A 144,179-nucleotide genomic window follows, 5' to 3' on the forward strand; every position below is an offset into this window, starting at 1 on the left:
CTGGGAGAGGCTAAATGGCTCCTGGTCGCCTCCCGCGGGAGGTGGATGGATGGGTGGATGGGTGGATTGGTGGGTGGGTGGGTGGATGGGTGGGTGGGTGGGTGGATATGGGTTGGTGGGTTAATGGGTGGTGTTGTGGCGTTGTTTAAGCGTTGGAAGAACGCGTGCTGGCTATGTGCAGGTGATTAAGTTTGGGTAATTAGATTAATACACAGCACACGCACGGTCAAAACCATTGGCCTCCATTACTCCACACCTGGTGCTGGATTGGCGCACCCTTTAACCTTTCTGGGGTTAGAGCCTCCCAGAGCGCCCTCTACCTGAATTGGCTCCACCATACCGGCCCCTAATTATCTATGGCCTTGGCATAATAATTAAAGTGGAGCCAAATTACATTACATTACATTACATTGTAATAACAAAAAATACATATCCGACCAAGAATTTAAAGTTTTTTATATATATATATTTCAATGACAATATTTTTCGTTGCTTTACTTTCTTCATGCAACATTTGCCCTTTTTACTTATATTTAAAAGGGAACAATAGAAATTATGGGTCATTCTCCAGCAACATGCATAGCTTTGTTACTGGTCTTTTGATGATATTTGCTTTTGTTTTGATTTCAACTGATCGAACCACTCCATACTTGTCTGGAAACACATTTATTATTTTTCCAATCATCCAAGAATTACGTGGAGCTGTAGAGTCTGCAATGACGACAATGTCTCAGACTTTTAGATTTCTTTTCAACTGATTCCATTTTTGTCTTTCTTGTAAGTTTGATAGATATTCTTTTGACCATCTCTTCCAAAAGAGATCTGAGATATATTGCGATTGTTTCCATCTTCGACGAGCATATACGTCTTGCTGGTCAAAGACACCAGGAGGAAGTGTTGGTTTGCGTTTTAGAGTGAGCAGATGATTAGGTGTCAATGGTTCCAGGTCATTAGGATCATCAGATACCTTCGTTATAGGTCTGTCGTTAAGAATGACTTCTGCTTCACATAACACCGTGAGTAAAGCCTCATCCGTGAGTGTCTGCTGATGTAAAACAGAACATAGCACTTTCCGAATCAGTCTGATCATACTCTCCCAAGCACCTCCATGGTGTGAAGCGTAAGGTGGATTAAATGTCCATTTAATGTCATCATACAAAAGTGTTTTTTCAATTTTGTCGTGGTTCACATCTGCAATCATTTTCTTTAGTTCCTTCTCAGCTGACGTGAAATTTGTGCCATTGTCTGAGCGAAAATGTGAGACCGGTCCTCTTCTGCACATGAAACGTCGTATTGCACTGATACATGAGTCTGTGTCCAACGAATGTGCCACCTCGATGTGGACTGCTCGGCTGACCATGCATGAGAATATTACTCCATATCGCTTTACATGAGAACGCCCATGCTTAACTTCAATGGGTCCAAAGTAATCGACTCCAACATTTGTAAATGGAGGCAAGTCCGGAGTTATTCTTTCTGTGGGAAGATCGGCCATTTTTTGTTGACACAGTTTTTCCTTTAAACTTTTTGCAGAAAACACATTTGGACAAGATCTTTCTTGTTGTTGCATTTGCATGAGTTATCCAGAACTTCTCTCTCAATTTGGAGAGGACGTGATTTCTTCCTGTGTGTTTTAATTGTTCGTGAATATCTTTGATGATTAAACTTGAAACATGTTGATCTTTTGCCAAAATGATCGGGTGTTTACTTTCTTCAGGCATTGCTGTTTTTGACAATCGTCCGCCAACTCTTAGCAAACCATCCTGTAGAACTGGGTTCAGCTTGTAAATGTGACTGTTTCCTTTGATGCCTTTTCCGTTAAACAATGCATTTTTTTCATTTGGAAACCTTTGGTTTTGTGAAAAACTTAAAATTGCACTTTCTGCTTTGTTCAAGTCTTCAGTAGAGATCTTTGCAGTTTTCTTGCAACCTTTGACTTTTCGTAGTTCTTGTTCAACATACGCTGGAGTGTTGTCTTGTGAGAGGGTTTTTCTCATTTTACTCAGTTCACGCAGAGTTTCTTTAATCTTCAATATCCAAGCAACAGCCGTTTTCAGCCTGTTCCAATCTGAAAAGTGAGTGATGAGTTTGTCGATTGGATTAATATCCATTTGAGTTGTGAAAATTTCAGCTTTAATTTCAGGGTCATCCATTTCTAAATCTTCAAAGTTTATTTGATTCTTCTGCCAAGTTTGTTGCACATTCCACAAGAACTCGGGTCCAGTTAACCACGTCTTTGTATTCAATAGTTTGTGGATTGAAACACCTCGAGAAGTGATGTCGGCGGGGTTCTCCTTAGTTGGAATGTAGTGCCACTGTTCCGGGTTCGATGCTTTCCGGATGATCGAGATTCTATTTGCCACAAACGTTCGAAATCTTTTATTTTCATTATTAATGTATTTGAGAACAGTGCAACTGTCAGACCAAAAGGAGGACTCTTTACATGGAAGTTGCAACTCAACCTTGATCAGTTTGTCCACTTGTGTTGCTAGGACAGCCGCAGTCAGTTCTAGACGAGGAATTATGACTGGTTTTAGTGGTGACACTCTGGCTTTACTAAGCAGGAAAGACACGTGTACTTGTCCTGTTTGATTTTCCAGTCGCAAATAGCTTACTGTGCCATAGCCATTGTTGCTGGCGTCTGCAAAATGGTGAATTTGAGCTTTGACAGGAAGGCCAAAATCAGGAGGTTTAATGCATCTGTCTGCTTCAAATGCGGATAGGTTTTCCAACTCTGATAGCCAATTGATCCATTGTTGCTTTAACTGTTGTGGAATCTCTTCATCCCAGCCATGATTTCTACGACAGAGCTCTTGCAGAAGCAGTTTAGCTTGAAGTGTTGCTGGAGCCAAATAGCCGAGAGGATCATAGACTGAAGCAATCACAGAGAGCATTCCACGACGGGTAAGTTGTTTTATTTTCTCATCCATTGAGAAGATGAAGCGATCTTTTTCCAAGCACCACTGTAGCCCCAAGGCTCTTTCAGTTGGGAGTTTGTCTTTGTCCAAATCAAGCACTGTAACATGTTTTGAATGATCTTGCTCTGGTATTGCTTGAAGTAGTTTTCGATTATTGCTGATCCACTGTGTGAGATGGAATCCGCCTTTGTGACACAAATCACTGAGATCATGAGCGACTTGTATTGCTTCGCCAATTGAGGGCAAACTTTTCAAGCAGTCGTCAACATAGAAGTTTTTATTGACTGTTTGAACGACTTCACTTGTAAACTCCTCACAATGATCTTCTGCCGTTCTTCTCAAAGCATAACAGGAGCAACTCGGCGATGAAACTGCTCCAAACAGGTGCACAGTCATCCTGTATTCGGCAGGTTCCTTGTTCAAGTCTCCATCAGGCCACCATAGAAATCTGAGGAAGTCCTTGTGTTCGTCAGCAACTTTGACCTGATAGAACATTGATTTGATGTCCGACATGAATGCAAGTGGTTCTTGTCTGAATCTTATTAACACTCCAATCAATGTACTTGTAAGATTTGGACCTTGAAGAAGCTCGTCGTTCAAAGAAGTTCCTTTGAACTTTGCTCCGCAATCAAAAACAACACGTAGTTTTCCTTTACGTGGGTGATACACACCATGATGAGGAATATAGTAGATATTGTTCTGAGATGGTTTTAGTTCACTTTCAGGGACTAGTTCTGCAAAACCATTGTTCAATACTTCTTCCATAAATGCTGTGTATTCCTTGTGAAATGATTCATTTCTTTCCATTTTTCTTTTTAGACCATTGAGGCGCTGTTGAGCAACACACCTGTTGTTCGGGAGCTCAATGCTTGGATTTTTAAATGGCAACTTTAGACTGTAGTGCCCATTTTCAAACTTCACAGATTCCTCCATAATCTGCAGAAACTTTTTGTCATCTTGAGAAAACTCTTCATTATCATCTTTGAAATCATGTTCATACTGTTTTTCCAAGAGACTTTCCAGAGTGAGTACTGAAGTGCGATTTACAGTAGAACAATGACTGTGTACATCAGACTTGTCACCACAGCTTTCACTAGAGCCACTTACAACCCATCCCAACAGGGTCCTCGTGGCGTAAGGTCCTTCACCTTGGCTATTCACAACCTCCCAGGGTTCGTGAAACTTCGAGGCATCTGTGCCTATCAGCAGATCCACTTCAGCATCGATCTCAGGTAAGTCAACTTGACACAGGTAAGTCCATTGCTTTATGTCTTCTTTTGTAATGACGTTGGCTGTGTTCACAGGCATTTGCTTTTGTGTGTAAACAACAGGTAAGTCATAAAACTCAGTTCCATCAAGACTTGTGATTTCCAAATCATTTAGAATGTATGTAGAAGTTGTTGTGGTTGGACTCATTGTTAGTAGACTGATCTTGGATTTCTTTCCCGTAAGATTCAGCTTTTTCATCAAACTCTCAGTGCAAAAGGTAGAAGTTGAACCGTTGTCCAAAAACGCATAAGTTTGAACAAGTTTGTTTCCCTTTTTAGACTTGACTGTAACAGGGAGTATTGAAAGTTTACCACAAATACCGGCCCCGGTATGGCTCACACATGACTGAGACGACACTGTGGTATTTGCAGTTGTACATGGCTGAATAACATTCGTGCTTACTGCTTTATCAACCTTTGTTACAGTGTGTAGAGCAGTAGGATGGCTCAGCTTACATTTGTTGCAAGACATGGGTTTATGGCATTGTTTAGCGAAATGACCCAGTCTCAGACATTTAAAACAAGCTCCCTTTTCTTTCAGAAAACTTATTTTGTCACGATGTTGCTTTTCATTGAACTGTTGACAGCTGTTGAGCATATGAGTTTGTGAACAAAACAAACATTTGAATGTATTTGCATTACTTTCTTTGCTTCTTTCACTTTTATCCTTGATTTGTGGGTTACTAGTTTGACACACATTGACTGCAAAGTTGTCATGTCTTGGCTTTGGTTTGAACAGTTCTGTTGCTTTAACAGGCTTAGTACGGTCCACATTTTGCGTTTGTATGTCTCCAAAAATTGGATCTGAAATTATCCTTAGTTGTCGTTCAACAAAGTTCACAATGTCATTAAAGTTTAGTCTGCGGTGGTTGGCTTCTTGAATATCACATGCCACGTTCCTGAATTGTTCTTTCATTTTATATGGGAGTTTTGAAATGACAGTTTTCATGTTTGATGACATGTTCAGTTCATTAAGGTTTGTGAGATCAGACATCGCATTGTTGCACCCACGAAGAAATAATGCATAGTCTTGTAAGAGAGACACGTTTTCAACTTTGATGACTGGCCAGGTAAGTACTTTGTGCATATATGCATTTGTGAGTCTCGTTTCATTCCCAAAATGTTCATTTAATAATGTCTTTGCCTTTTCAAAGCCAACTTCAGGAGCCATGTGTAAACAAGACTGAATCAGTTCCTTAGGACGCCCCCTTGTGTACCTTTCCAAAAAGTACAGACAGTCACCTTTGTTTGCACATTTATCTTCCACACAATGTTTAAACGCTTGGATGAATACTGTGAACTTGAGTGGATCTCCGTCAAAAATCGGGATGTCTCTGGCTGGAAGCTGTGCAGCATTTTGTTGTTGTATTAGCAGATCTGAAATGTCATTTTGCTTTTGGAGAAATTGAACCAGCTCTGGTAATTGTACAGGTGAGTTTGCAGGTAAGTTTTGAGTCCCTTGAATGTTTGGCTGGACAGCAGGAGCAAAAGTTCTTGTTTGCAGACTTTTTGGTTTGGTTGCAGGAGTTATTTCAACTTGAACAGGTTTCGTTTCAGTGGTAGGAGTGGTGATGCTTTTCCTTGTCTTTGAAAGGTAGGAGTTCATGCCATCGCTGTATTTCTCCAGGACTGCAAGTTCGGCATCAGCAGCTTTAATTTCAGCCTCCAATTCCACCGTTTCAATTTTCTTCCTCATTTCCTCCTGTTGTGCTTCCCACTCCTGTTTTTCTTTTATTTCTTTAGCTTCACGCTCTTGTTTTTGCTGTATTGACATTTGTTGAAGTTTGTGTATTTCTTGTAATGCAGTTTCTTTGGCAATTAAGGCTGCCCTTTTTGCCTCTGCTTGGACCCTTAAAGTTGAGGATCTGGTGGAGCGATTTGATTTTGAGGATTTGAAGCTCACATTAGATGCACTGTCCCCTGGTTTTATATCATCTGCATGTTTAAGTTCATGCTCATTTTGGCTGTATTCAGTATTCGTTGTACCCTTCAAATACTCTGTCACAGACTCAACACAGTCAGTAACACTTAGAAGTTTTGCTTTAAACCACACTTCATTTTTGTCTTTGTCAGAAGCAGGTAAAAACTCCAATAAACATTCATGTGCATCTTTGGCATCATTAACAAGAATTTCATATTGAGAAAAGATACCTTTGACTTCATCACATGACCCATTATCAGACATCAACTTATATATTTGTTCTTTAACATTAGCAGCTTTATTCAACAGATTTCCTTCTTTTTTCCAGTTCATCAATTTTGGCAAGAAGTGCTTTTTCTGTTAATTTAATCACTCTTTTGCTTTCAACAACCTCAGTTTTTTCACATACGTCATTGCCACAGTCAAACAAACGTGGCAACCCAATGTCACTCATTTTGCAATCAAAATTGAGTTACTTTATACAGTTCAAAACAAAAATGCAGGTATAGCTTTATAAACAAAATAGACCGACCCTTTAAATGTATACCTTTATAAATCAGTCTTTAATTTATTCTTCTTTGTTTTTAGTACAGTTCAGTCGTCTTCACCAATGCGCATTGGAATTACGTAAGCTTTTTTAATTTTAGGCTTATATAATTCATTGGTTTAGTTCGTGTGCACACATTTTATTCAATGGCCATTTATTTTATAACCGTAGCGCCTTTTGTACCTCAAATTTGAAGAACATTCGCATGGGCTACTGCAGGCGGCAGGCCAGACGCGCCCGCAGAATCTCCGCTCCAAGAACTATTTGCCGACTTGGTTCGGCTCTCCACACGTCTACTTCTTGGCCGCCCTAGGCACGACCTTGCCGACTCGGTTCGGCACCGACCGTCCCTCCTCCGGCCCCGTTCACCGAGCTCCGTGGCCCACGAGATAGATCCGACCCCGTGGCTCCGCGATCCGTCTCCAGCGAAACCCAGCGCCTCCGTGGCTCCGTTTCGCTCTCCGTCTCCAGCGAGATGGCTCCTCTTACGCACCAGGTAGACCCAGTCTGTCCCGGTGGCTCCGCCGCTGCGCCAAGCCCACCTCGGTCAACACGCTCCGTGGCTCCGGTAAGACCCAGTCCCCCAGCGTTTCACCACGAGCTTCTGACACACCACGCCCGGTAGTTTCCAGGTCGCGTAGGCTCTTTGCACCCAGTGCTTAGTCTGCCAGGTGGTCTTCAGCGTAGGCAGCGATAGGCGAGTGCCGTTTACTTCTCCAACATCACGATGAGAGTTGGTTTTGACATAATGTTGTGGCGTTGTTTAAGCGTTGGAAGAACGCGTGCTGGCTATGTGCAGGTGATTAAGTTTGGGTAATTAGATTAATACACAGCACACGCACGGTCAAAACCATTGGCCTCCATTACTCCACACCTGGTGCTGGATTGGCGCACCCTTTAACCTTTCTGGGGTTAGAGCCTCCCAGAGCGCCCTCTACCTGAATTGGCTCCACCAGGTGGATTGGTGGATGGGTGGATGGATATGGGTGGGTGGATGGGTGGATGGGTGGGTGGGTAGCACAGCGGTTAGCGCTTCCTCCAGGTACTCCGGTTTTCCGTACCACTAAAAACATGTACAATAGGACAGGATGAATGTGAGTTGTTTACATGCATGAGACCCATGTATGTTCATTAACATGTCCCCACCAAATTAATAAATAAAATAAAATAAATAAATCTTTCAAAGTTCACGTGTCTCTTCTTTTACTTTTTATTTAATCTTTAAGGAAAATATCTGGAGATTTTAGTCTCAGCTCAACTGGTTTTAATTCTTTGACTAAAACTCTGAACAAATATGTTTAGTGTCTGGACATGAGTTTGGTTTGGAAACGGGGAGAGAAAAGAAGCGAGAGGGCGTCATCTAGTGGTGAGAGTCGGTAAACACAAGCTGGAGGTTTTTGAGTTTTTGAATCAAACTTGAAGGAAGTCGGTTTGGGAAGGAGCTTTTTTACCCATTTGTATTTGAAAGCCTCATGACAGTGAACTCCCCTCAGCTTCTACATAGATCTGCATCACATTCTTACAAAGACATGAACAAACAGATGTACGGCTGTGGTGAAAGAGTTCCAGATTGTAAAAAATAAAGCTCCCCATCGTTCTCTCGGAGTTGTTTAGTTTTTGTGCAGCTGTGGAGGAGATTCAGGCGCAAAAGGTGTAAAGTCACTCATTTATCTACGGAGGGAAAACGGTGAGAACAACAGAGAAACGCCCACTTTCAATGACTTTTTCTTTTATCATCGTTTTACACCAGCCTCGGTCTGGAGGAGGAAACTTGTCAAAAGGTCCTTTATATGTTCAAACACGGACACAATGCGAAAACTAAAGACATCATTTGGTTTCTGAATTCAACACAGAAGAATATTCTAGGCAGGGTTACCAAGTCTGGGCAGCAAAACTCACCCAAAAATATCTGAAAAACACGCAGACATACATTGTTTACTAGTGAACAGAGCCCATGTCCTCCTGCGATGATGAGAAACCGCCCCGTTCTCCCTCCAGGATTAAAAATGCAGCTCACGGAGCCTTGGATTTGACATTTTGTTATTCAAAACAGTGACTTTAGTCAAAAATAAAACAGAGATAGACAATTTTACTTTGAAAACCCGGACCCGTTTTTTTTACCTGCGGAATGACTTCAAAAAACGCCCAATTCCAGGGTTTAACCGTGGACCTGGCAACCCTGATTCAAGGTCTCGGTCTTTGCTCTGAGTGGTTGGTGGTCAGAGGGGCCGATGTCACTCAGAAAGGTGCTACTTCGGGTCCAAAGTGCCGTCATGCACGAGCTTAACATAGAAGCAAGGCAAGTTTATTTGTAGAGCACAATTCATACACAAGGCAACTCAAAGTGCTTCACAGCTGCATAAATATAAGAAAACAAATACAATCAATAAAAACATCAACATAGAATTAATCAATTACAGTAAGAGGCAAGAGTGCAGATAAAATACTTTCTGTTATATACATTTTTAAGTCTTGTTTTGACTCGCTCTGTCTTGAGCACTATTTTTTCTTGCTCGTTCACACAAAGTTTCCTTACCTCTGTTTTGTCGCTCCTTCTCCTCTGGACATCAACATACAATCAATATATAAGTTGAGACCATTTACCATGAAGACTCTTCCAGATTTTAGCTGCATGAAACTGAAACGCAGCCTCACCGTGTTTATTATTGACTCTGGGAACCACCAGGAGGCCCCTCCCTGAAGTTCTCAGGGCCCGAGATGGTTCATACGGCTCTAACATGTCAGAGATGGACTTTGGTGCTAAACCATGAAAAGACTTGTACACAAGCAGAGCTGTTTTAAAGTCTATTCTCTGAGTGACAGGAAGCCAGTGCAGAGACCGGAGCACTGGACTAATATGGTCGTATTTCCTGGTTCTTGTCAGGACTCGAGCAGCAGCGTTCTGGATGTACTGTAGCTCTGACAGCTCGTTTAGAGAGAACAGTGAGCAGCCGTTACAGTATCTAACCTGCTGGAGACAAATGCATGGATAAGTCTCTCTAAGTCTGGTTTTGACACTATTCCTCTGATCTTAGCAATGTTTTTCAGATGGTAAAAAGCTGCTGATGTTGTTGCTTTGATGTGGCTGTTTAAGTTCAGGTCTGAGTCCATGATTACTCCAAGATTTCTAACCTGATTTTTTGGTTTTAGAGAGAGAGACTCAAGGTGACTGATAACACTTTGTCTTTGTGCCTGTGGGCCAAAAACAATGATCTCAGTTTTGTCTGAGTTAGGCTGGAGAAAGTTGTTTTGCATCCACAAACTGATCTGTTGGATGCAGTGACAGAGTGTATCTACAGGCCCATGTTCACCTGTATCAGTGACAGAGTATCTACAGGCCCATGTTCACCTGTATCAGTGACAGAGTATCTACAGGCCCATGTTCACCTGTATCAGTGACAGAGAGTATCTACAGGCCCATGTTCACCTGTATCAGTGACAGAGAGTATCTACAGGCCCATGTTCACCTGTATCAGTGACAGAGTATCTACAGGCCCATGTTCACCTGTATCAGTGACAGAGTATCTACAGGCCCATGTTCACCTGTATCAGTGACAGAGAGTATCTACAGGCCCATGTTCACCTGTATCAGTGACAGAGTATCTACAGGCCCATGTTCACCAGCCGTCAGTGACACGTAGACCTGAGTGTCATCTGCATAGTTGTGGTACGACACATTGTTGCTGTTTATTAGCCGACCCAATGGAAGCATGTACAAGTTGAATAAGAGGGGTCCCAAGATTGACCCCTGGGGGACTCCACAGGTCATGGCAATTTTGTCTGAGACACAGTTGCCAATTTCAACAAAGTACGTCCTGTCCTCGAGATAGGACTTAAACCAGTTTAGAGCAGTACCAGAGATTCCCACCCAGTTTTCTAACCTGTAAAGTAAGATCCCGTGGTCCACTGTGGTCCACTGTGGTCCACTGTGGTCCACTGTGGTCCACTGTGTCAAAGGCAGCGCTCAGGTCCAGCTGAACTAAAACTGAGACCTTATCTGCGTTGGTGTTCATGCGGATATCATTTGTCACCGTGATCAGAGCTGTCTCAGTGCTGTGGTGGGGCCTAAAGCCTGACTGGAAAGTATCAAACACATTGTTAGACAGGAGAAAGTAAGTGAGCTGCTGATATATTACTTTCTCTAGGACTTTTCCTAAGAATGGCAGGTTTGATATGGGCCGGTAGCTGTTCATTACGTTGGCATCAAGGCTGCTCTTCTTTAGAAGAGGCTTAATGACTGCAGTTTTCAAGGCCTTTGGAAATGCTCCAGTCTGGAGTGAGATGTTAACTAACTGAGCAAGTTGTGGTAACAAGCTGGTCAGCACAGACTTCAGAAATCTAGTGGGTAATTCATCAAGGCAGCATGTACATGAACTCAGACCGGAGATAACCTCTTCCATTGTTCTGTCAGGAACAGGTGTGAAATATGTCAGCTCAAGGTGTTTATCTGGTGGCAGAGTTTCTATTTGTGTTGTGGAAATTATGGCATTTTTAATGCTTTGGACTTTGTCATAGAAAAATATTGCAAACTCATTACACTTAGATGTGAGATTAGTTCTAGGGGCAGTGAAACTGGAGGGTTAGTTAATCTGTTTACTGTGGAAAACAGCACACGAGAATACTTTATATGTATGACCTGAGGTGGCAGTAGCGAGCATAAAATGGCCAACTTGCATCTAGCCCCTTTAAATGTAAAGTTTGAAGCTATACAAATGTAAGTAAGTCCTGTATCGGTTAGTCCTGAGCCACTGGGACTGAACGTGCCGCCGCTGAGGCTCATCCTGGAGTACGGATTTCAGAGCAGCGCCTCCTGGGTTTGTCCCTGTTTCAGAGCGTGGTGTCCTGCACTGGTCAGCTCCTCCTCCTTCCTCTTCCTCCTGCCTTCATCATTTCTTCTTAGGTCCCTCCCTTTGCTGGTCAGAATCCCTGGTGCGTCGCTTTGACCAATGAGACAAACTTCTGCCTTCAGCCGACAGCTCCAGATACAAACAAGGTGACGGAGAGAAGACGGTTCTTGGTTTTGTTCAGTGTTTCAACCATTTCCTCAGAATCAATGACATTTTCAGACTTCCTCCCACACACTGGGGAGTATTGCAGGTTTTGTCTTGTATAATTTTCTGAGAATGGTTCAAATTATTGTATAAACTTTATCTATTCACCGTTTCAGGCCAAATTTGAACAAAATCCGAGTTGATCGAGCAGAAAAAAAGTGTAGATTTGCCCCATTTGTCCTTTGTTTTCAGTCCTGAAAACCACGTCTTTCCATGTATTTAGTCTCATATGACAGCGGTTGTAACAAGTGTTCTCATAAAGACACTCCAGGCTGCATCAAAGTTCAAACCTCAACAAAACAAGGTGCTGCAAGTTCACCCACAGAAACCCACAGGAAGTGAACTCTTCACCCTGCACACAGAGACAGAGACAGAGACAGACTGCAGGACCAGGCAGACGACAAGATGAGCCGCGACAAGTGGAGTTTACTGAGTTTAGTGTTCGCCATCATGGCTCCAGCGACCTCAGGTAAGACGGGTTTCAGAAGTAAAAGTCAAAAACCGTATTGGTTCATTACTACATGTTCACTAAAGTTCTTTGGGTTTGTTTGAGGCTTTTTTAAAGATGTAATTACTGGGTTAGAGGTGTCGTTTTCCTTCAGCGCCACAAAAGAGAGTTGGAGAATCAGCTTTGGGTTAATAATAACATTACAAACAGCTCATCATGATTTAAAACTGACATTTCCTGGTGAGACACAAACTCTGATTGTGGAAAAGTACGTCACGAGCAGCATTGATGAGGTTCTGTTCAAATGTATGTGGGTCAGAGGATTTTTTTTATGTTTCTCCAATGATGTTATAAATTGTGTTTGTTTTTCATATCAAAATGCCAAGATCTTAGTTGTCGATTTTTCTTTCTTTCTTTCTTTCTACACAGTCCTGGTTGTAACAGGAAATCGGCCGCAACTAGAAACTAAACCAGGGGTCGGCAGGTTTGTGTGGTGGAGGCCGATTTTCATCATCACCAAATCACCGAGGGCCGAACCACTCAAGCCAATTTTCTGCAATTGCCAAAGTTTTAAATTATATGGGATGTTTTTCCTGTTTTTTTTTTTTTTTTTTTTTTTTACCTCCAGTTCGGCTTTACCCAAATCTAAAAGCTGCAAGGCAACAGGTGTAGTGCCTCATTTGAAAGCTAAGGCCTGCAAAACTAATGGTAGCTTTTTGTTGCGTTGTTGCCGCTCTTTTGTCAAATTTTTGAAGCGTCTTTGAAGTTTTTATTGTGGGTTTTTAAGTAAGTTTAACCCCTTAACTCCCACCTGAACCGAGCACCATTTGTGAAAATAGCAACAAAACTGAGACGAAAACAATGATGGAAATGTGACGAAAAAGTGAGAAAACATTTATGAAAAAGAGGCAAAAATGTCACAAACATGTCACAACAAATTGACAAAAAATTGACGAAAAAATGACAAAAATGTGATAAAAAATTGATGAAAAAATGACAAAAATGTGACAAAAAAATGACAAAAAAAATGACAAAAATGTGACAAAAAAATGACAAAAAATTGATAAAAATTTGACAAAAATTGACAACAAAATTGACAAAAATGTGACAAAAAATGTGACAAAAATGTGATAAAAATGGATGAAAAAATGACAAAAAATTTACAAAAAATGACAAATAAAGCTACAAAAATGAGTTGAATACCCAACAAAAAAATGATGGAAAACAAATCTGATGACGTGAGGAAAAAGATCCTCTCGGTTCAGGCGGGAGTTAAGAGGTTAAGTAAGTTGAAGTATTTTTGCCCTTTTTTCTCGTCACTTTTTCATCGCTCTTTAGTCACTTTTCTGTTGTATTATTGTTGCTCTTCTGGCATGTTTTAGTCATTCTTTTGTTGTGTTTATGTCGCTTTTTCGTCACTTTGTTGTGTTTCGATGCCATTTTGATGCTTTCTTTTCAAGAAGCTTTTAGGTTTGGGTAAAGCCAAAAATGTGCTCAGTTCAGGTGGGAGTTAAGAGGTTAAAAAACACATGTAAACAGCAACATTTTGTATTTATATTATACTGTTTTCACACAATAATCACCAAAGCAAAAAGTGTCTCATCTTCCAACTTTGGCAGGTATGTGAGACATTCATCTTGGGGGCCAGAGGTTCTGTGCAGGAGAAAACTTGGATCGTGACTTCAGTGCGTCGTCCCAGCCCTGATATTTAGTCAAATCACCGACGTCACCATCGTTTGAACATAAATTACCACACTCTGAGTCTCACCAGGAAATGTGCAGCTCTTCTTTCTGCAAAGCATTGTGGTTAAACGACCCCCTCTCTTCCGCTCAGGCTGTAAACCCCGTCAGGCCCGGGGGCCAAATCCGGCCCTCCTGCACAGAACCTCTGGCCCCCAAGATGAATTTCTCACATACCTGCCAAAGTTGGAAGATGAGACACTTTTTGCTTTGGTGATTATTGTGTAAAAACAGTATAATATAAATACAAAATGCTGCTGTTTACATGTGTTTTTTAACCTCTTAACTCCCACCTGAACTAAGCACATTTTTGGCTTTACCCAAACCTAAAAGCTTCTTGAAAAGAAAGCATCAAAATGGCATCGAAAACACAACAAAGTGACAAAAAAGCGACATAAACACAACAAAACAGTGACTAAAACATGCCAGAAAAGCAACAATAAACAACGGAAAAGTGACTAAAGAGCGATGAAAAAGTGATGAGAAAAAAGGGCAAAAATACTTACTTAAACTTACTTAACCTCTTAACTCCCGCCTGAACCGAGAGGATCTTTTTCCTCACATCATCAGATTTTTTTCCCATCATTTTTTTGTTGGGCATTCAGCTCATTTTTGTAACTTTATTTGTCATTTTTTTTGTCATTTTTTGTCACATTTGTGTCATTTTTTCGTCCATTTTTTATCAAATATTTGTCTTTTTTTGTTGTTACATTTTGGTCATTTTTTCGTAAATTTTTTATCAATTTTTTGTCAATTTCTTGTGACATTTTTGTGACATTTTTGCCTCTTTTTCGTCAATTTTTCGTCACTTTTTCGTCAATGTTTTCTCACTTTTTTGTCACATTTCCATCATTGTTTTCGTCTCAGTTTTGTTGCTATTTTCACAACTTTTTTCCAGAAGCTTTTGGACTGGGGTAAAGCCAAACTGGAGAAAATGTGCTCGGTTCAGGTGGGAGTTAAGGGGTTAAAAACCCACAATAAAAACTTCAAAGACGTTTCAAAAATTTGACAAAAGAGCGGCAACAACGCAACAAAAAGCTACTATTAGTAAAGCCCAACTGAAGGTAAACAAAAAAAAAAAATCCAGTAAAAACATCTCATATAATGTAAAATTGGCAATTGCAGAACATTGGCTTGAGTGGTTCGGCCCTCGGTGATTTGGTGATGATGAAAGTCGGCCTCCACCTCACAAACCTGCCTACCCCTGGTGTAAACGGTTTGATTTAGCCGTGCCTTTATCAAGCGTTTAGATATAAAACAATCTGTGTTTATTTGTTTCATGATTTCAGGTGATTCCAGAGCTGTTGTGGTGCAGCTGAATGGAAACGCTCTGCTGCCTTGTGATTCCAAAGTGAAATACGGTTGTCGCGGCATCTACTGGATGTTTAAGAGCATGACCTCGTACGAGAAGGTTCCGCTGGTTCCCGGTGGAGAACATGGGACTTTCACCCGGGTCAGACAGCTTCACTGCGCTCTGCTGATCCAAAACGTGGTGGAGGAAGACGTGGGTCTGTACTTCTGTGATGCAGCTCCCATCACTCTGTCCGTGGTCAAGGGTAAGAGTTTTCTATCTTTCTTTGTCCAAATTAAATCTTCTTTGTGACGGGCTGCACAAATGATCCAAGGTGTGGGGAAGAAAATCTCTCTATATTAACCAAAGTGGTGATTTGATTCAATCTAAAGCTTAAAAAAAACGGAGTGGTTAAAATATGATTCTCTCTTTTTGGAGCCAGGCTTTTAAAGCAGTACTAACTAACGTGTTTACCTTAATAATCCTTCCCGTCGTCCCTCTGGAGGTAATACAAGTGTTTATGTGATGATTGGAGGGTCTTTCATCTCCCCCTGGTGTCTCTGACCAGAAAACCACAACTGCAACTTGACTACCACCGGACCGTAGCAACCAATGCACACTAATGGAATCACAAAGAAGAAGCTAACAGGCTAACGGGCAAAGCTAACTGCGGGCTAGCGCCATTTAAACAGTATTTACAGCCAAGTGTGAGTGAAAAAAATGATCTCCATTGTGTAACTGGATGAACAATATCACTCTGTCCCTTTGTCTTTCCTGTCAGCGTAGGATTTACTCTCACGGACAGTTTATAAGTTAAAAAATCACAACTTGCTACGACACCTGCAGTTGCGCTTATGGCCTCTAGGAGCAAGAGTTACTTAGTACTGCTTTAAGTTGTTTTTCATCAAGCGTAAAGTCCATGAGGCCAAAGGGAAATAACAAGACAGGAAGTGCAGCTCCTCCTGAGGATTCACGTGACGCTCATGTGCATCGAGCCCATTGGTTTACTTTTATCGACTACGACGGTACAGACGATGATTTTAAATCAGGGGGGTCCAAACGTTTCGTCTCCGAGGGCCAAAATGAAAAAGTGCCTGTGTGTCGCGGGCCAAACACGGCGACGTCAAGCACGAAAAACACATATAACTGCAAATTATAAAGTTACTTAATTTTATTTACTTTTTATTTTTTTCGATCGAGCCTGTATTTGTATTTGTATTTGCATTTGATTCTATCTATGCAAAAAAACATGCTTTATTAAAACAAATGGTAACTACGGCAAAATCCTAATTTTAGTAGAACAAAACCAACAATTGTAGCATTTAGTGCAAATAAAAGAGAAACACCTATATCAGTGACTTTACCTCATTCGTTAACTCGAAACAGCGCCCCCAATTTGACGCTCGTGGCCAAAAGGTGTACTGCATCAATATTTACCTTTTAGAATGAATGGAAGAGAGTTAGTGTTAACCACACACAGCGCAAAAGTAGGTCACTCTCTGGCAATTCTCTAACAGAGCACATTTTCTCCAGTTTGGCTTTACCCAAACAAAAACTTGAAAAAAGCAACAAAACAGCATGCCAATCAATGAAAGCTGCTGTCTTGCTCACCATCCTCCTCTTCCTCCTCTTCCTCCTCTTGCAGGTGAGGGAGGGGCTGGGCTCATGGGGCCTTTTCAGGGAGTATGCGACGGTGCCTGTGACTGTATTCTCTTGGTCGTTTCTGTCAAATCTGTTGGCCCTCTGGGGACCCCTGCTGGCTTGGGGCCCTAATGGCAAACTACGTCTCTGAATATTAACGTCCTTTTAACCCCTTAACTCCCACCTGAACCGAGCACATTTTCTCCAGTTTGGCTTTACCCCAATCCAAAAGCTTCTGGAAAAAAGGTGTGAAAATAGCGATAGAACTGAGATGAAAACAATGATGAAGATGTGACAAAAAAGTGAGAAAACATTGACAAAAACATGATGAAAAAATGACAAAAATGTGACAAAAATGACAAATAATTGATTAAAAAAAGACAAAAAATGTGACAACAATGTGACAAAAAATGACAAAAAAAGACAAAAAATGGATTTAAAAAAATGAGTTGAATACCCCCCCCCCAAAATGGAAAAAAAAATCTGATGACGTGAGGAAAAAGATCCATTTAGATGAGTTTTGTAGATCTTAGCTTTCAAATGAGGCGTTACACTGGCCTACAGGATTTGGGTAAAGCTGAACTGGAGAAAAAGTGCTCTGTTGAGGTGGGGGTTAAGAGGTTAAAGATCGGCTTGTGGCTTTTGCTTTTCCGCTGGACTAGTCACGGTGGCCATTGAGAAAAAAGTTTATGCCGAGGCCTATTTTAGCAATGGGTCATCTCCATGAAGTTATTTTCCCCAAAACATTGTCCAGCCCTAAGACCTCACTTTGTATTTATTATTTACATGTGTGAACGTCCAGCACAATGAGACAAAATCTAAAAAGTTACTACAGAACCTGTCGAGCTCCAGTGCGTAAAAGGACACTGACCTGAACTTTCTCTCTTTAACCTCTTAACTCCCACCTGAACGGATCCCATTTTCTCCAGTTTGGCTTTACCCCAATCAAAAAGCTGCTTGGGAAAAAAGCACCAAAACAGCCACAAAAAATGAGAAGAAAACAAGGATGTAAATGCAACAAAGATGTGAAAAAACTCAACCAAAATGTGACAAAAATTTTAAAAAAAATGTGACAAAAATTCAACAAAAATGTGACAAAAACTCAACAAAAAATGACAAAAATTCAACAAAAATGTGAAAAATTCAACAAAAATGTGACAAAAGTTCAACAAAAAATGTGACAAAAATTCAACAAAAAATGTGACAAAAACTCTACAAAAACTCAACAAAAACTCAACCAAAATGTGACAAAAATTCAACAAAAAATGTGACAAAAACTCAACAAAAACTCAACAATGACAAAAATTCAACAAAAATGTGAAAAATTCAACAAAAATGTGACAAAACTCAACAAAAAATGACAAAAACTCAACAAAAAATGACAAAAACTAAACAAAAAATGACAAAAATTCAACAAAAATGTGAAAAATTCAACAAAAATGTGACAAAAACTCAACAAAAAATGACAAAAATTCAACACAAAATGTGACAATAAATCAACCAAAATGTGACAAAAATAAATAAAAAAATGTGACAAAAATTCAACAAAAATGTGACAAAAAATCAACCAAAAAGTGAAAAAAAATTCAACAAAAATGTCACAAAAACTCCACAAAAATGAAAACAATAAAAAATAAAACAAAAATTAAAAAAAAAACATACAAAAGGTGACACAACACAGCAACAACGCAAGGAAAAAGATCTGTTTTGTGGGTCTTAGCTTTCAAATGAGGTGTTACACAGGCCTATAGCCAAAGAGGACAGAAGGCATTTGGTTTAGGCGGGTGGTAAGAGGTTAAAAGAATAATCAGGCACAAAGGGAATAATAATAATAATAATAATAATAATAATAATAATAATAATAATAATAATAATAATAATAATAATAATAATAATAATAATAATAATAATAATAATAATAATGTGTGTATTTGCAGGTGAAGACCCTCTGTCTGTGACTGGACTGAGTGACAATTGCTCCCTGATCTCTCCGGAGCCGCACAAATGGACCATCGAGTCTTTTCTTTTACCGTCTCAGGAGAGATATCATCCCTCCAACAACTCGACAATAAACACCTCGCCGCTGCTGCACTGTCAGCTCACGTCCTATGGAATCAGGGAGATGAGAAACTTCATCTTCGAAGGACGTGGTATGAAACTCCTGCAACACATGAAGTCACATCTCAGTTTGTGCAGCTAAGACGTTTACTGTGGTTTACGGTCACTATCTCGGTCACTCTGTAATGGCGGGACATTTCTACATGAAACTAAAACGGTCACAAAGTCCAGCCTCGTCTTGATCTTTGGGATCATTCAAAATGATTAGTATTAGTGACTTTTTTTAATCTGCATATTTCACAGCTCCAGCAACGACTATTGTCCCAGACATCACAACCACGGCCTCCAACACGGCATCCCTCTCTGCCAACGACTGCAAACAAGGTACATCATCATCATCATCATCATCATCATCATCATCATCATCATCATCATCATCAGTCCTGTTGTGCTCTGTTTGAAATGTTGGTGACCCGGCTGTCCTGTGTTTTCAGTCCTGTTCGCTGTTATTGCGGTGTTCACTGCGGCTCTGCTGACTCTCGTGTGTGTGACTGTTTTGTGCTGGAGACTTAAAGGTAAATTCACTTTAACATTAGTGATATATTTAACAGACAAAACAGTTTTAGCATAAGATTTTCTCTGTTTTGTTTCAGCAAAACGATCCCAGGGCGACAACTCTCGTGTGAGTAAACACTTAAAGGATCTGTATCTGATATTTCAGCCTTTCCAAAGTAAAGTATAGGCATGTATATGATATATTGTACCTCTGCCACTATGGAGTACTGTTTTTGTGATAAATAGAAGTATTTCCTGGAGGTATTTTTCAAACCCGGAAGACAAGACACTTAGTTTCAGTTAATTCCGCCCCCTCTCTCCGAGTTGATGCAGCCGATGCAACTTTTGCAATAGTAGAAATATAAATATCACAGCAATAAGTGAAGTTACTTCACAATGCAGTTATAAGGAGTTGACATCTGCAACACAGCTTAATAAATGGCTAACACACACACGCTAACACACATGCTAACACACACGCGCTAACACACACGCTAACACACGCGCTAACACACACGCTAACACACACGCTAACGCACACGCTAACACACACACTAACGCACATGCTAACACACACGCTAACACACACGCTAACACACACGCTAACACACATGCTAACACACACGCTAACACACACATGCTCCGTCATCGTTGGTTATAAAAGTGAATCCACTCTGATTCTGGTGAAGGTTCACAAACTTCCATCAGAGACAGTCACAGAAAAACACTATTTTGGTGAAAGTCGCCAAATCCCGGAGAGAAATTTCAACTTCTGGCGAGTGGCCTCTTCTTTAGGAAGGTTGAATAAGTTCTTTCCTCCTGCAACCGGACGTACATTTTCTCCGTGACATTATCGTTAGGTAAGAAAAAGAACAGGCGTGTCCAGAGTAGGTTAGAAAGAGCTCCATCTTCACAACTTCCAGTGCAAACATGACGTCTGTTCAGACGCTCAGGGGGTGTGTTTGTTTTCTCTGCAGGGGCAGCGCGGACCGGTCGGGTACTTTCCTTTTTTTTTTCTTTTCTTTCTTACAACAGAAATAATGAAAAAGCATTTTTTATAAATTAAGATCAGGCCGTAAGACTTCACATTACAGACGTCGGGCTCTTCCTGTTTGACACTATGACATAAAAAACGTCAGAGTCACAACTCAGTGGTTTTCCAGCAGAGGCGGAGCAGCTGCTCAGAGCAGGATTCAGGAGGATTACTGAGAACTGCGTGAATGAAGCCAAAATAACATGGCTAACAGCTCCAAAAAGTTGATTTTGCATGATATAGGACCTTTAACTCTGCCATAGTAACATGAGATAACTACTCTGCCCCAGTCTGAGCTGAAACGGTACCCTAATACTGCCCTCTGCTGGTAGATAAGTAACACATAAACAATTCCCTCCACAGGTTAAAGAAGAGCACTATTACTCCACTGTTCATTTTGATAAAGAGACGCCAAACCGCGGCACCGAGGTGAGCAAAACCCTCAACACACACAAGACACTTTAATGATAATAATATCTAATACAATTACTGAGAAAGAAGTAGTTACTCAGTGGATATTTTATTTTTTTACTGTATAAAACCTCCTGTATGAATTAAAAACAAATCATGAAGTTGACTGTTTTCAGGCTGTAGAAGAAGAAGAAGAAGAAGAAGAAGAAGGGGGCTTGTACACCAAAGTGGTCTACAGCGCTGTAAGAACGGCTCCTCCTCCTGGTCAGACACATCCCTCTGCGCTCTACGCTACTGTTTACAAACCGTAAAAAGCATCAGGATAATTGTATCCTACTTTAAACAGGCTTTTTAAAGGCACTATACCTGATAGTTTTTCTATAGTGGACTCGTAAACTCGTCCTTGAGAAGAATGGGGGATGCTACAAATATATGTCTGGAAAATTAGGAATGGGTTTGGGCCAAAACTCAAAAAACAGGTATAGTGTCTTTAAGCACTTGTACAAGAGTAACATTTAAATTTAATTAGCTCTGCTTCATGGCATAGTCTTAATACGCAGTACTTTTTACTTCAACTTGAGTGATATTCGGAAGCATCTGTACTCTCACTTGAGTAAAATATTTGGTCACTCTTTCCACTTGTGAGTAAATCAGTGACTAAAGCTTAATTTTGACATATGAAAAGAAATCAGCTTCATTAATTAAAGGAACAGGCCACCGTTTCTACTGAGATATGTTCTTACCTGAGCTTAGACGAGTTCATGTGTACCTGTCTGGTCGTCACGGGTGTCCTCAGTCACGCAAACACAGACGGCGTTAGCATTTAGCCCCAGGAGTAGTTCGGCGTCCACACATTAAAGTGAAGATATTACTGCGCGGATGTCGAACTACTCCTGGTATTATTACGCCTTACAATATAATTCCCCTTTTTATCTGAGTAGAAAATCCACATTGTTTAATTTAGTTTAACTATGCTTTATCGTGTAACACTTCACATAACCATATTTAAATAGGGAAACCGTGTAAGAGCTTGGTAGCTTCTATCTTCACCTCGTTTGGAGGCTAAATGCTAACGCTGTCTGTGCTGTGTTTACGTCAGTGTTAATTTCGTCGACTAAAATATTTCGTCTTAATTTTAGTCAAAGTAAGATTTTTGTGGCTAAAATTGGATTAAAACTACATTAAAATGTTTTCATGTGACTAAAACTATGACTAAAATGTCCAAATATTTTGAATGAAAATGAAATGGAGAGACTGAAATCATCCAAGCTTCTGTTGTCAGTCAGAAAGAGCCTCAGATCATGTAAATCCTCTGCTAAAGGAGCAGCTCCATGACGCAGAGGAACAGGATTAAATATGATTTTAATGAATATTATAAATGCAAAGTCGACTAAATGTATCTTTAATTTAGTCGACTAAAACTAGACTAAAATTGAATTACATTTTTGTCAAAAGACTAAGACTAAAGCTAAATTAAAATATGTTGTCAAAATTAACATTGGTTTACGTGAAGACCATGACAGGTACAAATGAACTAGGTTCAGGTAAGAACATATCTCAGTATGTAAAAACGGTGGCCTGTTCCTTTAAGACTTTTACGAAGTTTCTCATATCTTATCGCATCTTAGACACATTGAGTTGCCTTGTGTACGAAATGTGTGGTATGAATAAACATGCTTTGCCTTATAGAATTATTTACTTATTTTGTATTATGCATTTTCTTTTAAATATTGAGATACTGATACCAGACCCAGGTCACCTGCATGACAACACTGAACTGGGTCCCATTATATAGTACCAGATGATTTAAATGTAAGTAACTTTTTTTGTTGTTGTTCTATTCCATTTTTCTATTTGTTTATTGGAGTGTTGGAGGTGAGATGATACAACATAATTTCACAATTAAACTTATTTTCCTTAAAAGAAACTGTTGTGCATAATATTTGATAAAGTACAGACAATGTTTTATTATTATTCAAATTGTGCAGAGCCAACAGTTGCTGCATGGACATGAAAAAAGGAAAAAAAAAAATCCCCATTTGTTGCAGCCGTATCACTTGTTGACTTCCTACTTTTACAAACTGACCAATCACAGCGAGGCGTCACTTCCAAATATGGACAAATGGGCACCGTGAGCCCGCCTCTCTTTGTTGCTTCGGCCAATCAGAGCGCGCCGTGGGACTCCCGGTGATACTAGCCTTGGAAGGTGGCCCAGCATTATCCGTAACACTGCTTTAGCCGCTTATGTTTTACTCATTTAATCACGGAATAAACTGAAGTGACTGAAATATTAACGTGGGTTTGGGGTTTACGCTTTAATACGAGGGGTTGCAGGTGTGAAAAGGAAAATGTTAAGAAAGGAGAGGTCATTTTGTGCGGGGTGCCGAAGTGGAAGGAAACGACACCGCAGTCAGTTAGCGTTAGCGTAGTAGCAAAACAATAGCACTTCCGGGAGTTTCCTTCAAAGTATGTTCGTGTGTTACAACATTAAGCTAATTTTAAGTAGTATTTCACACAAGACTCCATGTTTTATCATCAGTAAGCGTGTCTCTGACCAGTGATAATAAAAAAAAAATCAATCAAAGTAATATTTCTTGACTAAAATTAGAAGTTAATGATGACTAAATTCTCCTGGTGACTAGTAAAAATGTAGAAAAAAAAAGTTTGCACATTGATTTGTAGGATTACGGCTCAAAGCAAACTTACATAAAGGAAAACCATCAAAACCTTGGAATTCCTTTATGTGACTAATTCAAATGTAAAATAGGGACTGGTTGAAAGAGCTTCATATCGTTCAGAACCCTTTAGGTTGCGAGCCTTTCCCTTAAAACATTTCTTTCAATATGTCACTGAAAAATAATTTAAACACTGTTGACTGTTATTGATTTGTTTTATTATGATATCTTCATCTTAAAAATAAATAAACAAAAAAAACCTTTTGAGGAAACTTAAAGGAACCGTTTTTACATACTGTTTTTACATACTGAGATATGTTCCTACCTGAGCTTAGATGAGTTGATGCGTACCTGTCTGGTCTTTGTGCGTGCCCTCAGTCACGCCCAAAGATGTTGTTAGAAATTGGCCTCTCCCAATGTATTCCTATAGCTCCAAATAGGGGTGAAGTGTGTTTGTTTGTTTTATTGTCCCCGTAGGGAAATTTGTCCTCTGCATTTAACTTGAGGCAACCTGTCAGGAGCTGTGGTCGACAGCAGGGCCGCGCCCGGGAACCATGATCACCTGGCTGGAGGATTCACCTATAGGCTATATGCACAGTTTCCCCACGTGACGTCTTCCTGGACAGTCAGCCAGACGCAGCACTTCCTGTCGCTGGTCGTTTACGTTCACAATTAGCAGGTTCCCACACAAAAATAGCGATAGCTCAGGATCTGGTTAAGGACAACGAGTTACTGATGGAGTCACAGCAACGTATTACAAACATCATGTTCGCTGTGAATCCAGCCCCAAAGGAAACGCCAGCTGTCGTAAGGTAGGAGCTTTTATCTTAGAGCTAAAGGCTAGTGTTGAAAAATGATAATATAACATGTAAACAAATAAATACTATTTAAAGTACTAACAGGACAATTCTTTTTTGCACAGGCTCGTTCTAAACTTTGCGCTAGTTTTATTATTTATTTTGTGTTAGCCGCGTTAGCTTCAAGACAAAAACATCCACCGTTATGAACACGGAGGTTTCCTCCAGTGAAGTCGTTGCGTCTCACGTAATATTTTTTAACCTGCTCCGTCACATCTGAACTTTTACTCGCTGTCCTTTACCAAATCTTAAGCTATTGCTTAATTTCTGTGGGACCTGCTCACTTTTAATGGGAAGAGATAACAGACAGGAAGGACAGCCTCTGGCTGACTGTCCAGGCGGAAATCACGTGGGGTCACTGTGCATATAGCCTATTGCACATGTTTTTAGTGGTAGGGGAAACCGGAGTACCCAGAGGAAACCTACACAGACACGGGGAGAACATGCAAACTCTACACAGAAAGGCCCCGTCCTGGTGGGAATCAAACCCGGGACCTTCTAGCTGTGAAGCGGAGGCGCTAACCGCTGCACTACCGTGCTGAAGTTGGAAGCTACCACGCTCCTTCCTTGGGCACAAAGACCAGATAGGTACGTATCAACTCGTATAAGCTCATGTAAGAACATACCACAGTATGGAAAAACGGTGGCCTGTTCCTTTAACTAAAATAATAAATAAATAATAAAAACACTTTCTGCCCAAAATTGCTGCTCTACTGAAATAAAATGATAATTATTACTTACAAAAGATGCTATCATCTAAATAAGTCATATTTTCAAACGCATTAAGACCCCATATGCACTTTAAATACGTTTAAATATGAACACAATATAAATATAAATCTTTAATAAACTACATTTACATGATTTTACAAACCTATCAACATAAATTTGACTAAATCTTGACTAAAAATAACAATTTGGTCAAATAAAGAAATAAATAATAGTTTAGCAAGGTGGTTGCTATGGAAACGTTGGCGAATCTGAATGATTTTCGCTTCTTCCGATAACGAACATCATTTTATCAATAAATTAAGCGCTAGATTTTACTTTGAAGGCGGACCGAGCCGACTTCCGGTTAGCGCCTTTCAGCTTGACACGTACCAAAAAAGGGGCTGAAGTTACGGGAGCGCAGGGACCAAAACAAGACTCCTCTGCCCGCCGTGGACCTCGGAACCCGGAGCGGCGACCATGAACGGGACCGGCCTCGAATCGGTGCGGGGTTTGCGGCTCTAGTGCCCCCCCCAAACCCCCCAGGAAGGCGAACGATCCCCGGGTACTGAGAGTCCCACAGCCCCCTTTCGCCGCTGCCGCATGGAGATCACGGTAAGGATGCAGTCATAAAGGATGGGTATCGTGTTTCTCATGCGTTCAGCGAAAGGAGATTAAAACAGCTCGAAAATATCTATATCTGACACACAATGCACGACACACACTCAGAGCCTGGGCATTTATGAGGAGATACTATTCATTTATTGTGCTGCAAGTCACACACAGACTGACTTCTTACTACCAGGCTGCACATTTACTATCTGCACATTAATGTCTTTTAATATTAATAACTTCTCTGTCACCTGTAGTAACGCTTGTGTCTGCGTTTGCATGATTGGAAATGAAAGTGTTGTTGTTGGCTCAGATTCGTCTTTGCCTGAAGGACTTTTATGGGGAGAATGTTGGAGAATGTTAAAATGTTTCTAATAAGAAGCAGTAAAAATGCTGTGATTAACCCCTTAACTCCCACCTGAACCGAGCACATTTCCTCCAGCTTTACCCCAATCCAAAAGCCTCTGGAAAAAAGGTGTGAAAATAGCAACAAAACTGAGACGAAAACAAGGATGAAAATGTGAAGAAAGTGAGAAAAAATGGACGAAAAAGTGAGAAAAATTTGACCAAAAAATGAGAAAAAATTGACGAAAAAGTGACAAAAAATTGACAAAAAATTGACAAAAAAATGCCAAAAATGTGACAAAAAATGGACAAAAAAGTGAGAAAAATTTGACCAAAAATTGAGAAAAAATGGACAAAAATTTGACAAAAAAGTGAGAAAAAAATTGACCAAAAATTGAGAAAAAATGGACGATTGACAATAAAAAATCGAAAAAGTGATGAAACAAAATCTGATGATGTGAGGAAAAAGATCCATTTAGTTTTGTAGGTCTTAGCTTTCAAATGAGGTGTTACACAGGATTTGGGTATAGCTGAACTGGAGAAAATGCTCTCGGTTCAGGCGGGAGTTAAGAGGTTAATGCATCTTTAGAGTTCACTTCTGTTAGTACTAGATTATGATTTGCGAACAGGCTGTGAGTATTTTTTAGAGACCACGATGTTATGGAGTAGTTCAAAGTCGGTTCTGCAAATACAATCAAACGTGCACTTTGTAAATCTCAGAGACGGGAGGATTTAGCAGAGCTGTGTCTTTTACATGGGGTCCGTGAGGACATGTTTAATAACCTCGTAACCCCACATTAACCAAGCACATTTACTCCACTTTGGCTTTACCCAAATCTAAAAGCTTCTTGACTCGTGAGCTCATAGCCTGGGCCAGTGTAACGACCCGTTTGCAAGATAAGACCTACAAAACTAATCTAAGCTTAAAAAAATGACTACAACGTGACAACAAACACAAGGAAGGTTTGTTGTCACGTTGTAGTCATTTTTGTTGCGTCTCGTCACATTTTTGTGAATTTTTTCACATTTTTGTCAAATTGTTTGTCTAATTTTTGCCACATTTTTGTCACATTTTGACACATTTTTGTGATTTTTTGGTCATATTTTAGTAGATTTTTTGTTGAATTCTTCACATTTTTGTCGCATTTTTGTGATTTTTTGTCATATTTTTGACAAATTTTTGCTGAATTTTTTCCATATTTTTTTCAATTTTTTAACACATTTTTTGTCTCATTTTTGCCACATTTTTGTCACATTTTTGTGAATTTTTTGTCGCATTTTTGACATATTTTTGTTTAATTTTATCACATTTTTGTCAATTTTTTACCACATTTTTTGTCTAATTTTTGCCAATTTTTTGTCACATTTTTGCCACATTTTTTGAGATTTTTTTGTCATATTTTTGTAGATTTTTTGTTGAATTTCTTCACATTTTTGTCGCATTTTTGTGATTTTTTGTCATATTTTTGACAAATTTTTGCTGAATTTTTTCCATATTTTGTTCAATTTTTTAACACATTTTTTGTCTCACTTTTGTCAAATTTTTGCCAATTTTTTGTCACATTTTTGCCACATTTTTTGTGATTTTTTTGTCATATTTTTGTAGATTTTTTGTTGAATTTCTTCACATTTTTGCCACATTTTTGCCACATTTTTGTCACATTTTTGTGATTTTTTGTCGTATTTTTTAACCCATTTTTAAAAACTCTTTGGCTGGAGCTCACAGCCTGGAGGCCAGTGTAACGCCTCATTGTAAAGCTAAGACCTACAAAACTGATGTAAATTTCCTTTTGTTGTTGCCGTGTTGTTGTCACTTATTAGACGTTCTTTTTCATCATATTTTTTGTCACTTTTTCATCACTTTTTTATTTCTTTTCATCTTGGTCTATTTTGAGATTCAAACCTTCCAACCTTTACAAACACTTTACAAACTGCTGTAGCTCACACTCCGCTCTTCTCTCTGTGCTCTTGTTCACAGTCAAAGAGGAAAAACTTGTCCCTCATGTTGTGTTTAGTGGAGGATTTTAACACAGTGATGTTTAAAGGCTTCACACTCATCTGCTGCTGCTGCTTCTTTTACTTTTGAGAATGGACTTAAACACGACACATGGATATCATCTGAAGAAGAGAAGACAGTCAGAGGGTCAGGAGTGTCTCTGAGAAGCGTCTCAAATGTTTTCCACTTTTTGTCATCATTCATTAGGGCTCGAGCAACAGGGGCTTCAAGATGAGTCACTGTTGAGTTGGAAACGTAATGTCATCTGTTAACAATAGAATATCCCTGTCTCTGTGGGGTCTAAATACTGACATAACAATGGGCAGACCTGCACAGTATTATCAGTGGATTTACAAAAACAATTAACAATGGAAACTAGGGCTGTCACGGTATGAAAATTCTACCTCACGGTTATTGTGAACAAAATTATCACGGTTTTCGGTATTATCGCGGTATTTTTTTTTAATGTGTGTCAATATGTTCAGAAAGCACTGAAAGTCCTGCACAAACTGAAATAATTTCAAAAAAGTTTAACAGCGCTTATTACATTAAAAAAAAAACAGACAAAGCCTTTTCACATCAAAGTAAAGGAACTATAACGATGTGTTGTTGAACGTTTCGAGGGTGTTACATGAACTATTTATAGCGCCAGAAACGAAGAATATTTTTGAACAAGATAAACCGTCTACATCAGGAAAATTGTTCTCAGTTTGTTTCCTTCCAGTGAGCTTTCGCTTTGCAGATTTGGGAAAATGCCATCAGACAGTGATCATTATTAAATTCATAAAACTGCGGCGAGAGTGAATCTGCCACTGGGAGCCCCGTAACGCATTGTGCCTTCGTGCGGAGGTATCCGGACACGGCTTATGCTGGCGGTGGCGCTGCAGCCGCACTATGGGGCGACTCGTTACATTCTCCCTCAACCCAAAGTCCCACATCAGCATTTCAGCTAAAGCGTTAACGTTAGCTTACTGCTATAGAGCTGTGGAGACGGTCACGCAGGAGAGTCACAGGTTCGAAGTTTAGAGACACTTTTTCCTGCACGTTCCACAAACAGGAAAACTGTCTCTATCAACTGTCCTTCAGCTTCTTAAAATACCCAGAACATGCCCAGACTTCAGGCTCGTGTCTGAGGCTGATCCTGCGCTGTCGTCTCAGACATGATTCCAGCTTTGAGAAAGTTTTGTTTTGGTTGTAGCTCCAGAGCTTCAGCAGATGAGACGGCGACTCATAAGGCTCAGTTTGCCTAAACCGCGGGCGCCGTAATCCACCCAGATAATGTATTTTTTCAAAAACAAGACGGTAATTATTATTGTCAACATTTTTACCGGGGTTTACCGCTACACCGGTAACCGTGACATCCCTAATGGAAACTAAACCTTTGTCCTTTCCCCTCCAGGTCTGCGTCTGAACCCGCCATGCCCCGCGCCTCGCCGCTGCCCACAGAGGAGCTCTCGTAATCGGAGGAGCCGCTCTCTCTCTGCCCCCTCTCTCTGGAGCCATGACGGGCCCCAACTCCCCCAGCCGCACCAGCACCAGCCCGGCCAAACTCAGCCGGCACGGCAGGTACGAGCAGAGTGTTAGTTAGTGCCTGGTGTGAGGAGTTTGAGATGCCCTAACATCTGGTTCATCGTCAGGTCTAAAAGCTCCAGCGCCCACTGCCTGCTGAGCCGCTGCGGCCCCCGCGCCGAGGGCTCCTCCAGCCCGGGCCACGCCCACTCCCCGCACTCCCCCGGCGAGGACGAGGAGAAGGAGGGCGGGGTCCAGTTCTTCGTGAACCGCGGAGGATTCCCCATCGAGGCGCAGACCTGGGACCGGATGTGGGCCCACGTGGGCGTCGTGCACCCGGAGGGACAGGAGATGGTGGAGCGGATCCGCAACGCCACCTACATCCCCAAGGTACGACCGGGGACGAGGGCGAGGGCGGCTCGAAGAGTTACGGCCTTGAATGTCTTTAAAGAGGAGGTTTCAAACGCCAGCTCTTGTTTGTTGGTTGGAAAATGCAATATTTAAGCAAAACATCTCGTACAGTTGTTTAATTTCCTGTTTTCAAGCGATCTCCCCTAAGCCCCTCCCACCTCCCCTCCTCTTGCTCCCCTTGGCTGCGCAGCTGTTTCATTAAAGAGGGAAAATAGTGGCTGTTGTGACGATTGTTTTCACTTAGCGATGAAAGGATTAAGATTAGCCAGAGATGGAGACGTGAGAAAAGCAGATTCTGGATACGCAGGAGCTCAGGAGGGCTGGGTACTGTTATATTTTCGATTCTGGTACTTTACCGATACTTTTCCTACTCCCATACTAAAATATATGTGATTTTTTTATTACATAAAAGCTATTCAAAATATATAAGATGAAACAACCAAGTAACTTTCTTTAACCTCTTAACTCCCACCTGAACGGATCCCGTTTTCTCCAGTTTGGCTTTACCCTAATCAAAAAGCTTCTTGGGAAAAAACACCAAAATAGCCACAAAAATGAGAAGAAAACAAGGATGTGAACGCGACAAAAATGTGACAAAAATTCAACAAAAATTCAACAAAAATGTGACAAAAATTCAACAAAAACTCAACAAAAAAGTGACAAAAATTCAACAAAAAATTCAACAAAAAAGTGACAAAAATTCAACAAAAAATTCAACAAAAATGTGACAAAAACTCAACAAAAAAGTGACAAAAATGTGACAAAAATTCAACAAAAATGTGACAAAAATTCAACAAAAATGTGACAAAAATTCAACAAAAATGTGACAAAAATTCAACAAAAAAGTGTCAAAAATTCAACAAAAATGTGACAAAAATTCAACAAAAACTCAACAAAAAAGTGACAAAAACTCAACAAAAAAGTGACAAAAATTCAACAAAAATTCAACAAAAATGTGACAAAAATTCAACAAAAATGTGACAAAAATTCAACAAAAATGTGACAAAAATTCAAAAAAAAGTGTCAAAAATTCAACAAAAAAGTGTGAAAAATTCAACAAAAATGTGACAAAAATTCAACAAAAACTCAACAAAAAAGTGACAAAAATTCAACAAAAAATTCAACAAAAAAGTGACAAAAATTCAACAAAAAAGTGACAAAAATTCAACAAAAACTCAACAAAAAAGTGACAAAAATTCAACAAAAAAGTGACAAAAATTCAACAAAAAAGTGACAAAAACTCAACAAAAAAGTGACAAAAATTCAACAAAAAATTCAACAAAAAATTCAACAAAAAAGTGACAAAAACTCAACAAAAAAGTGACAAAAATTCAACAAAAAATTCAACAAAAAAGTGACAAAAATTAAACAAAAAAGTGACAAAAATTAAACAAAAAAGTGACAAAAATTCAACAAAAAAGTGACAAAAATTCAACAAAAATTCAACAAAAATGTGACAAAAATTCAACAAAAATGTGACAAAAATTCAACAAAAATGTGACAAAAATTCTACAAAAAAGTGTCAAAAATTCAACAAAAATGTGACAAAAATTCAACAAAAATGTGACATACAAAAGGTGACCCAACACAGCAACAATGCGAGGAATGATCTTAGCTTAGAAATGGGTCTTAGCTTTCAAATGAGGTGCTACACAGGCCTATATAATGGCCAAAGAGGACAGAATGCATTTGGTTTAGGGGGCGGGTGGTAAGAGGTTAATCCTTCTCCCTGGACTAACAGGCTTCAAAACCTGGTCTTTAAAGATATATATATTTTTCTGTTCCATGCTTTTGATACTTGGCCGGCCGATATATCAGGCCGATATTTGGGTGTTTTACAATATGGGCTCTCATCCGATCTAACTGGCAATTCAGTTCCGATTTCTCCGTAAAGAGCTTTACAGTGAGCGTCCCACAACTTCCTCCTCCTCAAGGGAATGGATAAAAATGGGCTGAGCATATCGGGCCCTCATAGACACGCAGAGAACATACAGATGTGCGACTGGAGTAAACCTGACGCCTTCAGCCCGATCACGGTCGTATTGTCTCGGCGCCGCAGTGAGGACGAGGGAGAAGAAGAGCGGCCGTGGGCGTCTGTGTTTGCAGAGTGTGAAGTGTGAACAGATGAACAGCGGCCCGAGGGTCAGACGGAGAGCGGCGCTTATGTTAGAGATACAAGAGGCTGACAGAAACCAGACCCGCCGACAGCTGAGAGAGGAGAGGGGGAGAGAGGGGAGAGGGAGAGAGAGAGAGAAGAGAGAGGAGAGAGGGGAGAGGAGAGAGGAGAGAGGGGAGAGGGGGAGATGAGGAGAGAGGAGAGAGGAGAGGGGGGAGATGAGAGGAGAGAGGGGAGAGGAGAGGGGAGAGAGGAGAGGAGAGGAGAGAGAGGAGAGAGAGGAGGGAGAGGAGAGAGAGGAGAGAGGAGAGAGGGAGAAGAGGGGAGATGAGGGAGGAGATGAGAGAGAGAAGAGGGGAGAGAGGGGAGAGAGGGGGGCATGAGGGAGGAGAGAGAGATGAGGGAGATGAGAAAAGAGAGGTGAGAGGGGAGATGAGGGAGAGAGGAGAGAGAGAGGAGAGACAGGAGAGAGGGAGAGAGGAGAGAGAGGAGAGACAGGAGAGAGGGAGAGAGGAGAGAGAGGAGAGACAGGAGAGAGAGAAGAGACAGGAGAGAGAGGAGAGAGAGGAGATACAGGAGAGAGGGAGAGAGGAGAGAGAGGAGAGACAGGAGAGACAGGAGAGACAGGAGAGAGAGGAGAGACAGGAGAGAGAGAAGAGAGGGAGAGAGGAGAGAGAGGAGAGACAGGAGAGACAGGAGAGAGAGGGAGACAGGAGAGAGGGGAGAGGAGAGGAGAGAGAGAGGGGAGAGAGGGAGAGACAGGAGAGAGGGGAGAGAGGGGGAGAGAGGGGAAAGGAGAAAAGAGAGAGGGGAGAGGGGAGAAAAAAAAGAGGAGAGAGAGAAGAAGAGAGAGGAGAGAAGAAGAGAGAGGAGAGAGGAGATGGGGGAAAGTGGGAGAGAGGAGAGAAAGGAGAGAAGAAGAAAGAGGAGAGAGGGGGAGATGAGGGAGATGAGGGAGAGAGGAGAGAAAGGAGAGAAGAAGAGAGAGGAGGAGAGAGAGGAGAGAGAGGAGAGAGAGGGAGATGAGGGAGAGAGGAGAGAGAAGAGAGAGGAGAAAAAATAGAGGAGAGAGGGGAGAGAGGGAGATGAGGAGAGAGGAGAGAGGAGTTGATCAGAAAGGAGAGGGTTTCATAAAACCCACATTATCTCCGAATCTAGAAAAAAAAAAATGTTTTTAATCAAAACTAGCCTCTGTTTAGCTTAGATTTCTCAGGAAACGAGACACGTAGAATTAATCTGTTTTCACCTACAGAGAGTTTAGAGTCTGACCTTTCAAACATCATGTGTCCATAACTATAACACAGAATACGCTGCGGTGCTACAAATATCATGAAAATGATAAATCCAATGATAAATTGGATTGTTGGCTCTACAGCTAAAAATCAAAATCCATTGTTATATTTGTTTTAATATATTACTTCTTATTACATAAATCAGGCAGGAATTAGATATTTAAAAATTCCCTCTGAAAAAACCTCCAGAATGTGGTGAAGTCCAGCTGTCGTTCGGGCTCGTCTTCGCCTTCACGTCTAAAGTGAAAATGGCGGCCGATTCCACGCGTTTCTTTCTCCGGTGAAAACAAACACTGACGGCGGCTAAATCCGGACCTGTCACATGCGGTTTGGTGAAAAGAGCGGTGGAGGAAGGTGTCGCGGCTAAACTCTGGTTCTGCAAGAGTGCAAAAGGTGCATTACATATTTCATATTTATGAATGGATAGAGCCGGCTTTAACCCCTTAACTCCCACCTGAACCGAGCACATTTTCTCCAGTTTGGCTTTACCCCAGTCCAAAAGCTTCTGGAAAAAAGGTGGGAAAAAAGCAACAAAACTGAGACGAAAACAATGATGGAAATGTGACAAAAAAGTGAGAAAACATTGCCAAAAATTGACGAAAAATTTATGAAAAAGTGGCAAAAATGTCAAAAAATGTCACAAGAAATTGACCAAAAATGTCATTAGAAATTGACAATAATAAATAAAAAGAATTACTAAAAAAATGACAAGAATGTGGCAAAAAAATTACTAAAATGTGATAAAAATTTGACAAAAAAATGACAAAAATTCGACAATAAAATGACAAAAATGTGACAAAAATTTGATAAAATTTGACAAAAAATGACAAAATGTGATAAAAAAATGTTTTTAAATGACAAAAATTTGAAAAAATTGGACAAAAAAATGACAAAAATTGGACAAAAATGTGATAAAATGTGACAAAAAAATGACAAAAATGTGACAAAAAATTGACCAAAAAATGACAAAAATGTGACAAAATGTGACAAAAAAATGACAAAAATTGGACAAAAATGTGATAAAATGTGACAAAAAAATTAAAAAAAATTGATAAAAATTGACAAAAATGTGATAAAATTTGACAAAAAAAATGGAAAAAATTAAGTAAAAATTTGACCAAAAAATGACAAAAAATTGATACAAATTTGACCAAAAAAATGACAAAAATGTGACAAAAAATGGACGAAAATGTTACAAAAATGTGTTGAATACCAAACAAAAAAATGATGGAAAAAAAATCTGATGACGTGAGGACAAAGCTCCTCTCGGTTCAGGCGGGAGTTAAGAGGTTAAACTCAGGGCTTTATTTTCACATATTTGTTACAAAGATTCCACCACTACAAACTCTTCTCTGGTTCTTCTCTGGTTTTTCTCTGGTACAAATATACCTAAATCGTTTTTTGTTAAGTCCCTCCTTCCCAGATTTCTTCAGCTAATCAGAGTCTAGTATCCTCCCGCGTTGACCAATGAGACGAGGTTTTCCTGTGAACCAGCCTGTCGGGTCCAATCAGGAGGGAGGGGGCGGAGCATTTACTTTTGAAAATTCTGTTCCTGCTCTGCTCATTTTGCAAACTGAGAAGGGCTTTCTGGTCCAAGAGGGGAGGGGTTTACTTTCACATTTCACCCCATCCCTCCTCACTCCAAACTTACAGACTATCACTTTAAGGTTTTTGGTCCTGTAGTGGGACACGAGCCTGCGGTCTGCGGTCGTAGATGTAAGTGGGCCCATCACTCTGAGCGCCGACAGTAACGTCCCGACACGGCGCCCGGACGCTCTGGTATCGACCTCCGTGTCCGTGTGATGGATGGAGCTCAGAGAACGAGCGGAGGATCTGAGACACTCGCAGCTGTAGCCGTAACTCAGCCGAGCCGGGAATATAAAAGAAATAACAATAACGCTTTAATGACCTCCAATTCAGCTTTACCCAAATCTAAAAACCTCTTCCACACAGGCCAGGGTAACGTTTCATTTGAAAGACCTACAAAACTGATCTAAGATTGTCCCTCGTGTTTCCATGTGCTGTTGCCGCGTTGTCGTTGTTTTTTTGGAAAATTTTCCATGATTTTTTTCATGTCTTTCTTGCATTTTTGTAATTTTGTTTTTTGACACTTTTTTGGGAGATTTTTAACCCTTTTTTTGACACATTTTAGATTTTTTTTAACGCTTTTTTTGTTTTTCTTGCATTTTTGTAACTTTTTTGCTGCTTGTTGACACTTTTTAAAAACTTTAAAAACTTTTTAAAAACTTTTTTTGACACATTTTCTGAACGCTTTTTTCATGTTTTTCTTGCATTTTTGTGACTTACTGTTTGCTTTTTTTTTTATCATGTTTTTGTTGCTTTTTCATCACTTTTTTATGGTCTTTCTTGTTACATTTTTTTAATTCCTTTTTGACACTTTTTTTGTCACGTGTTTCTTGCAGTTTTATCCTCATTTACATCTCGTTTTCATCTCTCTCTCTCCCCCTTGTTTTGAGTCAGTGATGTGGACGACAGAGCGTTCAGTCGGGGGCAGCAGCAGGATGGGCGGGGCTTGTTCGTCCGTAATTGTCCGTGCGGCCGTAGTAGTGACTGACCCGTTTGGCAGCGACACAATCCCGTTTACTCCTCACTACAAACACTGAATATCAGGCAGGGGTTCCAATAATCCTGTTTTCACTCATTTAGACTTTTGTCCCGACTTAAATCATACGGTGTTTCCAGTGTCGTGATGGATTTTCAGTGTCCAAAACCGAATTTGGACAAAAGCTGTTGTTCTGGTCAGGTTTTGTCCTTTATCTAAGTCGGTCGGCGCCGCAGATTAAACCCGGGCTGTATTTTGGGGATTATTTCAGTGTCCTGCCAAAAGGGACTGGGGATTTCAGACAGGACAAAAGGCTTAAGGCGCAAAATATGTTTACAAATATCACACTTTCATATTAGACCGAAACAAACTGCCTTTAAGAGGTCGAACCTAAAGCGAGATGTAGAGGGTGATTGAAGTCACGGCTTTACCTTATGTTATTATGTCATTCCCTCATTAAAAACATGCCTGAAGTGTTGCCTTGGCACTGTCACGTAAAACTCTGATGGCGGCCATTTTAGGGATAGGTTTGCCTGAGTCCTCCTAGGAACGCCCCCACCTCCTGGAGACGCCTCCGAGCTTTCGTCACCAGCCGAGTAACCAACCACTGCTCCTCAGCAGAACCCCCTCCCCACTGATGCCACAGACAGCGTGTGGAGGGGGCGTGTCGGAAAGGCTCAGAGGTTCTTAAAGAGACAGAGGCCTATTTCAAGACATTCACTACAGCCATTTTGAGAGAGACATTTTATACGAGGCAGTTATTCTAATTTACTGCATTTACAGACCAACAGAAGGTTTCGTCATTTTAGTGTGATATAGACTGGTGCTATGTGACTGAAAAAAGCATAATACCCCCTCTTTAAGGCAGCTTTAAAATTTTAATCCACGTAAGGAAATTTGTTCTCGAGAGCATTTTCTCCAGTATAGCTTTACCCAAATCCTGTAGGCCAGTGTAACACCTCATTTGAAAGCTAAGATCTACAAAACTCATCTAAATGGATCATTTTCCTACATCATCAGATTTTTTTCCATGTTTTTTGGGGGGGGTATTAAACTCATTTTGTAGCTTTTTTGTCATTTTTTGTCTTTTTTTAATCCATTTTTTGTCTTTTTTTGTCACATTTTTTGTCTTTTTTTGTCACATTTTTGTCATTTTTTTGTCACATTTTTGTCATTGTTTTCGTCTCAGTTTCCAGAAGCTTTTGGACTGGGGTAAAGCCAAACTGGAGAAAATGGGATCTGTTCAGGTGGGAGTCAAGAGGTTAATGCTTTGGGAGGTATTCAACTTAATTTTTAGGTTTTTTGTCATTTTTTTAATCAATTTTTTGTCATTTTTTGTAACATTTTTTGTCACATTTTTGTCAATTTTTTTTTTTTTTTTTAATACATTTTTTGTCACATTTTTGTCATTTCTTTGTCTTTTTTTTTTTTTTTTGTCTTTTTTTGTCACATTTTTTGACATTTTTTTGTCATTTTTTTTGTCTTTTTTGTCATTTTTTCGTCCCTTTTTTTGTCAAGGTTTTCTCACTTTTTTGTCACATTTTCATCATTGTTTTCATCTCAGTTCTGTCGCTATTTTCACAGCTTTTTTCCAGAAGCTTTTGGAATGGGGTAAAGCCAAACTGGAGAAAATGGGATCTGTTCAGGTGGGAGTCAAGAGGTTAATGCTTTGGGAGGTATTCAACTTAATTTTTAGGTTTTTTGTCATTTTTTTAATAAATGTTTTGTCTTTTTTTAAAATAATTTTTTTGTCATTTTTTGTCACATTTTTTGTAATTTCTTTGTCTTTTTTTAATCAATTTTTTTGCCTTTTTTGTCACATTTTTTGTCATTTTTTGTCTTTTTTTGTCATTTTTTCGTCACTTTTTTTGTCAAGGTTTTCTCATCTTTCTCATCATTGTTTTCGTCTCAGTTTTTTTGCTATTCTCCCAGCTTTTTTCCAGAAGCTTTTGGACTGGGGTAAAGCCAAACTGGGGAAAATGTGCTCGGTTCAGGTGGGAGTTAAGACGTTAATGCTTTATAATGACTTTATTTTGGTACAGTTTGTTTAATGCCCTGGAATAACCCTGGAATACAAATACCTAAGGCTGGACCTGTGAACTAAACCAGGATTGTTTGAAATATCCTCATGAGCTCGTAGTGTTATTGTTGTGAGCGTCGTGTCCGTGGAGACTTTAAACAGGGTCAGGTTTCTGTCCAAACAAAGGAACAATGAGGAATGTATGGAGCCGTTACTGGGACGCCAACGGCAACGAGACCAAAACGTGGCAGAAAACCAAAACACCGGCATCAGACCCGCTTCACCCTCTCCATATGTTTGTGAAGTCATCCTGCAGCAGTTATCCTCACGCCCGGCCGCTTCTGAACGTAAAGTCCTCGGCTGTGTTCGATGGAGGTCAGGTCTGAATCCCCGGCTCATTCCGTCGCCTCTCGCCCCAGAAGCGGGCTCTGAAATTGGGCCGCTGCGGACGCCGTGACCCCTGGCCCTGGTTTGGAACGAGACGAGCCAAAAAAACCAATAGGATTTAGAGCAGAGAACACTCACTGTGGGGGCGAGCTCAGGGAAAAGAGCAGGGACAAAGACATACATGTGGAGATATGAATATGAAACTGTTACTGCAGATCACTGACTGAATAAATGTACTGCATATTTTATGTTTTCATATTTAAACAAGGCGTTTTGTACAATTAAATCTAAAAAGTGGTAGAGCCAGGTTTACATTTCTCTTTATTTTGTTAATATGTTTCAAAGGGGATTATAGAGCTTGTTTGTTTTTTGAATAAGATATTTGTAAGTCAATTCAAAAGTAACTTTGTTTTTTGTGGTTCAAAGCTCAATAAATCAGGCAGGATTTCGAGCCGATATTGTAAAAAAAATAGATAACGGTATCGGCTACAAGTGTTCGATACTGAACAGATTCCTGTCTTACTTTCTCCACTTTGAAAACACAACTTTCACCATCTAGATCTCAGAACCAGGAGAATTCAGTCGCTGAGTTAGTTTTAAACTAAAGTGCCACGGCTAGCTACAGCATGCTAATGCTCGTTAAAAAAAAAACTGATAATTGATCTGTGACACCATGACATAAGACTTTTTTTTATCTCAAAATGGAGAAAAAAAGGAACATTCACTTTTTCACTTTAAAGAAAGTCTTGGTATTTGTTAACACATTGAGGCTGTGCTGTTTTGGGGATTTAGCTGTAGAGCCAACAATCCAGACTATTTTTCATGATATTTGTAGCACCACAGTATATTCTATGTTATAGCTATGGACTCATGATGTGGCTCGTTTGAAAGGGGAGACTCTAAACTCTACGTAGGCGAAAACAGTTGAATTCTACGTGCCTCCTAAGCTAAACAGAGGCTAATTTTGATCAAAAACACCGATTTTTTTTCTGGATTCGAAGATAACGGGGGTTTTATGAAACACTCTCCTTTCTGATTAACTCCTCTCTCACCTCGCTGGACAGACACTATCGTTGTGTGAAGAGGGAAATGCCTAATTTTTTCCATTTCAAGTCAGTTTTCAACGACATCATTGTTGACATGTTTTGAAACACGCGTGTTCTCGATCTCTTTGTATGGCGTGTGCGTTTAAATAGCCTGGTTCTGGATTGAAGACTTTAACAGGATGTTTCTCAGTCGTCCTTGGACCTATTTTAACCATTTAAAAACTCACACCACGCCCCCTCAGACTAACACCACGCCTCCTCAGACTAACACCACGCCCCCTCAGACTAACACACGCCCCCTCAGACTAACACCACGCCCCCTCAGACAAACACCACGCCCCTCAGACAAACACCACGCCCCCTCAGACTAACACCACGCCCCCTCAGACTAACACCACGCCCCCTCAGACTAACACCACGCCCCCTCAGACTAACACCACGCCCTCAGACTAACACACGCCCCTCAGACTAACACCACGCCCCCTCAGACTAACACCGCGCCCCCTCAGACTAACACCACGCCCCCTCAGACTAACACACGCCCCTCAGACTAACACCACGCCCCCTCAGACTAACACCACGCCCCCTCAGACTAACACCACGCCCCCTCAGACTAACACCACGCCCCCTCAGACTAACACCACGCCCCTCAGACTAACACCACGCCCCCTCAGACTAACACCACGCTCCCTCAGACTAACACCACGCCCCTCAGACTAACACCACGCCCCCTCTGACTAACACCACGCCCCCTCTGACTAACACCACGCCCCCTCTGACTAACACCACGCCCCCTCTGACTAACACCACGCCCCTCAGACTAACACCACGCCCCCTCAGACTAAGACCACGCCTCCTCAGACTAACACCACGCCCCTCAGACTAACACCACGCCCCCTCAGACTAACACCACGCCCCCTCAGACTAACACCACGCCCCCTCAGACTAACACCACGCCTCTCAGACTAACACCACGCCCCCTCAGACTAACACCACGCCCCCTCAGACTAACACCACGCCCCTCAGACTAACACCACGCCCCCTCAGACTAAAAAAAGAAAGAAAAGAAATGCAATAATATGTTAAATTTCCAGATGTGACTTTTTACAAGTTTTTGATGGTCATTTATTTCACTTCTGTTCATCACAGAGCTACAACAATCACATGTGGTGTATTAGAGAGTTGAGTTTTGTAATTCAAAAAAGAAGAAGACTTATTTTCCGTTTTTGGCACTCAATGTGTTAATATCAAATATCGGCAGATACTCAAACTCCCAGTATCGGAAGCAATAAAGCGTCTTTTGGAGAGTTGGAGATGTTTTTAAAGAGTGTAAAGAAAAACAGCCCTAAAGTTTAGTCCCTGCACATGCGCCCTGTGTATGTTCCTCCCGTCTTTAGCCGCTGCTGTCTCCCAAAAAAGGAAATGACCATATTTGGATTACAGCATCATCTCGGTCACAGCCTTTCCTGCTACACGTGGATACCAAACAAGTCAGTAATTGAGAGTGAATAAGCGTGGGGAAAGACAGTACAAATGTGATAAATCTGTTTGAAACGGGAATAATCAGGCACCAGGCTTTAATAATGGACGTTTCACCGCTGAGGATTGACTGCGGTAAATCCTCAGCGGTGCCAGTCCTCGCGCTGGCATCGAGCCTCTCCGTCTGCAGCCAGCTCCGGGTTGATTTCGCGCTTTAGCAGCTCCTAATCTCCTCATCTCAAGCCCTCGCAGTAAATCCTCTCCCTCTCTCTCAGCCCAATGAATGAAGTCACAGGACAGAGGTTCAACATCAGAGCGGCGCCTCTGTTTGGAGTGTAAATAACACCGCTCGCCCCGATCACTTTCCCTCTGACGAAAACGCTGACCTTATCCCAGGAGCGTGCGGACAAAGGAGCCCGAACAAAGTCAGAGATTCTACCTGCGCGTTACGAGAAATATGCCACCCTGCAATGCCTCCCTCTAAGCAAGAAGTAATTACTCCTCTCTACTAAGATACAGTGGCTCATAAAGGGATTTTTTTTTATTTTAATTCATGCAGTTCTTATATTTGAAGAGTTTAGTGGTGCTAGGCTAGTGCATGTCTATGGTAACTAGTAGCCTGCATTAACCTCTAAACTCCCGCCTGAACCGAGAGGATCTTTTTCCTCACGTCATCAGATTTTTTTCCCATCATTTTTTTGTTGGGTATTCAACTCATTTTTGTAACTTTTTTGTCATTTTTTGTCACATTTTTGTCATTTTTTCATCATTTATTTTTTCATTTTTTTGTCAATTTTTTATCAAATGTTTGTCCATTTTTTATCAATTTTTTGTCATTTTTTGTCATATTTTTGGTCACATTTTTGTCATTTTTTGTCAATTTTTTTAGCAAATTTTTGTCATTTTTTGTCACATTTGTTGTCGCATTTTTGTCATTTTTTCGTCAATTTTTGTCACATTTTTGTCATTTTTTTGTCACATTTTTGTCACATTTTTTGGTCAATTTTTTGTCATTTTTTCGTCAATTTTTGTCACATTTTTGTCATTTTTTGTCACATTTTTGTCACATTTTTTGGTCAATTTTTTATCATTTTTTGGTCATTTTTTAGTCAAATTTTTATCACATTTTTGTCGTTTTTTGTCACATTTTTTCGTCATTTTTTGTCGCATTTTTGTCACATTTTGGTTATTTTTTTTGTCAAATTTTTATCACATTTTTGTATTTTTTTGTCCATTTTTGGTCAATTTCTTGTGACATTTTTGCCACTTTTTCATAAATTTTCCGTCACTTTTTTGTCTATGTTTTCTCATCACATTTACATCATTGTTTTCGTGTCAGTTTTGTTGTTATTTTCGCAGCTTTTTTCCAGAAGCTTTTGGACTGGGGTAAAGCCAAACTGGAGAAATGTGCTCGGTTCAGGTGGGAGTTAAGGGGTTAAAGGGGTTAATGCTCCCCTTATAATCGAGAAAGTCCCCAAAAATATTGAGATTATTATCATTATACATTATCAGCCCTAGCAGCTACTTTCCGGACATGAAACCGTCCTTCTCTTGCAGACTAGAATCTCCTGTGTGTTTTCGTCAGTTTCTTTGGGGCTCGTGTTTCCTCTCTGTGTGCGAGCGGCTCTTTGACTGACTGTAGTAACACGTTTCCAGAGCGTTTCCTCCTCCCGGCGCTCGTCCTCGTCCTCTTCCTCTGCAGCTGCTGTTGTTGTAAATAACTGCGCCTCGGAGTCTCAGGAAGTGACTCTGCTGCTGGCGATGACTCTCCCTTCCGTTTGGCCTCGCGCCCCAACCCCCAAAAACCACCTCTCCGCGCTGCATTCTTGTTGTGTATGGCCAGGGTTGTTTTACATGTTTACTGTGCCCGGTTTGTTAAAGCTGGAAAGTGTGAAAACATCAGTGCCTTCGTGAAGTGATAGAAATACATTCATACTCCAAAGTGGCAAAACCTGAATTTTCAGTAACGGATTTTGCTCTCTTTGTCTATAAAATGTTGAAATCAAACTTTAAAAAGTGCTTTGAAAAGTCAAAAACAGACCTGGAGCTGCGTTTGGAGCCGCTCGCTCATCTTTGAGTGATCTTTGAATGTTCCCCAGTGGTGACAAGTCCCGCGGTCCTGAGGATCAATGTGTCCAGGAAATATTATTTTTATGATTAGTGATGCACTGATACCACGCTTTTCAGAATTGAACAGATGCCATTTTATTTTATTTTTAATTTCATTCAATATTATTTATTCTTTTTATTGCTCTGTCCATCAGAGACAGAACGGCTCATGTCTTAAAGCTCCTCAATGCTTGTGCTTTATTCATTTATGTATTTTTTATTTAACAATAGTATTGAGATGTTACTCGTACGAGCCATTTTAGAGGCCTTTTATGTCTGTGTACCACCAGCCACTAGGTGGCCTTACACTTCCTGTTTGTGTGACCAGGTGAGCCTATGGCTGAAGGGAGTGAAGGCTTATAAAAATAAAAGGATTCTTCACTTAACTCAAGAGTATTGGGCTCTTTTCCGCACGTGCTAAACACCTTGTTACTTTGCTAGCCATAGTAGCCAGTAGTACAGGCTGCTTATTACTGCAGATAAATGGTCTCTTTTCTCCTTTACTTCAGCTCCGTGTGAATTTTCTCGTGTGTTTATAGTAACTTATCCAGTAGCTTCAGCATTTTGATTGTTTTGCTGCAGCTCATTTTGGCTCAATATAAACATGCTGTATGTCTTCATTCTGGATTTTCTGAGGACTTTTTAGTCGCTGGGTTAGTTTTTCAGATGAATAAACCCCTGAGCATAAAACGGAGTAACAATCACCAGATGTGTTAGCCGCGAGTTAGCAACATTAGCCACATTAGCAACATTAGCATCATTAGTCTGTATGTTGTAAACACTGCAGACGCTGCAGCTCTAACAACATTTAGCTCTGGTTAAATCCAGCTCAGACTCTGGTTTAGGGAGTGTCGTCTGTAATAAAGTCAGCTCTATGTGGATTATTGGATTTACACTAAACAATTCTCCAGTTTGTTGTTATCTTCTCTGCTCAGTGGAGCTGCTCCTGTAGGAGCGCCGGACACACGTCAAGTGGTATCGGTTTCTGGTATCGGGACCTCGTTAATGAGTACGAGTATGAGTACAAGCGTGTGGATACCGATACCAGTATCGGGTGTTGGTACATCCCTATATAAAAGTATTAGCGTTTCATTGTTTCGAATGAAGCAGAGTGAGACCAAACAAAAACAACATTCTGGTAATGGGCTGAGGTCAATAAATGAATAGTTAATTAGGGAAACCGAAATGTCCACATCATGTTCTGTTCATGTCGCTCATATTTAATTTTCTGGGAAGATGTCGGACTTTTCTGGAACACAATGTCCCAGGCAGCATTTATGCCTTAAACCTTTTGTGCTTGTTACACACAGTGAACAATTTAAAAGGTGCTTAATCAGCTCCACTAGAAACTCCCATAACGTTAATCGCAATGTATTCCATAAACAACTGAAACAAATGAACTCTCCGCTCGGTCGGTCTCCTTGTGTTTTCAGTCTCAAACAAAAGCACTTCATGGGACTTAATTATCTTTAAAGCAAATAAAGCCGTAAACTCCAGCGCTGGTTCCTGGAACATTAAGCAAATAGACTTTTCCCTCTCGTCTAAATGTGTTTTCTTTGTGTTTCTTTCAGCCGCCGGTTCCGTCGGTGCCAAACTTCAAACCCTCCATGTCCATCGCAGACTGGCTCGTGGCCGTGCAGAACTACATGAAGGCGCTGCAGTATCCTCCAGCTAATGAGTTCATAATGTACACAGCGCTTTTGACCTCTGACCTTTAACCGAGGGCACTATCTCCATTTCGACTTTAGCCAAATCTAACAGCGTCTTGACTACAGACTATAGGTCAGTGTAACGCCTCATTTGAAAGTTTAGACGTAGAAAAACTGATCGAAACTGATCTTTTTCCTCACATTGTCATCGTCGTCTGCATTTTTGTATTTTTTTGGGGCTTTTTTTTGTATTTTTTTGTTGCTCTTTTGTGGCTTTTTTGTCAAATTTTTGCTATTTTTTTGTCACTTTTTTGTTGTACTTTTATTGCTTTTTTTGTCAAATTTTTGCTGCACTTTTGTCATTTTTTGCTGCGTTTTTTTGTTTCTTTTATCGCTTTTTTGTCACATTTTTGCTGCATTTTTGGCATTTTTTATGGTTTTTTTTTGTCAATTTGGTGCTACTTTTTGGCAGAATTTTGGTCACTTTTCTGTTGCACTTTCATCGATTTTTTTTGATCAAATTTTTGTATTTTTTTTGTTTCCTCACATTGTCATCGTCGTCTGCATTTTAGTATTTTTTGGGGGCTTTTTTTGTATTTTTTTGTTGCTCTTTTGTGGCTTTTTTTGTCCAATTTTTGCTGCATTTTTGTCATTTTTTTTGTGTTTTTGTAGCTCTTTTTTTCACTTTTTTGTCACTTTTTTGCTTCATTTTTGTCTTTCTTTCATTGCATTTTCATCCTTGGATTCTTCTGTTTTTTGTCCGTATTTCGAGGCTTTTTTCAAGAAGCTTTTAGATTCGGGTAAAGTCAAACTGGAGAAAATGTGCTTGGTTCCGGTGGGGGCTAAGAGGTTAAATGAGCCTGTTTTGAGCCTGTTTTGAGCCTGTTTTGAGCGTGTTTTTGGCATGTTTTTGGCATGTTTGAGCGTGTGCTGTGAGTGAAGTATGAAGGGTCTGGTCCTGGAGGCCTCTGTAAGTGATAAGAACATCCTTGAAGTGAATGTGTCTCTTAGGAGGAGCCAGTGGAGCCATTGTTGGATCGCAGCCTCTTTAAAGTTTGTTAAATGATCCTTAACCTGCGTCGCAGATACAATCACACAGGGACACAGTTCTTCGAGATCAAGAAGAGCCGGCCTCTGTGCGGGTCAGTTTGTTTAATCTCACTTTTCTCTTAAACGTCTCACGTCGCCGTCACTGTTACTTCCCCTAAACGCCGCCTCGTTTCTCCTCAGTTTGATGGAGACGGCGCGGGAGATGATCCGAGAGTCGTTGCCCATCAAGTGTCTGGAGGCGGTCATCCTGGGAGTGTATCCTTTATATTAACGATCTTCCTGTGGAGGCAGGTAATCACTGTAGATCTGTGAGAAGACCTAAAAACTCATCATTTTGTGGCTTTTATGGCTGATGCATCAGTAATTGTAGTTTTCACATTTGTGCACTTCAAAAACTAAAAATCAAACATGGGTTTAAATTACTTGAATTGAAAATATTTATCTTGTCACTCACTTTCACTCACTTAGACTTTTTTCCTGATCGGACCAAGTTTACTTTGCTATAGTTATAGGACATTTCTCACTGGTTCTGTGGTAATTTTTAGGGATGCACCGATACCGATACCAGTATCGGGTATCGGGCCGATACCACATGCTTGTACTCATTCTCGTACTCATTCATGAGGTCCCGATACCAGAAATCGAGACCATTTGACGTGCGGCCAGCGCACCTACGAGGCGCAGCTCTCAGCTGAGGAGAGAAGAAGCAACAAACTGGAGAATTGTTTAGTGTAAATACAATAATCCACATAGAGCTGACTTTATTACAGACTGCGCTCTCTAAACCAGAGTCTGAGCTGGATTTAACCAGAGCTAAATGTTGTTAGTGCTGCAGCGTCTGCAGTGTTTACAACATACAGGCTAACGTTGCTAACTCGCGGCTAGAAGTTTGGGCCATTCTGACGCCGTTTTATGCCCAGGAGTTTATTCATCTGAAAAACTAACCCAGCGACTGAAAAGTCCTCAGAAAATCCAACTTAAAGACATACAGCATGTTTATATTGAGCGAAAATGAGCTGCAGCAGAACAATGAAAACGCTGTAGCTACTCGCTAAGTTACTACAAACACACGAGAAAATCTACAAGAGCTGAAGTAAAGACGAAAAGAGACCATTTAATAACATCTCAATACTATTGTTAAATAAAAACACATAAATGAATAAAGCTCAGGCATTAGGAGCTTTTGGACATGGGCTTTTCTGTCTATGATGGACAGAGCAATAAAAATAAATTATATTGAATGAAAATAAAATAAATGTCATCAGCACAATTCTAATATAACTGCTCTTAAATGTGTCGCCTAATTTACTGAAGGAAATGTACATGAGTAAATTTACTAATTACAAACCAATCTGCTGTGAAATAAGTAAGAATGTTGAAAAAAATGCCTTGCACTCGTATCGGTACGAGTACAAGGGTACTTAAATCAAAGTATCGGTTTTGGAAAAAGTGGTATCGGTGCCTCCCTAGTCATTTTGCTTGAAATATAAAAAGGAAAACAAATTAACATGGAATAAAGATAAGATGTTTTGAAACAAGTCAGAAACACGTGAAATAAATTAGGTCAAATGTCCAACAAAATCTGAACTAGTCAAAACAACTCAATTAATTTGAGTTTTCTTGCGTACGAACTGTGTGGTATAAATAAAACATGCCTTGCCTCAAATTAAAATTATTATTCTCAATTTGAGACATTTAAAGTAATCTAAATGTTAATTTTTTGGAGTGTGTAAAAGTATTTCCTCTTCATGACCATTCTTGCTAATTCAGGGCCCCTCAATACAAAGTTACAGGTGCTCATAATAAAATTGAATAGAAAAACTTTAAAAAATCTATTTCTATTATATGGATTCACACAGTTTCTTTGCGATTTTTCCTTAATTTACAAACATATGCTGTTTTCAATTAAGAATTTTAATAAATATAGTGTTGATTTAGTTATTTTTGAGTGTTGGTATCATCTTGGGACTCCCATTCAGCGCCTCGTGACTCTATGGAGGGTCCCGACGCCCAATTTGAGAACCAATGGGGTACCCCATTAACAATAAAGCCAAACAATACTCCTTAGTCAGTACATGTCTCATTTTTATATATGGTTAACGCAGCCGTATAACAGGGTCATTTCTGGGTCTAGGACTCGCCTGAAAAAGAGATTCTGAATGTTAGTGGGACTTTAGTTAAATAAACGACTCTCTCATAAATCTAATCAGTTCTCTGTTAACCCCTTAACTCCCACCTGAACCGAGCACATTTTCTCCAGTTTGGCTTTACCCCAATCCAAAAGCTTCTGGAAAAAAGCTGTGAAAATAGCAACAAAACTGAGACGAAAACAATGATGGAAATGTGACAAAAAAGTGAGAAAACATTGACAAAACAGTGATTGATATTGATGAAAAAGTGGGAATAATGTCACAAGAAATTGCCAAAAAAAATGACCAAAATGTGACCAAAAAAAAGACAAAAATATGACAAAAAAAGATTAGAAATTGATTAAAAATTGTCAAAAAATGACAAAAATGTGACAAAAAATGACAAAATGTAACTAAATGTGACCAAAAAAAAAATGACAAAAATGTGATAAAAATTTTACAAAAAAATGACAAAAATATGACAAAAAAATTATAAAGATTTGATATAAAATTGACAAAAAATGACAAAAATATGACAAAAATGTGATAAAAATTTGCCAAAAATAAATACAAAAAATTGACAAAATGTGACAAAAATGTGATAAAAAATGACAAAAATGTGACAAAAAATGACAAAAAAATGACAAGAAAGTTACAAAAATGAGTTGAATACCCAACAAAAACATGGAAAAAAAATCTGATGACGTGAGGAAAAAGATCATCTCAGTTCAGGCGGGAGTTAAGAGGTTAATTACATACAATGAATCATTAGCCCGTTGCTTCTGCTCTGTGTGTTGTTCGACATTGAAGCAAACTCAACTTTATCCCTTTGTCGCCATCTTTTCCTCTCGTTTCTCTTCCCACCCCCCCTCTCTCTCTTCATCCTCTGGGCTTCAGCATCAGGGCTTAATGTGGAGAGAGGGGTTTCATAACAATACGTTTGGATTAAAGCTGGACGTTACATAACAGGGAGAGATGATAAAAGTGCAGGAGACAATCGGATACCTGCCTCGTATTACGGAAATATTGGAACAGGGAAAGATTATACTTTGCTCATAGCTGCTGCCGTTATTTGCAAGATAATGCGCAAAGCAGAGGTCAGACTTTGGTGAAATGTATTAAGAAACGCATCAGTGAGGCCCAAGATAAAACCGTTATGGGTATTTTGATCATTATTGAAGAAGAAATTATTACTTTTTGTACCGATACCAATATGATTTTTTTTTTTTTGCCTAAACTTTGCCTAAAGTTTGCCATTTATTATTATAGTAAAGGTTTCAATGATAGAAATAAATAGACCGATGTGGGTTTTTCCATAATGCACACTGCCCTTTCAATAAACTAAACTAAACGATATTGATTGACCGATGCCGTTATGCATTACTGATATTTTTGTCTCATCTATAATCCTGTTTATGAAGCTTATAAACGTGTCAGTGTTAAACTGTGACAGCAGGGGGCGCTGAATATTTAGAATATCCTATTTAGAACTATTTAGAATAGTTCAGATGGAGCTTGTTTGAAAGACAAAAATCAGTAGATTCCAAAACAAAAAACGGTGAGTCTCTGTCTCTTATGGTTCTGATAGTGTATGCTACAGCTGGGCGGCTTTTTCCTCCAAAAAATCTTTTTCCTCAGATTTTTTTAATGAAAAACTCGATTTACGATTCGGTTTGATTCCCCGCCCCCAACAAAATAACTGCGAACTGTAAATTTACGTTTTAAATATATATATTTATTGTATTTAATAAAAGTGCATCAAAATTGGGTTGGGGGAGGGCTCGTTTTAAAGCTCTGCCTGAGCTCTTTCATGTGCTGAAAACGGAAGTCTCTATCACTTTCGGTCCCGGAGATATCGGCCTTTTTAATCGCCGATATTGAAAATATCCTAATATCGGCCGAAAATATCCTATTATCGGCCGATAATTTCAGCCAGCCGATATATTGGCCCATAATTGTGCCACAAATTTAATCAAAAAGAATTACATTTTAGTCCAACAGGCATTAAACTCCTTTGAAAACAGTAACATTCCTCGACTTTATCCACCAGAAGTTTATTAAAAATACAAAATAAAGGTCAGTTGCTGCTTTTACTGACTTTTTTCAGTTACTGTTCCGTTAGTTTTTCACACACTTTGCTCTGAAGTTTCGGTGGTAAACACTAGCACTAACTGATTTGTGCTGTGGCGTAAATAAACCTTTCATTGATGAATCAACATGGACTTTTATCTTCCTGTATCGATTTATACGTAGATTTAGTTTTGACCCCAGACTGTCAACAGGGGAGTAAAAGTGTCCAGGCCCCAGCGAGAATTGAACTCGCGACCCCTGGTTTACAAGACCAGTGCTCTAACCACTGAGCTATGAGGCCTCACCTGCAGAGTGAGATCCTGCTGTGATATTTATTCATACCGGACACACCCATGCAAATGACTGGCTGTTGTTACTTTAATCTCAGTCAGAGGAGCCGGAGGTTAGAGCTGCAGGAAACAGGACGTGGAGTCGGCTCATGTCATCGGCCTCTGCAGGGGAGGGGGGGAGGAGGGAGGGAGGGAGGGAGGGAGGGGGGGGGCTACAGTGAAGACAGGGGGGACCTTTTTCTTTTTTGTTCCAGAAATAAAACAGGTGTCATTGATTTCAGGGACCACAGTGGCGGACACTCAGAACACTGGCCTGTCCAGCTCCACTTCTGCTTTTTGTTTCTGTTCAAAAGCAGGACGAAGGAGAACGTACCTGTTTCATCTTCTATAGTTTTTATTTATTAGTTTATTGAGCGGGGACAGTGCACACATTAACCTCTTAACTCCCGCCTGAACCGAGAGGATCTTTTTCCTCACGTCATCAGATTTTTTTCCCATAATTTTTTTGTTGGGTATTCAACTCATTTTTGTAACTTTTTTGTCATTTTTTTTGTCATTTTTTGTCATTTTTTTGTCAAATTTTTATCAAATTTTTGTCATTTTATTCATCAATTTTTAATCAACTTTTGTCATTTTTTTTGGTCATTTTTTTGTCCATTTTTTTGTCAATTTCTTTTGCCATTTTTGTGATATTTTTGCCACTTTTTCATCAATTTTTTGTCATTTTTTTGTCAATGTTTTCTCACTTTTTTGTCACATTTCCATCATTGTTTTCGTCTCAGTTTTGTTGCTATTTTCACAGCTTTTATCCCGAAGCTTTTGGACTGGGGTAAAGCCAGGTGGGAGTTAAGGGGTTAACCAGATGCGGCGCAAAAGTAGGTCACTCTCTGAAGGGCCAACGGAATTGTCCCACTTTGGACACCCCTGGTTTAGACTATGGTAAAGGGAAGGTCACACAGTTCAATAGAAGACATTAGAATGAGGATGAATATGTTCAGTTATTATTTACAAAGCAACACCTTCTCGGAGGATCCGGACACATGGCTCAGTCATGCACCAGGATCTATAGTTTCTAACGACCACTTGTTGTTTTGATTTTAGACAGTTTTTTTAAGAGTATTTTCTTCTTCTTGTCAATTTTTTCCGTCCCTTTCCAAACGTGCGTTGATTGAAAAAGCCATTGCACATTTGTCTTAAATTCTCCTTTGTTTAATATCTGAACTGAGTTGCTATAGATACAGACAGCGTCTCTGGAATCGCCATATATGGTCATGTTTGACAATTTGGAGAAAAATGTAAACTTTCTTTAATTATTCAAAAAACTACTTAAACAAATGCTGAATATAGTTTTCTACTAAATAAAGATACAAAGACATGGAGAGGAGCAAAGTCGTTAAACAGCCCATAGAAACATAAATAACAGAGAATGCTAACATGATGCTACATGTTAGCATCGGGCTAATGCTAACGCTAGCTACAACTGCCGTTTTTTCGCTTCTACTGAACAATCTGCTGTGAGAAAATATCCATATGGGCCCGATTTAGACTTGACTTTATTTATGTGTGAAAAATAAGTTTATATTTCACCAGAAAAATCGTGTTTCTCTAAAGATTCTATTTCCCCCCTTGGCGAAGCCACGCCCCCTTCTATGCCGCGATGCCGTCTGTGTATTGACTCTGCTTCACATCAGTGGTGCAGGTGGTAGAGTAGGGAGTCTTGTGATCGAAGGGTTGGTGGTTCAAATCCCACAGATCAACACTATGTTCTGACTTCACCTTCATCCAGAGCTCTTTTAGCGCCTCATGTCAGTAGAAAAGTAATATATAAATGTGACCAGATGCGAGTTCACCTCACAACACTTTCTGTTCTTTGGGAATAGAAACTTTCTCTGTTTACTCGCAAAGTCGAGTCAAAGTCACAATATCAAAGATTTCAATTTGAGTTTCGAATTGACTCCGGCTCGCGGGATTAAAGTTTTTCATTTCTTGGCTGAGCTCGTCACAGCTGCCTCTCTCAGCCCCGACTCCTCCAACAAACCCAGTCACGGCGTCGACTCTTATGCAACTTTCATCTCAGTCTGAGTTCAGACCAGACGCTGGAGCAGAGCGAGTCTGTGTCTGGGGAAGTCTGTTATTTCGAGCTTATAAATGTTTGATGTTGAGGAGTAAAAGTCAAAGTGGGGGTTGTTAAGCTAATGGCTTATCTGTGGCTTAACTTACGGCTATTCTTAGTTTCCTTATGTTTTTTTTGTGAGGAGCAATATAAGAACACTTAGTACAAGAACAATGGAAAGAATGTCCTTTTGTCTCAATAAACTTACTTAATTATCAGAATTAGAGCTGATTCTGAGTCGGTGTGGCTGATTTCAAAGGAACAACATTAGTTTTCTGGGGTTTGACCTTTTTGTATCATTTGAACTACACAGGGTTTCAGCAGGGCATTAAAAAAACATCTTTTTTAACCCCTTAACTCCCACCTGAACTGAGCACATTTTCTCCAGTTTGGCTTTACCCCAATCCAAAAGCTTGTGGAAAAAAGGTGAGAAAATAGCGACAGAACTGAGACGAAAACAATGAAGATGTGACAAAAAAGTGAGAAAACTTAGACAAAAAACAGACAAAAAATTGTCAAAAAATGGACAAAAATTGGTCCAAAAAAATTAAGAAAAAGTGGCAAAAATGCCACAAAAATGGACAGAAAAAATGACAAAAATGTGACAAAAAATGGACAAAAAAATGTGACAAAAAATGGACAAAAAAATATGAAAAATTGACAAAAAAAATATGAAAAGATGATGAAAAAGTGGCAAAAATGTGATAAAAATTACACATAAAATTTACAAAAATTTGAACAAAAGGACAAATGTGACAAAAAGTGACAATAAATTTACTATTTGACAAAAAAATTACAAAAATGAGTTGAAACCCCCCCAAAAAATGATGGAAAAAAAAATCTGATGACGTGAGGAAAAAGATCCATTTAGATGAGTTTTGTAGATCTTAGCTTTCAAGTGAGGTGTTACACTGGCCTACAGGATTTGGGTAAAGCTGAACTGGAGAAAATGCTCTCGGTTCAGGCGGGAGTTAAGAGTTAAGAATTTAACCTCATTTTCTCCAGTTCGACCTCACCCAAATCTAAAAGCTTCTTGAAAAGAAACGACAGAATATCAACAAAAACAAGACGTAAATGAGGATGAAAACAAACAAAAAAAGTGTTCCAAAAATGCAAGAAATACGTGACGAAAAAGCGCCAACAATACGATGATGAGGTGTAAATGATGCGGCACCAATGCAAGGAAAAATCTTAGCTCAGTTTTGTCGGTCTTAGCTTTCAAATGAGGCGTGACACTGGCCAATACGAAAACTTTATTGTCCACCATGGTTTCACCTTAAGACATAAAAACACGTCCACATCCAGAACATCATCATGCGGCTCCACATTTCTTGCCGTAAAGTCTTAAAAACATTGGAAAAAGCAAAACGATGCCTCGGCAGCAAGAACAGCTTCTCTTACAACTGTCAAGAGTTTGCAGCTTTTACTGCTCTTGGCACAAAGGAGTTCTTCTAAATGTTTGTCTTTGTGGGTATGACTCTATATCTCTCATTGTTTAGCGAGTGGAGGAGGAGTCATTTATGATCCACACTGACTTCTGTCCCAGCGCTCCTTATAAAGGCTCTCCAAAGATCTCTGAGCTCATGTTCACCATCCCCTGGAGTTTGTTCAAGCTATGGTTTCCACCAGCATAGGCTGTAAGCTCCAGAAGGGTTTAGATTTGGATAAAGCCTTTGTTAAGCAGGAGGGGCAAAAAAAAGGAGATATTTGTTTGTATTTGACCTTGACAATTAGTCCTGGACCGTCGTAAAGACCACTGTGATGGAAAGTTAAGGCACTACAACGTCAAACACACAAATATCAACACATAAAAAGTTGCACCACTAACCAGAAAAGTCCCACTGAGGTTAGAAATCTCTTTTTTAGGGCAGTCCTGATCCCAGAGGGGGACCTACTGTATATGTTTTAGTGGTACAGTAAACCAGAGTACCTGGAGGAAACCTACACAGACAGAACATGTGAACTCCACACAGAAAGGCCCCGCCCAGGTGGGAATCGAACCTGGGACCTTGTTGCTATGAGGCACGAGCGCTAACCCCTGCACCACTGTGTTAACAGCTTTGGTAACGCTTTATATTAAGGTGTGCTCGTTAAGTATTGATAAGGTACTAATAAGGTACTAAGTATTAACACACTGCTTATTATACTTTTATTAGTTAACCCCTTAACTCCCACCTGAACCGAGCACATTTTCTCCAGTTTGGCTTTACCCCAGTCCAAAAGCTTCTGGAAAAAAGCTGTGAAAATAGCAACAAAACTGAGACGAAAACAATGATGGAAATGTGACAAAAAAGTAAGAAAACATTGACAAAAAAGTGACGAAAAGTTGATGAAAAAGTGGCAAAAATGTCACAAAAATGTCACAAAAAATTTACGAAAAATGACAAAAAAATGACAAAAAATTTGATAAAAAACTGAAGAAAAAATGACAAAAACTGAAGAAAAAATGACAAAAATGTCACAAAAAATGACAAACATTTGACAAAAAAATGACAAAAATGTTATAAATTTTTTTTACGAAAAAATGTCAAAAATGTGACAAAAAATGACAACAAAACAAAAATTTGAAAAAAAATTGACAAAAAATTACCAAAAAATAACAAAAAATGCCAAAAATGTGATTAAAAAATGCCAAAAATGAGTTGAATACCCAACAAAGAAATGATGGGAAAAAATCTGATGATGTGAGAAAAAGATCCTCTCGGTTCAGGCGGGAGTTAAGAGGTTAATATAATAATAGGCCATTAATAATACACTTATTCATTGCCAACCCTAAACCTAAAACGATTATTAATGCTTTTTAATACTTAATGAACACTCTTTATTTAAAGCTATACCAACGTTTTATATGAATAATTTTTTCATCAAGTTTTTGTCATTTTTTTGTCACATTTTTGTCACATTTTGTCACATTTTTGTCATTTTTTCATCAATTTTTTGTCACTTTTTTGTCACATTTCCATCATTGTTTACATCTCAGTTTTGTTGCTATTTTCACAGCTTTTTTTCCCGAAGCTTTTGGACTAAAGCCAAACTGGAGAAAATGCTCTCGGTTCAGGCGGGAGTTAAGAAGTTAAAGCATTAAAGTGGCATTAAAAAGCATTAATTGCCTGTTTCATTGACAATCTTATCTCAAAAATCAGCAAACAAAAGAGAATAGTTAACCACAAAGGTAAATATTGGCGTAAACTTTGACCTCCAGGATGTAGCAAGAGTCAAAGATATGATAACAAAAGTATTTACAGTTGATAATAAAGACTGAAACTACACACAGGCTAATAAATGAACAGAGCACATTAACTCTGTGCATTCAGTCTTGTTTAATCTTGACCTTTGACCTCTGTGTGGTGTCGCCTTTCACTGAAAAATAACCCAAAGGGAAAAGTGCTCAGGCCCCAGCGAGAATTGAACTCGCGACCCCTGGTTTACAAGACCAGTGCTCTAACCACTGAGCTATGAGGCCTCACCTGGAGACTCCGGTCGTGCCGCGGCTTTTCACTTACAGTAGAGCCACGCCCGCGGACACGAACCTAAGTCACGCAAATGAGTCACTCCACATTTCATTCTAAGATTAGCAGCTTCCGATTTACGGGCAGCGCTCAGGGAGTGTCAGCTTTGCTCTTCCTCACTCGGCCAATTACAAATCAATAATCTGGATTCTGAGCGTTTGTGTCGAAGAATTCATGTTTAAATCATTAATATTATATTTTTATTAGGACTAAAATGTTTCAATTCATCGTAAAAGTTTATTTCTGTTTAAACAATGACAGGGAGCAGGTTTGGGTGAATGAAGAGCTGTTTATTCAACCTCTTAACTCCTGCCTGAACCGAAAGGACCTTTTTCCTCACGTTATCAGATTTTTTTTCCATCATTTTTTTGTTGGGTATTCAACTCATTTTTGTAACTTTTTTGTCTTTTTTTCGTCAATTTTTTTTATAACAATTTTGTCATTTTTTTGTTACATTTTGTCATTTTTTGGTCATTTTTTTGGTCACATTTTTGTCATTTTTTCTTCCATTTTTTTTGTAAATTTCTTGTGACATTTTTGTGACATTTTTGCCACTTTTTCATCCATTTTTCGTCACTGTTTTGTCAATGTTTTCTCACTTTTTTGTCACATTTCCATCATTGTTTTCGTCTCAGTTTTGTCGCTATTTTCACAGCTTTTTTCCAGAAGCTTTTGGATTGGGGTAAAGCCAAACTGGAGAAAATGTGCTCGGTTCAGGTGGGAAGTTAAGGGGTTAAAGGGACTAGATATAGTTGGTCATTTTATACTCACTACTGCCACCTCAGGTCATACGTGGAACTGCAGATTCTATATTAAAGGGATATTTCTGGATTTTTGATAAAGGGCCTCATTTCCTTGATATCCAGAGTCTTGTTGATTTGTGGAGATATATTTTCTAGTTCATGCAGTCCTTATGTTTGAAGAGTTTGGTGGCGCTAGGCTAGTGCTAGGCTAGTTCATGTCTATGGTATCAGCTAGCCTGCATTAAAAACCTCTTCTAAATCATGGGCTCGTCCTCCAAACGTTGCCATATCTGATTTGTTAAAAGCTCCTTTGTGAATTCCACCTGTAGTAATGCAACAAACTACTGTAGATCCGGTAACCGAGCAGATCACTCCGCCGCTGCGTAGCTACAGCCAGGAAGCTGATGCTGCTCAAATATAAGTTATTTTAAATGCAAAATGTCACAACACAGACATTTATATGGTTAGTCTGGTGTTATAAGTGATTTTCCTCAGGTGCTCTGTGCTTGGGCCAGACTGTTTTTTATGCAGGCTACTAGTTACCATAGACATGCACTAGCCTAGCACTAGCCTAGCACCACTATATTATATAAGGACTGCATGAATAATGAAAAAAAAAAAAGAAAATCCAGAAATCAGCAACACTCTGGATAACTAGGAAAGAGGCCCTATGTCAAGAATACTGAAATATCCCTTTAAGTCTCGTGCATGACGGCACTTCGAACCCGAATAACAACTGTTTGAGTGACAGTGCAGGATTTCAGAGGCAGTTGTGGTGAACAGGTCTGAGCTCATTCTACACATTAGGACATGGAGCAACATGTAGGGGGAGGAAAATACATAATTTAAACATTTTTAAACTCGCATAGTCCCTTTAAATCACAGAACTTTTACAGCTCAGATCCTCCTACAGAAGGTGGGTCATGTTCGCTCTGTTTGCGTGACCCCAACATGACCCACCATAGAACTGTTATCATCTATTTAATACATGTATGTTGCCCACCAGAGCCTCGGACGACACGGCATCACCCTGATATTGCTGATGTTTTGTACCGTGTTTTCCGGACGATGCGTCGCTCCGGAGTATAAGACGTACGAGTCAAACAATGCCTAATGAAAAAAACAACCGGTTGAACAGGCGTACGATGTGCTAATTTAATTTCTTTTTTAGGCATATATTTTTATTTTATTCTATCGTTTAATTTGTTTTTATTTTATTTTATAATATATTCATTTTTCTAAATTGTGTTTAACTTTTTGTTTCATTTTACACTATTAACTTTATTTATTGATTCATTTTTATGCTATTTTATTGTTTCTTTTTTTATTTAACTTTATTTTTTATTTAATTATTTATTCTTTCAAATTTCTTTTAGATGATTTTTTAGATGATATCGGTCGAGCACATCGGCAGCGGCAAAAGATTTAAGAAACAACATCATCCTTAGAAAAAACCCAAAACGGTCGACCTCGAATTATAATGTGAACACCACCCACTTATTTAATCAATTTATTTAAATATACTTTTGACATTTATTAAATGTCTTTTTTACTTGTGTATTGAATTTACATTTGATTCTATCTTTGAATTTGTTTTTATTTTATTTTACTTAATTTTACTTTATTTACGTTTTTTATTTTTATTTATTTACGTTTTTTTTGTTATTATTTAACTTTATTTTTATTTAATTATTTATTTCCATTTTTTTATTTAACTTTATTTTTATTTAATTATTTATTTCCATTTTTTTATTTTTTATTTAACTTTATTATTTTTTTTCTTTTTTTTTTTCTTTTTTTTAATTTAACTTTATTTTTATTTTATTATTTATTTCCATTTTTTTAATTTAACTTTATTTATTTTTTTATTATTTATTTCCATTTTTTTAATTTAACTTTATTTTTATCTAATTATTTATTTCCATTTTTTATTTTTATTTTTTTTAATTTAACTTTATTTTTATTTAATTATTTATTTCCATTTTTTAATTTTTTATTTAACTTTATTTTTTTTTAAATTATTTATTTCCATTTTTTTAAGTTTTTTTTTATTTGACTTTATTTTTTATTTTATTTTTTATTTCCATTTTATTTTATTTTTATTTTTTTCAGTTGGCTTTCTTTCTTTTTCCTTTTGCGTTGTATTCACTTTGTTCGGCTTCCTCCTGCGCTCGTCTTTGCCGTTACCGAACATTCCCTCATTATCTGAGCCGGTGTCGTGACCTAAACCGCCCCCATAACTCTGATCCGTCCGGGTCGTCGTCCGCGGCCTGTCCGTCCTCATCAGTTCTGTTTTACCCCCCGCTGGTTTCTTTCCAACTCGATCAGCGTCAGACGAGTCACGGGAAGTTCATTCAGGATAAAAGTCAGATCCACCTCTATGTATTCACGGCAAAACAAACAATATTCACAGACATTTCGCAGAAGAAAGATGACTGACGTTGTTTCTAGGGATAATAAATCCTACGTGATGCAGAGCGCGTGGATGATGGTGTTTAGAGCAGTGACTGTAAAGCAGGATTTCAAGCCTTTTCTCACGTTTCTTATCACATTTCCAGCTTCGAGGGAATTAGGAGGAAACGTGAAGCATTTGCATATTTGGCGTTTGGTGTTATGTGTAATATGAGTGTTTCTGCCGTTATGTCATGCCTGGATCTGTTGCCGTGTGATACAGTTTGCAGCTCGGTCATGTGGTTTTGATCAAGTGTTTATTTTTAAAAAAGAGGAAATGGGCGGAAACAGGAAGTGAAGATAAAGATGTTTCAGTGCAGAACAGCTGGAGCGTGTGATCAGAGGTGGTCATAGTACTTTTCATTTCTTGACTTAACCTCTTAACTTCCACCTGAACGGATCCCATTTTCTCCAGTTTGCCTTTACCCTAATCAAAAAGCTTCTTGGGGAAAAAAGCCACAAAATGGCCACAAAAAATGAGAAGAAAACAAGGATGTAAATGCGACAAAAATGTGACAAAAATATAACAAAGATGTGACAAAAATAATGACAAAAACTCAACCAAAAAGTGACAAAAATTCAACAAAAATTCAACAAAAATCTCCAAAAATGTGACAAAACTCAACAAAAAAGTGACAAAAACTCAACAAAAAAGTGACAAAAATTCAACAAAAGTGTGACAAAAAATCTACAAAAATGTGACAAAAACTCAACAAAAAAGTGACAAAAAATCAACAAAAATGTGACAAAAAATCTACAAAAATTCAACAAAAATGTGACAAAAAATCTACAAAAAAGTGACAAAAACTCAAAAAAAATGTGACAAAAACTCAACAAAAAAGTGACAAAAATTCAACAAAAAAGTGACGAAAAAGTGACGAAAATATGATAAAAATGTGACAAACAAATTACAAAAATGTGACAAAAAATGACCAAAAAAAAGACAAAAAAGTTACAAAAATAAGTTGAATACCACACAAAAAAATGACAAAAATGTGACAAAAAACGACAAAAATGTGACAAAAAAACTAAAAAAAATATGATAAAAATGTGACAAAAAAATTACAAAAATGTGACAAAAAATGACACAAAAAAATGAGTTGAATACCCAACAAAAAAATGATGGAAAAAAAATCTGATGACGTGAGGAAAAAGATCCTTTTGGTTCAGGCGGGAGTTAAGAGGTTAACTCCCACCTGAACCGAGCACATTTTCTCCAGTCTCCTCACTTGAAAGCTAAGACCAGCAAATCTGATCTAAAAGGATCTTTTTTTTCCCCCTTGTGTTGTGGCCGTGTTGTTGTCACTTTTGTTGTCGCCTTTTTGTGGCTTTTTTCATGTGTTTTTATCCTCTACTTTTTTGTCGCTCTTTTGTGGCTTTTTTGTCTCGATATCTGCTTTTTTCCCTTGTTTTCATCGCTTTTTGTGACTCTTTTGTCGCCTTTTCCTCACTATTGTTGTCACGTTTTCATCTTGATTTTTTTTTGCTAGTTTCATGCTTGTTTCCAGAAGCTTTTATTTTGGTAAAGCCAAACTGGAGAAAATGTGCTCAGTGAAGGCGGGGGTTAAGGGGTTAAGTAACATCTGACAGAGCAACCTTTACATTTGCCCGGTCGTATCTGTGCTTTCACTCATATAATAAACCCAAGAGCTTTGACCGACGCTGAAAACCTGGTCCTGACCCTGAAACCGGCCCCAGAGCGGCCCCAGAGCGGCCCCCGGGCCCCGCGCGGTCACGTTCAGGGCGACGCGTTGAATATTTGATGCGGCGGCGGCGTTCCCCAGCTGTCGCAGCCTTCGTCACGGACGCGTCTCGGTTTGCGGCAGATGGTCAGCGGCTCGTGGTCAGATCTGGGTCGCGGCAGCTGCCTCCGTGTGAAACATGTCCCGCCGTCGAAGTTTAGAAGATGATCGGAGGAGGAGGAGGCGACAGATATAGCCACACGCCGCGGTTCGCCCTGTTTCCTGTAGATTTGGGGAGTTTTTGCCCCACTTTTTATTGGCCTGTTTGTTATTTAGTTCATGTCTCACTTAAACCAGTCCATCTGCATCATGTTGTGTGTGAACGTACATTTTTCACAATAGACCAAAACTTAAGGCCTTCATTTCGCAAACCGCTGCTTTAACCTCTTAACTCCCACCTGAACGGATCCCATTTTCTCCAGTTTGGCTTTACCCTAATCTAAAAGCTTCTTGGGGAAAAAAGGACAAAAACAGCTACAAAAAATGAGAAAACAAGGATGTAAACGGAACAAAGATGTGACAAAAATGTGACAAAAATTCAACAAAAATGTGACAAAAATGTGACAAAAATTCAACAAAAATGCAACAAAAAAATGACAAAAATTCAACAAAAATGTGACAAAAATTCAACCAAAAAGTGACAAAAAAGTGACAAAAATTCAACAAAAATGTGACAAAAATTCAACAAAAAAGTGACAAAAAATCAACAAAAATGTGACAAAAATTCAACAAAAAAGTGACAAAAATTCAACAAAAATGTGACAAAAATTCAACAAAAATGTGACAAAAATTCAACAAAAAAGTGACAAAAATTCAACAAAAATGTGACAAAAATGGAAGAAAAGAAAAGAAAAGCATACAAAAGGTGACACAACACAGCAACAAAGCGAGGAAAAGATCAGTTTTGTGGGTCTTAGCTTTCAAATGTGGTGTTACACAGGCCTATATAATAGCCAAAGAGGACAGAATGCATTTGGTTTAGGCGGGCGGTAAGACGTTAATTTGTTTATTTTGTCGTTAAATCCTCTCTGTGTCAGCGTAGATTGCGGCAAATCCTTTTTGCAGTTTGGTGGCGGTGGAATGAAAAGGCGCTGGACACACGCTGAGCTCCATCTGCTGGAATCTGTTTCCTCTGTGGAGGGAGTTTCATGTTCCCTCTGGTCTGTCCTTCATCCTCAAACAAAAGGCTGATAAGAGGAAGTGCTTTATTTGTCATTGTATAGTGGTACAGCAGAATCGTGTTCAGGTTTTAGTCCCGTAGCCAAATGACCGGCATGTTTTTGGAGGTCGAGGAAACATGGCTGCCTTCAGGTTCCTCTGATCCTCTGAAACGCAGCAGCGCCTCCTGGGTTTGTCCCTGTTTCAGAGCGTGGTGTCCTGCACTGGTCAGCTCCTCCTCTTCTTCCTGAGCAGTAACATCCAGGGCTGGGCGATAAATCGAATTTCAGGGGGGGTATTATGCAAAATGGACTTTTTCAAGCTTTACATCATGTTATTATGTCACTCCCTCATTAAAAACATGCCTGAAGTGTTGCCTTGGCACATTCACGTATTTGTGAGTAATCTGTAAAAACTCTGATGGCGGCCATTTTAGGGATAGGTTTGCCTGAGTCCTCCTAGGAACGCCCCCACCTCCTGGAGACGCCTCCGAGCTTTCGTCACCAGCCGAGTAACCAACCACTGCTCCTCAGCAGAACCCCCTCCCCACTGATGCCACAGACAGCGTGTGGAGGGGGCGTGTCGGAAAGAGTCAGAGGTTCTTAAAGAGACAGAGGCCTATTTCAAGACATTCACTACAGCCATTTTGAGAGAGTAATTTCATACAAGGCAGTTATTCTAATTTACTGCATTTACAGACCAACAGAAGGTTTGGTCATCATTGCAGTGTGATATAGACTGGTGCTATGTGACTGAAAAAAGCATAATACACATTTAGCTCCGCCCCTTTCCCTTGAGTCTCCATGGAGACGGTTGTCAATCACAGCAGAGGCATGAAGACGTTAAAACTTAAACACTTTTGAAAACTCCATGGCTTATTAAGAGGTTTGACTTTTGAGCAGACGAGGAAAAAGAAATAATTGTTTTTAAATAAAGGGTTATGTTATGTTTATGGTAATTAATATTTATATTTGCGTAGTTGTAGCTACATTATGAAATATTAATGAGCAGGACTCTGAGCAGTTTTCTTCATGTCAGGATCAGGAGACTTTTTAACCCCTTAACTCCCACCTGAACCGAGCACATTTTCTCAAGTTTGGCTTTACCCCAGTCCAAAAGCTTCTGGAAAAAAGCTGTGAAAATAGCAACAAAACTGAGTAAAACAATGATGGAAATGTGACAAAAAATGAGAAAACATTGATGAAAAAGTGGCAAGAATGTCACAAGAAATTGACGAAAAAATGACAAAAAATTGACAACAAATTGACAAAAATGTGACCAAAAAGAAGTGACAAAAATGTGATAAAAATGTGACAAAAAAATAACAAAAATTGGACAAAAAAAATGATGGAAAAAAAATCTGATGACGTGAGGAAAAAGATCCTCTCGGTTCAGGCGGGAGTTTAGAGGTTAACCATACACGGCGCAAAACTAGGTCACCCTCTGGCGGGCCAACAGAATTGTTCCGGCGGGCCATATTTGGTCCGCGGGCCCCACTTTGGGCACCCCTGCGTTACTGCAATAAAAGCCAAGTAAAAAAGTGAGACAGTGTGCGGGAGCTCTTTTTCAAGTTAACCTCTTAACTCCCTCCTGAACCGAGAGGATCTTTTTCCTCACGTCATCAGATTTTTTATTCAACTCATTTTAGTAACTTTTTTGTCATTTTTTCCTCACATTTTTGTCATTTTTTAATTTATTTTTTTGTCAAATTTTTGGTAATTTTTTTGGTCAAATTTTTATCACATTTTTGTCACATTTTTGTCATTTTTTCGTCCATTTTTTGTCAATTTCCATCATTGTTTTCGGCTCAGTTTTGTTGCTTTTTCACAGCTTTTTTCCAGAAGCTTTTGGACTGGGGGTAAACTGGAGAAAATGGGCTCGGTTCAGGTGGGAGTTAAGGGGTTATGTGATCTATTTTTCTACGCACCTACGTCTCCTTCTCGGGTGTGCAGAGCTTCTACTTATCGAACACAGAAATTCAACCAAAAAGTGTGCTCTAATATAGTTCTTATATAATATAATAATATAGACGTTCCTTCCTTGACCCGAGCGCCGCAGGTACCTGACCAACGGCCTGACGTCCCTGGAGCGTTTCCCCATCAGCTTTAAGACGCAGTTCTCGGGACACTGCTTCCATCACGTGGTCCTGGGCGTCTACTGTAACGGCAGGTACGGCTCGCTGGGCATGAGCCGCCGCCAGGACCTGATGGACAAACCGCTGAGCTACCGGACCCTGGGCGACCTGGTGGGGGAGTTCGAGAGCTCCTACAAGAGATACCAGCACACCATCAAGAAGGTGACGCCCTCCACCCCCCCGGGACCAGGAGGATACAGACTCACTGAAGGATCTTTGTTTGTCATTCCCAGGTGAAGATCGGCCTGTACGTCCCTCACGACCCTCACGTGTTCCAGCCCATCGAGTGGAAACACCTGGTGCTGAACGTGGCGCGACTCGGGGCGCAGGAGATGAGGAAGGAGCTGGAGAAGCACGGCCGCGACATGAGGATGAAGGTGCGGGTGGTTTTGTCTGTGCTTAGTTTTTTCGATACCACTTCTCTAACAATACCTGCTTTTCGGTACCGGAGCCTTAACGGTACTTTTTCCGATACCTATGTTATTTTAATTGAGTTCATTTTCTGAGCAGAATTCCTAGTCTCGCCAACCAGACTCCGCTTCTTTACAGAAGAGGGTCTGGCAACACTCCATTGCGCGCTTTCAAAGGAAGTGACGCAGCGATATGGAGCCAACCGACCAATCAGAGCAGCTCCCTGAACGGGGTCACGTTGTTGCGCCTTTGTTTTGTAGTTTTTCAACACAAGCAACCACTTCACGTAATGCTCCGGTTTGCTTGTATTCTTAAGTTTTTCTGACATAAACGACAGAAGTCATTTACTGAACTCCGTGTGGCAGGAGCGCCATTGTTAATGTCCCAATGATACAACTTTCTTGTTGCTGTTTCTGTCATTACATCCGCTATGTTCTCATTGGCTGCTATGCGCACATTAGTCCCGCCTCAAGCAGTAGCTTTTCTACGACAGGGTCGCCAGACTAGTCTCCTGTTTATTAATTAATAAACATCGGAGATTAGTCTGGATGCCAGGCTACAGAATTCCCACTTAAGCCTTGATAAAAAGAGAGTTGGGACATTATTCCCTCCTGAGCTGCAGAGACAGATCCACATCACGTTTATTTCAGATAAACTTTTCAAACAATTAGAATAGAGATTTTTTGTTTTTTTGCTGCTTCACTGTGCAATTGCAAGGCCGGGGAAGCAGCACCCCCTTGCAAGCTGGTGGCCCTCAAGCCAGCAGCCCTTCTGTGCTCCTCCAGAATGGACCTATGGCCAGGCCGCCCCTGCCGTCGTCATCGCGCCATTAATCAGTATCTATTAGGGATGGGACGAAAAACCGTTTTTTTTATCGATACACCGATTTGCGCACAAGAGATGCGAGTGCGTCGGCAGAGAAGCCACAGATCGATGCAGTTCAGAGCATAAACATAAGATGCATCGGATTTTACGCGCTCATATCGGTTTAATCTAGATACGTTGCGGATGTAAAGCCCCTCGGGCCACTGCGCGCCTCACGAGGAGCGCGTGTGTCTTACCCCTAAACTCCAGGTTTAGAGCGGTTCAGTTTAGAGCAGTTCAGAAACACATCCGCTGTGCGGAGTCGGGTTGGCCTCTGCGCTGTGTTGAATGAAGGACGTCCCGTGTGCAGAACGAAAAGTTGCAGGAAGACAAACGCTGATAAATATTCCAAACATCGCCATGATCCGCCATCTTCGTTTGCCCAAGTCATTATGTCCACTTAGAAGCGTAAAGAGTCCAGGAAGAGTCCAGAAATCCACTTTACTGCATTAGAGCCAGGTGGAAGAACACGTGAGACTGCGCTGAGGCAGAGGGAGCCCCGCCCCTTAATTAGCATAACCATGTGAGCTTTTCTGTGTGCGCTATTAATGTGGAAATAAAGCACACAATCGCCTTTTTAATTTAACAATACTGATCATAGATTCATAATAATTGTCCCCCCAAAATAGTTGAAAAAACTAAAGAACAAAAAATCTTAAGGTGGATAAACCCATAGAATATATAGGATACAAAGCCAAAAAAAAGTTTAAATATGAAGGCGGATGGATTCTTGTGTGTTTGAGGGCAACACACAACTCATTGCTCTGTCTCACCAGCCTGGAGACTAGAGTCACCGCTTGTCATGGAGATGTCTCTGATACGTCCTCTGGCAATGAGGCGAGTCTCCGGGGAGTCTCCGTGAAAATGAGCAGGTTCTGTTTAAGTAAGCAAGTGCTTTATTGTCATTCTACAAGCGTACAATGAAACAGTGTTCAGGTGCCAGTCCTGACGGGTATGACCTCGGAGGACGGGGAAACTGTAGCACTCGGAAGAAACCAGGCTGGCTGCCCTCTGCCTCCATGCCGAGTCTCTGCATGGTCTCCGAGAGGTCTCCGAGAGGTCTCCGAGAGGTCTACAAGAGGTCTACGTGGTCTTAAGCAGTGTTGGGAAAGTTCATTTTCTACATGAACTAGTTCAAAGTTCAGTTCACAAATTTCAAAATGAACTAGTTTGTTCATAGTTCATAATTGTATATAATTAATAGTTCGTTCATAGTTCCGAAAATGAACTAGTTCATAGTTTTTTAGTTTTTTTTTGCTGCGAGCTGTTATTCAGGGATGAAAACAGATCGAGGTGAAAAAGGTGAGACGTATATTTCCCCGCTCATAAAGCAACAATCTGATGCATTTTTAAATGCATTTTTGCCAACCTTGGTAGAGCTGGAGAAAGTTGACTTCAGCCATGAGTTAAAAATATTATCCTCACTTAGTGTTAAAGCTATGTCTTGTCAGCCTGTCACTGTTTTATGAGTGGATTTTGGATATCTTTGGATATCTTTGCTAATCATATATTTTTTTTTTAAGTTTAATTGGTAAATTCTTGGTGGAAAATGAAGCTACAAATATTCACCTGCATGTGTGTTAATTTGGTAAATTAATCATGTGAATAAGATTGTTTTAGGAGCTAATTTGTAGTTAAGAAACTCCACATTGTGGCTTTATGCAAATGAGTGGCACCGCGGAGCAGAGGAGTTTGGAGCGACAGACGTTACACAAGGGAAACTCGCTTCGTAACCTCACTCTGTGGCTGCTGAGGCACCGTGTGGACCCGCTGGTTACCGGTGTGCCAGGGCATGTGCCAGGGCCATAAACAGCCGAGTTCACCGCCACAGAACTGGACACAGTTGGCGCGGGGGCTGAGCGGGGCTAGCGCGAGCTACACTGTGGACCCACCAGAGTTTAGAGCCGCTGGTAAACTCTGACGGCCGGTTTTACATTCACTGATCCGCGGTCTTTAATCACAGATATATGAAATCTGGCACCATATTGAACGAATGTAAAAAGGACGGGAATGCTGTTCACAGACACCAGAATGAACGCGTTCATGGTTTCGTTCATCAGGCAGTAACACTGTGCGTTCAGTTCACGTTCGCCCAAAATATGAACGCGTTCAGGTACATCACTGGTCTTAAGCAGCTGAGGCAACGTTGCAAACCCTATTCGTTGTCCTCAACCTGTGAGACGTTTCTGGGAGATCAGAGAGACTCCATACGGCTCTCTGAGATCCCCTTGGTATCCAACAGGTCTCGGAGACATTGCAGGGACGTCACAGAAATGCACAACTGCTTAAGACCACAGAGACCTCTCAGAGACCTTCATGAAGTCTCCGTGTGGTTTCCCATTGAGTTGTGAATGAAACCTGTGAGAGTTATCTGTTTCTGCAGGGTTTGGTTAGAACATGAGGCTCAGCTTGTAAAACGGATCCTTCTGCAAAACAAAACATGGCAATGAACCTGCAGATTGGTGTTTATGTTTGTACTCGCTCTTCTTCAGCGTATTCTAGTGGCTGTTTGAACGTGTTGTAAATAGAACAAGTGTTTGTTTGTCACAGTTCAGTCCTGTAGGTCTTGTGCCGATGAGAAGCTCTTTTGTGCAGCTCCGGACGGGGATTCCCTCCTGTCAGGTTTAATTCAGGCCACGGCTCAGGGAGGAATGTTCCATTATCTGATGTAACTCTGGTAGTTTTACTCCCCATTAAGTGGTACTGTACTGTAGTAGTAGTTATGTTCTGCATGTAGGTCAGTGGGTTGCAGCTGTCCGTTTCCGTGGAGACAGAGGGGCGTGTCCAGAGAATGCACGGCGATTATAAATAGATGTGATTTAAGGCGAGAGGCTGCAGGTGGATCGGGAAAAAATCAAAATGTAGAGATGTCAATTTGAAACATTTGCTAGAGATTACGGACATGAATATGAGGAAAAAACGTATTGCAACTTCTCCTTTATTTGACGTTTTCATGTAAAAATATGTTTTTTTTAAGTGTAAAAATGTGTTCTGTATTTCAGCAACAAAATCTAAATAATGGATAGAGCCATGTTTACATTTGATTTTGTTGATGTATTAGTTTCAAAGATTTCTTCAGAAGTTCTGCATCTTGTTAAATTCTTTGATAAGCTATTTAAGTGAAAACAAAAACCCTGTTAAAACTAATATCCAAAGCACACAGGACTTAGATATTGAAAATGTAATATTGAAATACCTTATGTCACTTCTTGTTCTTTTTTTTCTCCTCCTCCTTTTTTCCTCTTCTTCTACTTCTTCTACTTCTCTTTCTTCTTCTGCCCCCTCCTTTTTCTTCTTCCTGTTCTACGTCTTCGTCTCCTCCTTCTTCTTCCACTTCTTCTTCCGATCTCCTCCTTCTTTTGCTTCTTCTTTGTCACTTCTTATCAATAGAGAAACAGTGAATCAAAAATGAAAACTTCATTGTGAAGATTTGGTGATTTATTGTTTCCAGGTGAAAGTTTATGTTTTGGCCCAAACACATAACTTTTGTGCCGTCCGCCATGATAAGAAGCTCCCAAATTGGTCTGTCAGTTAGGAAGGAGTTAGGAAAAGGAGCCTCGATGCTAACTATCATAGCCACTTTAGCATAGGGACCTCTGGTGCTAACTATCTTAGCCACTTTAGCATAGGGACCTCTGGTGCTAACTATCTTAGCCACTTTAGCATAGGGACCTCTGGTGCTAACTATCATAGCCACTTTAGCATAGGGACCTCTGGTGCTAACTATCTTACCCACTTTAGCATAGGGACATCTGGTGCTAACTATCATAGCCACTTTAGCATAGGGACATCTGGTGCTAACTATCTTACCCACTTTAGCATAGGGACATCTGGTGCTAACTATCATAGCCACTTTAGCATAGGGACATCTGGTGCTAACTATCTTACCCACTTTAGCATAGGGACATCTGGTGCTAACTATCTTACCCACTTTAGCATAGGGACATCTGGTGCTAACTATCTTACCCACTTTAGCATAGGGACCTCTGGTGCTAACTATCTTAGCCACTTTAGCATAGGGACCTCTGGTGCTAACTATCTTAGCCACTTTAGCATAGGGACATCTGGTGCTAACTATCATAGCCACTTTAGCATAGGGACCTCTGGTGCTAACTATCTTAGCCACTTTAGCATAGGGACATCTGGTGCTAACTATCTTACCCACTTTAGCATAGGGACCTCTGGTGCTAACTATCTTACCCACTTTAGCATAGGGACCTCTGGTGCTAACTATCTTAGCCACTTTAGCATAGGGACATCTGGTGCTAACTATCATAGCCACTTTAGCATAGGGACCTCTGGTGCTAACTATCTTACCCACTTTAGCCTAGTGACCTCTGGTGCTAACTAACCAGTGATTAGGAGCTATGTGCCATCCCATAAGCCACTGCGCCAAACCCCCCACCCCCCTCGACCCCACCCTCGACCACTGTTGATTGACAGGAGCACGTTTAATAATAAAAATAATAAGATTCTGCACAAGCCAAACTTTATATAAGTGACAAAATCCATGTTGTCGTCCCCACAGCTCAGTCACAGGTCAGTGTTAAAGAGCCGCGTCAGTGTTAAAGAGCCGCCTAAACAGATTAAATGAAGGCAGTTTGTGCTTTTGCTCCATTTAGGAGAAACTTAAGCCACATGGATCATTTGCTACTGTAGCTTTATGAAACAGCAGTTGAAATAAAATAACACTGAAGGGAAATGTGATGCTCATCTGGATTTTTCTCCTTAAGTGTCTTTATTTGGACACTATGTTGTTGCGTATGCGATACAGTAGGGGGCGACATGCGCTTCTGTTTGCCTGCAGTCTGCCAATAACCTTAAAGAAGAAGTTGGGTAAGGACGGTCGAATTGGGCAAATGCTGCTGAAGCTCTAGTTCACTAACTGCATAGAGATCTAACAGTCGCTCCCATGAAAGGTTAAGGATCAGGAGCTCTAGGGTTAGGACATAGAGGCTTGAACAATTTGGATATGCAGGAGGGATTGTGAGAGCGAGAAATGAAAAAAAAAGTTTCAACAGGAAACTCAGGTACCCTCTCTTTAATGGTCTCTGCATTTTTCTGTAATATCCCGTCATTATTCCCTCTGCCGCCTCTGCTGCTGTGCTTTGATCACTGTTGTGTGGGGTAAATAATGGACCTGCAGCCTGACGGTAACGTGATGTAACGTGACCCAGATTCCAGTGTGCACTTTGTCAGGTGTGTTTTCGTTATGGGCAACGTGGAGCAGAGACGGCGCCAAAGTCTAACTTATATTTAAACGTTTAGCCGTATCTGGGGCATGTCGCAGCTTTACCGATTGAAATGTCCTGGATCCCAGTTTTAGGGCCTCAGATCTGAAATGTAGAAGAGAGAATGCTCTGTAAGTTACAAATACATGTGTAAATGAGCCCTGCTAGTCCATTTGCATGTTCTACTTGTTAGACTTGTAGGGCCGTCTCGATAATTACTGTAATTGCGTTTCCAATAGGGCTGTGCAATTAATCGAAATTCGATTACGATTTCGATTATTACACTAGACGATCACAAAAATAGCATAATCGAGAACAAACGATTATTAAGGATGCCCTCCCGCTCGTCCATCCAAAGTGCAAAAAGTCCGTCCTGCGCGGTTTGTGTGACGCGTCTGATCGGCTGAAACACCAGCAATGTGATAGAACCGCTGTTTTAGAAGCCTCGACATCCTTTGCTCAGGCCCTGGTTTTGTTTAGTAGAAAAGTCTAAAACTCTTCTTCAGGAGCAGATAAGCGGAGCTCAAACAAACTCTTATTATTTCATGCCACTGAGATGATTGTTTCTGTTCCCTTCACATTTCACGAGCTAAAGGCTCAGGCTTTGGTCTGACATAAAAACATTAGCGCTGTGTGATGATGTCATCAGGCCGCGCGGCTCTGTTGGACAGGTGTGAGGGCTGGCCAGCAGGGGGCAGGTGTCCCTATAGGATTAGTTTAGAAACGTGAGCATATAAAAAAAAAAGCTTTTATTGTGGTCATACCGCCTTTGCTCTGCCCAATCCCGTCAGACCTTGGAAGCTAAGCAGGGAAGGGCCTGGTCGGTACTTGGATGGGAGACCGTTTGGTAACACCAGGAAGCCTAGCGAATGTAATCCGTGAGTGAGTGAGTGGTGGTCGGAGGGGCCGATGGCGCAGACTGGTTGCCTCGCTTCCGTCAGTCTACCCCAGGGCAGCTGTGGCTACAATAGTAGCTTACCACCACCGAGTATGGAGTGAACGAATAGTGCAATGTAAAGCGTCTTTGAGTGTCCAGAAAAGCGCGATAAAACCAATGCATTATTATTATTATTATTATTGTCCAAAGAAAATATAGTCCATAGTTGTTTTTTAAAATAATAATAAAAATGAATAAATAAAATAAAGATTTTTTTTTCAAGGCAACAAATAATCGTTAATTATTACTAAAATAATCGTGATTATTATTTTTTTCTATAATCGAGCAGCCCTAGTTTCAAATGACATCACGCATAGTTCTGGTGGCCATTTTGAATACCCATGTATATGCAGTACTACAACATGTAACAATATCTCTACTCAGGATGAAAATGAAAGACAACTGATGACAGTGGCATTTTTATGTTCTCTAGATCATTGCTCAAGAAGATCACAGTTAAAACACGGCCCCAGAGACAAATGTTTATGTGATAAAAGCAGCAGATGTGGCTCAGACGTAGCAGCTCTGTCTGTGGAGCTACAGCAGGATTTACTAAAGATCTGCTTCACTCTGAAGACTAAATGAACACATCAAAGAGGAAGCAGAAAACCTTTCTCTGTGATTTTTACAGTTTGTCATGTCGACAGAGTCTCAGTCGGAGTCAGTGTTTAAGCTGCTCAAGACGTTAGCATGCTACCTGTTAGCAACTGTCAACACGATAAACAAATGTGTGGCTCACATCTGTGACCACTGAGGAAATACTACAGTAACAGCTCTGACCTCTGTCACATGTATCCAGGCTAGATGTTTGTGGTTCAGGGCTTTCTCTTGGAGAGGTCAGAGCTGTTGAAGCTAAATGCTAACCGGTAGCATGCTAGCGTCTTGAGCAGCTTAAACACTGACTCACTGGTTTCTTCACAGAGACGTGCGTCTCCGTAGCCGTGTTTTTACTGTTTAATTTCTTGAAGAAAAAAAATTCACCGTCAATCAGTCGTCTTTCATTTTCATCCTGAGTAGAGATATCGGTACATGTTGTAGTACTGCATAATTCTACTTCGGTATTCAAAATGGCCGCCATAACAACAAACGTTACATGACTGAAAAGCATGTGTATCGACATATCGTTCAATAAATAACAGATAAATGATACTTTGTTAGACTTGACACATTATTTCCTGTTTCTCGCAGCTCGTGTGGGATTAGACTCTTTTACAAAGATCCAGTAGATCCACATCAGCCGCTGCTTTAACTCGAGGTCGGCGGGTTCTCTGGCAGACGAGTCGATTCAGTTCCTCGTCAAACACTGGAGGTCAGACTCTCCGCTCACACACATTTACAAACTCCGTGGTGCATTAAAGAGCCGTCTGTCTCTGAGGGAATCTGTAAAAGCATCGTCAGTGTCGCTCATTATGCCAAACGTCTGTTCATATTATCGCGGTCCTTTTAAAGGTTAGTGCTTTTAGTCCACAGTTCTGTATCATGTCTATGTTTTCTGTGGAATGACCAGAGCAGGTCCGACTAAAAAGCAGATCGGACTCTTTTCGGATGAGCTTTTATTTGACAATGGCCGACGATTGTTTCTATTTTAATTTGTGTAATTAGTTGTTCTTGATTTGGTTGTTTTAGCACTTTTTGATTTAATCTGTGAAAGATGCGAGGTGGTGATGAGGTTAATAACGTTTTTCTTCCACTTCTTCTTCTCCTTCTCCTCCTCCGTCTTCTCCTTGTTCTTGCTCCTCTTCTACTTCCTCTCCTTCTGCTTCTTTTTCTTCTACTTCTCCTCCTTCTTTCTCTTCTTCTCCTTCATCTCCTGCTTCTTTTTCTTCTTCTCCTCCTCCTTCTTCCTCTTTTTCTACTTCTTCTACCTCTTCTCCTCCTTCCTCTTCTTTCTCTTCTTCTACTTCTCCTCCTTCTTCTTCCTATTCTTCTACTTCTCCTCCTTCTCCTTCCTCTTCTTCTACTTCTCCTTCTTCCTCTTCTACTTCTTCTCCTCCTTCTTCCTCTTCTTCTACTTCTTCTCCTCCTTCTTCCTCTTTTTCTACTTCTTCTACCTCTTCTCCTTCCTCTTCTTTCTCTTCTTCTACTTCTCCTCCTTCTTCTTCCTATTCTTCTACTTCTCCTCCTTCTCCTTCCTCTTCTACTTCTCCTTCTTCCTCTTCTACTTCTTCTACTTCTCCTCCTTCTTTTTCATCGCCTTCTGCTTCTTTTTCTTCTCCTCCTTCTTCTTCCTATTCTTCTACTTCTTCTCCTCCTTCTTCTTCCTCTTCTTCTACTTCTTCTCCTCCTTCTTTCTATTCTTCTACTTCTTCTTCTCCTCCTTCTTCCTCTTCTACTTCTTCTACTTCTCCTCCTTCTTTTTCATCTCCTTCTGCTTCTTTTTCTTCTCCTCCTGCTCTTTCTTCTTCTACTTCTCCTTCTTCTTCCTCTTCTTCTACTTCCTCTTCTTCTGATCTCCTCCTTCTTTTACTTCTTCCTCTTCTCCTCCTACTTTTTCTTCTCCTTCTTTTTCTCATCTTTTTGGTATAGAGTTGCCTCTAACCTTGACCCTTGATTGCTGCATATTTGGAGCTCTTAAAGAGAGTTTAGATCACTATATGGTGTCATTATATTGTTATGGCGATTTCTTTCTCCAAACTGAATGTCATGTGATCATTTCAATCAGAGCAGGTGCCGATACGACTCAAAGGGAGAGACACAGTTTTGGAAAGAAATGTCCAAACAGAAAATGTCCAGATGTTTTCCTGGTGGAACGAGCACTGACCACTGATCCAGGCCCTCCACGTCTTACACTCTTCTGTCTGAATCTGGAACCGTATGTCTGTGATGTTTGTGTTTTCCCTGGTGTCGCTCTGTTGGAGTCCGGAGCAGCTGTCCCCGAGCGGAGCCGTCTGTCGAGGCTAAATAAAGATAATGAGTGATGAACGACTCGCCAGGCTTCACATTCCTCCCATAAACACCAGCGGAGTCAATGGATCGATGGTTCATGGGACGCCCGGAGGAGAATTCAACCTGGATAGACTCAAACAGACGAAAGCGGTGATTAGGAAGAGTTATTGACATGTATATTAGTTTTGGCGATCAGACCCCGGCGGTGACATCGATGTATGAAAGTCAGTATGGATAAACAGCTTGTAGTTAGGGATGCCTTCGCCCGGAGCCTGGACACTGGTGGTGGTATGGAAGACCCGTGAAGCTGCAGCAGGGAGAAGCCGTGGATGGAAGAGGTGGAGATGGGGTGGAGGCGGGTCGCAGCACAGATGGGAAGCGAACGAACCATGATTGCTGGGGCTTAAAAGCGGGACCGAGGGCGATGATTGGCTGCTATGGAGGTGCGGCTCTTACGCTGATGCCTGAGGTGGAGGTGTGGCCCTCTCGGAAGCGATCATTGGCTGAAAATCGTCTCCCAGGTTGAATTAACGCCTAGGCTTCATAACTGTTTTAATCAAAGCCACATTCAAGTCGCCACTAAACTGTTGTAAACGCCAAATTAGGCAGATATTGAGAAAAATGAATGTTTAAATATTTTGGGGACTTTCTCAATAACTATGATGAAGATACTTTTACAAAACATGAGAAAAATGTAAAAAATACAACCCTGTATTTTGCCTTTTTTTCCCCTATTTATTTTAGTTTTTTTCTTCCATATTTTGAACATTTTCCAGATTTCTTCTCAATATCCTCCATATTTTTCTAATTAATTACACATTTTTTAAACTTTTTCCCCCACAATTTTTCCTCCTTTTTTCCAATTTTTTTCTACATTTTTAAAAGATTTTTTGCCATTTTTTTTCCAATTGCAGAAGAAGTTCTCAATATTCTTGCTTAAGTAAAAGTGCAGATACAAAAGTAAAAGTGTCTGATAACATATGTAAAAAGTATACGTTGTAAAATGTGAAAAGAGTTTAATGTGCAGTTTTTTTTTTCTCATTTGAATCAAACCAGGTGTAAACAAGTAAACCACTAACTAAGGTCTAAAACAGGAACTAAACCAGGTCTAAAGGAGTAAACCAGTTCATTTTAGAGCAGTCACTTTGAAAATAATAAGTTCATCAAAAAAATGTTACATTTTTCTCAATTTTTTCCCCAAGTTTTTCTACTTTTTTTTGTTCCCTTTTTTCCTTTAAATAAAATATATAATATATTATATTTTTTTTCCCTTTTTTTAATTTTTTTTCCCCCCTTTTTTAATTTTTTTTTTTAATATATTTTTTCACTCTTTTTTGTATTATTCTTTTCCCCGTTGTTTTTCCTTTTATCCTGTTCTTTATTTTTTTTATTTTTTCCTTTTTTTGAATGTATTTATTTATTTAAACTTTTTTTTTTAACCTTTTTCCAATAACATTTCCCCCCCCCTTATTTCTTAATATTGGAGCTACATTTGCAAAATACTGTTAATTCCTCCATTTTAGTCCATATGATGTACGGGTGACTTTGTCCCACACAGGCTGTAATGATCAGATCTATGTTGTGAGTTGTTTATATAAAGTCACATAAAGTCATGTGACCGAGGATGTTTTACTGAAGAAAAGCTCAGTGATCCGTAATAACAAACGATCGACTGACAGTTTCTTGTGTTTGCGGTTTCCTCTTGCAGCTGTGCCTCTGTTTCCTGTCGCCACTTTTCGCCTGAAAACTTTGTTCCTCCTCATTTCCCTCTCGGCGTGACGTCTGCGTGATGACTCTGCTCTCGCTCTGTTCGCCCACACAGAAGGAATGATCTCACAGAGTTTATGATCAAAGCGGTTCCTCCCTCCCTCTCGACCCCCACGTTCAGTTTTACAGTAATGTTTTTGTGTTTGCAGATCCTGAAGTCGTCGAGCGCTCAGTCTCCCGTCAAAGAGCGCTGCCGGGGGAAGTCCCTGTCTCCACGGCGACGGCAGAGCTCCAGCCCACAGCGACGGGCCACGCGCAGAGACAAATCGTACGTCATTTATATCTACATGTGCTTTAGGGACTAGCACTTCCTTCTTTCTGCTCGACCTGGTCTCTGATTGGTCACAGCAGCAGGGCGGGACTGGCAGAAAAAATCGGCCCGAGACTTTTGGCCCTCTAAAAAAATCAGTCATATTCAACGAGGTGAAGAGCAAAACAATAAACCCTTGGCTTGAACTAAAACAGTATAAGCTACGAATCGAGGACAATATCTGCTGTTGTTTCTGCCGAATTCAAGCTAACGCCTCATAGCAACACTTTAACCCCTTAACTCCCACCTGAACCGAGCACATTTTCTCCAGTTTGGCTTTAGCCCAGTCCAAAAGCTTCTGGGAAAAAGCTGTGAAAATAGCAACGAAACTGAGACGAAAAAAGTTATGGAAATGTGACAAAAAAGTGACGAAAAATTGACAAAAATATGACCAAAAAATGACAAAAATTTGATTAAAAAATGACGAAAAAATGACAAAAATGTGACACAATGTGACAAAAATGTGATAAAAATGTGACAAAAAAATTAAAAAAAAATGTGACCATTTTTTTTTTTTAAATGACGAAAAATTTACGAAAAAATGACAAAACATGTGACAAAAAATGACAAAAAAATGACAAAAATGTGATAAAAAATTTACGAAAAAATGACAAAAAAGTTAGAAAAATGAGTTACCCATACCCAACAAAAAAATGATGGAAAAAAAAATCTGATGAATCGGATTTTTGACATAGGGCCTCATTTTCTAGTTATCCAGAGTGTTGCTGATTTCTGGAGATATTATTTTTTGTAATTCATGCAGTTCTTATATTTGAAGAGTTTTGTAGTGCTAGGCTAGTGCAAGGCTAGTGCTAGTGCATTTCTATGGTATCAGCTAGCCTGCATTAAAAAGAGTCTTACGCACTCCACAGTAGGGCTGCTCGATTATTGAAAAAATAATAATCACGATTATTTTAGTCATGAACAAAATCACGATTATTCAAACGATTATTTGTTGCCTCTAAAAAAAAGTCTTTATTTTATTTATATAGTTATTAATTAAAAAAAACAGCTTTTCTGAACAGTCATAAAAGTACAAATGATTTCAAGTTCGCCTCGATTAAGGAGAGGTATCAGTTTCACACCTGCCCCCTGCTGGCCAGCCCTCACACCTGCCCCCTGCTGGCCAGCCCTCACACCTGCCCCCTGCTGGCCAGCCCTCACACCTGCACAAGTAAACTGAGCAGCGCGGCCTGATGCCATCATCACACAGCACCGTTTGTTTTCTACGTCAGACAAAAGCATGAGCCACGGCACGTGAAATGCGAAGGGAAAATAATCCCAGCGCCATGAAATAATGCAAGTCTGCTTTGCAAAAAGCAGCCTTGAACAAAATCAACAACTGTAGAAATATAGTGCAAAATGTCAACAACAACAACACCTGTATCTGCAGCACCTACAGTGACTTTGCCCCATTCATTTAGTAACTCAAAGAAAATGCCCTATTAGATCATTTTGAAAGTGTCAGTTCAGCATTAATTATTTTATAAGTACATTTTTAACACCCACCTTTGTTAATGTCAACAACCTTTGCAATAAAAGTTGGAAAACTGGGAAAGTTGATGCTACAACTCTCTGATAAAAACCTAGACATCACAACAGTGTTTCCTTAACTTTTCGAAAGGAGCGAAACAGTGCCCCCAATTTTGCCAAATTTGGCCCGCGGGCCCCACTTTGGGCACCCCAGGTTTAGTGTAATAATCGAAATTGTAATCGAATTTCGATTAATTGCACAGCCCTACTCCACAGAGCACCTGAAACAAATCACTTTTAACACTAGACTAACCATATAAATGTCTGTGTCGATAGTATAATTTTTGGAATATAACTGACCTGCATCACATGAATGATCGCATTTTGAGGGACTATTTTCTAGCAGATCACTCCGCCGCTGCGTAGCTTATACAACCAAATATAAGGTCTTTTCAATGCAAAATGGTTACAAAAGACTGTACAGAAGAAGACAGAGACATAACAGTAAACATGAGCTCAGCTGCTGCACATCATGATTCTGTCAAATCCTGTCAAAGATTTTGACTCAACAGGAAACGAGTTCCACAGATCGAGAAAAGGCTGTTTTTCTAAAAGGCGTTTTTCCGTCTCCATGTGAGGCTCAGGTCGACCTTCCACCGTCTGCAGCTGCTCAGGCTCCAGGGCCGGTCCATTCACTCACAGATCAGTCTCACTCATGACGTCTGTAAATGACAGACCTGTAAATACAAAATTTAAATGTAGAAACACGAGTCGGTCCGATTTTAAAGCTGACAAAAACAGGAACAAAGCTTAGCCCAGAGACAGTAACGAGAGCGAGCAGCTGACAGAGCCGCCGGGTCACGAGCTCCACGTGTCGGCCGAGTGTTTCTCTGAGTTACCGTCACAACAAAACAAACACTGCAGGACAGGGTTAACTCCGGCCCTTCCACTCGGGCCCTCAGGCTCCAGGAGGATTTAGAGATGATCGCTGGTCCGGTCTCGGTTCAGAAACACCATGAGCCCAAAGAATCAGATCAACTGAACAAATCCTGAATGACTCGGTTTTTCCCTCAACAAATCGGCAAATGAAGCACTTTAACCTGAACCGAGCCCATTTTCTCCGGTTCCGCTTTACCCAAATCTAAAATCTTGTGATCGTAGCTTTTCTGTGACGTTGTCGCCGCATTTTTGTCAAATTTTTTTAAGTGTTTTTGTTGCTGTTTCATCACTGATTTTCTCTGATTTTTGTTGTTTTATTTTTTTTACTTTTTGCATTTTTGTCACATTGTTGTCACGTTTTGTAGGTTTTTTGTAAAAAAAAATGTGCGCTTCTTTTCCCCCCCCTTTTTTCGCATTTTTGTCACGTCATGTTTTTGTATTTTTTTTTGTCACTTTTTTTTGCATTATTTTATTGATTTTTTTTTTGCATTTCTTTATTTCTATTTCTTTTTTTGCATTTCTTTATTTCTATTTCTTTTTTTGCATTTCTTTCTTTCCTTTTTCTTTTTTTTTTTAAATTTCTTTCTTTTTTGGGGCATTTTTGTCACGTTGTCATGTTTTAGTATTTTTTTTGTCACTTTTTTTTGCATTTATTTTATGGATTTTTTTTTGCCTTTCTCTCTTTCTTTTTTTGCATTTCTTTCTTTTTTCTTTTTTGCATTTCTTTCTTTTTTTGGGCATTTTTGTCACGTTGTTGTCACGTTTTGTAGGCTTTTTGTACATTTTTTTGTACATTTTTTTGCGTTTCTTTCTTTTCTTCCCCCTTTTTTCGCATTTTTGTCACGTCGTCATGTTTTTGTATTTTTTTTTGTCACTATTTTTGCATTTATTTTATTAATTTTTTCTTGCATTTCTTTCTTTTTTCCTTTTTTTGCATTTCTTTCTTTTTTGGGCATTTTTGTCACGTTTTGTAAGTTTTTTGTAATTTGTTTGCGTTCCCCCCCTTTATTTCTTATTTTTGTCACGTTGTCACGTTTTGGTATGTTTTTTCGTCCCTTTTTTTTGCATTTATTTTATTGAATTTTTTTTGCATTTCTTCCTTTTTCTTTTTTTTGTATTTCTTTCTTTCTTCTTTTTTTGGGGCATTTTTGTCACGTTGTTGCAGGGTTTTTTTTTTTTAAGATAATGCTTTATTGATCTCACAACGGGAGAAATTGACATTCGACATTTAGATAAGATCACTCAGGTTGTGCAAAACAGACAGGAAATGTGCAACCAGTTAAGTAGTAAAAAAAAAAAAAGAGGAAACTTATGTACAATAAGTAAAAGCAAAAATCTTAAAGGAGCAGAATTATAACAATAAGGAAATAAAAATGAATATAAATAGGATAAAAATTAGAACAGATTCTAAAAAGTAGAATTCATGAGCTACAACTAAATATTATAGCCTGACCTTTTTTGTCACAATGTACCACTTCATTTCTTATGATTTACAAATGTTTCATCAAACAGAGGCAGGAAATAACACCAAAAGAAAACTCCACACAACAAAACCTTTGAGTTTGAGATCATAGTTTTTGTAAATAGTCCAGCAGTGTCATTCCTGAACAAGGCTCCTGTCATCTAGCTTTATAAAACAGAAAATGGCCGCACTAGTTTAAAACCACTGGTCCAAACAGTCTGTTCAAAACAGGAAGTGACTTTTTGTGGTTCGTGGCGAGTTCTTTGCAAAAGAGGAACTGAAACCTGACAGTGTGGGGCAAAAGTCGCCCGGGCTGAGAGCTGCTGGTCTGAGCGAAGCAGCCGCAGTGGGACGTGGGTGAGTAGCAGCGCTCATTTCATCAAAGCAACATTTCCCAGACTAAAAAAACATACAGAGTTTAGAATAGTTTAAAGTCACTGCTAAAGGGTCAGAGCTTTGTTTATTTCCTCTCCATCTCGTCGTCAGCGTCTCCTTGTTCTTGTTCACGTGGACTCGGGGGAAACCGGGATTAAAACGTTTCTAAATCGAGACGAAACCGGGATCTAGGTCTGGACTGAAGCAGAACTAAACCAAGACTAAACTCGGCCTCAGTGAGAGCAGAGAAAAACAAAGAACAGACTCTGAACTGAACCAGGAAGAAGAGCAGCTTCCTCCTGAGACAAACCAGCAGTCAGCAGAGTCCAGAAGAGACGCCCAGCACGAGGACAAAACAGGCAGATGGATATATAGATAGATAGATGTATAGATGGATAGATGGATAGATGGATAGATACATACATAGATAGATAGATAGATAGATAGATAGATAGATAGATAGATAGATAGATAGATACATAGATACATACATAGATACATACATAGATAGATAGATACATACGTACATACATACATAGATAGATACATAGATAGATAGATACATAGATAGATAGATACATACATAGATAGATACATAGATAGATAGATAGATAGATACATAGATAGATACATAGATAGATAGATACATACATAGATAGATAGATACATAGATAGATACATAGATAGATAGATACATAGATAGATAGATAGATAGATAGATAGATAGATACATAGATAGATAGATACATAGATAGATAGATAGATAGATACATAGATAGATACATAGATAGATAGATACATACATAGATAGATAGATACATAGATAGATACATAGATAGATAGATACATAGATAGATAGATAGATAGATAGATAGATAGATACATAGATAGATAGATAGATAGATAGATAGATAGATAGATACATAGATACATAGATACATACATAGATAGATAGATAGATAGATAGATAGATACATAGATACATACATAGATAGATAGATAGATACATAGATACATACATAGATAGATACATTGATAGATAGATACATAGATAGATAGATAGATAGATAGATACATAGATAGATACATAGATAGATAGATACATACATAGATAGATAGATACATAGATAGATAGATAGATAGATAGATAGATACATAGATAGATAGATAGATAGATACATAGATAGATAGATAGATAGATAGATAGATAGATACATACGTACATACATACATAGATAGATACATGGATAGATAGATAGATAGATAGATAGATAGATAGATAGATAGATACATAGATAGATAGATACATAGATAGATAGATAGATAGATAGATAGATAGATACATAGATAGATAGATAGATAGATAGATAGATAGATAGATAGATAGATAGATAGATACATAGATAGATAGATAGATAGATAGATACATACGTACATACATACATAGATAGATACATGGATAGATAGATAGATAGATAGATAGATAGATAGATAGATACATAGATAGATAGATACATAGATAGATACATAGATAGATAGATACATACATACATAGATAGATAGATAGATAGATAGATAGATAGATAGATAGATAGATAGATAGATAGATAGATAGATAGATAGATAGATAGATAGATAGATAGATAGATAGATAGATAGATAGATAGATAGATAGATAGATAGATAGATAGATAGATTATGGGCTTTAAAAATGTGGCAGACAGTTTTGGGTTTGAACAATGACTGTAATCAGGAAGTACAGAACGAGGCGCTGGCACCGTAGAAGAGGAAACAGCTAAATTTGTGGGATTTACTTTGAGGAGAACTCAAAACAGCGTGAATGAGGTGAAATACTACTGCAGGTCTGTCTTTGAGGGAACAACGTGAAAACATGGTTTAACCTCGAGAACGTACATTTTGCGTGATGTGTCCATTTTAAAGAGACTAGATTCAAGTTGGCCATTTTATACTCACTACTGCCACCTCAGGTCATACGTGTAACTGCAGCTTCTATATTAAAGGGATGTTTCAGGATTGTTGACATAGGGCCTCATTTCCTAGTTATCCAGAGTGTTGCTGATTTCTGGAGATATTTTTTTTTGTAATTCATGCAGTTCTTATGTTTGAAGAGTTTCGTGGCGCTAGGCTAGTGCAAGGCTAGTGCATGTCTATGGTATCAGCTAGCCTGCATTAAAAACAGTGTGACCCGCTCCACAGAGCACCTGAGGCAAATCACTTATAACACCAGACTAACCATATAAATGTCTGTGTCCATAGAATAATTTAAAATAACTTATATTTGAGCAGCATCAGCTTTGTGGTTGTTTAAGCTACGCGGCGGCGGAGTGATCTGCTAGAAAATAGTCCCTCAAAATGCGATCATTCATGTGATGCAGGTCAGTTATATTCCAAACATGATTCTATGGACACAGACATTTATATGGTTAGTCTGACCCTAAACCTGACCCTAACAATGACCCTAACCCTAAGGTGGCAGAGAACAGGTTAAATGGTTGTTAAATCTTAAGACATTGGTTTCTCTAATCAGAAACCAGAATGAGCCCCTCACATATCGTTGCCAAATCTTAAACTAAACCCAGATTCGAAATAAATATATGAACTCTGTCACTTCCACAATTACCAGCCTTTGTCCCCAAACAGTCCGTGCTAGTGCAGCCCCTTTGCCTAGAGGTCTGAGCTTTCAAATCAGGACTGTCTTTTTAAACCACTGGAGCATCCGACTGTGAGCTGCAAAGGTTTTCTCCAACACAGCGTGGAGTCTGGAAGCTCACGGTGAGGGTTCAGAGGGTGAGCGCGGGGGAGGGAAGGAAAAGAGGAAGAGGGCGGCTCGGACCTGCAGTCTGCAGAGTCGCGCGACACTCAGCTCTGCCACTGACGACTCCTGAAGCGCTGAGTGAAGGTGGCAGAAGAACTGGGGCAGATCGTGGGGGAAACGTGTTGTGGAACAAGAGCCACATCTGTCGGGAACTCTCTTCATCCGACTCTTCTGAAGCTCAAATGTGCAGTGGTTTTTAAAGTACTCGGTTTTATGACTCGTGTTTTATTGCAGCTTGTAGAAAAAGCCCCGTACGCTTTTAGACCGGGCTGTATTACTGTTATCAGCTCTGATCTGACACAACACGCTGACACTCTGTGCACTCGAGACAGTAAGAGGCTGTAATCTGCGGCTGTGGAGGAGGAACTGCACTTTAACCCCTTAACTCCCGCCTGAACCGAGCACATTCTCTCCAGTTTAGCGACAGCACTGAGATGAAAACAATGATGAAGATGTGACAAAAATGTGACAAAAAATATCAAAAAATGACAACAAAAAAATGACAACAAAAAAATGACAAAAAATGACTAAAAAATTGAACAAAAATTGGACAAAAAATGAAAAAAAAAATGATTAAAAACAATTGACAAAAAAGTGAGAAAACTTTGACAAAAAAATGACAAAAAATGACAAAAAATGACCAAAAAATGACAAAAAATAACAAAAAAATAACAAAAAATGTGACAAAAAAATGACAAAAAAAAATAACAAAAAATGTGACAAAAAATGGAAAAAATGACAAAAAATTGATTAAAAACAATTGACAAAAAAGTGAGAAAACTTTGACCAAAAAGTGACGGAAAAATGACAAAAATGTGACAAAAAATATTTAAAAATGATCAAAAAAAGATTTAAAAAAAGACAAAAAAGTGACCAAAAAAGACAAAAAATGTGACAAACATGTGACAAAAAATGTTAAAAAAAAAATAAAAAAGACAAAAAATGTATTTAAAAAAATGAAAAAAAGATGGAAAAAAAATCTGATGACGTGAGGAAAAAGATCCATTTAGATGAGTTTTGTAGATCTTAGCTTTCAAATGAGGCGTTACACTGGCCTACAGGATTTGGGTAAAGCTGAACTGGAGAAAATGCTCTGGGTTCAGGCGGGAGTTAAGAGGTTAACACGCTCAATCGGCCGATTCACGACATTCGAGATCGGAAAATATCGACAGTCATGTGACCTTATGTGCTGAGAGAGAGAGAGAAGACGTCGGACTTGGTGGCAGTTTTTGTTTCATGAGGACAGGTCGAGCCGTTGCAGAGACATTAACCACAAACCACTTCCATTGTTCGGCGTTTTGACGGTTGCCATAGTTACCACAATACACAGTGCAGATACAGCGCGTCACACAAAGGGGGAGGAAGCTTCTCACTATTTTTAGATGTTAACAAATTTAACACAAAGAAACACAAGTCAAAATGGAGTCTGTGTCCGAATGTCCGCACTATTCCCTATAGTGACTATATAGTCACTATATAGTCACTATATAGTGATCACATGTTGTAGGGGTGTCCGAATGTGAAAAAGGTAGTGCACTCCCACAATGCATTTCGAAAAGTAGTGAGCATCGATGGTCACTAAACGGGTCAATATAGACCACAATGCATTGCGAGAGTCGGAGAAGAGCCTGACAGAGACAGGTCTTTGAACTAAACAACACGACTGAAGTAAATCAGCTGTGTCAGTCGTGTGTTTGTATTTCTCAGGAATAAACGACCTAAATATAAACGGTTACAGTGAAAAGATGCTAACGTTAGCTGCTAACCTTTAGCTCGAGCTAAATGACCCATAGCTTCCTCTCGAATAATCCAAGCCATTCATGTCAAATCCATGTTAAATATAAAGTATCTGACTCGTATTTATCCATAAATATTCCACTGTCTTGAGTGTGGTCTTTATCACAGAAATACTTTATTCCCAGAGTTTAGCGAGTTCAGCAATCTGCTGGCGCTTCGGACACCGGCCTGACCTACTTTCTGCACATCTTTGAGCTAACGCTGGAGTAATTGTTTTATTTTTTTTTGGGATGATAGTTTTAATTTTGATTTAAAGGGGTGTATTATGCAAAATGGACTTTTTCAAGCTTTACATCATGTTATTATGTCATTCCCTCATTAAAAACATGCCTGAAGTGTTGCCTTGGCACATTCACGTATTTTTGAGTCATCTGTAAAAACTCTGATGGCGGCCATTTTAGGGATAAAACGCCTGATTCCTTCTGGGAACGCCTCGACCGCCTGGAGACGCCCCGATCCTTTCGTCACCAGCCGAGTAACCAACCACTGCTCCTCAGCAGAACCCCCTCCCCACTGATGCCACAGACAGCGTATGGAGGGGGCGTGTCTAAAGGCTCAGAGGTTCTTAAAGAGACAGAGGCCTATTTCAAGACATTCACTACAGCCATTTTGAGAGAGACATTTTATACAAGGCAGTTATTCTAATTTACTGCATTTACAGACCAACAGAAGGTTTGTCATCATTGTAGTGTGATATAGACTGGTGCTATGTGATTGAAAAAAGCAGAACACCCCCTCTTTAAATGTCAAATAAAACACCTGTAAAAGTGCCAAAAACAGTCGTTCTATTTCATTAAAAAAAAAAACTTTGTAACAATAAATAAATTCTGATAAAATAAAAAAATAAAAAACATATCTGCAGCCGCAGCTCGGAGAAAGTCGTGGCTTGTGTCCGAATCGCCAACAGAATCAGTGACTATATAGTTGAATATATAGTGCGGGCCTATGTAGTGAATGAGGGGTCAGGGACGAGGACATTCAGACACAGCCATTATGAATGTTTTTTTTAGAGGCCGACCGGTTTTTCTAAGGCCGATGCCGATATTTTGGGATGTTAAATCGGCCAAAAATGTCATTAAAAAAAATAATTCTGTAAAAACAAATACTTGGCCAGTTTTATTGTATTACTGTAGTTGTCGTTAGCATTAGCATATTGTTACGAGCCGCAGTATTTTACATTTTATTTCAAAGCATTACACAGGATTTAAACTTGTATTAAGCCTACATTTCTTGGTGAATAATGACATTGCTTCATTAGAAATATAAAAACACAATCTAAAACACATTCAGCTGCAGTTTTGCCTGAAACAGTTAACATTTTTTGCTCTGAAGTTCCCGTGGTCACACACCTCTGTTGGATTTCATGCTGCGTCTGAACAGACTTCTTGCTTTTGTGCCGTTAAAAAGCGTTAAATTGGCCGTGCTGCTGCCTTTACACAAACCCTAATGCATTAGCGAGGCAGAAATGACTCCGTCTGTGATTAAAATGAATAAAGTCTGAAATGGCAGATGACCCTGAAGTGCAAACACCGCCGAGGCTCGTTTATAAAAGAGCCGCGGAAATGATCTGTCAGAGGAGATGACAGTTTGTGGATCAGCAAGTTCCTCTGATGCAGCTTCAAAGCGTCGCGGCGAGTAATGAAAGAGAGAGAGGAAAGAGATGGAGAGAGATAGAGAGTAAAGAGATGGAGAGAGAGAGAGAGTAAAGAGATGAAGAGAGAGAGAGAGAGAGAGAGAGAGAGTAAAGAGATGGAGAGAGAGAGTAAAGAGATGGAGAGAGAGAGAGAGTAAAGAGATGGAGAGAGAGAGAGTAAAGAGATGGAGAGAGAGAGAGAGAGAGTAAAGAGATGAAGAGAGAGAGAGAGTAAAGAGATGGAGAGAGAGAGAGAGAGAGTAAAGAGATGAAGAGAGAGAGAGAGTAAAGAGATGGAGAGAGAGAGAGAGTAAAGAGATGGAGAGAGAGAGAGAGTAAAGAGATGGAGAGAGAGAGAGAGAGAGAGAGAGAGTAAAGAGATGGAGAGAGAGAGAGAGAGAGTAAAGAGATGGAGAGAGAGAGAGTAAGGACATGGAGAGAGAGAGAGAGAGAGAGAGAGTAAAGAGATGGAGAGAGAGAGAGTAAGGACATGGAGAGAGAGAGAGAGAGAGAGAGAGAGTAAAGAGATGGAGAGAGAGAGTAAAGAGATGGAGAGAGAGAGAGATTAAAGAGATGGAGAGAGAGAGTAAAGAGATGGAGAGAGAGAGAGATTAAAGAGATGGAGAGAGAGAGTAAAGAGATGGAGAGAGAGAGAGATTAAAGAGATGGAGAGAGAGAGAGTAAGGACATGGAGAGAGAGAGAGAGAGAGAGAGAGTAAAGAGATGGAGAGAGAGAGTAAAGAGATGGAGAGAGAGAGAGATTAAAGAGATGGAGAGAGAGAGTAAAGAGATGGAGAGAGAGAGAGAGAGGAGGGAGAGTAAAGAGATGGAGAGAGAGAGAGAGAGAGAGAGAGTAAAGAGATGGAGAGAGAGAGAGTAAGGACATGGAGAGAGAGAGAGAGAGAGAGAGAGTAAAGAGATGGAGAGAGAGAGTAAAGAGATGGAGAGAGAGAGAGAGGAGGGAGAGTAAAGAGATGGAGAGAGAGAGAGAGAGAGAGAGTAAAGAGATGGAGAGAGAGAGAGTAAAGAGATGGAGAGAGAGAGAGAGAGAGGAGGGAGAGTAAAGACATGGAGAGAGAGAGAGAGAGTAAAGAGATGAAAAGAGATGGAGAGAGAGTAAAGAGATGGAGAGAGAGAGAGAGAGTAAAGAGATGAAAAGAGATGGAGAGAGAGTAAAGAGATGAAAAGAGATGGAGAGAGAGTAAAGAGATGGAGAGAGAGAGAGAGAGAGTAAAGAGAGAGAGAGAGAGGAGGGAGAGTAAAGACATGGAGAGAGAGAGAGTAAAGAGATGGAGAGAGAGAGAGTAAAGAGATGGAGAGAGAGGAGGGAGAGTAAAGAGAGAGAGAGAGAGAGTAAAGACATGGAGAGAGAGAGAGAGTAAAGAGATGGAGAGAGAGAGAGAGAGAGTAAAGACATGGAGAGAGAGGAGGGAGAGTAAAGACATGGAGAGAGAGAGAGTAAAGAGATGGAGAGAGAGAGAGTAAAGAGATGGAGAGAGAGAGAGTAAAGACATGGAGAGAGAGAGAGTAAAGAGATGGAGAGAGAGAGAGTAAAGAGATGGAGAGAGAGGAGGGAGAGTAAAGAGAGAGAGAGAGAGAGTAAAGACATGGAGAGAGAGAGAGAGTAAAGAGATGGAGAGAGAGTAAAGAGAGAGAGAGAGAGAGTAGACATGGAGAGAGAGGAGGGAGAGTGTGGCGGAGCTGAGAGGATTAACTTTAGTTTGAGCTGAAGCTGCAGAACTGTCAGAGCTGCACTTTCCACCGTCATCACACACGGCGACACTTCAGAGCGTCAGAAACAGCAGCATCAGTGCTGACCTTAAAGGGATGTTTCAGGATTTCTGACATAGGACCTCATCTCCTCGTTATCCAGAGTGTTGCTGATTTCTGGAGATATGTTTTTTTGTAATTCATGCAGTTCTTATGTTTGAACATTTATATGGTTAGTCTGGTGTTATAAGTGATTTGCCTCAGGTGCTCTGTGGAGCGGGTCAGGCTGTTTTTAATGCAGGCTAGCTGATACCATAGACATGCACTAGCCTTGCATTAGCCACGAAACTCTTCAAGTATAAGAACTGCATAAATTACAAAAAAAAAAATATCTCCAGGTACCAGCAACACTCTGGATAACTAGGAAATGAGGCCCTATGTCAAAAATCCTGAAATATCCCTTTAAGGAGAGTCTGAGGATCTGTATTTTACTCCAAAGTAAAAAGTAAATCTGTCCATTTGTTGCTGAAAGTATAGATGATTTTGATGATGTCATTAATCTACAGCAAAAGTTACAAACTGATATTTGTCTCCCCTTTATTCACCTGCAGCGTCTCGCCCATGTCTCGCCCAATGGGAATATTGAAAAGCACTTCTCTTTGGCCTCATGGCAGGCGCTGATATTGCTGCGATGCCGCCCCCTAGTGCAGGGGTCGGCAACGTCAGGCCCAGGCCCCCAAGATGATTTTGAGAAATATTATTGTGCAAATAAGAGATCAAATACCTGTTAAAGTATCTAAAAATGTGAGAGATGGTGTCGGTATTTTAAAAATGTCAGAACATCCCACTGGGTCATATATAATGTTAAACAGAACCATTTTCAGTGGGTCGCGAGTCTATGGGGAACTTTTCAATATTCAATTTGATATTTTCCATCTGAAACTGCATAGAAACACTAACTGTGTCATTTAACCCCTTAACTCCCACCTGAACCGAGCACATTTTCTCCAGTTTGGCTTTACCCCAATCCAAAAGCTTCTGGAAAAAAGCTGTGAAAATAGCAACAAAACTGAGACGAAAACATTGACAAAAAAGTGACGAAAAATTGATGAAAAAGTGGCAAAAATGAGACAAAATGTGACTAAAAAAATACAAAAATATGACAAAAAAATGACCAAAATGTAGCAAAAAAGGACAAAAATTTTATAAAAAATTGATGAAAAAAACGTGACAAAATTTGACAAAAAATGGACAAAAAAATTACAAAAACTTTGACAAAGATGAGTTGAATACCCAACAAAAAAATTATGAAAAAAAAATCTGATGACGTGAGGAAAAAGATCCTCTCGGTTCAGGCGGGAGTTAAGAGGTTAAATGAATTTTATTGGGTTGTTTTGATCATAATTTCAGTCTTAAAGGGAAATCTACTGCTTGTCCAACAAAAACCTGTGGAAAATACATTATTTTATACAATATATGACAAATGACAGTTTTATTTGGGTCCTCGGCTCGTCATCCGAGGGTAATGGTGGATCCCAAAGCTGCTTGAGAACCACTGATGTAAAACATTGGCATTTGCAGAAAATAGTTCTTTACTTTAGGCTACGATGTTGAGGTTCGGCCCTTGTGTGTTTTGGGAATGATGAGAATCGACCTCCTCGTGGCTAATGGTGACTTTACACCCGTCAAAAACAACTTAAAAGTCTGGCTCCAAAGAGTTTTGTTGTTTCTAAAATTACGGTTTTCTCATGTGACAAACCTGAGGAGAGTGAAATGTTTTCAACCACAGTCTATCTGACAGTCTATAAACACACGTCTATGGTCCCGCCTTAAAGTGATAGTCTGGAAGTCCAAATGTTTTACAATTTTTTTAATATGTGCCAAATCGACCACCTGGTTTTGCATTTTGATGTAAAGTAAGTACAAATATACCTCATTTTTTTTGGTAAAGTCCCTCCTTCCCAGATTTCTTCAGCTAATCAGAGTCTAGTATCCTCCCGTGTTGACCAATGAGACGAGCTTATCCCGTGAACCAGCCTGTCAGAGCCAATCAGGAGGGGAGGGGGAGGAGCTTGATCGTTTACTTTGCAAAATATCGAGAGCAGGAACAGAATTTTGAAACTAAGAAGGGCTTTCTGGTCCAAGAGGGGAGGAGTTCACTTTCACATTCCACCCTCCTCACTTTGCAAACTTACAGTCTAGGGCTGTGCAATTAATCGAAATTCGATTACGATTTCGATTACAACAGTAAACAATTACAAAATTAGCATAATCGCAAAAAATCGATTATAATTTTTTTTTTCAATTATTTTTTTTGGTTTGTTTTTCAAATATTTTTTTTTATCAAATAAATTTTTTTGCCGGATTTTTGTATTTTTTTGGTGGATTTTTGTCACTTTTTTGATGGATTTTTGTCACTTTTTTAACAGATTTTTGTCACTTTTTTAACAGATTTTTGTCTTTTTTTTTGCTGGATTTTTGTCACTTTTTTGCTGGATTTTTGTCACTTTTTTGCTGGATTTTTGTCACTTTTTTAACAGATTTTTGTCACTTTTTTAACAGATTTTTGTCACTTTTTTAACAGATTTTTGTCACTTTTTTAACAGATTTTTGTCACTTTTTTAACAGATTTTTGTCACTTTTTTAACAGATTTTTGTCACTTTTTTAACAGATTTTTGTCTTTTTTTTTGCTGGATTTTTGTCTTTTTTTTTGATGGATTTTTGTCACTTTTTTGCTGGATTTTTGTCACTTTTTTGATGGATTTTTGTCACTTTTTTGATGGATTTTTGTCACTTTTTTAACAGATTTTTGTCACTTTTTTAACAGATTTTTGTCTTTTTTTTGCTGGATTTTTGTCACTTTTTTGCTGGATTTTTGTCATTTTTTTGCTGGATTTTTGTCACTTTTTTGCTGGATTTTTGTCATTTTTTTGCTGGATTTTTGTCACTTTTTTAACAGATTTTTGTCACTTTTTTAACAGATTTTTGTCACTTTTTTAACAGATTTTTGTCACTTTTTTAACAGATTTTTGTCACTTTTTTAACAGATTTTTGTCACTTTTTTAACAGATTTTTGTCTTTTTTTTTGATGGATTTTTGTCTTTTTTTTTGATGGATTTTTGTCACTTTTTTGCTGGATTTTTGTCACTTTTTTAACAGATTTTTGTCACTTTTTTTAACAGATTTTTGTCTTTTTTTTGCTGGATTTTTGTCACTTTTTTGCTGGATTTTTGTCTTTTTTTTGCTGGATTTTTGTCACTTTTTTGCTGGATTTTTGTCATTTTTTTGCTGGATTTTTGTCACTTTTTTGCTGGATTTTTGTCTTTTTTTTGCTGGATTTTTGTCACTTTTTTGATGGAGTTTTTTAAAGGCAACAAATAATCGTTTGAATAATCGTGATTTCAATTATGACAAAAATAATGATGTGATTATTATTTTTTCAATAATCGAGCAGCTCTATTACCGACCATCACTTTAATGTCGTTGCTGAAACTGAGCCGTGTTTTTGTCGCGTTCCAGGCCGGCGGCGGTGGACCGGAAGCCCGCGGAGCTCAGCACGCTCAACGACGCCTACCAAATCCGGATATGACCGAGCTCCTTCACCTGCACTCCGCCCGCAGCAAGATGGCCGACACGGACACGGTTTGGGGAAGTGGATTCAGCTAAACTTTTTTACGTTCTCTGTCAATACCCGAAGCCTCGACTTAGGGCCACTTCAGTTCCTTTAAATAAAACAGGAAGTTCAATTGATTCTCATTCGACGGTTGCACAAGAACAACGCGCCCAGATGAAGGCGGCACAATTAAGGATTTTTTCTTAGACGGATTAAACTTTTTATCAAAGCTCCTCCGCGGTCATTAGCCGACCGTAGACCGGACTTATCGATTTTCCTTTGGAGCGTGTGAGGTTTTTTCTTTTATAAACGCTGAGTCGACGGAGAGCTGATAAAAGGAACGAAGGATGAAGAGGAGGAGAAGAAGAGAGACGGAAAGAGTGCGGCAAAAACAGCGGCCTCCTCCTCCTCCGCATACATTCAACCCGAGCCCACGCTGCTACAGTGGTTCTCAACTGGAGGCTCATTTTCTTACATTTATCAACTGGGGAAGGTGATTTGAGAGTTTTAACCCCTTAACTCCCACCTGAACCGAGCACATTTTCTACCAGTTTGGCTTTACCCCAGTCCAAAAGCTTCTGGAAAAAAGGTGAGAAAATAGCAACAAATCTGAGACGGAAACAGTGATGGAAATATGACAAAAAAGTGGCAAAAATGTCACAAAAATGTCATAAAGAAATTGACAAAAAATTGACGAAAAAATTACAAAAATGTGACAAAATGTGACAATAAAATGACAAAAATTTGATAAAAAATTTATGAAAAAATCAACAAAAAATGGACAAAAAAATTACAAAGATTTGATAAAAAAAAGTCAAAAATTTGATTAAAAATTTACGGAAAAATCGACAAAAAAATTACAAAAAAATTATAAAAAATTGACGAAAAAATTACAAAAATTTGACAAAATCTGATGACGTGAGGAAAAAGATCCTCTCTGTTCAGACGGGAGTTAAGAGGTTAAAGCATGGCAGTCAAAAAATGCATCGATATTTAGCCACAGCACGAGGTGAACAGCAGACTCGATCAATAGCAGTAATGTAGTACCCTCTAGTGGTCAAATACACAAACCACAGGAGCTTAATCTCACTATAGCAAACACTAAACTCACTGCAATAAAGTAACGAATAATCTAATTTTGTTACTTTCAAAACCAAGTAATCAGTAAAGTAACTACAGTACTCTTCAGAGGAGTAATCAGTAGTTAGTCCGTTGTGTCAAACCAGTTGAGAACCACTGCGCTACAAAGCAAACACACACACACTTATAGTAACTTTTACGGATAAAATGCCTTATTTCCATTTGATAAATATTGCAGAAAACTTGCTACACTTTTGTTCTCCGTCCATCAGTCTTCACATCGATGTATTTCTCCCGCGACACATTTTAATATCGAATGTTCATAAATGTTTTTCACGCTTCTGCAGACGAGCTCTCGTGTCAAAGTCGGGCGTGTTTTTGATTGTTTTGGTATTTATTTGAATGTCACAAAAGGCGGTTTACGTGTGTGTGTGTGTGTGCGTGTGTGTGTGTGTGTGTGTGTGTGTGTGTGTGTGTTATAGTCCGCTGCCAACGCTCTGTGAAACTCTATGCACCCACTGTTTAAACAAAGGACTGAAATATCCCAGTCTTCCAGCAAAGCGAAGAAGAGGAACAAAGGTGATTGAGGCGGATCCATGGACTGAGCATTAGAGGCTGGACTCTGGGGCGACCAAACCTTCAGAAATGAACTTGCATTAGAGCTCCACAGTCCCGCCTCCTCTCCGGTCCGGAAGTAAAACTCCCCTTGCTTTGAGACCGTATTGATTTGGAATAAAGTCTTTAACTCTTGGGCCGAATCCAGCTCTGTGGTTATAAAGCGACCGCAAAGTCAGACGCAGGTGAAAAAAGCACGTCTGAGATCCATCCAGTTTAACTGCGAGCCTTCGTCCTAGAACTACATTACCCAGGATGCTCGGGAGTCCCATGATCTAATACGAGGCTTTTGATTGGTGGAGCTTCACATTCCCACACGTATTTATTTATTGTAATGTAGAAAACATATTATAAACAATGTATTAAAACATAATGCAGGCAGATAGTTGACGTTTTATCCATATCGAACACTGAGAGTAAGAAAAACGTCAAAAAAATGTTCCCAACGATCCAATTAAACAAACCACCATCATTTTTATTCACATTAGCAGGATTCAGATTGTTTAATAGTGAAATAATATAGAACTTTTGTCTGCAAAGTAAAAGAAACTGGCCGTGTTTGCTGAAAACCTGGTTGCCTTGACCAGCGGGCGCGATGTCGCAATGGTTCTTGGGATACGGAGTTTCTATAGTCAGGAAGTGAATGATGTCACAGCCTTGTACCTTTGCCTTTTCTTCAACATGTCGTCTTCTTTTTGGATTGAAATGAAACATTTTATGGTTACGAATTGCTACACAGCTGATTAGCTTTTGCGCTGACGTTAAACTCTTAATATTTGAATTTTTGGGAAATCGACGGTCGTGAAGACGGGGATTTTTTGCTTCCGGAGCAACAGGACCACAAGGGGCGGGACTGTGGAGCTCTATAAAGATAATATGACACGTGAGTGGAGGTCACTGTTCTTCCTGTTCTCCCAAAAAGAATTAACGATGTCCTGCACAAATCGAATAGCTCAAGAAAACAGCACGGACGATGAGATACTGATCGAAGCCCCACAAAAAAAATGAAACAACTCCTTCAAAATCGTGGTGCTTTTTAAATGTTTATTAAGCATTAGCCTTAAGCTTCTAGACAAAAACACAGGTAGCTGTCCACCAGTAACTCACTGCCTTGTGATCTTGAGATATTTATTTCTTTAGACAAGACCCTGCTACTAACTCATATGGAAATAACAGAGACAGGACGAGCAAAGGATCCACTCTTAAAGCAGAACTCAGTAACTTGTATTACACCCGAGGGACTGCGAAAAGGATTCATTAAGGTAAACAAGTGTTGATGGGATGATTGGGGTGTCTTTCATCTCCCCCTGGTGTCTCTGGCCAGAAAACCACAATTGCAACTTCCCTGCCTCCGGGTTGGAAGCGCAATACACTAGCTGAAACAACTAATCGATTATTGAAATAGTTGTCAACTATTTTAGTAATCGATTAATCGTTTTCTAGTAAACACAGACTTAAGAAGAGCAAAAATTACATAAACATTTTTTATTTTTGATGAAAACCTACATTGTTTTTCAAGTTAGGGTCTTTAGTGTTTGGTACATTGAAAATTTAATAAATATCTGTCTGTGTCTCATCCAATCATAAAGCAGAATTGGCACTGAGAGCCTCCAAAAACTCCCTTTAAGTTTACTCCATCATCATGTCCTCAAGTGATGTCACTTTAGCTTTATTTGATACAAAAAAAAATAAAAAATAAAAATACAATTTTCATACACCATTCACAGCTCAGCGATTAATCGATTACCAAAATAATAGTTAGTTGCAGCCCTACAATACACACTAAAAGAATCACGAAGAAGAAGCTAACAGGCTAACGGGCAAAGCTAACTGTGGGCTAGCACCACTTAAACAGTATTTACAGCAAACTTTGAGTGAAAAAAATGATCTCTCTTGTGTAATTGGATGAACAATATCCCTCTGTCCCTTTGTCACAACATGCAGTGACGCTTCTGGCCTGTAGGGGCATAAGTTACTTAGTTCTGCTTTAAGTCAAGTGACGCTCAATAGTAGATTTTTTTTTCCACCAATTTTTTGTTTGTTTTTACAGTAGAAAAGCTCTCCTTCTGATTCGCGGTCAGCCGGTAACCCTCGGCCAATCATAGGGCTCCTAGTGCAACGACAAGGACACACCCACCTCCACAGGCGACCAGGACTCCCGACTGGAGACTATCGCGTTGGTGTATAAGGGCTGTTAATCTCTTTTAATTTACATTTTGCCATTTTTGTTACATCATGTGACTAGACCGAACAGAAGACCACTGGAGGAGCTGCCTCTAGGTCGGCCTCCACGACCCAGAACCCACAAAACTTTGGAGACGTGACATAAACCTCACCGCAAGATTAAATTAAAGATGGCCCCCGTGTCCCCTCTGAATGTGCAGTCTATGGACATCTCTGCAAAAAAAAAATGTGCTCAATTTCTCGCCAAAATGCAAATAAAACTGCCTTCGACGGATCCACCCAAAGCTGTAGGACATCAGGTCAGAAAGAGAGGAGTTTGTTTGAGAACATGAGAAAGCACAACGTCCTGGATCTGAAGAAGTTTCACATCAGTGCGACAAACCAACGACTGATAACGGACAATGTTTGAAACGTCCTGAACTGAGAGGACGAACTTTGATCAAACCGTCAAAAGTAGCAACAAGAAAAAAGAGCATTTTGTGGTCGATCATTTCATTTGAATGTTTTTTTTTTAAGGAGTTTTCAGATTGTATTGTTTTTGCCTTGAAATGTGGTCACCTCCGTACGGCCTTCAAGTTTACTTTTAAGTTTCCTGCCCCTAAAACTCAGCACGAGAATAAGTCCAAAGGGGGTAAAAAAAAAAAAAAAAGACTTCGAAGAAACAATCACGCAGAAAACAGAACTATATTTTGTGACAAGTGAAGTTTGTATAAATATTCCTTGTAATAAAATCAAAAGTGTGCATTAACAGGCTTTGTCCACAGAGACCTTTCCATTTCTGGACCATTGCATCACTGCCACAGGAAGAGAAATAATAATAAATCTGTCTTCAGCTGTGTGGGCAGAGCCTGTTCCAAAGAGATTAAGACAATGACGTTTAGTGACTTTTGTGAACAATCACTTTAAACTCTTGCTCCCGACGCCCTTAACAAAACAATCCGTCGTATCATAAAACCTCTTTAGATGAGAGCAACATCCAGCAATTTAAAAACGTACTCAAAATCTCACATCTTTCAGGGGGTAAAATATCCCAGAGAAGTGATGAGATGTTTCATTCATGAGCACATTATTTACTGGCAATAAACGACTGGGAGCCATTTTATTTTGAACGTAGCCTCATAAACAAGAGTCAGTCTGTCGATTGTTACTTTAGGGCTGGATATTGTTAATTTTTTTCGATAACGATGCTTGGCTAAACAATACGGAAACTTGAATTATACTTTTATTCAATAGAGTTCGGGAATGTGATGTCATATCGCTAAGCATTATGGGATTACTGGAGATTTTAAAAGTTAAAATAATGGAGTTACTGTTCACATTAAAACACTCGGACACCACAGTGAGTTCGATGTTTTTACCAGCAGCTAATGGAGTCGTTCCACAGCTTTTTTCTTCACTTTTTATACTGTTTTTAAGCTAATGTTTAGTGTATGGAAATGTATGCTAACAGCTGCAAAGATGGCGGATCTCCATGGTAACTGTGGAATTTCCCGAACTTATACCTCTTCTACTAAAATGTTTGACAGCTAGAACCAGAGAACAGAATAATAATGCTAATTTACTCCTTAAAAGACTGTCTCTTTTAAATTTGTATCATTTATTACGATACTAGTAGTACTTAAAAGTTGTTCTTTTTTCAATCGTTTAACGTTACCCAGTCCGACTCTCTGGCTCATTAGTGGAGGAACAGCTCCACCTGGTGGCCATGTGTCATGCCCTTTGTGACTTATTTAATCAGCCTGATTAAATGTGCTCAACATCAGGCCTAATGTATGATTCACAGAGGGCAAAAGGGTTAAAATCCACATTAGCATTAGCGTTAGCAATAGAGTTCTGGAAATTCCACAGTTACCATGGAGATCTGCCATCTTTGTTAATTTTTTTCGATAACGATGCTAATAGAGTCGTCCCTCTGCTTTTTTTCTCCACTTTTTATACTGTTTTTAAGCTAATGCTATGGAAATGTATGCTAACAGCTGCAAAGATGGCGGATCTCCATGGTAACTGTGGAATTTCCCACATGTTTCACAGCTAGAACCAGAAAACAGAATAATAATGCTAATTTACTCCTTAAAAGACTATTTCTTTTAAATGTGTATCATTTATTGGATACCAGTAGTACTTCTAACTTGTTTTTGTTTTATCGTTTAACGTACCCAGTCCTACTCTCTGGCTCATTATTGGAGGAACAGCTCCACCTGGTGGCCGTGTATCATGTGACTTATTTAATCAGTAAATATTTGTTAGCCCTAATCTTGTGATTCAGCGAGTGTTAAAAGAGTTAAAATCGACATTAGCATTAGCGTTAGCAATAGAGTTCTGGAAATTCCACAGTTACCATGGAGATCCGCCATCTTTGCAGCTGTTAGCATACATTTCCATAGACTAACATTAGTTAAAAACAGTATAAAAGGTGGAGAAAAAAGAACAATAACCCCAGTATTTTAACTTTGAAAATCTCCATTAGTTTACAGTTGCTGCTAATCCCATAATGCTTAGCGATATGACGTCACATTCCCGAACTCTAGCAGCTCGTGGATTAACGTTAGCTGCGTGAACCATGGATATTTTGTTCTCGCAATGGCTGCAAACGTTTGATTTAATAACAATATAAAGGGGATACATTAAAAGCTGATGCAGTGATGACATTATAAACCAACAAGTGAAAAAGTTAAACAAGCAAATGTGACTCGTAAAACTAAATTAGAAGTTCTCAGTCGATTTCTGCCCATTTATTTCAATGGAGATTCTGTTTCACCCAAAGGGGGCGCTGTTCTTCACGTTGCTCCCATCTAAAGCGTCATGTGTCGCTACATATTTGTCATTTCGTGGCCTGAGACTCCGATACTTGACGAAGTGGTCCACGTTTTTGAGTTTGTGTGGATTCTGTGCAAATGTTACTGACGTTTAAAAGTGTAAAAACGAGCCGCGACGAATCGAGAAGTGAAGCGACTGGAGCGGCATGTGACTTTAATAAAGCAAAAATATGTTTTTACAGTCTGCATCTGGTGTTTTCTCTCCCTTCGGACAGTTTTCAGACATTAATATCTCCTGTTGCATTATCAATAACAAACACATGCGACTGATAAAAGCTGAACCACCGTCTTCCTCTCTCCGTTTATCCGTCCACTCCTCTCCCTGGAATAATCTCCTTCACGTGGGGACAGATTTATGAAATAATCCAGAATGGCCGTCGTTTCTGCGGCTCAGGACTCACCTCTGTCTCTGTTACATAAGACAGAGGAATAAACAGGTATTTACCCTCATGCATTATATAAAGATGCTTTATAAATGGATTTAGTTAGTTTAGTTTATTTATTTCAGTCAGTATCTTCACACAGACACGATTGTCATTTTTTGTAATTTTTTTGTAATTTTTTTGTCAATTTTTTTATCACTTTTTTGTAATTTTTTCATCAATTTTGTGTCATTTTTTTTGTCAAATTTTTATCACATTTTTGTCATTTTTTCATCAATTTTGTGTCATTTGTTTGTCGAATTTTTATCACATTTTTGTCATTTTTTCTTTCATTTTTTTATCAAATTTTGGTCTTTTTTTGTCACATTTTGTCACATTTTTGTCATTTTTTGGTAAATTTTTATCACATTTTTGTCATTTTTTTGTCATATTTTTGTCATTTTTTCATACATTTTTTATCAATTTCTTGTGACATTTTTGCCACTTTTTCATCAATTTTTTGTCACTTTTTTGTCACATTTCCATCATTGTTTTCATCTCAGTTATGTTGCTTTTTTCCAGAAGCTTTTGGACTGGGATAAAGCCAAACTGGAGAAAATGTGCTCAGTTCAGGTGGGAGTTAAGGGGTTAAAGAAGAAAATGTTCAAATCAAAGTAGTTTTAACGATCCAGTAGTGTAATACAAGGGAAAGTCTTCATCAGCCCACACTCATCTTTATGTTAAATCGGCCATTTTTAAATTACTGAATGGATGGACTTTTGTTTTTTGAATTGGCTATTAACTTTATTTTGAATCTTGTAACTGAAGTGGATTAAAAGTGTGAATGGAAAAAAGTCTGAATATTCTAAAATTAGATTGTACAAGTGACGTGCTGCCCACATGCATTAACGACAATGAGATTTTTTCTTTTCTCTTTGTCATAAACCAGGGGTAGGCAAGTTTTCTTAACCGAGGGCACATTTTTCTCATTGTAAAAAGACCAAGGGCCGAAGCCGCCAATTTTAGGCCAAAGTAAAGCACTACACTGGACAAATGGCCATCTTAAATGAGATAAATGACTTAAAATTAGATAAAGATACAAATGCTGATGCCAATGGAACAAGCATAAAACCCACTTTGAAATCAGACAAATGAACTTTTACTTTTGCAAAGATTTGCTTTTCACTTGAAATTATACATTATAATCTGAGTTAATAATGACTTGTTCCATTGGTGATAAGATGTTTTATCTGATCTAAGACCAGACCAAATCTACTCTCAAATCTAATCTCTTAATTCAAGTAGGTTTCTGTCATTTCTTCCTTAAAATTATTATTATTTTTCCAGTGCACTTTCTACAAATGCCAGAGTTGTTCATAATGTGACCTAATTGGGTGTATTAACAGTATTTCTCCCATTTAACCCTAAAAATGTTAAAGTACTTTCTGATTTTTGTCATAATGTTTCTCAAAATCATCTTGGGGCCAGAGATTCTGTGCTGGAGGGCCGGATTTGGCCCCCGGGCCTGACGTTGCCTACCCCTGTCATAAACGTTTGAAAACATAATCTCACATTCCACCAAAAAAATAAATAAATCGCTCAATCATCAAAACGTTCTGGCCAAATTACGACTCAAAGATGATACAGTTTGGGCCTAGTGCGAGTAATGTAGTTCTCTGGCGCCATCTAGTGATTCAAACCGGTAACACAAGTGGGTCACAACACAGTAACGAGACAAAAACACAGTTCGATTCCCAGTTTTAATAACAAAGCAAACGGCTTCATTTAGAACAAACTATAAAAATAAATCTGATTTCACTCTAGAGTCGGTTTAAAAATATTTACAGCGGTGATTTCTGTAAAAAAGCATTGATGAACATGGAAATGTACAGTGTGTTTTGACTGAAGGCGTTTGGAAAATGGCACAAAGTTTCATGTGAAGCGAAAAAAGAACAACTTGGGAACACCTTACATTACGGGCCGGTAAGTCTTTGGTACTTACAGTGGTACTTCTAGATACTTATGGTGGTATTTACAGTGGTAAATACTAGTAATAATAGTGGTACTTCTAGGTAATTATTGTGGTACTTACAGTGGTGCTTATGATGGTACTTACAGTGGAAATTCTAGGTACTTATGGTGGTACTTAACCTTTTAACTCCCACCTTTCTCCTCACGTCATCAGATTTTTTTCCCATCACTTTTTTGTTGGGTGTTCAACTCATTTTTGTCATTTTTTTGACATTTTTTGTCACATTTTTTCGTCAATAATTTATCAATTTTTTGTCATTTTTTTGTCACTTTTTTGTCACATTTTTGTCATTTTTTTTTTTTATTTTTATCAAATGTTTGTCATATTTTGTAATTTTTTTGTCACATTTTTGTCATTTCTTCGTCAATTTTTGGTCAATTTCTTGTGACATTTTTGTGACATTTTTGCCACTTTTTCCTAAATTTTTCGTCACTTTTTTGTCACATTTCCATCATTGTTTTCGTCTCAGTTTTGTTGCTATTTTCCCAGCTTTTTTCCAGAAGCTTTTGGATTGGGGTAAAGCCAAACTGGAGAAAATGTGCTCGGTTCAGGTGGGAGTTAAGACGTTAAAGGATACTATAGTGAGAATTACAAGGTATGTACTTCTAGAAACAGTGGTAACTCTTAGTAATGAAGGCTGTACTTCTTGTTTTTCCCGTCACACGATCCTAGAAATTACTTCTGTTTGTAGAAGTACCTCATTTACTACCTATGAATTGCTGCTGTAGTATCCTTGAATTACCAGTAAGTACCATAGTACATAGAAGTACAACCTTCATTACCAAGAGTTACCCCTGTATCTCTTAGTAATGAGAGATACAGGGGTAACTCTAGTAATTACCACTTTTAGTGCCACAATAAGTACCACTGTCATTACTAGTACTTACCACTGTAAGTACCATGGACTTACTGGTCCGTAATGTAAAGTGTTAATAATTAATTTATGATGAACATGAACATACTGGGTCAAAGTAGTTTAGATAAAGTCATTTTTAAATGAAATGTCATGATTTTTAATTACATTTGAGGCCTAATTTTATAGGATTTAACAACAAATTCAAACCATCATCAAAAACTCAAACCCATTAAGAAGCACTTTCAGACGAGAAAGGTTTACTTGTTTTTTATAAATAATTTTCCTAATATTGTATTCAATTTTTAAAAAATCATTGGAACATATATATTTATTCTGTTATTATTAATTCGTCAACGAAATGTGTTTTAGAATGTTATTTTTAAATTGTTTATCCTAAGAGCTACATGCATCTCTTTAAAGCCTCTTTTGAACTTTGATAGAAAAGTTACCTCAGAAAGTGTGAAAAATTAGCGATAACACTTTACATTACGGGCCGGTAAGTCCGTGGTACTTACAGTGGTTATTACTAGTACTGACAGTGGTACTTATTGTGGTACTAAAAGTGGTAATTACTGGTAATTGGGGTTAGGGGTTAGGGAGTCACAGAGTTACCCCAGTATCTCTCATTACTAAGAGATACAGGGGCAACTCTTAGTAATGAAGTACTTCTATTTACTCTGGTAGTTTAAGTGATAGTTTCTAGTAGTTACAATGATATGTCTATGGTACTTACTGGTAATTCAAGGTAGTAAATGTGGTACTTCTACAAACAGAAGTAATTTCTAGGATTGTGTGACTATAAAACAACATAAATCAGCATTAGGGAAAACAAGACCTACAACCTTCATTACTAAGAGTTACCACTGTTTCTAGAAGTACATACCTTGTAATTCTCACTATAGTATCCTTTAAGTACCACGATAAGAACCTAGAAGTACCACTATTATTACTAGTATTTACCACTGTAAGTACCACCATAAGTATCTAGAAGTACCAAAGACTTACCGGCCCGTAATGTAAAGTGTTAAATATGAGCTGCAGTATTATGAGTCTACATCTCAGCCAGGTTAAGGAGGATTAACCTATTGGCATGTTTTTAGTGGTAGAGCATGCAAGCTCCACACAGAAACGTCCTGTCTGGGGATCGAACCCGAGACCTTCTAGCTGTGAAGCACGAGCGCTAACCGCTAACCGCTAACCGTGCCGCCAAATTAATCACCCAATTATCGTCCTGAACACGACTAACACAATTATTTGAAAGACCAGCGTATCGTGGAGAGGTAGGTGGGTGGGTGTTTTGGTTGCCGTGGGAGACCAGGCACCGCTCTTCGTCACCTGTGCTGGAGCCTGAAGCGGGCGAGCAGAGGGAGGTGGTCCGAGGAGTGGTTCTGATTGGGCAGACCGTTCACCTGCTCCAGCTCCGGGCTGCCGACCAATGAGAGCCTCCCGAGCAGCTGCAGGCCCCGCCCACCAGGAAGAGAGGAAGAGGAGGAGGGGGAGGGCCCGGCAGGTGAGTCTGGAGAGAGGGGAGGGGAAGGGTGAATGTCATGTCCAGAGTATTAAGGCTTGGGAAAGATTACTGGACAGTCCCATTAGCCTCTGTACCTCCATAACAATCTAAAACTCCAAAATAGTGCCTGTCCCGAGACCTACTGCTGGTTCTATCTATAAAGAAAGCTAATTCTTACCCACTTAATCAAAACTTCTATCAATAAATGATCCACATCGATCAAGGGCACAGCACCTTTGAGTTCTTTTACTTTATAACAGGTACGTTTTTCCGCATTTTTCACAAACTACGCAGCATCATCTACATTAACCTCTTACCACCCGCCTAAACCAAATGCATTCTGTCCTCTTTGGCTATTATATAGGCCTGTGTAACACCTCATTTGAAAGCTAAGACCCACAAAACTGAATTTTTCTTTCTTTTTTTTTCATTTTTGTGACATTTTTGTTGAGTTTTTGTGACGTTTTTGTTGAGTTTTTGTCTTTTTTGTTGTTGAATTTTTGTCACATTTTTGTTGAATTTTTTGTCACTTTTTGTTGAATTTTTGTCTTTTTTGTTGTTGAATTTTTGTCACATTTTTGTTGAGTTTTTTCACATTTTTGTTGCGTTTACATCCTTGTTTTCTTCTTATTTTTTGTGGCTGTTTTGGTGCTTTTTCCCCAAGAAGCTTTTTGAACCGAGCACATTTTCTCCAGTTTGGCTTTACCCCAGTTCAAAAGCTTCTGGAAAAAAGCTGTGAAAATAGCTACAAAACTGAGACGAAAACAATGATGGAAATGTGACAAAAAGTGAGAAAACATTGACAAAAAAGTGATGAAAAATTGATGAAAAAGAGGCAAAAATTTCATAAGAAATTGACAAAAATTGACAAAAATGTGATAAAAATGTGATAAAAAAAATTGATGAAAAAATGACAAAAAAGTGACAAAAAATGAGTTGAATACGCAACAAAATAATGATGGAAAAAAAACCTGATGACGTGAGGAAAAAGATCCTCTCGGTTCAGGCGGGAGTTAAGAGGTTAATGTGTAGTATTTAGAGCAGGACCTGGAGTATAGAGGATGTAGTCCACGGTCATGGCGGTCCGTGAGTGGCAGGTGGTGATCTCCTCTCGTCCGTCGGGGCTCAGTCTGTGGTTGTAGGACGAAAGCAGCTTCAGAGAGTGAGAGACTCTCCACCTGTGACAACGCAAGACAGGAATGTTTTAGATCGGAGACTCCCAAAGTCCAGAGCAGAGATCTTTTAACATGTTTGTCCTCACAGACCTTTGGGAAACCTCCTGTGAGGGCTTTGGGGCGTCATCCTCCACGGTCAGGTCAGAAATGGCTCCTTCCACTGAAAAACCACAGCGATCGTGTCTCTAATCAGTCAATTCCAGAAATAAACAGGCAAAGTGTCGCTCCAAACCTGTGGGACTCTCGCAGGAAGCTTCTCCAGGCTCCTCCTGCACCTCGCCTTGAGGTTTGCAGTTTGGTTCTGAGTTTCCCTCCTGGTATTGACACAAGCTGTTGATTCCTAAAGCCTTGGACCAGAGCGGACAGCAGAGCTGACGCTGAGTTCTGCTGTGCTTCTCCTGACCGGACACCTGGGAGATAAACAACACACAAGACGAACACGTGACACACTGGATCAGTGGACAATGAACCTGATTGTTAAAAGTAATATTCAGCTTTTACAGATGCGTGGCCCTAACATTATTAAATCAGCAATCGGTAAAGCTTGGCTGTCGAGCTCCACTCCTGCTTTTTGTATCTGCGAAGTTCCAGACAGTCCTGCTTTTGAGCAAACAGCCGATCCAATCTCAATAACAGACCAATCACAGAGTACGTTCTCACGACAGGAACATATTATTAACCACTGCTAAAATATTTTCTTAAAAGTACTCAATACATTGAGTGCCAAAAAGGGAAAAACTTGCTTTTGTTTTTTTTTTAAGAAACTAGACTAGACTCTAATACACCTTATGTATGGTTTTGGTAGCTCTTGATGAACAGAAGTGAAATAAATGATGATCAAATCTTGTCTGAGGGGGCGTGGTGTTAGTCTGAGGGGGCGTGGTCAAAATCGGTCCAAGGACGACTGAGAAACATCCTGTTAAAGTCTTCAATCCAGAACCAGGCTGTTTAAACGCACACGCCATAAAAAGAGATCGAGAACATGCGTGTTTCAAAACATGTCAACAATGTCGTTGAAAATGGACTTGAAACAAATATATTTAGGCGTTTGCCTCTTCACACAATGTGAGTGCCAGAGGAGAGAGGAGTTAATCAGAAAGGAGAGAGTTGCATAAAACCTTAATTATGTTCAAATCTAGAAAAAAATCTGTGATTTTGATCCAAACTAGCCTTTGTTTAGCTTAGATTTCTCAGGAACCGAGGCACCTAGACTTAAACTGTTTTCACCTACGGAGAGCTTAGAGTCTCCCCTTTCAAACGAGCTGTAACATAGAATAAGCTGTGGTGCTACAATTATCATGAAAAATGGTCTGGATTGTTGGCTCTACAGCTAAATCCCAAAAACAGCGCGGCCTCAATTTGTTAACAAGATGTTGATGCTTCATCTCCTGTAAGTGGGTTTTCTTTTTGTGGCCGTCTATTATTTTTGTCCGGTTCCAAACGTACATTGATTGAAACGTTACACATTCGTGTTGATTTCTCCAACGTATAAAATCTGATTTGATAATGCTCATCATTCACACTTTGTCTCCGCTCTTCGGCTGATGCTTCGTAAAACTACTAACTTCCTTGTTCACAAAATATGCCGTTTACTTCATGTGATTGGTTAATATGTTTGTCAGGATTTGAAGAAACCACGCCAGGCCCCAGATCCTCGTGTTTGTGGACGGACAGGCTACTGTAGAGTCAGTTAGAAATGTGTGTCCTCACCATCCCAATGGCCATGCCTTTGTAGTCCAGGCGTCCCGTGGTCAGGAACCTGTACAGGGGGCTCCAGGGGGTGGAGTTAAAGTCGCCGCAGAGCAGCACCGGATTGGTGGAGCCGTCGGGGAGGCGGGACGTGCGTTTGACCTCGGCCAGCAGGATGGCGAGCTGAGCCAGTTTGATGTCCCCGCGGCGAGGGTTGTACAGCAGGTGGGTGTTGGCCACGCAGAAGGAGGAGGCGGGGTCAGAGGCGGGGCTCAACCGAAGCACCAACCCCACGTTGTCCCTGTCCAAGAGGGCGTCGCCGCGTCGGAAATACTCCACAGGATTGGCCGAGAGCAGAGAGAGGCGGGACGTTTTGAAGACCACAGCGCAGCCGTCGGATTTGTAACCCGTGCGTTTCTTGTACTCGCACCGGTAACCTGCGGAGGAGGCGGAGTCACACTTCATCAATTAAACATCACTGTAGATTACTGATAAATACTGGACGTTAAGAGCGAAACGAGACACTCAAAACTATAATAAATGAAGTGAAAGGAGTTACCGAGCGCCTCGAGAGCCGGTCGGATCTGATGAATGAAGTGATCCTCCTGAACCTCCTGAAGACACAGGATCTGAAGGACACCAAAGAAAAGAACGAGTTTTGATATTCAAAAGCACAACAGGAAAACTTTGAGCAAGAAATACTTTATAATTTCAGGCAAAACTGTAGCTGAATGTGTTCTGACCATAATTTTTGACAAATGTATGCGGTAAAACAGTTGAGAAACTTTGATTAAATGCCAGTTTGAATACAATTTAATGAAATGATTTTTACTCCAGTTTGGCTTTACCCAAATCTAAAACCTTCTTGAACAAAGCATCAAAACAGCGACAAAAAGGAGGAGGAATAACAAAAACGTGCCTGAAAAGCAACGAAAACACAACAAAAATGTGACAAAAGCGATTTTACGAGTGATCTGATGGTACAACATGGCTAATCGACGCTAATGTGACAGACGGAAATGTACCCACGATATTTAACATCAACACTGTTTGGAAACTTTTCCCTGTGAATTCAAGACGAATTTAAATGTTTGTGTCCACTATGATCCACTATGGTCCGCTATGGTCCACTATGGTCCACTATGGTCCACTATGGTCCACTATGGTCCACTATGGTCCACTATGGTCCACTATGGTCCACTATGGTCCGCTCTGGTCCACTCCTGCCTATGGAGCCGCCGTCCTGACTCTTCCTTCGCTTTCAAGATATTGACAACATAAATATTTGCAAGAAATGTCACTTGAGACTTAAGGGCCATATGCTCAGTGACCCCGCGTGTTTCCGCCTGGACAGACGGAAGTGAGCGGGGGAAGTCTTTAGGAGTTACTGCGTGGACGTTTTGCTCCTGTATCATTACGCCTCACAATATAGTCCCCCTTTTTATCTGCTTATAAAATCGACATGTTACATTTCTGTATGTTAAAAAACATTACGTGAGACGTAACGACTTCACTGGAGGAAACTCCGTGTTCATAACGGTGGATGTTTTTGTCTTGAGGCTAACGCGGCTAACGCAACAAAAAAAATAAAACTAGAGCAAAGTTTTGAACGAGCCTGTGCAAACAAAAATCGTCCTGTTAGTAGCTTAAATAATATTTACTTGTTTACATGTTATATCATCATTTTTCAACACTAGCCTTTAGCTCTAAGATAAAAGCTCCGCCCCTTTCGACAGCTGGCGTTTCCTTCGGGGCTGGTTTCACAGTGAACATGATGTTTGTAACACGTTTCTGTGACTCCATCAGAAACTCGTCCTTAACCAGATCCTGAGCTTCTCTATATTTGTGTGGGAACCTGCTAATTATGAATGTAAGTGATCGCTGACAGGAAGTCCAGCGTCTGGCTGTCCAGGAAGACGTCACGTGGGGAAACTGTGCCTCTCGTCTTCAAACCAGTGCCCGCGAGCCTTATGGGTCACGGTTATGGCTCCATACACTTCAGTGTTCAGGCGCCGCTGCCTGGACTCTCTGGTTTGTTTGGGCTGAAAGCTGGAGCCTGATTGACCCACGCATGCGCGGTCGAGCTGGACATTCGGCGTTTATATCGTGGACCTTTTCCTGTTTGTTCGTGGTATTTGTGTGAAACTCACGTCGGCGTCGTGATCCTGGATCTCGCGCAGGATCCGGGGCAGCCTGTACTCCCACAGCAGCACCTGCGGGTCGCAGTGTCTGTACAGGTACGAGTTGTCCACCAGCAGGTCCTGGGACAGGATGTTGTAGGACATCACAGTGAAGTCGAACCCGGCGCTGCCCCCTGGAGGCAGAGGGACGTCACTGCGGCGCAGAGGACACGGCTCCCAGTGTCTCTGAAGAGCTGACGAGACCAGAGAGAAAACAGAAATAGATGAGCTTTAAGTCCCGTCCCTGTGGAAACTCCTGCAGACGTCTTTAAGGCTTAGTCTGGGCTCAAGGGGTCAGGTGGGTCTGGCTGAAGGATTAGCCTATTGTACATGTTTGCATTGACAAATACAACAGGTTTTAAATACAGGTAGCAGCGCGTCAAATTTAATGCTTTTTATTTCCTGCAAATGCAAAACATTAACTAAAAACTCTAGAATATAGATCTAGTTCTATCGTGCCAGGGAACGGGGAAAGATGTGGAATTGAGATATTTAAAAAAAAAAACTAATAAGCAAATATTTGAGTATTAAAAGCCTACATTTCAGCTTTCAGTGACTTTTAATGCTTTTAATGTCCCCATGGAAACACTGAAGAGAAAATAATCAGATGAATCATGTTTTTAGAAAAGAAAGTTATAACAGTTACATCGTAAAACTGAAGCGTCCCAATAATACCAAACAATAATCATTATTATACTTATTTTCTAGGGATGCACAATACTGGAAATCTGGACTGACACCGATAACCAATGACACCCGATATTTATGTATATATATATTTGTACTTCATTTTGTGACAAGAAATCAAAGTAACAGTTCAAGTATAAACTCTACCAAAAAATACAAGTGTATAAATATTTTTAAAAAAAAAGAGATTTCCCTGGGTTCTTTCTAAAAGCTCAAGGCTTTTATATTCCAGCTAAAACAGTGCAGAAGTGGCTCGGGGAACGCGCTGCTGTAACTTTGTGGTCATGAACTCTGGGCTGTGTGGACTCAGAACTAAACTCAAACAGCCACATTAAAGCAACAACATCAGCAGCTTTTTACCATCTGAAAAACATGGCTCAGATCAGAGGAACTTAGAACCAGACTTAGAGAGACTTATCCATGCGTTTGTCTCCAGCAGGTTAGACGACTGTAACAGCTGCTCACTGGCCTCTCTAAATGACCTGTCAGAGCTGCAGAACATCCAGAACCAGGAAACACGACCATATTAGTCCAGTGCTCCGGTCTCTGCACTGGCTTCCTGTCGCTCAGAGAATAGACTTTAAAACAGCTCTGATTGTTACAAGTCTTTTCATGGTTTAGCACCAAAGTCCATCTCTGACATGTTAGAGCCGTATGAACCATCTCGGGCCCTGAGAACTTCAGGGAGGGGTCTCCTGGTGGTTCCAGAGTCAGGACTAAACACGGTGAGGCTAAAGCTAAAATCTGGAACAGTCTTCATGAGGATGTGAGACAGGCCTCAACTCTGACAATGTTCAAATCCAGGCTGAAAACAGTTCTTTTTGCCCGTGCATATGACTGAAAGTATTTTATCTGCGCTCTTGCCTTTTACTGTAATTGATTAATTTTATGTTGATGTTTTTATTGATTTTATCTATTGTCTTTTCAACTGTGAAGCACTTTGAATTGCCTTGTGTATGAATTGTGCTCTACAAATAAACCTGCCTAATTGAACTACTATAGCAACACCATTTCCCTGGTGGATCAATAAAGTCAAAGTCTAAATAAAGTTAGTTACTTCCCACTTTAAAGGAACCGTTTTTCCATACTCAGATATGTTCTTCCCTGAGCTTAGACGAGTTGATGCGAACACGGCGGCCTGTTCCTTGAAGTTTTGATCGAAACTGATTTAAATGGAGTAAACTCGTAACTGTTCCAGATGTGCAGAAGACTTGACGTGTTGTGCGTTACTCACTCTGACCGCCGCTCGCTCCTTGTACGTGGTTGAAATGAGCTGACGTTTTCTCCGCTCCCACTCCTGTCCACGGATTCGAACCCTCGACCTGCCGCTTCGTCCACTCCTCTGCCGCGGCCCCTGAATCCCGGCTCGGCAACGTCCTTTGCTGACTTAGTTCCGCCTCTCCAGAACGTTTTGTCCTTTCCGCTTCCTTTTCTCGACTCGAACATTTCCCCGATGCGTTTTTCTCCTCTGAGCTTTTCCGGCGTTTTGGCGGCGGCTCCCGTTCCGTCTCCGGCCGCTCCATCCTCAACCCATGCGTCGAACAAATCTGCCGAAAGCTACGTCCGAAAAGCTGCGGCGGGGGGCGGAGGAAGTGCGGCGGCGTCAGAGGAGAGGGGTGGTAGGACGGCGCGGGGGTCGTCGGTGGGGGGAACCATGGGTAGAACGGAGGCGGGGCGTGAAGATGCTGATACGGAAACGAGGAGGAGAAGGCGGGAGCGGTGGTTGTTCTGATGGAGCCCAGAGCTGAGCGCGTTTGAGGGAACAGGTAAGAGCCCAGCGGGATCATGGGCAGGCGGGACATGGAGGGGCTGAAACAGAAGAAACAAGAGGATTTCCATTAGGGGAAAAAAAAAAAATTGTCACATTTTTGTCATTTTTTCCTCCATTTTTTGTCAATTTCTTGTGACATTTTTGCCACTTTTTTCATCAATGTTTTCTCGCTTTTTTGTCACATTTCCATCATTGTTTTCGTCTCAGTTTTGTTGCTATTTTCACAGCTTTTTTTCCAGAAGCTTTTGGACTGGGGTAAAGCCAAACTGGAGAAAATGTGCTCGGTTCAGGTGGGAGTTAAGGGGTTAAAGGGGAAATTTACATATTCTAAGCACACTGACTGGACACAACAGGCAACTTTTGGACAAACATTGTGGAAAACTGACAGAAAATTTCAACAAAACGTTCGGTCGAGCGTGTTGGATCATGAACCTCTTAACTCCCGCCTGAACCGAGAGCATTTTCTCCAGTTCAGCTTTACCCAAATCCTGTAGGCCAGTGTAACACCTCACTTAAAAGCTAAGACCTACAAAACTAAATTGATCTTTTTCCTCACATCATCAGTTTTTTTTTTCATCACTTTTTTCGATTGTTTTTGTCCATTTTTTGTCACTTTTTCGTCAATTTTTTCTCAATTTTTCGTCGAATTTTTCTCACTATTTTGTCAAATTTTTGTACATTTTTTGTCACTTTTCGTCTATTTTTTGTCCCTTTTTTTCACATTTTCATCCTTGTTTTCGTCTTAGTTTTGTTGCTATTTTCACACCTTTTTTCCAGAAGCTTTTGGACTGGGGTAAAGCTGGAGAAAATGTGCTCGGTTCAGGTGGGAGTTAAGGGGTTAAAGGGATATTTCAGGATTTTTGACTTGGGCCTCATCTCCTACTCGTTATCCAGAGTGTTGCTGATTTCTGGATATATTTTTTTTGTAATTCATGCAGTTCATATGTTTGAAGAGTTTCGTGGCTAGTGCATTTCTATGGTATCAGCTAGCCTGCTTTAAAAACAGTGTGACCCTCTCCACAGAGCACCTGAGGCAAATCACTTATAACACCAGACTAACCATATAAATGTCTGTGTCCATAGAATATTTTTTACCATTTTGCATTTAAAAGAACTCATATTCGAGCAGCATCAGCTTCGTGGTTGTATAAGCTACGCGGCGGCGGAGTGATCTGCTAGAAAATAGTCCCTCAAAATGCGATCATTCATGTGATGCAGGTCAGTTATATTCCAAAAATGACTCTATGGACACAGACATTTATATGGTTAGTCTGGTGTTATAAGTGATTTGCCTCAGGTGCTCTGTGGAGCGGGTCAGAATGTTTTTAATGCAGGCTAGCTGATACCATAGAAATGCACTAGCCTTGCACTAGCCTACCGCCACGAAACTAGATACAATACAAGAATACAATAATTCAAGAACTGCATTAATTACAAAAAAAAATATCTCCAGAAATCAGCAACACTCTGGATAACTAAGAGATGAGGGCCTATGTCAAAAAACCTGAAATATCCCATTAAATTTGTATTTTTTGACCAGGTTACAGGTGCATTATTGCATATTTGATGTTGGTAGAAGCGGCAGAAAGAGCCTCCTGTTGGCTCACTGGCGACCCACCGACTGGAGAGTGTTGTGGTTAAGGGTCGAAACACTCCATGAAAGTTGGGAACCACCTGATGACCACTCCTGAGGGCCAAAGCTACAGTTACTAACAAAAGCTGTCATGAAGGCATCACTGGGACCTTTGCTTTCCATCGCCGTGGCCTATTAGGGGGATCGCCGGGTCGTCACTGGTGGGGAACGCAAATGTATTAAATAGATAATAGCAGATCTATGGTGGGTCAAAACATCGTTCACAAACAGAGCTTTGCTTCTGTGGAAAGATCGATGCCGTAAAAGATCTGTCTTCAAGCTCAGAAAAATCAGCCAGTCACCACAACATCCAGTGGAAATAGCAGAAATAAACAATAACAGCTTTCCTCCATACACAATGCTCCAGGATCAATTGTTTTGGGGTTTCTGGAACAAACCCCTAAGAACAATTGATCCACAATGGCCACTGTGAGGGAAAGCAAAGGTGCCATGCTGCATCCATAAAGCTACAGAGTGCACCTTTAAAGTGTCAACATTAATCAGAGGCGAACTTTCATACATGCTTCGCCTAATTGGATCGGCCACAGTGAACCCCCAGAACACAAAGGTCAGATACATAAAATCCACTGATAACTGACAGTAGCAGTTTATCTCCAGGAAATGTTTGGTCCATTCTGAGATTAAACTATTACCTTAAACCACACATATATTTTACAACCTACCATAAAACAGTCCCTTTTGTTAATTCATATACAAGTAATTTTATGTAAATGATACACAAAAACATTAAACACCCAAACTTGTTGTTATGCTAACGTGCTAGCACTGACTTCTACGAGCCACATTTATCGTTACTCTGAAGATTTTTCAAGTTACATTACTCACTCCACGCGCCCGGGAGCAGGAACATAATTTATGTTTCGGTTTGGAAACATCTAATTTGATACAAAAAGCGCATTTTACTTTCAATTTGACCAACAGATGTCACACACCACATTTAGCGTCTGACATGAATGACGTCACACGCAACGTCATGTAGATGCGGCGTCAAAGCTGAAGCAAAATAGTTCGGTTATTTTCACACAATTTATTAAAAATCCATATGTGGCGCTTATAAATAAGTGTAAAATGAATCAATTTGATTGTTTCTACAGATTGTGTATTCGTGTGTGTGTTGTCAGGCAGCTTTCGGCGCCATTGTTTCATCTAACGGCGTTTGTAGTTTCTTACCTGTTTTTAAGCACTGAAGGAACCTGCCTATGGACTACAAACCTACGGTGCTACATAAAAATGCTTCCCCCAAATCACAGTGTTATTCAACATATATTTTTAAATCTTCTGCGTCGGTCATTTATTTTGTTACCTTAAAATTACCTCTTTATTTAAATCACGTAATACATGTGTGCCTTATATTTAGCACTGGCTCGTAAATATTATTTGCAACTCAGCCTAAAAATAGCTGAAAAAGGTCATTGTACTCACGCGAATCGATCCTTCTTGTGAAGAAAACGCTACAAGAAATTAAATCCAAAGGATGTCAGCTGCTGCGGTGGTTCATATTCGGTTGTTACACGCTAATAACGCCCGTACCGAGTGTGCAGTGGATACCCTATCCGTCCATTGTGGGTAGGATTGGGGGTAAAAGATCCAGAATAGACCCGCACAGTAGAGGAAGGGTCCGCTCGGATTGGCCTTTCTCACTTCTTCTAGTTCCTCCCCTTCTCACTCCCACAGGCCGTGTGAAATGTGTCAAAAACATTAGGATCATTTTGCCTTAATTGTTTTAACGCAATATATACCTGGAAATTAGGAAAATACATTGGCAATTAGGTTTTGTTGGGTTAATTGTCATTGTTTAGGTAAAGTGCAGTTTATTTCAGGGTTTCTACAGTAGTAGCAGCATGTCCAAATTTAATATTGTTTCTTCTTCAATGCCCAAACGCAAAAATGTAATACTTCAAAGGTTAAAAATAAATTAATGATGACATCTAAAAGTTCCCAGACAGCAATTAGGTCCTGGCCAGCTGCGTTTTCAAGTCGCCAAATCCTCCTAGGAATCAGATCCGTATTGCGGACTCATTTTACTGATTTGTATCGTGTCCAGTATGCAAGGGAATAATGGAAAATGTATAGATCCAAAAGCAAATTGGACACATTTTGGATTAACAAAGTCATTTTTATATACATTTAGATTTATATCCATGTTGTCACATCTACACTGCCCTATCCATGTTATTATCACATCTACACTACTATATCCATGTTATTATCACATCTACACCACTATATCCATGTTATTATCACATCTACACTACTATATCCATGATATTATCACATCTACACTGCTATATCGATGTAATTATCACATCTACACCACTATATCCATGTTATTATCACATCTACACTGCCCTATCCATGTTATTATCACACCTACACTGCTATATCGATGTTATTATCACATCTACACTACTATATCGATGTTATTATCACATCTACACTACTATATCCTTGTTATTATCACATCTACACTACTATATCCATGTTATTATCACATCTACACTACTATATCCTTGTTATTATCACATCTTCACTACTATATCCATGTTATTATCACATCTACACTACTATATCCATGTTAATATCACATCTACACTACTATATCCATGTTAATATCACATCTACACTAATATATCCATGTTATTATCACATCTACACTACTATATCCATGTTAATATCACATCTACGCTACTATATCCATGTTATTATCACGTCTACACTGCCCTATCCATGTTATTATCACACTACACTACGATATCCATGTTATAATCACATCTACACTACTATATCCATGTTATTATCACATCTACACCACTATATCCATGTTATTATCACATCTACACTGCCCTATCCATGTTATTATCACACCTACACTGCTATATCGATGTTATTATCACATCTACACTACTATATCGATGTTATTATCACATCTACACTACTATATCCTTGTTATTATCACATCTACACTACTATATCCATGTTATTATCACATCTACACTACTATATCCTTGTTATTATCACATCTACACTACTATATCCATGTTATAATCACATCTACACTACTATATCCATGTTATTATCACATCTACACCACTATATCCATGTTATTATCACATCTACACTGCCCTATCCATGTTATTATCACACCTACACTGCTATATCGATGTTATTATCACATCTACACTACTATATCCTTGTTATTATCACATCTACACTACTATATCCATGTTATTATCACATCTACACTACTATATCCTTGTTATTATCACATCTACACTACTATATCCATGTTATTATCACATCTACACTACTATATCCATGTTAATATCACATCTACACTACTATATCCATGTTAATATCACATCTACACTAATATATCCATGTTATTATCACATCTACGCTACTATATCCTGTTATTATCACGTCTACACTGCCCTATCCATGTTATTATCACATCTACACTACTATATCCATGTTATTATCACATCTACACTACTATATCCATGTTATAATCACATCTACACTACTATATCCATGTTATAATCACATCTACACTACTATATCCATGTTATTATCACATCTACGCTACTATATCCTGTTATTATCACGTCTACACTACTATATCCATGTTATTATCACATCTACGCTACTATATCCTGTTATCACATCTACACTGCCCTATCCATGTTATTATCACATCTACACTACTATATCCATGTTATTATCACATCTACACTACTATATCCATGTTATTATCACATCTACACTACTATATCCATGTTATTATCACATCTACACTACTATATCCTTGTTATTATCACATCTACACTGCCCTATCCATGTTATTATCACATCTACACTACTATATCCTTGTTATTATCACATCTACACTACTATATCCATGTAATTATCACATCTACACTACTATATCCATGTTATTATCACATCTACACTACTATATCCATGTTATTATCACATCTACGCTACTATATCCTGTTATTATCACGTCTACACTACTATATCCATGTTATTATCACATCTACGCTACTATATCCTGTTATCACATCTACACTGCCCTATCCATGTTATTATCACATCTACACTGCTATATCCATGTTATTATCACATCTACACTACTATATCCATGTTATTATCACATCTACACTACTATATCCTTGTTATTATCACATCTACACTACTATATCCATGTAATTATCACATCTACACTACTATATCCATGTTATTATCACATCTACACTACTATATCCTTGTTATTATCACATCTACACTGCCCTATCCATGTTATTATCACATCTACACTACTATATCCTTGTTATTATCACATCTACACTGCCCTATCCATGTTATTATCACATCTACACTACCCTATCCATGTAATTATCACATCTACACTACTATATCCATGTAATTATCACATCTACACTACTATATCCATGTAATTATCACATCTACACTACTATATCCTTGTTATTATCACATCTACACTACTATATCCATGTAATTATCACATCTACACTACTATATCCATGTAATTATCACATCTACACTACTATATCCTTGTTATTATCACATCTACACTGCCCTATCCATGTTATTATCACATCTACGCTACTATATCCATGTAATTATCACATCTACACTACTATATCCATGTAATTATCACATCTACACTACTATATCCTTGTTATTATCACATCTACACTACCCTATCCATGTTATTATCACATCTACACTACTATATCCATGTTATTATCACATCTACACTACTATATCCTGTTATTATTACATCTACACTGCCCTATCCATGTTATTATCACATCTAATAATAATAATAATAATAATAATAATAATGCATCGGTTTTATATAGCGCTTTTTTGGGCACTCAAAGACGCTTTACATTGCACTGTTCATTCACTCCATACTTGGTGGTGGTAAGCTACTATTGTAGCCACAGCTGCCCTGGGGTAGACTGACGGAAGCGAGGCAACCAGTCTGCGCCATCGGCCCCTCCGACCACCACCACCACTCACTCACTCATTACATTCGCTAGGCTTCCTGGTGTTCCCAAACTACACTACTACACTACTATATCCATGTTATTATCACATCTACACTACTATATCCTGTTATTATTACATCTACACTGCCCTATCCATGTTATTATCACATCTACACTACTATATCCATGTTATAATCACATCTACACTACTATATCCATGTTATTATCACATCTACACTACTATATCCATGTTATAATCACATCTACACTACTATATCCATGTTATAATCACATCTACACTACTATATCCATGTTATAATCACATCTACACTACTATATCCTGTTATTATCACATCTACACTACTATATCCTGTTATTATCACATCTACACTACTATATCCTGTTATTATCACATCTACACTACTATTTCCATGTTAATATCACATCTACACTACAATTTCAATGTTGGAATCAAACTGTATGCTTTTTCAGGCATTTCAGGCCTGTGTTTTCAGCTTTTGCTTTGTCTGTGATATTTATCTAAAACCTGTACAAATCAGGACCAGGCCGATCTCAATATAAAAGCTTTATTTCGTCAGGATACAAAACGCTGCAGTCGGTTTTCAATAATAAGAACAAGTGAAATAGACCTTTATGAACGTCTGTAGCGACTGATGACATAAAAACGCCTAAAAAAAAGTCACACCCAGGTCCAAAGGAAGACTAAAATACCCTTTTCCGAGACATAAAACGATTTTCCCTTTAATGTATATCAGTATTTAATAAGACAAAGCTTCAAAGCAACTTTCGTGACCATCATTATGTCATCAGTCGCTACAGATCAGTTCCAAACAACAATAACACCAGCAAAACAGTCCCTTTTCATCCCTTTTTTAAAGTTATTGTCTTTTCAGTAGCAGAAACATATCGATAAAATGTCCAGTGTTGAATTAAAGTGTAAAAATAATAATTCTACATGCAACGGATTAATTTACACATCAAAAATAAATAAATCCTCATCACACCATTATTCTGCGGGCTTGTGTGCTCTCATTTTTCAGCTACTTGTAATTATTAAACTGTTTATTGCCCGGATTGACATTTCTTTGGTTTTGTTCATTATTTATTTCAACAAACGGTAACACTATATAATAACTACACCTTATTTAGCCCTAATAAATTATGCATTTAGGCTTATTCATCGTGAACAATTCATTAGCTAAAGCAGAACTAAGTAACTCATGCCCCTAGAGGCCATAAGCGCAACTGCAGGTGTCGTAGCATGTGTAACTTTGTCTTTGGGAGTAAATACTACGCTGACAGAAAAGACAAAGGGACAGAGGGATATTTTACATCCAATTATACAATGGAAATCATTTTTTTTCACTCAAACTTGGCTGTAAATACTGTTTAAAGTGATGCTAGCCCGCAGTTAGCTTTGCCCGTTAGCCTGTTAGCTTCTTCTTCGTGATTCTATTAGTGTGTATTGCACCTCTGACACGGTGCAGGGAAAGTTGCAACTGACTCTGGCCAGAAAACCACAATTGACTTGTGCATAACTTCAAATCATAACAACGGCGCCCAAGAAGTGACTTCCTGTTTCGATCCAGAACGCCAAAATAAAAGCACCGTCTTATTCATTAGTTCAACTTTCTTTCTGCTGAACTATTAACAGATAAAACACTTAAAATGTGTGTATTTAATGATATTCTTGTAATGTTGCTGTACCTGAAAAAGCTGTGTGATGAGACGAGCTGTGTGCTTTTATTTTTTGACGTGCTGGATCGAAACAGGAAGTCACTTCTTGGGCAGCTTTGTTATGATTTGAAGTTATGCACAGAGTCAAGTGTGGTTTTCTGGTCAGAGACACAAGGGGGAGGTGAAAGACCAGAGGGACTACGGAACGATTTATTAAGGTAAACAAGTTACTTAGTACGGCTTTAAGTGTGACTGAAACTTAAAGCAGCACTAAGTAACTTGTTTACCTTAATAAATCCTGTCCATAGTGTTTGTCAGTGTTGGGAACGTTACTTTTAAAAAGTAATTAGTTATAGTTACTCACTACTTGTTCCAAAAAGTAACTGAGTTAGTAACTGAATTACTCTATAATAAAAGTAACTCGTTACCAGGGAAAGTAACTATTTGTGTTGCTATATGTCAAAGAATTTTGTTTTTTTGTTGTTGCTGTTTTCACAAGTCAATTGAAATGGTTAGAACAGACAGGTGTTCAAAGATGTTCAAAGATGTTCATAGTAACTGAATGAACTGAATGGGGGGTGAGTGGGGGAGGCCCCTGTGACTGAGTGGTATTGTATTTGCGCCGCTGTTTTATTAATGTAGGAATATGGCCGTATTCAAAGAGAATGGGGAGGAACAAGAGTAACATGTGCCAACGATCAGGGCAGACTTTACGCACAAGCATGATGTCTCTCCGTGAAACAATCGACAGCAAATATAAGTTTACATGCCCCAGAAGGTTAGTGGCCTTGCACTGTTCTATGGAGCGGAGAGCGGGGAGAGAGGAAGAAGAAAGGCGCTGAGAGAGAGAGGGAGAAAGACGTGTCTCCACCGCGTCCACTGCGTCTTTGGGTTAAAAATAAGTTCCAACACTACTGATCAATGATCACCAACTTGATTCTCCCCTGCGGCTGCACCGCGCTGTGGGGATGACAAGCCGCGGGTCGGGGACACAAGTAGTTTATGGAGCAGAGAGCGCGATGCAGTACTCTGCACGGACAGTCAGATGTGCGTGTTCTGCTCCGTCAGACTCCGCCCACCCTCTCCACTGCTCTCCCCATGCTGACACCGCGGCGCTTCATTCAGCCCAATTGTAACGTGCCACTTTGTTTACCCAGTAATGATAACGGCGTTGTAACGACGAGGAGAGTAATGAATTAGATTACTCCGTTACTGAAAAAATAACACCGTTACCTAACGCCGTTCTTTTAAACGGCGTTATTCCAAACACTGGTGTTTGTGGGGGTAATACAAGTGTTTATGGGATGATTGGAGGGTCTTTCATCTCCCCTGGTGTCTCTGGACAGAAAACCATGTTTGCAACTTGGCTGCCACCGGACCGGAGTCACCAACACACTAATGGAATCACGAAGAAGAAGCTAACATGCTCACGGGCAAAGCTAAATGTGGGCTAACGTCACTTTAAACAGTATTTACAGCCAAGTTTGAGTGAAAAAAAATATTTCCACTGTATAACTGGATGAAAATATCCCTCTGTCCCTCTGTCTTTTCTGTCAGCGTAGTATTTACTCTCACGGACAATTAATAAGTTAAAAAATCGCAACTTGCTACGACACCTGCAGTTGCACTTTTGGCCTCTAGGGGCATGAGTTGCTTAGTACTGCTTTAATAACTACTTAACTATTACAGTTAATGCCTAACTCATAATTAACACTTAAAGAATAAGTCAAGTATGTGAAGAACTATTAGTCACACTTAATAGATTGTTCATGATGAATTAAGTATTAATGCATCGTTTGTTAAGGCTAAATAAGGTGTAGTTATTATAAAGTGTCACCGAACAAACCTATGACTCGAGATTGAATTGATTCTGTAATTTCCACGGCACAGTTCACAGGAAAGAGTCTTTATTGTGTCCGGTTTCCCTCTCGTCGTTGTGTTTTGTGCAGTTGCTGGTTTCCACGCTTCACCCTCTTCCGTCGACAAAACCAACGAAAGGAACCAACAGGTTTTCAACAAAAGTCCATTCAGTGAGAAAATGATCACAAAAATCAAACAGGAAATGCCTTGTGCTTCATTCCACAGGTGCTGTTACAATAAACGTTTTCTATCAAGCTTCAGTTTAAGGTGCACTTTAGATTTCAGACGGCGTTATAAAAAAAGGTCTTTTCTTTGTCCAAAAATTACAATTTGTCCTTAACCCCTTAACTCCCACCTGAACCGAGCACATTTTCTCCAGTTTGGCTTTACCCCAGTCCAAAAGCTTCTGGAAAAAAAGCTGTGAAAACATTGACAAAAAAGTGACGAATAATTTATGAAAAATTTATTTAAAAATTGATTTTAAAAAGTGACAAAAAAATGACAAAAATGTGACAAAAAAATTATGTGAAAAATGTGACAAAAAATGACCGAAAAAAAGAAAAAAATTACAAAAAAATTACAAATGAAAAATGTCAAAAGAAATTGACAAAAAATTGACAATAAAATGTCAAAAAATTGACAAAAAATGACAAAAAAAATGATAAAAAAATTGATTAAAAAAGTGACAAAAAAAATGACAGAAATGTGACAAAAAAAATATGTGAAAAATGTGACAAAAAAGGACCAAAAAAAATAAAAAAATAACAAAAAAATAACAAAAAAATTACTAAAAAATTACTAAAAAATTACTAAAAAAATACAAAAAAATTACCAAAAAAATACAAAAAAATGACAAAAAAATGACAAAAAAAGACAAAAAATGACAAATAATGACAAAAAAATGACAAAAAAGTTACAAAAAATTGACCAAAAAATGTGACAAAAAATGAGAAAAAAATTACAAAAAAAGTTACAAAAAATTGACCAAAAAATTTGACAAAAAATGAGAAAAAAATTACAAAAAAAGTTACAAAAAAAAATGATGGAAAAAAGAATCTGATGACGTGAGGAAAAAGATCCCCTCTGTTCAGGCGGGAGTTAAGAGGTTAAGTGGCTGTAAGTTCAACATTTCTTTGCTCAGACAGAGGTGCAGTAGGTGTCCCGGGTTCAAGGTTTTCTCTGAGTCGACTCTCCTGAAATCTCACCTGGACAATAGTTCACGACATCGGAAAGAAAAGTCCAAATGTTTTCCTTGATCGTTTTTATTTGGAAGTGACTGGATTCACAAACCTGCCACGTTCATCTGAACCACACAGATACAGACGGCGTCTCTGGAATCGCCCATATATGGTCATGTTCGAAAACAGCTAAGGGGGAAAACAATTTGGAGAAAATTCAAAACTTTGTTAATTATTCAAAAACTACTTTAACAAACGCTGAATTTTGAATATAGTTTTCTACTAAATAAAGATACAAAGACATGGAGAGGAGCAAAGTGGTTCAACAGCCCATATACATAAATAACGGAGAGTGCTAATACGATGCTTCATGTTAGCATCGTGCTAATGCTAACGGCTACTGAACAATCTGCTGTGAGAAAATATCCACATGGGGCCGATTTAGACTTGACTTTATCTGTATGTGATCAAATAAGTTTATATTCCACCAGTAAATGGCTAAAAAGAGTGGGAAATGTTGACCTCCATCTACTGCACCGCTGTCATTTTAAAAAGAAATGCTGAAGCTCAGTCTGTTTCAGGGACTTCTCCGAGTCCAGAAGAGGAGGCGAGTACAAAACGGTCTTTAAGTTAAGTTAAGTTATACTTTAACTCGTTGTAAAGTATTGACTGGCCCTGGAGCCACTGTTTATTGTCTCTGTGGGGATCCATCGATGTTGGTGTCGTCACTGTGGGGAAGTTATGTTGACAAAGCTCGTGGACGAGGCAAACGTGGCGGCCATCTTGTGACTTGCCGGCGAAGGTAACCCCTATGCCACCGATAAAACCGTAAAACCAGGAGGAAAGGATAAAGATGGCCGCCAGAACTGCCATCTTTTCCAACGTATTACTATGTCCATGTCCTATTTAGAGTTTTATAAAGCACTTTGGAGGGGGAACTCGGCAGGAGGGCCGGGATGTTGCCTTCATCTCTGTCCTCCATGTTGGTGTGGTCTCTGTGGAGTAGTTTTTACTCTGTCCTCCATATTGGTGTGGTCTCTGTGGGGTAGTTTTTACTCTGTCCTCCATGTTGGTGTGGGCTCTGTGGGGTAGTTTTTACTCTGTCCTCCATATTGGTGTGGTCCCTGTGGGGTAGTTTTTACTCTGTCCTCCATATTGGTGTGGTCTCTGTGGAGTAGTTTTTACTCTGTCCTCCATGTTGGTGTGGTCTCTGTGGGGTAGTTTTTACTCTGTCCTCCATGTTGGTGTGGTCTCTGTGGAGTAGTTTTTACTCTGTCCTCCATGTTGGGGTGGTCTCTGTGGAATAGTTTTTACTCTGTCCTCCATGTTGGTGTGGTCTCTGTGGGGTAGTTTTCACTCAGTCCTCCATGTTGGGGTGGTCTCTGTGGAATAGTTTTTACTCTGTCCTCCATGTTGGGGTGGTCTCTGTGGAATAGTTTTTACTCTGTCCTCCATGTTGGGGTGGTCTCTGTGGAATAGTTTTTACTCTGTCCTCCATGTTGGGGTGGTCTCTGTGGAGTAGTTTTTACTCTGTCCTCCATGTTGGTGTGGTCTCTGTGGGGTAGTTTTTACTCTGTCCTCCATGTTGGTGTGGTCTCTGTGGGGTAGTTTTCACTCAGTCCTCCATGTTGCGGTGGTTTCTGTTGAGTAGTTTTTACTCTGTCCTCCATGTTGGGGTGGTCTCTGTGGAATAGTTTTTACTCTGTCCTCCATGTTGGTGTGGTCTCTGTGGAATAGTTTTTACTCTGTCCTCCATGTTGGGGTGGTCTCTGTGGAGTAGTTTTTACTCTGTCCTCCATGTTGGTGTGGTCTCTGTGGAATAGTTTTTACTCTGTCCTCCATGTTGGGGTGGTCTCTGTGGAGTAGTTTTTACTCTGTCCTCCATGTTGGTGTGGTCTCTGTGGAGTCTTTTTCACGCTGTCCTCCATGTTGGGGTGGTCTCTGTGGAGTAGTTTTTACTCTGTCCTCCATGTTGGTGTGGTCTCTGTGGGGTAGTTTTTACTCTGTCCTCCATGTTGGTGTGGTCTCTGAGGGGTAGTTTTCACTCTGTCCTCCATGTTGGTGTGGTCTCTGTGGGGTAGTTTTTACTCTGTCCTCCATATTGGTGTGGTCTCTGAGGGGTAGTTTTTACTCTGTCCTCCATGTTGGTGTGGTCTCTGAGGGGTAGTTTTCACTCTGTCCTCCATGTTGGTGTGGTCTCTGTGGAGTCTTTTTCACTCTGTCCTCCATGTTGGTGTGGTCTCTGTGGAGTCTTTTTCACTCTGTCCTCCATGTTGGGGTGGTCTCTGTGGAGTCTTTTTCACGCTGTCCTCCATGTTGGTGTGGTCTCTGTGGAGTCTTTTTCACTCTGTCCTCCATGTTGGGGTGGTTTCTGTGGAGTCTTTTTCACTCTGTCCTCCATGTTGGTGTGGTCTCTGTGGAGTCTTTTTCACTCTGTCCTCCATGTTGGTGTGGTCTCTGTGGAGTCTTTTTCACTCTGTCCTCCATGTTGGTGTGGTCTCTGTGGAGTAGTTTTCATGCTGTCCTCCATGTTGGTGTGGTCTCTGCGGAGTCTTTTTCACTCTGTCCTCCATGTTGGGGTGGTCTCTGTGGGGTAGTTTTCACTCTGTCCTCCAGGTCGGCGTGGTCAGGAGAAGGGCAGCTCCCACCTCTGTGTGTAGGCGCTCAGCTCGCAGGGACTGATGACCAACATCCGAGACGAGTCCAGTCCGTCCAGGGCCATCTCCGAGTCCAGGCAGAACCGCGACACCAGGTGCTCCAGGTGAGTGCCCGACTTCTGCCAGCGCTGAGGAGACAACACAACATCAGTGAGTATTGTTAATCTGCAGAACGTTTAGCGGAGATAAATGCTAACGACGGAGCAGCTACGCTAACCCTGGAAGTACCGCCTTTAGTAAATATTACTTTTTTATCAGTAGGTGCGGCATTTTTGGCTAATGAGTCTGAGATATAAGTAGGTTCAGTCACTCTCTGTTGAGTTTCAGAAAAATTGATTGTTGTATTAAAGAGTTTTTAATGTTTTTTCCCGCTCATATTAGCCGGTATGCTAGGACCCGGAAGCGGAAGTCATGACGTCACACTTAACAAACGTATTAGAGTTTATATTTCAGTGTATGAGCCTTTCTTTTCCATCACAGTGGTCTCTATGATACACCAGGGTCTTTTTGGCAACAATAAGAGTGTAGTTCAATCGGTTTTCTGATGGGATAATTGTCTTGAGGCACAGACGGGTCATTTATGAAATCCTATAATGTACAAAACACATTTTAAACTCTTAACCCCCGCCTGAACCGAGCGCATTCTCTCCAGTTTGGCGTTACCCAAATCCAAAAGCTTGTTGTGCCACTTTTTTGTCAAGTTTTCATCCTTGTTTTTGTCGCCATTTTGAGTCTTTTTCTAAGGAGCTTTAAGATTTGGGTAAAGGGGTAAAGCTAGGTAATATTAATATTATGTCCATTACACCCACGGCCTATGACCATCTGAAAAATGCTGTGTTTAAAAATGTGATACAAATGTGACAAAAAAATTACAAAAATGCGACAAAAATGTGACAAAAATGCGACAAAAATGCGACAAAAATGTGACAAAAATTCAACTAAAATGTGGCAAAAATTCAACAAAAATGTGACAAAAATTCAACAAAAATGCAACAAAAATTCAACTAAAATGTGGCAAAAATTCAACAAAAATGTGACAAAAATGCAACAAAAATTCAACTAAAATGTGGCAAAAATTCAACAAAAATGCAACAAAAATGCGACAAAAATGTGACAAAAATTCAACAAAGATGTGACAAAAATGTGACAAAAACGCAACTAAAATGTGACAAAAAAGTGACAAAAATGCAACAAAGATGTGACAAAAATGCAACAAAAATGCAACAAAAATTCAACCAAGTGACTAAAAAAAAAAGTGACAAAAACTCAACAATAAAATGACAAAAACGTAAGGAAAAAGATCAGTTTTGTGGGTCTTAGCTTTCAAATGAGGCCTATAGCCAAAGAGGACAGCATGCATTCAGTTTAGGCGGGTGTTAAGAGGTTAAAGTGCACTTATTTACTGCTGCCGATGGCAATTGAACTTATTTTAACTAATTTGAATATACATATATGTACATACAGTATAGATATATTTATGTTTTGTATTGAGTTGTCTTGTACATGAGCTGTGCCAAACAAATGCATTTGCCTAAAGCCAAACTGGAGGAAATGTGCTCGGTTCAGGTGGGGGTTAAGAGGTTAAGTAAATATATGACTGAGCAACTTTTATTTTCATGAGAGTGATATTTGGCCAGTAGAGTCTGTGCTTTGAAACGAAGAACTAAAAGCAAGTACTTCACACGGTTTAGTCCTATTTCAGAGCTTTTTTATGGATCCATCCATCTCTCCGCTGCACTGTCGTCATTATTCATTCACTCCACACTCGGTGTAGCCACAGCCGCCCTGGAGTAGACTGACAGAAGCGAGGCAACCAGTCTGTGCCATCGGCCCCTCTGACCACCACCAACCACTCACTCCTGCTGAGCCTCCCAGATCTGACGGGATCAGAGCAAAGACCGAGACCTAGAATCAGGTCTGTGAAAAAAAAATTCAGTTTTTTTCAAAATAAAATTGTCTATCTCTGTTTTATTTTTGACTTAAGTCTCTATTTTGAATAACAAAATGTCAAATCCAAGGCTCCGTGAGTTGCATTTTTAATCCAGGAGGGAGAACGGGGCGGTTTCTCATCATCGCAGGAGGACATGGGCTCTGTTCACTAGTAAACAATGTATGTCTGCGTGTTTTTCAGATATTTTTGGGTGGGTTTTGCTGCCCAGACTTGGCAACCCTGCCTAGAATATTCTTCTGTGTTGAATTCAGAAACCAAATGAAGTCTTTAGTTTTCGCATTGTGTCCGTGTTTGAACATATAAAGGACCTTTTGACAAGTTTCCTCCTTCAAACCGAGGCTTCACTGGTGCAAAACGATGATAAAACCAGAGGAACGACACTCCTCCTGCGCTCCAGCCTTTGGCGCCGCACACAGAGAAAAAGTCATTGAAAGTGGGCGTTTCTCTGTTGTTCTCACCGTTTTCCCTCCGTAGATAAATGAGTGACTTTACACCTTTTGCTCCTGAATCTCCTCCACAGCTGCACAAAAACTAAACAACTCCGAGAGAACGATGGGGAGCTTTATTTTTTACAATCTGGAACTCTTTCACCACAGCCGTACATCTGTTTGTTCATGTCTTTGTAAGAATGTGATGCAGATCTATGTAGAAGCTGAGGGGAGTTCACTGTCATGAGGCTTTCAAATACAAATGGGTAAAAAAGCTCCTTCCCAAACCGACTTCCTTCAAGTTTGATTCAAAAACTCCAAAACCTCCAGCTTGTGTTTACCGACTCTCACCACTAGATGACGCCCTCTCGCTTCTTTTCTCTCCCCGTTTCCAAACCAAACTCATGTCCAGACACTAAACATATTTGTTCAGAGTTTTAGTCAAAGAATCAAAACCAGTTGAGCTGAGACTAAAATCTCCAGATATTTTCCTCAAAGATTAAATAAAAGTAAAAGAAGAGACACGAGAACTTTGAAAGATTTATTTATTCTATTTTATTAATTAATTTGGTGGGGACATGTTAATGAACATACATGGGTCTCATGCATGTAAACAACTCACATTCATCCTGTCCTATTGTACATGTTTTTAGTGGTACGGAAAACCGGAGTACCTGGAGGAAGCGCTAACCACTGTGCTACCCACCCACCCATATCCACCCACCCATCCACCCATCCACCCATCCACCCATATCCACCCACCCATCCACCCACCCACCCACCCATCCATCCACCCACCCATCCACCCATCCACCCACCAATCCACCCACCCATCCATCCACCCACCCATCCACCCACCCACCCACCCACCAATCCACCCACCCATCCATCCATCCACCCAACCACCCACCCATCCACCCACCCACCCATCCACCCACCAATCCACCCATCCACCCATCCACCCATCCACCCACCCACCCACCCATCCATCCACCCACCCACCCATCCACCCATCCACCCATCCACCCACCAATCCACCCACCAATCCACCCATCCACCCATCCACCCATCCACCCACCCACCCATCCATCCATCCACCCAACCACCCATCCACCCACCCACCCACCCATCCACCCATCCACCCATCCACCCACCAATCCACCCACCCATCCACCCACCCATCCATCCATCCACCCAACCACCCATCCACCCACCCACCCACCCATCCACCCATCCACCCACCAATCCACCCACCCATCCACCCACCCATCCATCAATCCACCCACCCACCCACCCATCCACCCACCCATCCACCCATCCACCCACCAATCCACCCACCCATCCACCCACCCACCCACCCACCCATCCAACCACCCACCCACCCATCCATCCACCCACCCACCCACCCACCCACCCATCCACCCATCCACCCATCCACCCACCAATCCACCCATCCACCCATCCACCCACCCATCCATCCATCCACCCACCCATCCACCCATCCACCCACCCATCCACCCACCCACCCACCCACCCACCCATCCACCCATCCACCCACCCATCCACCCATCCACCCACCCATCCACCCATCCACCCATCCACCCACCCAACCACCCATCCACCCATCCACCCATCCACCCATCCACCCACCCACCCATCCATCCACCCACCCACCCACCCATCCACCCACCCATCCACCCATCTACCCAACCACCCATCCACCCACCCACCCACCCATCCATCCATCCACCCACCCACCCACCCATCCATCCACCTCCCGCGGGAGGCGACCAGGAGCCATTTAGCCTCTCCCAGCACATTCCTATGGAGCCGCACGGGCGTGAAGTTAGAAGCGACTCAGCCCTTCCACGTTTTCCTTATTTAAAGACGTTACGTGAGCGTTTACACGATCCAAGTCTAGTCACACAAAACCAAACCTGTGGATTTTCTAAGTGGATAAAAAGGGGAACTATCATGTGAAGCGTAATAACACCTCAGGGGCACATCGACGTCACAGTAATATCTTCACTCCTAAAGAATTCTGAAGATAATACGATCAACCGAAGTGCTCCTAAGGTGTCATTACGCCTCACAATATAGTTCCCCTTTTTATCCACTTAGAAAATCCACCTGTTTAATCCTGTGTGACTCGACTTGGATCGTGCAACAACTCACGTAAACGTCTTTAAACAGAGAAAACGTTCGGCTCCATAGGAATGTGCTTGGAGAGGCTAAATGCTAACAACACCTTTGGTCTTTCCGCCTGACTGAGTGCAGTCCGCTGTTCGAGGGCAGAGGAACGCACAGAGACTAAATCTCTGTGATTTCCCCAAAGAAAGTCAAACACTAGAACCAACGACCCATAAATCCCTGATACCCTGATCTCCAGTCGAGCCCCTTCTCCTATATCCTATAAGCCCCGACTGGCCAGAGCCGCCAGTCGCGCCTGCTCCCCCATGTTGTTGCTTGATCGAACGATCCTTTTGGTGTTCTGGCTTTGCTCGTGGATCTTCTCTGTCAGCTCCTGATTGACAGATTTCAAAGCCCTCCCCTCTCTCATCAAAGCCATCCACTGGGCTTTCCTGACCTCCGCGCTGTACGCCGTGACCACCTGATCTTTGTACTCTTTTTGGAGCCTCGTCTTCTCCATTAGCTGCTCTTCAATGTCTAAGCCCGTTTGATTGATTAAAGTTTTGTACACTTTCTGTGAGTCATTTTTCTCTTTTAACCGCGCCACTTCCTTTGTCAAGGTGTCGTTGCTTTGCTGAAGTGACTTCCTCTCCGCGTTCAGCGTTTCTAGACTTGCTTCCAGCACCTTTACGCTGGCAATTTGCTCTTTTAAATCATATTTCTCTTCATGTAATCGAAGGTTCTCCTTTTTCAGACCATGTCTGTCTTGCCGAGCTTTCTTGTGCTTTGGCGCCGCTTTTTGAAGCTCGAGTAGTTTTTCTTTAAGCTTTTCCGTTTCTTTGTTTAATTTGGCGTTTTTATCATCCAGGTTCACACCTTCCTTTTCTGTTTGAGCGTAACTATCTGACATGGGGCAGAGCCTTCTGATTTCACGCTTCGCATAAGCAATATAGTTGTGCAGGCTGAGAGCCTTCTTTCTGCGGGTGTCATTTTCGCTGACCAGTTCCTCATAGCTTGGTACCATAGCCCTCAGCTCTGCCCATTGAATTGTCACCTTGGCTTTTTCATGCTCAAGATGCTTCATTTGTCTCTCCAGGACACCTTTGACTGCAGTCATCTCCTTCACTTTAATGCTTAGTTCTGACTCGAATGACGCCACTTTGTTTAGATTCCGTGAGACATTATCTTCCAGATATTTGATCTGTTTACGTTTACGCTCGACTTCATCCTCCAGCTCCGCACACTGGTGTTTCAGCGTTGCTTGCTGTTGAAGTCTGGCCTGCAGGTCTTTGAGCTGCTCTTCATACGTATCACGCTGGACCTTCAGCTCGTTCAGCTCATTTCCAAGCTCCGTTCTCCGATTTCTGAGATATTCCTCTGATCGCACTTTCTTCTTGGACTCAGAAATTTGTTGTTGAAGATCCGTTATCTCCTGACGAACCACATCCTTCTCCTTTTCCAAGTCCACACAGTTTTGATTAGACTCAGAGCTTCTGTGAGCGATTTCTGCAGCGAGAGCCGTGACTTCATCCTGTAAGGCTTTTTTCTGCGCCAGAAGGGAATTTATCTCAACTCTGTTGACCTGATGCTTGTCCAGATGTTGGCGTCTCCGAAGCAAGTACGTTTTCTCATCCTGAATCCCGTTCAGTGCTGCGATCTCTTTATTTACTTGGTCAGAGTCACAGTCCTGTAAAACGCTTGCTTTGCTCGTCGATGGCGTTTCTTCAGCGTGCTCGCCTTGGGGCTCGAGCTCGTTCTCCGCTGCGTCTTCTGATTGGCAGGCGTTTAATACAGTATCTTTGAATGACCGGAGGATTTCAGACCGTTCTTCCGGCTTTGGGAAGTACTCATGTATCGCTTTGATGGTTACTTGAGTTAAGTTTTGCACAAAAGCACCTCTGAAAGTGCTGTCTGATTCCACGTCAGCCATCTTGAGGATTTGCTAAGTTTAAGCCAAAGCTTTGTCAAATATGAAGCAGAATCTGGCTTGGCTTCACTTTGCTAAAGCGTCCGTCGACAGACGTCGTTATTCAGCCACAGGACGTTTAGACAGAAAAATATCACGTGTTCAGCTGCAGGACTCCGGGAACAATGAACGCCTTTGCGAATGTGATGTGAGGTCACAGCACGGAGGCACGGGCTCGACCAATCAGAAGGCAGCGCATCATTCCAAATAGTTACTAAGCAACCGACAGAACATGTGACATCATCAGTTGGAATTGCCCATATATGGTCAGTGGTCTCAGCTCACAGTGAGGTCCGCACAGGTGCTGGGACCTGATTTGGGCCTGAGATTCAGAGACTGAGGTCGGCCCCGGGTCCTGTGGAGTCACAGCTCAGTTGGAGTGCGCTGGTCTCACGTGCCAGAGGTCGCCACATCAAACACCACTTTGACAACTTTCTAAAACGTCCTCTTTTCACAGTCTGAGCCTGATACAACCCCACAGTCAGCACCAAGTCATGTAGATACAAATATATAGTATTTGTCCACTTTTACTACCTTCCACCTGCCTTTTTCCCTCCTCAGAACACCAGTCTCCACTGGATTGGACTGCACCAACTTCCACTAACTCAGAGGGGTGTTCCACTGAAACCCCTCTGAGTTAGTTCAAATGGTCTCTCCCTGTCACAAGAATGAATGCAAATATTATTTCTGATTTTGATTATTTTAACCTCTTGCCACCCGCCAAAACCAAATGCATTCTCTCCTCTTTGCCATTGTCGTCACTTTTTATTTCCCTTATGTGTTTTTGTCACTTTTTTATTACTTTTTTTGCTGTTCTTTTGTCATTTTTTGCTGGATTTTTGTCTTTTTTCTGCTGGATTTTTGTCCTTTTTTTGCTGCCCTTTTGTCACCTTTTTGTTGAGTTTTTGTCATTTTTGTCGCTTTTTTGGTCGCTTTTTAGCGCTTTTTTGTTGTGTTTACATCCTCATTTTCTTTTTTTCTTTTTTATCGCTGTTTTGAAGAAGCTTTTAGATTTGGAGAACTTGGAGAACAGGAGAAAACATGTTCAGGTGGGAGTTAAGAGGTTAAAGACGATTACGCTTGTGTTACCTACAGGTGAAACTCGAAAATTAGAATATTCATATAAAATTCATTTCTGTGACTCAACTTAAAGAGGGGGTATTATGCTTTTTTCAGCCACATAGCACCAGTCTATATCACACTACAATGATGACAAAACCTTCTGTTGGTCTGTAAATGCAGTAAATTAGAATAACTGCCTTGTATAAAATTGCTCTTTCAAAATGGCGGTAGCAAATGGCTTGAAATAGGCCCCTGTCTCTTTAAGAACCTCTGACCCTTTCCGACACGCCCCCTCCACACGCTGTCTGTGGCATCACAACACTACGCTCGTTGTCTCAACAGTATTGAAACTACGATCGGTGCATTTTAATTTTTATTGTTGGAAAGGAGCTACTGTTTATCACTTTGGGAACAATGGCCACACAGGATATTATTTGGAAACGAACCTTCCACACCGGACGCTTGGAAGGGGCTCTTGCCTGAAAAATAACTGCTGATTGGAGGCTTCTCTTTGCGTCTGCCATGCCCTATGGATCTCTAACTATACCCCCATGGACGACACCAGGATCTGCAGGAGCCCATACGATTCAAAAGACGGACATTATCTGTGCAGGTGGACAATGGTTTTTCGAGGTTACCCGTTAGCTTGTTATAATCGACTACAGCTCATTGTTGATGAAAAGTCTGTAATAAACCACAAATGTGTAAAGCCAGGCTCATTGTGTGATCATCGTAAAGGCTGCTTCGAGTAGTTGCTGCTTTATTGACGTTATTTGTGCATAATATGCTGCCTGTTTTCAATGAATGTTGTGAAGGTGAAGGTTGTTAGCCTGTCGCGGCTAATAGTGCCTTAGCTCCGGGAGAAACCACTCGGCTACGACTCACTGTAGATGAAATGTGAGCAATAAACTACGAAATCAACAAGCCAGGCTCCGTGTGTGATCATCATAAAGGCTGCTTCAAGCAGTTGCCTGTTTTAGTGACGTTTTCAATGCATAATATGCTGCTTGTATTCAGTGAATTTTCCCGTTAGCTTGTCGCGGCTAGCTTGTTAGCTCCGGGAGAAAGCCACTCGGCTATGACCCATTGTAGATGAAATGTGAGCAATAAACTACACAATCAACAAGCCTGGCTCCGTGTGTGATCATTGTTAAACGGTTCTTTATGTGTGTGGTGGTTTTATTGACTTTATGTGTGCATATTTCTCGTTTTCACGTGATGACTCGAGGTTTAGCTTAGCATTAGCTTTCTCCGGAGGCTCTGTGCATCATCAAGGCCCAGCGCAGAACCAGACACTGAAATAAGTGTTCTTGTCACCGGTTTTAATCCTGGGTGTTTCGGTAACAGAAACACTGATGTGTGTCTTTGTAAAAGTCTGCTGTGGCTCCGGTTCACAACACATGAAGCTAATCCTCCATGATGACTCTGTTTACGTCTTAGGGCTAGACACTGCGGGGAGGGGGTTCTGCTGAAGAGCAGTGGTTGGTTACTCGGCTGGTGACGAAAGGTCGGAGGCGTATCCTGGAGGTCGAGGCGTTCCCTGAAGGAATCAGGCGTTTTATCCCTAAAATGGCTGCCATCAGAGTTTTTACAGATTACTCGAAAATACGTGAATGTGCTAAGGCAACACTTCAGGCATGTTTATAATGAGGGAATGACTTAATAACATGATGTAAAGCTTGAAAAAGTCGATTTTGCATAATACCCCCCCTTTAAACTGTGAAACTAATACATGATAGACTCATTACATGCAAAGTGAGAAATGTATAGCCTTTATTTGTTATAACTGTGATTATTATGGCTCAGCTTGTAAAAACTCCAAATTAAAAATATCATAAAATTATTATAAATTATTATTATTGTCAAGTCTTTCAGCTCTCGCTGCACAAGTTTCCAGACTTAAAGAGGAGGGGCTCACAAATGGACTTAAACCCTTAACTCCCACCTGAACCGAGCACATTTTCTCCAGTTTGGCTTTACCCCAGTCCAAAAGCTTCTGGAAAAAAGCTGTGAAAATAGCAACAAAACTGAGACGAAAACAATGATGGAAATGTGACAAAAAAGTGAGAAAACATTGACAAAAAAATGACAAAAATTTTATGAAAAAGTGGCAAAAAATTGATTTAAAAAATTGACGGAAAAATGAAAAAAAAAAATTGACAAAAAAAATTACCAAAAAAAATGACCAAAAATTGGACGAAAAAATGACAAAAATGTGACAAAAATGAGTTGAATCCCAAACAAAAAAATGATGGAAAAAAAATCTGATGATGTGAGGGAATAAAAACCTCTCGGTGGCGGGAGTTAAGAGGTTAAAGGGGCTAGATGCAAGTTAGTATAGCCATTTTATACTCACTGCTGCCACCTCAGGTCATACGTGTAACTGCAGTCTCTACATTAAGCTCGTGCATGACGGATATTCAGACCTGAAGTAACAACTTTCTGAGTGACAGTGCAGGATTTTAGAGGCAGTTGTGGTGAACAGGTCTGAGCTCATTCTACACATTAGGACATGGCTGGAACATGTAGGGGGAGGAAAATACTTGGTTTTAACATTTCTAAACTCTGTGTAGTTTCTTTAAGCCGCATGGATAATTTGCATACTGTAGCTTTATGAAACAGCTGTTGAGGTAAAATAAGGCTAAAGGGAAATGTGATGCTCATCTGTATTTTTCTTTTTTTTTTCTCCTTAAATGTGTTTATTTGGACACTATGTTGTTGCATATGCGATACAGTAGGGGGCAGCATGTGCTTTTGTTTGCCTGCAGTCTGCCAATAACCTTAACCCCTTAACTCCCACCTGAACCGAGCATATTTTCTCCAGTTTGGCTTTACCCCAATCCAAAAGCTTCTGGAACAAAGGTGTGGAAAATAGCGACAAAACTGAGACGAAAACAATGATGGAAATGTCACAGAAATGTCACAAGAAATTGACAAAAATGTGACGAAAAAATGACAAAAATGTGACAAAAAAAAATACAAAAATGTGATAAAAAATTGACAAAAAAATGACCCAAAAATTACAAAAAAATGACAAAAAAGTTACAAAAATGAATTGAACACCCAACAAAAAAATGATGGAAAAAAAATCTGATGACGTAAGGAAAAAGATCCTCTCGGTTCAGGCGGGAGTTAAGAGGTTAAAGAACAGCTGCCGTTGGTGACGTCTCTTCCCCTGGGTAAGGACGGTCGAATTGTGCAAATGCTGCTGAAGCTCTAATTCACTAACTGCATACGCACACAACACAGTAAAATAAATGTATATTGGATGTTAGTAATATATTTGAGCTAACTGCATCATTTTCAAATCATCGTAATGCTCCATCAGATATTTATGCTTCTTTCCAAGTAACACAGCAAACCTTTACACATATACAGCATAAGAAAAGTTTAAATATTTCATTGAAAGTATTTTTTTTCGGCCCAAGATCCGCGGATGCAGCCATTTTTCTGTCTCTTTGGTCTGTACCGCAAAGAATTATGGGCAATATGCTTCGCCAAAGTCCGCTTCGGTGAAGTGTGGATCAGGGGCACAAAGGGGGCGGGGCCAAAGATCCCTCTGGAGGATTGGGACACCCTCCCACAGGAGGGGCGTGAGGGTGGGAGTGCGAGCATTGGGACAGGGCCATAGAGATCGAACAGTCGACCCCATGAGAGGTTCAGGATCAGGAGCGAGGGTTAGGACTTAGAGGCGATAATTTGACGGTTTCAAACGCAGCCTAAGCGATACAAGCTCTGGAGCGCCATCACGACTTTGTATCTGAGATATTTGCACCTTTTCCAGTGAAAGAAGAAGCTTCAACAGGAAGAACGGATCAATGAAACCAAGCAATACGTCCGTACTACAGCAAAGCTTTATCTCACGGTGTGGGGCAGATCTATGGAACGACCTGGATCAGGAAATGAAGAGCAGTACTTCCTTAGAGCAATTCAAAGTTAGGTTCAAGCAGGATTTACTTCATCAATACGCTGGAAAAGAGAGATAAACGATATCAAGAAGTGAGAAAGATGGAAAAAGACAATATGAAAAAAAATAAATGAGGGAAAAAGGGATAAAAAAAATAAAAAATAAATAAAAAATTGTTAATAATAACAATGTTCTCTGAAGGGCTATGTACATTAATATTTATACTGCTGTATACATATATAAACATGTATATGTATAAGATATGTGCTTAAATGGACTACATACATGTGTATATGGGCTGTATGTGTGTGTATATGTATATGTATATATATATATATATATTAGTGGTGGGCCGTTAACGGCGTTAACGTGCTGCGTTAACGCGAGACTCTTATCGCCGTTAATCTATGGATCTATACTCTGCAAGCTATGACTTTCACCGTGATATTTTATGCAGGGCTTAAAGTATTCCGGCCTGAGGCCTCTGGCGCAAGCAAAGTGTATCAGACTGCAAATTATTTGTCCGTTTTTTTCCGCGCATTTGTGAAAAAGTCGCCTTTCCCGCACTTCTTACGGTCCATGAATGCATCTCACGCGCAGCCTCGCTGTCACGTGATTCCTCTGAAACCAAAACAACTGCCACGCGGATGCTGGAGCTACTTTTGTTATGGATTAAGTTTTGCCAAATGGACGCTATGACCAGACGAGTGAGAATCGGATAAAGAGGCGAAGAGCAGCAGGTTCTACGACTGATCCACAGTGAGTTTATTTACTTCTTCTGTGAGGACAGTCGGGCTAACGGGGTCGCATCACCCGCGCTAAAATAAGCACTAAAAGCCCCGCACGAGAGCGCGGTGTCGGACCTGCCCCCCTACGTGCCTCCTTTTGCAGCCGTGCGCGCGGTGAGACAGGTGTGCGCGGCTGCGATCCCCCCCCCCAACAACATTAATGTTTAACTGAATAAACAGTTAGTAAACACAAGTGCATCTTCTTGAACATGAATTATTTTCATCACCAATTATCATAGTAGAACGTTCTCATGCAGTTTGTGATGCATTTTGGAAACAGGAGATGAGCCCCTGGTCTCACGCACCACCTGACCTGAGAAACTCGTTCTCAAAGACTTACTTTTAGTCATTATTTGGGCAGCACACATATTCTGAATGGCTTCGGCAGAATTCAAGCGAGACATTTTAATCTAGATTAATTTCAGAATTAATCTATTAAAAAAAATAATCTATGCCCACCTCTAATATATATATATATACATATATGTATATATGTGTATGTGTATGTATATATACATTTTTGTTTATTTTTTTCTCAACAATATCGTATGTATGACATCTTATGTTCATGATAAGGTACTGGATGCACTTTTAGTTGACAAGCTTTCGAAACGTTACTATGGTAACTAACTGTAAATGTTTACCTTTAACTACGTCAGTTTGGAAGGGGGTGGGCGTGTACAAGCACCTTGCTTCTGCCGACTCCTTTTGGGCATCTTACCTGTTCGCTGTTTGAAGAGTTCATTTGCAAAAGCAGATGTCTCCGTTTTGAATTTTTTTCAAAATCGTTTTGGATATAAGCTAAAGTTGTGTGAATTTAGTTAAGAACAAGTGACTTAATATTTTTATGGCACTGAAACAAATCTGGTAATGAAAAACACTGCTATGTAAAGAGAAATGTTGAAGCAAACGTAGAGTTTTTTCAATGGCACTTATCTGTTTTTGCAAATGAACTCTTCGTTTGTTTTGTCATGTCATCTGCTGAATACTCAGCTGCTCAAGAAAGAAAGAAAGAAAGAAAGAAAGAAAGAAAGAAAGAAAGAAAGAAAGAAAGAAAGAAAGAAAGAAAGAAACTCCGTCCAGTCTTAGATTTACTACAACCATTATCATTATTCGTTGCACTACACGTGAACATGCTTTTTGAGCTGCTTTATCCCCTTAGCCTGGATGCTTTTGTCGTATCCCTTAACTTTGCTTGTTCACACTTCGTCTCCGTCACATGCTCCTCCAGATCGAGTCGTTTGGAAGATTTTTGGGCCTAAAAACAAAGCCATTATTCTCCCACTCATCAAACAGAGGCGCCGGGCTGTGGAGCGGCTTAATGGGAAATAAACACCAAAGATAATTAAAAACAAATAAATTTGGGGGCGGAAGACGCTGATGATCGGGTGGTGAAAAAGCTGAGACGGTGTTTCTGCGAGTTGAGCCGAGTGCAGAGGGTTTAGTGAAGGGAGAGACGGGAACACGCTGAAGCCTCTGACACTCGACACGAGAGAGGAGGCCTGGAAACACCAAACCACACGTTCAACACGGCAGGACAAGATATCAAACTGTCCTGTCCGTCTTAATAAATGGACTCAATTTATATAGAGCTTTTCTACCTTTATCAGGCCCAAAGCGCTTTACAGCCAGGAACCAGTCACCCATTCACTCTCTCATTCATACACCAATGTACGCAGACACTGGAGGCAGGTAGGGTGAAGTGTCTTGCCCGAGGACACAACGACAGTGTGCGTTTGCGGGAGCTGGGATACGAACCAGCAACCTTCCAATCACGAGACGATCCGCTCTACCAACTGCCCCATCGTCGCCCCAAAGCTCAAAAAAAGTGTCAAAAACAGCGACGATAAAGTGATGAAAATGCGACGAAAAACGGACAAAAACACGACAAAACAAACGTCAAAACCACGGGTGCAGGTCTTAGCTTTCAAATGGGCCGTTACAATGGCCAAGCTCTCCAGCCACGCTGAACTTAAGAGGATAAAGGCTCCAAAGTTAAAAGCCTAATTATGCACACTCCAGGACAGCAGGTGGTGCTGTGCAGATATTTGTCAAATGACACTAACTCAAAACAAGGAAGGAGGTTTGTCCCCGTCGCGTTGCTGTACAGAGGGTGAATTTCATGTTTAAAGTTTTTTTTCCAAACACTTATGGGCTAAATGCACAGTTTCCCCACGTGACCTCTTCCTGGACAATAAACCAGTCACTTCCTGTTGCCGATCATTTACATTCACAATCAGCAGGTCCCACACAAATAAAGAGATCGCTCAGGATTTGGGAAATGTGACTTAATGCATTGTAAGCCGGTTACTGTGTTTTGTCGGCCATGTTGGAGTGTTCGTCGGATGTTGTTTTGTGCCTGTTTGCCGTCGGCCATGTTGGAATAGCCAGCGTCTGTGTTTTGTCGGCCATGTTGGTGTTTTTTTGTACCTGTTTGCCGTCGGCCATGTTGGAATAGCCAGCGTCTGTGTTTTGTCGGCCATGTTGGTGTTTTTTTGTACCTGTTTGCCGTCAGCCATGTTGGAATACCCAGCAGCTGTGTTTTGTCGGCCATGTTGGTGTAGTTTTGTACCTGTTTGCCGTCGGCCATGTTGGAAAGCCGGGGACTGTGTTTTGTCGGCCATGTTGGTGTAGCTTTGTACCTGTTTGCCGTCGGCCATGTTGGAATAGCCAGCGTCTGTGTTTTGTCGGCCATGTTGGTGTTTTTTTGTACCTGTTTGCCGTCGGCCATGTTGGAATAGCCAGCGTCTGTGTTTTGTCGGCCATGTTGGTGTTTTTTTGTACCCGTTTGCCGTCGGCCATGTTGGAATAGCCAGCGGCTGTGTTTTGTCGGCCATGTTGGTGTTTTTTTGTACCCGTTTGCCGTCAGCCATGTTGGAAAGCCAGCGTCTGTATTATGTCGGCCATGTTGATGTTTTTTTGTACCTGTTTGCCGTCGGCCATGTTGGAAAGCCAGCGTCTGTATTATGTCGGCCATGTTGATGTTGTTTTGTACCTGTTTGCCGTCGGCCATGTTGGAATAGCCAGCGTCTGTGTTTTGTCGGCCATGTTGGTGTTTTTTTGTACCGGTTTGCCGTCGGCCATGTTGGAAAGCCAGCATCTGTGTTTTGTCGGCCATGTTGGTGTTTTTTTGTGCCTGTTTGCCGTCGGCCATGTTGGAATAGCCAGCGTCTGTGTTTTGTCGGCCACATTGATGTTGTTTTGTACCTGTTTGCCATCGGCCATGTTGGAATAGCCAGCGTCTGTGTTTTGTCGGCCATGTTGGTGTAGTTTTGTACCTGTTTGCCGTCGGCCATGTTGGAATAGCCAGCGTCTGTGTTTTGTTGGCCATGTTGGTGTTTTTTTGTACCTGTTTGCCGTCGACCATGTTGGAATAGCCAGCGGCTGTGTTTTGTCGGCCATGTTGGTGTAGCTTTGTACCTGTTTGCCGTCGGCCATGTTGGTATAGCCAGCGTCTGTGTTTTGTCGGCCATGTTGGTGTTTTTTTGTACCCGTTTGCCGTCGGCCATGTTGGAATAGCCATCGTCTGTGTTTTGTCGGCCATGTTGGTGTAGCTTTGTACCTGTTTGCCGTCGGCCACGTTGGAATAGCCGGTGTCTGTGTTTTGTCGGCCATGTTGGTGTAGTTTTGTACCTGTTTGCCGTCGGCCATGTTGGAATAGCCGGTGTCTGTGTTTTGTCGGCCATGTTGGTGTAGTTTTGTACCTGTTTGCCGTCGGCCATGTTGCAGGGCAGCAGCAGCACCTGTGAGGCGGGGAACATGGTGGACAGGGACAGACAGTGGTGCTGCTGTCGGATCTGCTGCCCCACGGTGTAAACCCACTCCTGCAAACACACAAAACAAACACACGTCACAATATCGGAGAAATAATTAAATGTGATATTGGGCTAAACAAAACAGTAGTTTGGTGAATAGACAAGAGTAAGAAGTCGTTCTACGTGGCCTTTTTGTCTAAAAGAGGAGTTGAATCCACACGGTTCTTATGAGCATAGTTACTTACAGTAACTCTGGTTCTCTGAATGTGAGTCTAAAACAATTCGGGTCTATCATTTAACTTATAAATAACGTATTTAAAAAATTAAAGAAGATCCAAAAATCTATTATGTCAACCAAAGTAATTTAACCTCTTAACTCCCACCTGAACGGATCCCATTTTCTCCAGTTTGGCTTTACCCTAATCAAAAAGCGTCTTGGGAAAAAGCACCAAAACAGCCACAAAAAATTAGAAGAAAACAAGGATGTAAACGCAACAAAAAAATGACAAAAACTGAACAAATATTTGACAAAAATTCAACCAAGTGACCAAAAATGAAAATAACAAAAAAATGACAAAAACTCAACAAAAATGTGAGAAAAATTTGAAAAAAAATGTGACAAAAATCAACCAAAAAGTGACAAAAATTCAACCAACAAGTGACCAAAAATGTATAATAAATGTGACAAAAACTTGACAAAAAAATGAGAAAAAATTGAATAAAATGTGAGAAAAATTTGAAAAAAAAATGTGACAAAAAATCAACCAAAAAGTGACAAAAATTCAACAAAGATGTGACAGAAAGTCGACCAACAAGTGACCAAATATGTATAATAAATGTGAGAAAAACTCAACCAAAAATGTGACAAAAAAGGCGACACAACACAGCAACAACACGAGGAAAAATATCAATTTTGTGGGTCTTAGCTTTCAAATGAGGTGTTACACAGGCCTATAGCCAAAGAGGGCAGCATGCATTCGGTTTAGGCGGGTGATTTTATATCAAAAACATAAAATGACAATACATTTCTCTCTCTTTATATTTGTGTCAGTGATCAACAGGATGTCTCTGAATGTAATGGAGCCGCTCTGGGGTAAATTATTGATGCTCTGCTGTTGTACAAATGCCTCAGTTTGCGCGTGAATATTGATGAGTAAACGCTGCTGATGTGGATTCAGAGTGACTTCCTACCACGCTGAAAATTAAACTTTCATGAGCCGCGTGTCGACAAGAGAGAGATTTTTATCAGGAACAGATTCGCAGAGAAACGCGGAGACGAATGAGGAGGAAATGAGCGGAAAACCAGAACCGAATCTTTCAGTTTGCAATATTTACAATGTCTGGAGTATATTATTTAGCATGTTTGTGATCATTTAAGAAGCAAAAAGTACAGTTTGTCAAGCCAATTCATTCTACATTTCATTATTAGACAGAAGAATTACATCAATCCCTTTCCAGATTTAGCATATATGACATTTTGTGTTGATCACAGCGACAATTGTAGGCGTTTTGGCTCTTTCTAAAACTGCCTTTGACGACATATTCAACTTGAATTTACTCTGGATTTCTGCAGTGAAAGTGGTTGATATTAAGTTCACAAATAAAGGACATAAAGTGGAATGAGAATCCAGAGAGAGTTTTGTGTCACCTCAAAAGGGATTCTTAAAATGCCATTCCATATTTAGCATCTATGGCATTTTGTGTTGATAACAGCGACAATTGTAGGCGTTTTGTCCTTGACTTTTCACAAACATTTCACAGTAAAAAATAATGACATCCTGCACACATGAGGTGGACATGATGAGGACAAATACTTCTGTAAGAGTTTTGTGTCCCGTCAAAAGGGATTGATTAAAATCCTGTTCCAAAAGTCGCTGATATGGATCATGACCTATTCATGACATATTCAACTTGAATTCACTCAGGATTTCTGCAGTGAAAATGGTTGATATTAAGTTCACAAATAGTGGACATAAAATAGAATAATAATCCAGAGAGAGTTTTGTGTCATATCAAAAGAAATGATTACAATACATTTCCAGATTTAGCATCATGGCATTTGTGTTGATTACAGTGACAATATTGTAGGCGTTTTGTCCATGATTTTCTCACACGTTTCATAGTAAAGAATTATAAATTAGGAACACAGGTGGTGGGAATGATGAGGAAACATAATCCAATGAGGGTTTTGCGTCAACCTGAAAGGGATTATTAAAATCCTTTCCAAATATAGCATTTATGGCACTGTGGATTACCTGTAACAAGTGAATTTCTCCTTTGTGAGAGCAATAAAGGATTATCTTATCTTATCTTATCTAAGCAGTCACCATTTGGGACATACTGTATATTAACTTGAATTTTTTCAGGATTTCTACAGTGAAATCTGTTGATTTTAACTTCCAGGTATCATAATGTGGAGTAATAATGCAGAGTTTTGTGTCACTTCAAAAGAGATCATTGTAATCCCTTTTCAAATTTAGCAAATGTGTCATTTTGTATTGAATACAGACAAAAGTAGGCGTTTTGTCCATGACTTTTGTCCCACGTTTAAAAATGTATGAATTTGGTAAACAGGCGGTGATGAGGAAAATAAAATATATATTAAATACACGGTGGCGCAGCGGTTAGCGCTCGTGCTTCACAGCTAGAAGGTTCCGGGTTTGATTCCCACCAGGACGGGGCCTTTCTGTGTGGAGCATGTTCTCCCCGTGTCTGCGTAGGTTTTCTCCGGTTTCCCCGACCCAGACCCGGTTTATCCTACACAAGGTGCGTCGGGCCCCGCAGCCGCAAGGGCCCCGCAGTTCAGTCAAACCACGGTGTTTCACTGATTAATCACGCCGTTGTTTCACCATCAGGCTCTCTGAGCCGTCTGCTGAGCCG

At 40.1% G+C, this 144,179-nt stretch overlaps 3 protein-coding genes and 1 long non-coding RNA gene across 4 annotated transcripts in view; 1 reads left to right on the plus strand and 3 right to left on the minus strand.

The window, feature by feature from the left end:
- The first annotated feature begins 25,510 nt into the window (after window positions 1-25,510).
- On the plus strand, window positions 25,511-92,282 carry vash2 (vasohibin 2). The gene is made up of 10 exons (XM_079572799.1): window positions 25,511-25,737; window positions 29,475-29,641; window positions 29,713-29,974; window positions 44,579-44,667; window positions 45,742-45,798; window positions 45,887-45,961; window positions 63,970-64,207; window positions 64,279-64,422; window positions 76,291-76,409; window positions 92,197-92,282. The coding sequence occupies exons 2-10, from the start codon at window positions 29,577-29,579 to the stop codon at window positions 92,264-92,266; spliced, it is 1,119 nt and encodes a 372-aa protein (XP_079428925.1). The 5' UTR covers window positions 25,511-25,737; window positions 29,475-29,576; the 3' UTR covers window positions 92,267-92,282.
- A 4,408-nt stretch (window positions 92,283-96,690) lies between these two features.
- On the minus strand, window positions 96,691-97,304 carry LOC306974949. The gene is made up of 2 exons (XR_013793681.1): window positions 97,255-97,304; window positions 96,691-97,164 (listed from the first exon to the last, which is right to left on the minus strand). It is a non-coding gene; the product is annotated as an uncharacterized lncRNA (long non-coding RNA).
- Window positions 97,305-103,508: 6,204 nt separating this feature from the next.
- angel2 (angel homolog 2) lies at window positions 103,509-111,118 on the minus strand. The gene is made up of 8 exons (XM_079572752.1): window positions 110,711-111,118; window positions 108,760-108,983; window positions 107,169-107,238; window positions 106,631-107,046; window positions 105,153-105,330; window positions 105,011-105,080; window positions 104,793-104,923; window positions 103,509-103,751 (listed from the first exon to the last, which is right to left on the minus strand). Exons 1-8 carry the CDS (start codon window positions 110,997-110,999, stop codon window positions 103,567-103,569), a joined length of 1,563 nt encoding a protein of 520 aa, XP_079428878.1. The 5' UTR covers window positions 111,000-111,118; the 3' UTR covers window positions 103,509-103,566.
- Window positions 111,119-125,014: 13,896 nt separating this feature from the next.
- The window catches only part of galnt14 (UDP-N-acetyl-alpha-D-galactosamine:polypeptide N-acetylgalactosaminyltransferase 14 (GalNAc-T14)), a 258,436-nt gene continuing 239,271 nt past the window's right edge, over window positions 125,015-144,179 (minus strand). Inside the window, exons 14-15 of the mRNA XM_079572745.1 lie at window positions 141,249-141,368; window positions 125,015-125,440 (exon numbers count right to left, since the gene is read on the minus strand). Of these exons, the coding sequence (XP_079428871.1) occupies window positions 125,282-125,440; window positions 141,249-141,368 (279 nt within the window). The 3' untranslated portion in view covers window positions 125,015-125,281. The remainder of the gene's footprint in view (window positions 125,441-141,248; window positions 141,369-144,179) is intronic.

Source organism: Gobius niger (genome assembly GCF_951799975.1).
Source record: "Gobius niger genome assembly, chromosome: 15".
Classification (NCBI taxonomy): Eukaryota; Metazoa; Chordata; class Actinopteri; order Gobiiformes; family Gobiidae; genus Gobius; species Gobius niger.

What these genes read in the sequence shown, in the direction of transcription:
- vash2 (XM_079572799.1), top strand. Translation starts at nt 29,577, where the DNA reads ATGACGGGCCCCAACTCCCCCAGCCGCACCAGCACCAGCCCGGCCAAA. An exon ending in AAACTCAGCCGGCACGGCAG is followed by an intron (nt 29,642 to 29,712) that starts GTACGAGCAGAG and finishes GTTCATCGTCAG; the next exon opens with GTCTAAAAGCTCCAGCGCCC. An exon ending in GAGGCGGTCATCCTGGGAGT is followed by an intron (nt 45,962 to 63,969) that starts GTATCCTTTATA and finishes CGAGCGCCGCAG; the next exon opens with GTACCTGACCAACGGCCTGA.
- angel2 (XM_079572752.1), bottom strand. Translation starts at nt 110,999, where the DNA reads ATGGAGCGGCCGGAGACGGAACGGGAGCCGCCGCCAAAACGCCGGAAA. An exon ending in AGGAGCGAGCGGCGGTCAGA is followed by an intron (nt 108,984 to 110,710) that starts GTGAGTAACGCA and finishes TGGTCTCGTCAG; the next exon opens with CTCTTCAGAGACACTGGGAG. An exon ending in CTACATCCTCTATACTCCAG is followed by an intron (nt 103,752 to 104,792) that starts GTCCTGCTCTAA and finishes CCCTCTCTCCAG; the next exon opens with ACTCACCTGCCGGGCCCTCC.